At 49.9% G+C, this 138942-nt stretch overlaps 6 protein-coding genes, 2 long non-coding RNA genes and 1 pseudogene across 12 annotated transcripts; 7 read left to right on the top strand and 2 right to left on the bottom strand.

The window, feature by feature from the left end:
* Positions 1-63: 63 nt before the first annotated feature.
* On the top strand, positions 64-1229 carry S100A6 (S100 calcium binding protein A6). The gene is made up of 3 exons (XM_077900708.1): positions 64-220; positions 504-662; positions 992-1229. Exons 2-3 carry the CDS (start codon positions 525-527, stop codon positions 1124-1126), a joined length of 273 nt encoding a protein of 90 aa, XP_077756834.1. The 5' UTR covers positions 64-220; positions 504-524; the 3' UTR covers positions 1127-1229.
* Positions 1230-1370: 141 nt separating this feature from the next.
* LOC144315733 (protein S100-A15A-like) lies at positions 1371-35719 on the top strand. Of its 3 annotated transcripts, XM_077900703.1 has the most exons (4): positions 14421-14525; positions 14850-14953; positions 29600-29781; positions 31676-35719. In XM_077900703.1, exons 3-4 carry the CDS (start codon positions 29632-29634, stop codon positions 31850-31852), a joined length of 327 nt encoding a protein of 108 aa, XP_077756829.1. In that variant the 5' UTR covers positions 14421-14525; positions 14850-14953; positions 29600-29631; the 3' UTR covers positions 31853-35719. The 3 variants fall into 3 exon arrangements, with proteins under 3 accessions (XP_077756830.1, XP_077756829.1, XP_077756831.1); XM_077900704.1 differs by lacking the exons at positions 14421-14525; positions 14850-14953 and adding an exon at positions 1371-2080; XM_077900705.1 differs by lacking the exons at positions 14421-14525; positions 14850-14953 and adding an exon at positions 29079-29225.
* Positions 35720-38515: 2796 nt separating this feature from the next.
* S100A8 (S100 calcium binding protein A8) lies at positions 38516-39575 on the top strand. 2 transcript variants are annotated; one of them, XM_077900709.1, is made up of 3 exons: positions 38516-38672; positions 39080-39242; positions 39391-39575. In XM_077900709.1, the coding sequence occupies exons 2-3, from the start codon at positions 39102-39104 to the stop codon at positions 39517-39519; spliced, it is 270 nt and encodes an 89-aa protein (XP_077756835.1). In that variant the 5' UTR covers positions 38516-38672; positions 39080-39101; the 3' UTR covers positions 39520-39575. The 2 variants fall into 2 exon arrangements, with proteins under 2 accessions (XP_077756835.1, XP_077756836.1); XM_077900710.1 differs by lacking the exon at positions 38516-38672 and adding an exon at positions 38930-38993.
* Positions 39576-52033: 12458 nt separating this feature from the next.
* Positions 52034-53476, top strand: LOC144315732 (protein S100-A12-like). Its single transcript, XM_077900702.1, has 3 exons — positions 52034-52191; positions 52724-52870; positions 53247-53476. Exons 2-3 carry the CDS (start codon positions 52733-52735, stop codon positions 53385-53387), a joined length of 279 nt encoding a protein of 92 aa, XP_077756828.1. The 5' UTR covers positions 52034-52191; positions 52724-52732; the 3' UTR covers positions 53388-53476.
* A 9876-nt stretch (positions 53477-63352) lies between these two features.
* LOC144315729 (uncharacterized) lies at positions 63353-112198 on the top strand. 2 transcript variants are annotated; one of them, XM_077900700.1, is made up of 3 exons: positions 63353-63506; positions 109351-109472; positions 111465-112198. In XM_077900700.1, exons 1-3 carry the CDS (start codon positions 63466-63468, stop codon positions 111719-111721), a joined length of 420 nt encoding a protein of 139 aa, XP_077756826.1. In that variant the 5' UTR covers positions 63353-63465; the 3' UTR covers positions 111722-112198. The 2 variants fall into 2 exon arrangements, with proteins under 2 accessions (XP_077756826.1, XP_077756825.1); XM_077900699.1 differs by having other exon boundaries at positions 109351-112198.
* On the bottom strand, positions 64998-67672 carry S100A9 (S100 calcium binding protein A9). Its single transcript, XM_077900701.1, has 3 exons — positions 67518-67672; positions 66994-67158; positions 64998-65320 (listed from the first exon to the last, which is right to left on the bottom strand). The coding sequence occupies exons 2-3, from the start codon at positions 67141-67143 to the stop codon at positions 65078-65080; spliced, it is 393 nt and encodes a 130-aa protein (XP_077756827.1). The 5' UTR covers positions 67144-67158; positions 67518-67672; the 3' UTR covers positions 64998-65077.
* LOC144315315 (interleukin-9 receptor-like) lies at positions 75067-81006 on the top strand (annotated as a pseudogene).
* Positions 112199-119817: 7619 nt separating the features above from the next.
* Positions 119818-121301, bottom strand: LOC144315169 (uncharacterized). The gene is made up of 4 exons (XR_013380932.1): positions 121026-121301; positions 120764-120882; positions 120183-120267; positions 119818-120049 (listed from the first exon to the last, which is right to left on the bottom strand). It is a non-coding gene; the product is annotated as an uncharacterized LOC144315169 (long non-coding RNA).
* A 2907-nt stretch (positions 121302-124208) lies between these two features.
* Positions 124209-126678, top strand: LOC144315728 (uncharacterized). Its single transcript, XR_013381530.1, has 2 exons — positions 124209-124421; positions 126374-126678. It is a non-coding gene; the product is annotated as an uncharacterized LOC144315728 (long non-coding RNA).
* The last annotated feature ends 12264 nt before the right edge of the window (positions 126679-138942 follow it).

Below are 138942 nucleotides of genomic sequence, written 5' to 3'. Positions count from 1 at the left end.
CCGGGGTGTGTCCTGTAGACGCGGGCGCCCTGCGGGCTTGGGTGGGGGCGCGGGAGGGGCCGGGGGCGGGGCTGGGGGGGACATCGGCGAGGGGGGGCAGGGCGGGGTTGGGGGCCTGGGGGCGGGAGGAGTGGGCTCCGGCCGCCTGCCCTCGCTCCCGGCCGCTAAAAGGCGCGCAGGCCACCGCCCGTCGGTCCCTGGACGCTCTCCCGGCCGAGCGGTGAGTCCCTGCGCGCCCAGCAGGCGCCCACCCCGGCCCCAGGGGCCCCGGGCTGCCGGGGCGTGTGCGGCTCCCCTCAGGCTCCCCAGCTGCTCCCGGGCCGCTCTCGCTGCCGTCCGGCTGGTTCCTTGGCCACCTCCCTCCTGCGGGCCTCCAGGAGCGCCTCTCCCTCCCCTCAAGCCCTGGGCTGACTCCTGATGGGGACCCCGGCGACACAGCTGTTGGGGAATGTGGGTGGGCGGGGAGGGGGGCCTCTGGCACTGAGCAGCCTCTGCACCCGCAGCTCCCAGCCCAGTGCCCAGCCATGGCGTGCCCCCTGGATCAGGCCATTGGCCTCCTCGTGGCCATCTTCCATAAGTACTCGGGCAAGGAAGGCGACAAGAACACTCTGAGCAAGAAGGAGCTGAAGGAGCTGATCCAGAAGGAGCTGACCATTGGCCCGGTGAGTTAAGTCTCCCCTAGGCCCTAGAAGCAGGGTGAGGAGAGGGAGAGGTGCCAGGTGCATCTGACTCACAGTTACTACGTTCTGGGGACCCAGCCCACATCGTTTACTGAGACCGTTGGTCACTTCCCGATACTCGATACTCTCAGCCTGGTACCTGCCCCCAGTGAGGAGCAGGTGTGGAGAACCAGCCCAAGGTGGACTCGCATCTTTGGTGACAGGGAGAGTGCAGAGCTACTTGCATGAGTGAGGGCTGCCTGGAGGAGGAGAGGAAGAGAACCTCAGGCTCTCCTCACATTGAGTCTGGATTTCCCATTCTGTCCCGTTAGAAGCTGCAGGATGCTGACATTGCAAAGCTGATGGACGACCTGGACCGAAACAAGGACCAGGTGGTGAACTTCCAGGAGTACGTCACCTTCCTGGGGGCCTTGGCTCTGATCTATAATGATGCCCTCAAGGGCTGAGCATACAGCAGGAAGGTGGAGACACCACCCTCCATCGGGCCTGCCTAATTCAGATCCAGTGCTGGGTAACTGTTCAATAAATACCTTTCTTTGGTCAAGTCTTCCTCTGTGTCCTGGTAGCCTAGTGATTTATGTCCTGCTCTGCTTGGTTGCTGCACCAGCCATCAGAGTTTGCTCACAGTCACCTCTGGGGGTGACTTGCAAGGCCCCACACTTGGGGCCACCCTGATGAGGCCACTGCTAGGTCATAAGATGCCTTTACATGGATTCGAAAAGAGTCCTACTCTGGGCGAAGGCTCACGTGGTTCCCAGGAAAGAGGTTTCTGGGATGGGAGTGGAGAAGGAAATGGTGCCTGAACCTGGCTCTGATGGGTCTAGATTGGGGCAGAGAAAGTCCGGGTGCTGTACTTTTGGGATGTTGGTGAGGTTGGCGAGGTCTGGAGCCAAGAAAGAATTCTTGAGATTTCTTTGGTGCAAAAAGGTGGTTTTGTTAATGCACAGTGACGGGACAGTGCAATTGATTATTGAGGTTGGGGGAAGTAAAGAGAAGTTCCAGAAGGATCTTTATCAGCTAAAGTAGATTCACAGGATCCTGGGGGCATTGTTTTTGTCCAGCTAAGGCTGTTTTTCCCTCTAGCAGGGCATTGAGACAGCCGGGAGCTTCCTAGAGGAAGGTTCTGCTCTGCTGGCCTCAAGGCACTGCAGATAACAAGGGTTTTTTACATTTCCTTCTGCCTGTTCCCCTGCGTGGCTAGCCGGGGCCCTGAACCCCTGAAGACGATCGAGTTGCCTGTTTGGCCCTAGCTGTGCCGCAGTGAAGCGCAGGCAGAGAGGCCGCATCTGGCAGGCCCAGAGCCTGGCTGGAGAGGCCACCCGGGACACTGGATGGCTGCGTCCATGGCAGCTGCCCACCACCCAGTTGAAGGGGGGGCCTACTGTCTCCGTATTCAGTGTGTAAGTGTTCTTTGCATTGGGGGTGGAGGTCTGACTAGCTGGCAGCTGCAGGGGGTGCTTGGGATGGGGGGGCAGGCTAGCCACGGCTTCTGGCCTCTGGATCAGTATTCAGTGAGCCCATCCCTGTAGCCTCAGAATGAATCACCCCAGTCATTTCATGGGAACCAAGCCTGGCTCTCAGCCCCTATCAGGGAGGATGACTAATTGAATTATTGTGTGAATCCATTGTTTGCATTTGTGGTTTCAGGGCATGGGGTGTGGGGGTAAACTGTATCTCAGGGCAATGGGGCATTTGTCACTGTTCTCTGCCCTCCAGGCCTAGTCGGAGCCAGACAAGTTCCTCTGTAAGTTCTGGGCACCTCGGAGGGAGACCACATCCTCCTTCCCCTCTTCCTCCCCCACTTCCTGGGGGCCCAACTTGGTGGAATTGTCGTCCTTCTGTACGGGCTACAATGAGTGAACAGGGGAGAAAGGGCAATGGGCTACGATGGGGAGAAAGGGCAACAAGTCCTCTAGTAACCCCTCCTGCCCCTCAGGGAGTCAGAATCACCAGCCAGGGACTCAGCCCCCACAGGCTGAAAAGCCTCATCTCAGCCTTGGCGGGGTCCTTCCAACTCCATCTGGAAAAGTACCCTCCCTGCCTGTGGGGGTGGCCCCTGGAGCATGGGGCGTTCACCCTCACCATCCTGTGGGCAGACAGCAGGGTGCTGGGGATACCGGTATGGGTTCTCTTGAACCCCAGGGGAGGAGCCTGGGGGATGGAAGCTGCCACAGCTCTGGTGCTCAGGGAGTTCCTCTCATGAAGAGGGAGACAGTATCTGGCCACCCAGGGGATGTCAGCGGCTCCAGCATCGATTCCTACATAAACAACTCAACTTTGTCTACGAGGCACCTGTGTGAGTGAGTCAGTGAAAGGAAGGCCGTTTGCAAAGTCAGAATTTGAACCTCTTCCCCTCTTTTAGGGGTGAAAAGACCTTGGTGCAAAGTGAGAGGGGGAGCTGTCTCAGCAGGTAAAGACCCCTCCCCAGGGAGGAGCTGCTCTGGCCAGGCTCAGCCCTGTGTTTCTGGGGCGCTCTGCTGGCTGGAGGACCAAGAGGCTGAAGTGAGACTACAAACATGCACAGTCCGCCTGCTGAATAAACAGGATTATTCTTTGGCTTCTGCTTCTCCACAGTAGTGGAGGGAATGGGAAAGAGGATTTAAAAATGAAAACAAACCCTGAATAAATAGCAAATCTTTTTGTTTGCTTTGGGAGTATGACAATTTTTAAAAGATTTTATTTTTCAATTATCCATACATACAATGTGGGTCTCAAACTCACGATCCCAAGACCGAGAGTCCTATGCTCTACTGACTGGGCCAGCTAGGCAGCCCAGGGTATGATTTTAAAGGTTTTGTTTTGGAGGTGATGGTGGTGGGAGGAAGCAACATTTCCAATGCTATCTGGTGGGTGCAGTCATGTTCTTAGGGGTAGTGGATGCATGAACTATTCATTTTTATTGTATTTGACTCTGATGTAAAGTTGAAGTGAACGCTTGGAGCTCACTCTGTGAAGCGGTCTGGGCTAACAGGAGGGGAGAGGTTCCTTTTTTTTTTTAATATTTTATTTATTTATTCATGAGAGGCACAGAGAGAGAGAGAGAGAGGCAGAGACACAGGTAGAGGGAGAAACAGGCTCCATGCAGGGACCCCGATGTGGGACTCGAACCGGGTCACCAGGATCACACCCTGGGCTGAAGGTGGCGCTAAACTGCTGAGCCACCGGAGCTGCCCAAGGGGAGAGGTTCTGATGGGAGTCTAGGTCACCCATGGGTGGGACAGTGGAAGTGGCAGTGTGACCTCATTCACCTAGCTCAGGGTCCTTTCCCGTTTGCTGTGTATAATTGATGTTAATTCTTCTACCTCATGGCCCTGCATGAAGCTGCTGTGTTTGTGAGCTGGGGTGGGCCCAGGAAGGGGAGAGGACTGAGTCACAGAATGGAGCTCTCTGTTCCTTGCCCAGCAAATCTGGAATTAGTAAGAATAAGGCCACCTTACTTTGGTGTAGCACTTTTGTTTTTACCAGACACTTTAACATCCATTGTCTTTTGTAATCCTCAGAAGACCTGCATGTGCTATGGGTTATCAGCCCCATTTGAGTGAAAAGGGAGGTAAGAGCCTCTACTTGGGCATGGGATCAGAGCTGGGCCTTCCCCAGCCCCTCGTCAGTGCACAAGTGTGCCTTTAAAAAAAATTTTTTTTTCTTTATTTAAGCCATCTCTATCCCCCACAGGGGGCTCAAATGCACGACCCAGAGGACAAGAGTTGCGTACTGTTCCAACTAAGCCAGCCAGGTGCCCCTAGTGTGCATCTTATCATGACATAGTTTGGCCATTCTTTCTTCATCTTTTTTTCTACATGTCTTAATTACATATTGAGAGTATACGAAATGATTTGTAGAACACATCTAAGATGTAAGAATCATGGCACAAAACCCTTGACTGTTACCTTTACCTTTCAACCTCTTGGATGGCCTTCCCCATCCTATCTCCTTCCCTCCAAGTGGAATCACTGTCTGGTCTCTGTGTTCATTCTTTCTTTCTTTTTCTTTCTTTCTTTCTTTCTTTCTTTCTTTCTTTCTTTCTTTCTTTCTTTCTTTTCTTTCTTTCTTTTCCTTCCTTTCCCTTTTTTTTTCTTAAGGTTTTACCCATTTATTTGACGAGAGAGGGAGAGAGAGAGAGAGAAAGAGAGAGAGCACAAGCAGGGGGAGCAGCAGAGGGAGAGGGAGAAACAGGTTTCCCACTGAGCAAGGAGGCCAACATGGGGGCTCGATCTCAGGATCCTGAGATCATGACCTGAGGCAAGGCAGATGCTCAACCACTGAACCATTACTATTCTGATCCAAATAAGTATATAAAATTAGTCCCTGGGTGGCTCAGTCTGTGAAGCATCTGCCTTCAGCTCAGGTCATGATCCTGGGGTCCTGGGACCAAGCCCCAGGTTGGGCTCCCTGGTCAATGAGGAGTCTGCTTCTCCCTCTGCCCCTCCCCCTGCTTGTGCTCTCTCTCTTTCTTTCTCTCTCTCAGATAAATAAATGAAATCTTAAAAAAATAAATTGATCAAATTAATAAAAATCATACAAAAAGTAAATGCTTTACAAAAATAAAGAAAATTAACTTTGAAAGTGAAGGTGAAATGATATCTTAAAGAAAGCACCATCTTCATCACTGGAGCTGTTTTTGGGCTGTGGTGTGTCCTCTGCTGCTGGAAACACTGATTCTACACTCAGGTCAACAGGTGGGGGTGGCTGACACCATCTTCACATAATCCCATTTCTTTTCTTTTTTTTTTTTTTTTTAAGATTTTATTTATTTATTCATGAGAGACACAGAGAGAGGCAGAGACACAGGCAGCGGGAGAAGCAGGCTTCATGCGGGAAGCCTGATGTGGGACTCGATCCCAGATCCCAGGATCAAGACCTGAGTCGAAGGCAGATGCTCAACCGCTGAACTGCCGAGGTGTCCCACATAATCCCATTTCTTGTTTGATCAATGAGATGCTTTTGAATTTTTTTCGAGGCATGTAGTCTGTTGTTAATCATAAGCTATATAGTTTCTGTATTGAAAAATATCTATTTGCTTTGTCTCCCTTAATTACTTCATTTATGGATAGAGATTCCAATTCAGAGTAACTAGTATTAGTTTCAGCGCTGAAATGTCCATCCATCATCACCTGCTCAGAGATAAGAATAATTCTTGAGGTGGGGACTTTGCTTGTTGATTGGCATTTTCTTTCTCCTCTTATAGATTATGAAGGTGTAGAAGAATGCTTTCTAATAGAGTGATCTTTGATTTGAAGTTTTATTTTTTTTAATTTTTATTTTATTTATTTATTTTTTTTAAAGATCTCATTTATTTATTCATGATAGACACAGAGAGAGAGGCAGAGACACAGGCAGAGGGAGAAGCAGGCTCCATGCTGGGAGCCCGACGCGGGACTCAATCCCGGGTCTCCAGGATCGTGCCCTGGGCCAAAGGCAGGCGCCAAATGGCGGAGCCACCCAGGGATCCCCTGATTTGAAGTTTTAATATCATCTATAATTCTTAGGAACATCTCAATATATAAAGGATTAAAATTTCAGACTTTAAAAAATACTGAAGTAGCATTGCTATACCAACAAAGATGCTAATGTTTGATCCCTAAAAATTGTACAATATAGCAGAATTCTGAAATACAGAAAACAGTCATTGTAATCATTTATTCCCTAAAACAAGCAACAGTCACATTCCCAACTAAGCAAGATGCCTGCATCCACTCTCAGTCTCTTGGGGGAGGGAAGATGTTTACAGTCTGCCCTGAGCAAACTGCCTCCAGAAATGGGTCAAATTCCTTAATGCATCCCCCGCAAAGATAAACAAATATTTCTGTTTTCTTACCAAATCTTCCTAAGTGTATAATTACCTTTTCAGTGACAGCACACAGCTCCTTCCTGTTGACGTCCCTTTATTTCAGACATCTAGATCATTTCTGGGTGTCCATTTCTCCAACCAGTCACAGATTACGTGGGCGTAAATAAATATTCTCATAAACACAGTGTTTACTTGGGAGTTAGTCTCAAGAGTATGAGTCATTACCAGAAAAAGTCAGTTCTGTGGCATAAGTCCAGCTCCAGTTTATTATTGTATGTTCTGAGAAGTGTCCTTATGCACAGCTCAGAGCCACAGCTTTAGTTTAGGAACACACAAATGTGTGATCCAGAGCTCGATCAGGAAATTACTGACTTTGGTAAGTAAAACTTCTCCAAGAAACTGGGAAAAGCCTCTAAAACAAACTGTGTGTGTGCATGTGCATATGTTTGTGTGTGTGTGTTTCCCCATCCTTTGTCCCCAGTTTGGGGAAAAATTGTACGCACTCCTCCTTCTGTGCTCCCATTCAAGGGTTAGAGCACAGGGTTGGGAATGAGTGACCTGGGGGATCAGGCTGCACTGGGGCCTGGAACCCAGGCGCTTCCACGGGAGAGAGGCTCTGAGCAACCTGGTGATGGTCTCGTTGCCAGTCCTTTGGCTGCTCCGCTCAGTGCCATCTGTCCCCTGGGAGTGCCCTGAGAGGCCTGAGGTAGCATGATTGCCATGGACAGCCTGGCAGATGGCCAGATCTTTGGACACTGGCTGGCTGGAGCAGAAACCAGAGCATTCTGCTCTTCTTTAGGGATGTGCCACACAATGCTAGTGACTGCAGCCCCACAGGGTAAGGAAAAAGTTGAATTAGACATCTTGGCCTTAGTTCTCCTACATTGCTGTCAAATTTGTCTTTGTTTAAAATCATACCAGCTTCTACTATGGATTGAATGCAGTTCCCTCCTCCCCCATTCCTATACTGAAGTCCTAATCTCCAATGTGATGGTACCTAGAGAGGTGGAGCCTGTGGGATGTGATCAGGTTTGGGAGAGGTCATCAGAGTGGAGCCCTTGGAGCCCCTGTGGGACGCCTGGGTGGCTCAGTGGTTGAGTGTCTGCCTTTGGCTCAGGGCATGATCCTGGAGTTCCGGGATCGAGTCCTGCATCGGGCTCCCCGCAGGGAAACTGCTTCTTTCTCTGCCTATATCTCTGCCTCTCTTTCTGTGTCTCTCATGAATAAATAAATAAAATTATAAAAAGAGAGAGAGGGAGAGAGAATGGAGCCCTTGTGATAGACTTGCTGCTCTCTGCAAGTAGAAAGGAGGGGAGGGCTGCTCACATACCAGACACTTGTGTGGTCTGATCTTGCCAAGTTCATGCAATCCCCTGTGTTTCCTGGCAGCCCACTCAGGTTATCCTTTATGATATATCGGATCCCAGGCACAGGTAAGAGCTCCCACAGTCCTCTATGCCCGTCCTTATCACATGAGAGTGTGACAATCCTTCTGCAAGCCTGACCACTTCCAGCTCCAGCCCCTCTCCTGATACCCACTGTGAGCTATTCAGGGCCACGGACCATGTCATCCTCATGTTTGTTGAGCACAGGGCCTACTACACAATAGGTGTTTGATGAATCTTTGTTGAAGGGATGAACTCCTTTCCACCCTGGAGAGTGTGGTGGGTTGGAGGCAGGACCTAGGGGTGGGGTTTTCACGTGGGACTGCAGTCCCACAAAGCCCCACAAACCCATCAGTCATCATTTCAGGAACACAGTGAGGGTTCATTCTTGCTGCTGAGGGGTTGGTGGGCAGGCCCAGCTCTGGTGGGCACACAGGGTGCTCTGTGCCTTTACCCGACATGGTGCTTGCCTTAATGCAGGCACTTACTATTATAATCAGCTCAATGAGTGCATGGGACTTGTGAGGTGCAGTGGACCAGCCTGTCCCCTCCAAGTGTTCTCCAATAACCCCTTCTTGGCCACCGTTTTTCTCTACCCCTGAATGAAATCCTTCTGGTCTCATAGCCTTTCCGTCTTCAGATGGGAAAAGCCCCAGTCAGAGGTTCCCCCACCCCTGGTCTTGGGGAAGCTGCCATGGGATTGGGTGAGGGCAGCATCTTCACGGGTGCCTCCTTCCTGCTCCATGGGAGCTTTGGCCCTCCAGGCAGGTGAGAGGAGAAAGTGAGACCACAAAGTTCTCTCTTCCCAATGTATTTATAATCTGGCCTTGGCATCCTCATTGGGTGGTGGGAGTAATTCTTGTGGGTTTCTCAGAGCTGCCCCTGGTTTCCAACAAAAGTCTCCACAGACTCTTCACTGGGGCCACCCTGTCTGGTAGGCCATCCCCCTTCTGTGGGGGTACACATGTGGCTGCATGTCCTGAGCAGCCACCTGGCTACTGGGGTTGCAGCCACACCTGGAGACACTTCTCCCCATCTGCTGCTGCGCAGGACGCTTCTTCCCTGTAGGTCTTGGCTGTGAGTCAGGAATCACTGCTGGTGGGTGCCAGTTCTGTAGGACACAGCCCGAGCTCTCTGAGTGGCTCTCGCCTGGGTTAGGGAGAGGGGAAGCACCCTGCCCTCACCCTCCATGGGGTGTGCGGTGGGGAACGAGGACACACCCTGCCAGCATCCCAGTTTACTCGTCTCTCTGAGCACCTCAGCCTTCCCTACCCTTGAGGTGAGGGATGGATCAAGTCACCTCCTGCCTTGAAGGTGGTTGTGTAGACATATAACAGCCTTGTTCTCAGCTTTGAGGTCACAGTGAGGGAGACAGCACCCTGTTAGTTTAGGTTTGTGGAATGAACACATGCACAGCTGAACTTAGTGTCCAGAGTGACAGGCCTGTCACCAGCAGAACTGTGGCTGTGCAGGTGGAGACGTGAGCCCTAGCTCTCGCCTTGCCTGGCATGTGTTTTTGGGAACACCACTTCCTCTCTTTCACAGTTGTCTCCTCTCTAAAATCAGGATAATTGCGGAGCCCACCATACGGTGGTGAGGTAGACCAGGGCTGCCCACAGGGATGTCCCAACTCTGGCAGAGCTTTTGGTGCTGGTGTCACTTGTCCTCGGTGGGAGGGGGGTAGGTAGCAGATGAGAGTGAGGCGGGCGGCTCAGGTTTCTTGGTTTGGCTGGAATCCTCAGGAGGAGGATGTCTGGGAGGTGGGTTCATGGTGAGGGATTCAGAGGAGGGTGAGGCTGGTTTCTGGCCCCTGGGCAGGAGGCTGTTGGAGAAGACAGGTCCCTGCCGAGGTTGCTCCTACCTACCTGTCCTTGAGGATGCTCGCTCAGTCTGCTTGGGGACAACTTGCCCTGTGGGCTTTCACCAGTGTATGTGTGTGTGTGTGTGTGTGTGTGTGCAGGGAGGGGGGTCCTGCATCCCTGAGAACTAGTCCAGTTCTTTTCTCCCCATGGGGTCACCTCTCCTCTCTGGCTGGGCGGTGCAGTGACCCGGGCTTTGGCCTGGGCAGCTGACGCATGTGCTCTTGTGGTTTTCTTGCAAACATTTCTGCAACCCCCTTCCTTGTCTTGGAAGTGGACACTTTATTTCATGATAGCTGCACAGAGCTAGTGAGTCAACGGGGACCAGGTTATTGGTATGGAAGGGCTCGGGAAGTTCAGATTTCCCCGCGAAGGCTCATGGAGGCCAGTCGGTCCTTGGTGTTACTGCCGCCTTCACGTCCAGCCACACCGTCTGACCACTGCCCCTTCCCCACCGCCACCTCAACCAGGTGGTGCTCCAAGACATACTGCCTTACTCTTACCTGCCCCACCGTGGGCATGGCTGCTCCCTCAGCACTGCTCCTGGTGCCGATGGCCTTGGCCAGCCTGCTGTGCCCAGTCCTTCCTGGCATGGTCACAGAGGAGGCACTTGATGGACAGTGGCCGACTGGCCATCCTGACCCAGCTACAGTGTGGCTCCACCTGGGTGAGTGATGCAGCAAGACAGGGCTCATCGTCAGGAAGAAATTATATCTGGATGCTGGAGTTAGATCCAGGTGATGTGGTTTCCTAAAGGCAGTTTCTGAAACTGTGCTGGAGTTTCAGTACGACAAGTTTGAGAACATGAGGGAGAAGTGAGGAAACTATTTGGAGGACATCCTCAGCCTGACATTCTCTGGAATGTTCTGTGGAAGTGGAGTTCTCTGGGTCTTTTTTTTTTTTTTTTTTTTTTAATTTATTTATGATAGGCACACAGTGAGAGAGAGAGGCAGAGACACAGGCAGAGGGAGAAGCAGGCTCCATGCACCGGGAGCCTGACGTGGGATTCGATCCCGGGTCTCCAGGATAGCGCCCTGGGCCAAAGGCAGGTGCTAAACCGCTGCGCCACCCAGGGATCCCTTCTCTGGGTCTTTTGCTATAAATATAAACTTTACATCAGTGAGGTGTCAGAATGCTCTTTTTTTCTAAGCTTCAAACCCAGCTTTTTTTTTTTTTTTTTTTTTTTTTTAAGATTTTATTTATTCGGGATCCCTGGGTGGCTCAGTGGTTGAGCGTCTGCCTTTGGCTCAGGGCAAATCCCAGTTTGGGGATCGAGTCCCACATCGGGCTCCCTGCATGGAGCCTGCTTCTCCCTCTGCCTGTGTTTCTGCCTCTCTCTGTGTATCTCATGAATAAATAAATAAAATCTTAAAAAAAGAGATTTTGTTTATTCATTTGGGAGAGAGAGAGAGAGAAAGAGGAGAGAGAGAGAGAAAGAGGAGAGAGAGAGAGAGAAAGAGAGAGAGAGAGAAAGAGAGTGCACAAGCAGGGGAAGCCAGAGGAAAAGATGGAGAAGCAGATTCCCTGCTGAGCAGGGAGACAGACCTATGTGGGACTCAATCCCAGGACCCTGAGACCATGACCCAAGCCGAAGGCAGATGCTTCACTGACTGAGCCACCCAGGTACCACAAATATTTTTTAAATAAATGAAATAGTATCAAGAATATGCTTGCAGCTTGTATGTATAGTGACTTGATTTTTTTTGTTAAATTGCTTCTCATATGAAAATATATAGAAAATAACTCTGCAAGGAGATACCTCTGGATGCTGAAACTATGTTAGGCCACCATGTTTTATGATCTCATTTTCAATGAATAGGCATTACTTTTTAAACCAGTGATATAAAACTAGTTTTATTTTGAAAAGCAAAAGTTAGAGAGATAGGGCACAGAAATCATGGAAGCAGTGGGGTTGATGGAGGCAAACAGGATTTCATGTGTTTCTGGGGAAGATCAGGAGTTTCCTGGTAAGGCTGGAGTAAGGTCCCAGGATGGAAGAAGATGCCAGATAGTCCCAGGGACAATGACTGGGACAGAACCCAAATCTGAGGAAGTTTGGGGGTGGAACTGAGGCAGATATAAGAGTGGGCTTATGACCTGGCAGTCCTGTGGCCACTCTCCCAGGGCAGTGAGTGAACTAGGTGAGGCTGAGGGTGAACACCCTCCCCTCAACCGTTGTCTGATTCAAGGCTCATTTTTCTTTAGTATTGCTCATATTTATTCCTGCAAGTTTTAGTGCTGATCTTCAATTCTTCAGAGACCCATTGGTAATTAATTCATGAATGAAGGCCTCTCCAGGACAATTTAATCCATTGTCATTGCTAACACAAGTTTTCCTTATCCCCAATTCAGAGAGAAATGGAAGGTATATCAACTAAAATAATATTAAAAAGTATAAAACTGGGCCAGAAGATAGATGAGGTAAGCTTGGACATGTTGGTGAACCATAAATCAAGAATTCTGTCAAGGGCTCATGAGGTTATATAATAAGGTAAAAGAGTCAGCTGTTTATAAAGACAAATGAATATGTGAAAATCCATGTATTCCTAAGGATGAGAGAAAAGGAAGGAGGAAGGGATAGACAGATGATGGGGGGTGGGGGTGGGGACACAGCCTTAATGAATGCCAGGATGTCATTGGTGGTCGTCAGCGTCCTCAACTCACTTCTCTGGAAATTGTGATTAAAGAGAAGGAATTAAGCATTTCTTCTGCTTCTCTGCTATGAGCTGTGTTTCAGAATAACCAAATAGCCCACTTGTGGAGGGAAAGTTCTTCCATTCAAAGAATTCAAGATAGTAAATAGAACGGTTGCCCAGAGCTGTTTTCAGTACATCTGTTGCCTCCTTGGTGGGCTTCTATAGTCTACTCCCTCAGCAACAAATCAACCTGCAATTCTGTTATCACCTCATACTTGTATTGAATACAATGTGTTCATCTCCATCATTTCTGGCTGTTCCTGGACCTGAGACTATGAGTGGCTCTCCAGGGCCACATGGAGATCTGATAATGGATCTTGACGCGGAGGCCCTAGTACCTCCAACTCATGGGTCAGTTCTTTCACGTGGGTCTTTTCTCTCTGTGATTCATTACTCCTCATCTGTGCCAGGTACTGTGTCTGGTTGTGAGGGTTTAAGGAGGGAGCTGCCTGCGGTGGAACCAGTGAGAATAAGATAGAGACCCCTGCATTCAGTACAATGTGGGAATTGAGAAATACGGATGTGGGTCCTGGGGAGTCTGGACAGAAGGGGAACTCTGTTGGGTGAAGCAGGAGGGTTTGTAAAGCAGTCAGAGAATGGGGGGAAGAGAATCACAGGCAAGGCTGAGAGAGTGGATGGAGGTTGGGAGGGGTCCCCGCAGGACGTGGTATGGTCAGGGGTCCAGAGGGGCTCGTGTGGTGGGGGGTGGGGTGCATGCAGGTGAACCTGGAGGCCTGTTCCTAGTGGAGAGTAGCCCCCTTGAAGTAGCCCCATGGCCTTTGTCTCTGGTTCTTTTGCATGTCCCTGAGGTGACAGAGTCATGGACATATCTGTATTTTTTTAAATGAATTTTTAAAGTTTTTTTTTAAAATCTAAAAGTATTTATTTATTCATGAGAGACACACACACAGAGAGAGAGAGAGAGAGAGAGAGAGAGAGAGGCAGAGGCACAGGGAGAAGCAGGCTCTACGCAGGGAGCCCAATGCGGGACTCGATCCCGGGTCCCCAGGATCAGGCCCTGGGCTGAAGGCGGCGCTAAACTGCTGAGCCACCTGAGCTGCCCACATATCTGTATTGATGATGCCTCCGGAAACCCAGTCCCTGCCCCCAGGGAACTTAGACTACAATCAGTGGTTCTCAGATTTTCTCTAGGACACAGTAAGAAAAATTCCAGCCCAACTCAAAGCAAAGCAAGAGAGAGTAAACCAAACAACCTTGGGACACTCCTTTATTTTTATTTTTATTTTTATTTTTATTTTTATTTTAATTTTAGGACACTCCTTTAAATGCAGCTTCTGGGGGACCTGGGTGGCTCAGCTGGTGAAGCACCTGCCTTGGGCGCAGGTCATGATCTCAGGGTCCTGGGATTGAGCCTCCTCCTTCAACTTCTGGCTCTGTCTCTCTCCTTTATCAGAGCAGTTCTGTTGTTGGCTATAAGTATCTGCTTTCTTCACACGATTGTTTGAAGAAAGTATTTTTGAGGGATGCCTGGGTGGCTCAGGTTGAGTATCTGCCTCCAGCTCAGGACATAATCCTTGCGTCCTGGGATTGAGTCCTGTATCAGGTCCCCCAAAGGGAGCCTGCTTCTCCCTCTGTCTGTATCTGCCTCTCTCTCCGTGTCTCTCATGAATAAATACATAAGGTCTTAAAAAAAAAAAGAAAAGATTTTTGGGATAAGAAGTTTTGGGCTTTCAGAGCCTTAATTTCAATTAAGGTTTGTTTGTTTGTTTTTTTTTTTTTAAAAGATGTATTTATTTCAGAGAAAGAGCCCTCGAATGCAGGGAGGGGCAGAGGGAGAAGCAGACTTCTTGCTGAGCATGGAGCTCACCCCAGGATCTTGAGATCTTGAAATCAAGAGTGGGCTACTTAACCTACTGAGCCTCCCAGGTACCCCAATTACAGGCTTTGAACAAGAGAGTGAGCAGTGGAGACAGTTAAAATAGAGAAATACAGTATGTGGAGAAGAGGGCCTAGGACGGGCACCCCTATTTCTGACCTGTCTGGGGGCCGCAGGCAGGTCGCTGTGTGGAAGGACAGACAGAGAAGAGGAGGTGCCGTTGGAACCTGGGGTCCTGGCAAAGACTCTACTTGAAATAGTGGAATATTCCATGGCAGAGGTGAGTGTGGATGTCTGAGGTATGAACCAGAGTTTTCTAAGTGAACGGGAGGTAGAGGGCATGGTGTGGGCAAGGGCATGGAGAGTTCAGGAAACCCTGCAGGGTGCAGTGGGCCTCCTCCTTCGAGGCCTGGTCTCTCCGGTATGGAGATGGTACTCTGCTTCCAGGTTGTTCTGGATATTTGATGAGGGAATCTGAGCCCTGCTCTCAGGGACCTTGAAGTCAAGACCAGAGGTCAAACTCAAAATATTTTCAGAAACAAGTAGCAAAATTTGTGGCAGTGAAGGACAATGCAATCTAAAGTGTAATTTACTCTATTCTCAGTGGAGGGCCCCATGCCCCGGAGAAGGAAAGCCGAGTGTCCGAGGGCAGGACCGCTGTGGTGTGGAGCTAGCGGAGTGCTGACCAGGGAGCAGCAGAGTCTCGCTGTGAGTGGGATGACCTGTGGAGTCCTCAGGCCCAGGGGGCAGTCTGTAGGGGGCTGTTGAGGGTGGTGACAGAAAGGCAATGCCTGGGTCCAGGCATTCCCTAAGCACCTGTGGAAGCTGTCAGGCTCTCTTGGCAGTGGCCCGAGACTGTCCTGAAGTGACAAAGTGAGTGGGGTTCATTCTGCTTCCCTCAAGGGAGCCTACTTTATCTATCGGCATGTAGAGAAAAGGTTTGAAGCCTCTGCTGCTGGTCCCAGAAGGCTTCAGACACCTCTGAGCCAAGGAGTGACCATGAGGAAGCAGCAACTGAAGAGATGGGAGCCTATGGAGAGGCTGGGGCATCGGTGAGAAAGAGGAGCGACCAGGAACCAGGCCCTGCCTTGGGGAGGTGGGGAGGAGCATGAAGAGATCCTTTCAAGGAAGCACGTGTCAGATTTGTTGTTTCTCGGAAAAGTGGCTGCAGGAGAAACCCAGATGACTTTGGGTCATCCCAGTAAACACATGGAAGGCTAAAGATATCATTTCCTTCAGAACAAACTGTGAGGAGCAGATAATGCTCTAAGGGACACAGGTGCCTGTATGGAGGTGGCTGCCTGAGGATCCTGCATCCATATGGGAAAGCCCATCTGGGGAATGTGGCAGATGGAATTAGGAAACCCAAAGAGTGTCAGCTGGACCGTTCTTCATGAGTCCAAGGGATCCCCCTCCTAGGCCCCTGCCGTCTGAAATCCTATCTGCTCTTTGGTGGGGGAGGCTCTGTGGAGAAGCTCAGCTCTAGAGCTTTTCACCCTTTCCTGGCTTCTTTAAGTCAAGTCTCATAACCCTGGAGTCATTGGCCTTGTCCCTAGTGTCTGAATTCTGGGGTCACCATCTCATTGGGTCTAGATAGTGGTTCTCTCTCTCTGCATGGCCTAGGCTTCCCTTGGCGTTTTATGGGGAAGTGGCAGAGTCAGGGGTCCTGGGTTCTAGTTCTATGTCTGTCATTCCACTGCCTCTGTGCAATAATCTGTCTTTCCCCCAGGGTTTCTTTGAGAGTCTAGTAAGATGATGTCACTGAAAGTGCCTTGACTGGCCCAGGGAGCCTCATTGTTGGAAAAAGTCCCTTGTTCAAAGTGTCAGTGTTCTCTACACAGCTGTCCCTGTCAGAGCGGCAGGAGGGTAAAACCAGGGCTCTGGAAATCCCTCAGTGCTGCTGGGACCTGGAGCCTACATGGCTCCCTGGACGGAGGTCCCCATGCCCCCATTACAGTCCTGGTGACTTTGCTGTGCAGATGTTCGTGTTCACGGCTATCTGCATTCTAGATCATCGATGGTGTTGCACAGGCCCTGGGGTTCACGGCTATCTGCATTCCAGATCATCGATGGTGTTGCACAGGCCCTTACCTGCCCCAGAGGCTGACACAACAAGTGTCCCATAGAGCGTGGAACACAGGTGCCTGGGAGCTGGGCTGACTTGGGTTCGAGTCCTGGATTTGCATATAGTAGATGCACATCCTGCCTGTGTTACTGAGCTGCTCAAATCCTCAATTTCCTATCTGTGTAATGGGGACAGCAATACTCAGCTTAGAGGTTGGAAAGGTGTATGTAAATCGTCAGCACAGAACTTCTGGTTCCCAGTCCAGTGTGCAAACAGTGTGGACCTTGTCGTTCCCATTCTTGCAACAAGAAAAGAGCTGAAAAAACTGAAAGCCAACAACTCTCCTTGGGTTCCTCAGAGAATCGAGGTCACAGGGCAAACCATTGTCCTGAAGATGAGAGAGAAAGACAGGAAATCCCAGCTGATGGGAGCAGAGGCCACTGCTGGAGCCTGGTGGGAGCACTTGGAGGGGACTTGGCTAGAGGGTCAGTGTGAAGAAGGCGAGTGACTAAAGCTCCTGGGGCCCGGCCTTCCGGGAGCCTTCGCACCTCCCTGAGTTTTACCTCTGGGAGTTGCGTTGGCTTCTCAAGGTGAAGATCACAGAAGAACCTCCTTGGGCTTCTAGCAAGGAGGAAAATCATAACCATTTGGAATAAGCTAGAGCTCTGTGCTCTCCTTTCCCGTTTGAAGGTAAATATTTTACCAGAGCCTATCTGACTGGGGTTTTATCAGGGCCTAGACAGCCCAGGAGATGAGAGATGCCCAATTCAGCCCCGAGGCTTTCCTGTGCCTTGTATGAGGAGGAGCTGCAAAGCTTGTGAAGGTCCCAGCCCTGGGCCAGGCCCCACTAAAAGACTGAGACCTAACCATGGGATTTCTGAAGGCTTTCTCTGTCCCCACAGCTCACCAGCACAGCAGTAGGGTCTCCTGCACGGCAATGACATTTACTGCTAAGTGTTTCCCCACTTATTCATGGGGGACATGGCCCAAGACCCACGGTGGATGCCTGAAACCCAGACTCACTGTAGCACCCTGTAGGCACAACATTTCCCAACACCTACCTATGGTAAAGCTTAATTTTTAAATTAGGCACTAATTTTTACTAATGTATAAATTAATAAGATGTTAAAAGAATTACCGACAGCGATAGATAGAACAAGCATGACAATATGCTGTAATGAAAGTGCTGTGAATGGTTGACAGTAACAAACTAGGGAAAGCAGAACTGTAGACCCAGGGGTTTGTATATTATTCCAAATAGGCTCACATCGCCTATCCCCCTTTTATTTTTTTAAAGATTTTATTTATTTATTCATGAGAGACACACAGAGAGAGGCAGAGACACAGGCAGAGGGAGAAGCAGGCTCCATGCAGAGAGCCTGATGTGGGACTCCATGCCCGGATCCTTGGATCCCTGGGGATCACGCCCTGAGCTGAAGGCAGGTGCTCAACCACTGAGCCATTCAGGCGTCCCACATCACTTACCCCTTGAGCCTGTTACCTTTGATGTAAAATAGGTGAGCCTCCTTAAGGGAGGCGACGTATGTGAGCATGCTTTGGAAAGTGGAAGGAGGGGTAGAGATGTTAACAATCATTATTAGACAGTAATCCATGCTGGTTTGTGGGTCAGGGAAAGGTCTGTTGGTCAAATATGTGTCTTTTGTCTGCAATAAAAATCTCCCCCCATTAGACTCACCTCTTTGGATTCAACTGCTGCTTCTGGTAGTTTCTCCTCATGTACCCCTAAGAGTGGAAGTAACACAGTAGAGATCATAATACCAAGTGAAATGCATCCCTAAAACTCTAGAGAGTTTTTTTTTATTTTCCTGGCATTTCTTCTCAGGTGTGCTAAATTGGTAAAACCCACAATCCTTCCTCCTGAGCCAGAAATCCCAGTTCTTTTTTTACCGTGGTCTTCTTTCCTGCTCATCTTCTTTACTCTCTCATGACTACCACACTCACACAGAACACTGCACTTCTTCTTCTTTTTTTTTTTTAAAGATTTTATTTATTTATTCATGAGAGACCCAGAGAGAGGCAGAGACACAGGCAGAGGGAGAAGCAGGCTCCATGCAGGGAGCCCGATGTAGGACTCCATCCCAGGGCTCCAGGACCACGCCCTGAACTGAAGGCAGATGCTCAACCGCTGAGCCACCCAGGTGTCCCAGAATATTGCACTTCTGACACTTCTGGTCACCAGTGTGTGGGGTTTTACCCTACACCAAGCAATTCTCTGTGATACTGGTTGGGTGTCTTACAATTTAATTCAGTTCTGACACCGCACCATCCACCTGGAGACAGTGTCAGATCCCACAGGTTAAGGGCTCAGTCCCACCGGACTATGCCCATACCTCCATTTGAGATGCCAATCACAAGTAGTAGGCCCCTGGGTCACTCACAATTTCTGTTCAACTCGGCTACAAATTGGAGTTTCTTCTGAACTCCTACACCTTTGGATTTGATTAATTTGCTAGAGCAGGTCACAAAATTCAGGGAAACACTTAGCAGTTTATTAAAGGGAATGATAAAGATACAGGCGAACATCAAGGTGGAAGAGAGGTATAGGGAGAGGTATGTGGGAAAGGTCATGGAGTTTCCATGCTCTGTCTGGGTGCGCCCCTCTCCAATACCTCCAACTGTTCACCAACCTGGAAGCTCCTGCACCCCACATTTTTGGATTTTATGAAACCTTCTTCACATAGGCATGATGGATCATTAACTCCATTTCTAGCCCCTCTCCCGCCTCTGGAGGGTGGGGAGGGGGGAGTGAAAGTTTCAATTCCTAATCAGGGCTTGCTCTTACCAGTGACCAGCCCCAACCTGGGAGCCATCCAAGTGCCCACCCAGATTCACCTCATTAGAACAAAAGATGCTCCTAGTGTTCTTATCACATAGGAGATTACAAGGGTTTCAGGAGCCCTGTGTTAGGAACTGGAGTAAATGACCAATTATTAGAACCCAAGATGTTCTCAGTGTTTTCATCACCCAGGAAATCCCAAGGGTTTCAGGAGCTTGTGCCAAACATTCGGAGCAGAAACCAATGATCTATTTTCTCCTAGCTCCAAAGAACACAGACCTCTGAATCATTCACCCTGGCAGCTGGGAATGGGGTGACATGGGAGAGAGTAAAAGCTAATTGGTTCTGGGCCTTTTGTGTGTGTGTGTGTGTTTTATTCTGTTTTTTGAAAAAAAATTCTTTTTAAAGGTTTTATTGATTTATTCATGAGAGACACAGAGAGGGAGGCAGAGACACAGGCGGAGGGAGAAGCAAGCTCCACACAGGGAGCCTGACGTGTGACTCGATCCTGGGTCTCCAGGATCACGCCCTGGGCCGAAGGCAGGCACTAAACCACTGAGCCACCCGGGCTGCCCTCAACCTATGAGCCACCTAGGTGTTCCCTGTTTTTTGAAATTTTAATTTAATTTAAATTCCAGTATAGTTAACCTACAGTGTTCTATTAGTCTCAGGTGTATAACGTGGTGATTCAGCACTTCCACACATCACCCATCATAACCCATTATCATGCTGCATCATGCCATAGTCCCCGTCACCTGTTTCCCTCTCCTCCCACCCTTCTCACTGTGTTCTCTGTAGTTAAGAGTCGATTTCTTGGTTCGTCTCTCTCTCTCTTTTACCCTACAAATATGATATTTGTCTTTCTCAGACGGACTTATTTCATTTAGCATGATACTCTTTAAATCCATCCACGTCAATGTAAATGGTAGGTATTCATTCTTTCTGATGGCCGAGTAATATTTCATTGTATATATACCACACCTTCTTTACCTGTTCATCAGTTGACGGACTCTTGGGCTGCTTCCGTAACTTGGCTATTGTAGATAATGCTGCCATAAACACCAGGGTGTATGCATCCCTCTGAATTAGTGTCTTTGTATTCTTTGGGTAAATACCCAATGGTGTGACTATTAGATCCTAGGGTAGTTCTATTTTTAACTTTTTGAGGACCCTCTGTGCTGTTTTCCTCCGTGGCTGCGCTAGTTTGCATTCCCACCAACAGTGCAAGAGGGTTCCTTTTTCCTCCACATCCTTGCCAACACTAGCTGTTTCTTCTGTTTTTGAATTTAGCTGTTCTGAAAGGTGTGAGATGATATCTCATTGTGGTTTTGATTTGCATTTCCCCGATGATGAGTGATGCTGAGTGTGTTTGCATGTCTGTTGGCCATCTGGATACCATCTTTGGAGAAATGTCTGTACATGTCTTCTGCTAGTTTTTAAATTTATTATTTTTTTTTTTTGGTGTTGAGTTATAGTTCTTTATATATTTTGGATACTAACCCTTTATTGGATATGTTATTTGCAAATATCTTCTCCCATTCTGTAAGTTGCCTTTTTTATTCTGTGTTTTGATTTAAGTCCCCAAACTGAAGGCCAGCTGTCCTGTCCAAGTACTTTTGCTCAGGCTGATTATAATAACATCCTGTGCCAAAGCCCCTTTGCTTTCACCTCATTTACTGAGAGAGTCCAGAAGCAAACTCCATCTGCTGCCAGAGCCTTTGTTCTCCAACCAACGATTCTCTCTCTCTCTTCCATCTTAAAATGTTGTATCCAGGGATTGAAACAAGGGGAGGGTGCTGCTGCCTGTTTGCTTTCGTTAAAAGCAGTGCAGTCCAGTGACTTCTTCATATGGAGGTCTGGGCAGAGAAGGTCCCTGACATTACATCCATTTTGTTATGGAGCCTTGGTTGCCGCCTCAGCCTTGATATCAGCCCCTGAGTGGGGAGGTGAGGTCTCCCAGGGTTCTGGTTCTGTTCTGGCCAGAACTTGGGCCATCCACTGCAGACCAGAGACTTGAGCACTTCGTTTAGTGGGTGGCGGGATGCCAAGTTGTGTAAAGATTGGCAGGTTCTGGCTCCGGAGTGTCACTCTTGCCTCTGTGGCTTCTCCTCAGTCCCTGGGGTAGCTGTTGTAATAAACCCTAACATCTAGTACTGTGACTCATCCGATTTTTCTTCATAATCGCCTGTGCTATTCTTAGCCTTTAGCATTCCATATACTTTTTAGAATTAGCAGGTCAATTTCTGCAAAAATCCTGGATGGATTTTGATAGGGATTGTACTGAATCTTCGGGTAACTTTTGGGAGAATTGACAGCTTTGCAATAGCAGAATCTTTTGGTCCATGAACATGGTGTATCTTTTAATAGCTTTACATCCCATTTAGGGATGGAATAAACTCCAAATTTGCAAAGTCTTCCTTGGTCTGGCCTCTGCATCCCTCACAGATGTAACCTCACCTCCTTTCTCTCTCTGTCTCTCTGCTCTTCGTTTACATTATTTTACATGGCTGTTTTCCTTCTGTCTCTCCCACCTGCATGTGTGCTTGGATCAGCCATTTTCTCAAACTACAGGATTCTTCTCTCAGCAGGATCGTCTGTTATTCAGAGGCACGATAACATGGTTAATGTACAATATGGTGATGATAGTTAGCAAAACTGTATTGCATACTTGTCATCTGAAAGGATAAATCTTAAATCTTCCCAACACACATACACACAATGGTAATAGTGGAGAGTTATGAATATGTTTGTTAGCTCGATTATGGTAATCATTTCACAATGTACACATGTATCAAAACTTCGAGTTGTACATCTTAAATATATATAATTTTTATATGTCAGTGATATCTCAATAAAGCTGTTAAAAAAAGAGAAAAGAAAAATAGGTGCCATGGAGCCAGTCTAGGTTTGAATTGTGCCTTTGCATTTAGTAACTATGTTGCTTTGAGCATGTTCCTTGACTGATTCCTTGGGTTCTTTATCAGCAATCCTTGGGTTCTTTATCAGCAATCCTTTTTTTTTTTTTTTTAAATTTTATTTACTCATGAGAGATACAGAGTGAGAGAGAGAGGCAGAGACACAGGCAGAGGGAGAAGCAGGCTCCATGCAGGGAGCCTGACGTGGGACTTGATCCCAGATCTCCAGCGGCGCTAAACCTCTGCGCCACTGGGGCTGCCCTTTATCACCAATCCTTATGCAGGTGAGACGAATGGGTAGGTGTGGAGTCTGTGCTCAGGCCAGAGGAAGTGCTCATTTAGTTATTTCTATATATTTAGTAATATTCTCTGTTTCCAGAAGCCTCCTGATTCTACAGAAGCAGCCCCGTCACTCTTCATACCCTGATACCATTCTAATTTTCTACATGGCAAAGAAACGGAGTTACCCAGAAAATGCAATAATGTCACACTTTGTCTTTCATCTCAAAGATTCTCCCTAATGATTCTAAAGCATCTAATAACCCCTCTCAGGCATAGACCATCACTGGGTAGTTCCAGATACGACCAGGGAGGCCATTGAGTATGATATTAGTTGGTTCTAACTATAAAGATAAAAATAGGTCTGTAAAATAGAAAGTAGATAAACACTGATGAGAACTGGTAAAAATCCCAAATGGAGCTTCATTTAACCATTATAACCTGGTTCATTATCTTTGGTGTCAAAGTGGCCGTATTTCTTTACTTTTTAAAGTAATTGTTTGAAATCTACCCTCCCGCCTCCCGGAACCTAATATTCTGTAGAGGTGTTGGGCTTCAGGGCCAATTTTGAGCTAGCTTTCTCAAGCTAATTAGAGAGCTAGTCCTTTGCTGCAGCGGCTTGTGGCCTGTCTTTACAATCGGACGGAGGTGAGGTGAGGACTATGCCCTGGCTACCGCAGGGATGTCTGTCTGGCACAAAGCTTGTGGATGCCTTCTAAGCACACATGACCTTCAGCTGTTGTGTAGGTGTCTGCTTCCACCTCCAGACTATAATCTTCTAGAAGATAGGGTGTTGTTCTTTTTTTGAGTTGAGAAATATTTGACAGTTAATAACTGTATACATTTAAGGTGTACTATTTGATGATTTGATATACATGATACATTGTGAAATAATTACCATAATCAAGCTAATTAACATATTAGTCACCTTATATAATTACATTTTTTATGTGGTGAGAAAACTTATGATCTACTCTCTTAGCAAATGTCAAGTATACAATGAAGTATTAATATGGTCACATTGTTTTACATTATCTTCAGAACTTACTCATTTTGCATAACTGAAGTTTTATATCCCTTGACCAATATTTCGCCATTTCCCCCTCCCTCCAGCCCCTGGGAATCACTTTTCTATTGTTTCTATGAGTTCAACTTCTTTGGACTCCACATATAGTGAGATCATGCAGTATTTGTCTTTCTGTGTCTGCCTTATTTCACTTAGCATAATGTCCTCCAGGTTCACCCATGTTGAAAATGGCAGGATTTCCTTCTGTTTATGACTAATAATATTCCATTGTATGTATATGCTGCATTTTCTTTATTCATTCATCGTTCAATGGGCATTTATGTTGTTCCCGTATCTTGGCTATTACTAAATAATGTTGAAATGAACATAGGAGTGCAGATTATTTCTTTGAGATCCTGATTTCATTTATTTTCTTCTATTATTTTTTAAAAGATTTCATTTAGTCGTGCGAGACACAGAGAGAGAGGCAGAGACACAGGCAGAGGGAGAAGCAGGCTCCCTGCGGGGAGCCCGATGTGGGACTCAATCCCAGGACCTAGGATCACGACCTGAACCAAAGGCAGACACTCAACCACTGAGCCACCCAGGTGCCCCCGATTCCATTTCTTTTGGATGTATACCCAGAAGTAGGATTGCTGGATTCATAAGGTAGCTCTATTTTCAATTTTTTTTTTTTGAGGAAACTCCATACTATTTTCCACAATGTTTTACTAATTTACATTCCCACCAACTGTATACAAGTATTCTCTTTTCTCCACATCCTTGCCAACATTTGTTATTTATTGTCTTTCTGAATATAGCCATTCTAACAGGTATGAGATGATATATCCTTATGGTTTTGATTTATATTTCTCTGATGATTAGTGAAGTTGAACATGTTTTCACATACCTGTTGGCTAGTTGTATGTCTTCTTGTTTATTAAAAGATTTTATTTATTTATTTGAGAGAGAGAGCACGAGCAGGAAGGAGGAGCAGCAGAAGGCAGAGGGACAAGCAGACTCCCTATTGACCAGGGAGCCCAAGTGGGAGCTCTAACCCACGACTCTGGGATCATGGCCTGAGCCGAATAGCAGATGTTTAACTGACTGAGCCACCCAGGTGCCTCTGTGTCTTCTTTTGAGAAATGTCTGTTCAGATTCTTTGCCCATTAAGAATATTTTTTGTTAAAAAAAGACAAGCAAAAAAATTTTTTTTGTTGGGGAGGCCTGGATGGCTCAGTGGTTGAGCATCTGCCTTGGGCTCAGGGTGTGATCCTGGGGTTCTGGGATCGAGTTCCACATTGGGTTCCTGTGTTGAGCCTGCTTCTCCTCTGCCTGTATCCCTGTCTCTCTTTGTGTCTCTCATGAATAAATAAATACAATCTTAAAAAAAATTAAAAAAAATTTTTGTTGGATTGTAAAAAATAAAAAAAATTAATTTAAAAATATTTTTTGTTTTGTTATTAAGTTGTATGACTTCCTTATATATTTTGGATATCAAATATATGGTTTGCAAATATTTTCTCCCATTCTGTTGGTTGCCTTTTCACTTTGGTGATTGTTTCCTTTGCTGGGCAGAGCTTCTAATTTAATGTAATCCCATTTGTTTAATTTTGCTTTTATTGGCTATGATTTTGGTCTCTACATCCAAAAAAATTGTTGCCCAGACCAATGTCAAGAAGCTATTTCCTATGTTCTTCTCAAGTAGTTTTATGGTTTTAGGTCCTATATTTAAGCCTTTACTCCATTTTGAGTTGATTTTTGTATATGATGTGAGATCAGGATCCAACTTCATTCTTCAGCTTTCAGTTTTCCCAGCACCATTTACTGAAGAGACTACCCTTTCCCCATTTCAGTATTCTTGTCAAAGATCAGTTGACCAATGCGTGGACTTATTTCTGGGTTATCTGTTCTGTTGGTCTTCATTTCTGTTTTTATGCCAATACCATCCTGCTTTGGTGATGATAGTTTTGTAATGAATTGTGAAATCAGCAAGTGTGATTTTTGCCCAAGATTGCTTTGGTTACTCAGGATCTTTTGTGGTTCCATATGAATTTTAGGATTGTTTTCTATTTCCATAAAAAATGCCATTGGGATTTTAATATGGATTGCATTAAATCTGTAGATAACTTTGGGTAGAATGGATACTTTAACAATATTAATTCTTCCAGTCTATGAAGATAGGATGTCTTTCCATTTATTTGTGTCTTTTAAAAATCCATTCATCAATATTTTCATAATTTTCAGTGTGTAGGTCTTTCAACTCTTTTTTTTTTTTTTAAATTTTTACTTATGATAGTCACACAGAGAGAGAGAGAGAGAGAGAGAGAGAGGCAGAGACACAGGCACAGGGAGAAGCAGGCTCCATGCACCGGGAGCCCGATGTGGGATTCGATCCCGGGTCTCCAGGATCGCGCCCAGGGCCAAAGGCAGGGGCTAAACCCCTGCGCCACCCAGGGATCCCCTTTCAACTCTTTAAGTAAGCTATTTCTTATGCATTTTGTTCTTTTTGTTGCAATTGTGAATGAGATTGTTTTTTAAATTTCTCTTTTGGATAGTTTGTGTAAATAATATATTGATTTTTTATGTTAATTTCATACCCTGCAACCTTGTTGAATTTATTATTTATAACAGGTTTATTGTTGTTTAGTCTTTAGAATTTTCTATGTATGATCATATCATCTGAAAATAGAGATAATTTTATTTCTCCTTCTCATATATGGATGCCCTTTATTTCTTTTTCTTGTCTAATTTCTCTACTAGGACTTCCAGTACGATGTTTAAAAGAAGTGGTAAGAGTAGATGTCATTGCCTTCTGCTAGATCCTGGAAGAAAGCTTTTAGTTTGTTTCTCCCATTAATTATGAGGTTGCTTGTAAGTTTTTCATATATGGTGTTAAGATCCTTCTGTACCTATTTTATTAGGCTTTAATCATGAAGGGGTGTTAAACTCTGTCAATTGCTTTTTCTGCATCTATTCAGGTAATTATGTATTTTTTTTTTCATTTTGTTAACTTGTTATAATACCTTGGCTGATTTGCATGTGTCAAACCATCCTTGTATTCCTGAGATAAATCCCACTTGGTCATGGTGCATGATTCTTTTAATGTGCTGCTGAATTCACTTCGCTAGGATTTGATTAAGGATTTTTGCATGTGTGTTCAACAAGGATATTGGCCTGTGGTTTTTTCTTGCAGTGTCTTTGCTACTTTTGGTATCTGGTGATATTGGCCTCATTAAATGAGTTTGGAAGTGTTCCTTCTTCCATTTTTTGAAAGAGTTTAAGAAGCATTAGCCTTAATTCTTTGAATGTTTGGTAGAACTCACCCATGAATCCATGGGTCCTGGGTTTTACTCTTTTGTTTTCCAGACAAACAAAACAGGGAGCTCATCACTATACTTACAAGAAATCCTTAATACAATTCTTAAAATTGAAATGAAAACTCATTAAACAGCAACATGAAAGCATAGGAAAGCATAAATCTCACAGGTAAAGGTCAATATGTGGAGATATACAGATTAATGTAATCCTGTAAAGGTGTCTATTGACTTTTATATTAAAGCAGGGAAGTCTTTGGGGGGTACTCCTGTTCTTTTCCCCCACAGAAGGAAGTCATGGCCAATAGGATCTCTCATGGGTCTGCTTATGGGTGTACTTGCTGCAGCAGTGACACCTGTGTCTAGATGTGGGTGTGTGGGAAACAGCTATGGAGCTAGGGAGCTCAGGCGCTTCCATCTGGGAGTTGGGTGGCAGCTCTGGTCTGGGAGGTGGGGTTCAGTGCACACTAGGGCAGATCTGGCTGGGGAAGGGGGTATAAAGCCATTTCTGTCCCCCTGCCCCCCAGCACCTAACACACATGGTAAAATTCTTAAGAAACATCAATATTAAGGAAGAGTTAGTTGAAATGTATAAATTTAAAGTAATTTAAATGTCTACCAATAATAGATTAATTAAACAAATTTTGATACATGCAAAGAAATAATCATTAGGCATTCATTAAAATCAGGGAGCATTGATTAAGTGGGTAGGAAGATGTCCACAGTCTAGCATTAAGTGAAAAGAGTGGTTATAGTTGTGGAAGGAGGTCATCACTATGCACTGGGATGGTGTGGGGAGTCGTGTCCAGGTTGAGCAAAAGGCAGGGTAAAGAGGGGTGCAGTATGATCTCCTCCTCACAAACCAGTTATGGGTTAGCAGCGGAGCTCCTTTTGAGTGACAGACTATTACCCAGTGATGGTCCAAGGACATATTGGCATACCAAATTTGTTAATTAGGTGGTTTCAAAGTTTTTATTTTTATTTTTGTTTCTTAGCTCCAGACAATGCAAAGGTGAACATTTTACTACCTATTGCTTTTTTTTTTTCCTAAAGATTTTATTTATTTATTCATGAGAGACTCAAAGAGAGAGGCAGAGACACAGCCAGAGGGAGAAGCAGGCTCCCTTTAGGGAGCCCGATGCGGGACTCCATCCCAGGACCCCGGGATCATGCCCTGAGCTGAAGGCAGACACTCAACTGCTGAGCCACCCAGATGCCCCATCTATTGCTTTTTAATATCTGTTTAATTACTTTCTCGGGATAAATTCCCAGGACAGTGATGGCTAAATTAAAGGTATTCAATAAATATCTCTTGACAATAGGTTACCATTGCCAATTGTTTTACTAGAAATTTGAGCCCTGTTTTTACTTTGGAAACATAAATGTGTATTGGTGAGCCACTTACTTGCTGGAGAAATCACTGTTGGGTAGAAGAAAGCTCACTCTGCAAACTGAAAAAGTTTTGGCTTCGGTCTTTTCCTACTCTCTCAAAACCTTCAGGGACTCAATTACCTGTCCTTTGGCGCCGCCTTCTGGGAGAGGCACTCACCAGCCGGTGTGGCCCCTCCCAGGGAAATCGAGGGGCTGAGATGGGCTGAGAGAGGGGCACTTGTACCGAGCCCCCTTAGGGTAGGGTCACTCCCATATCACCGTTGGTAATTTTCTTACAACAAACCTGTTCCTACCACTTCTTTCTCATCTCCTCATCACCCAACCCATTAAAAATCCTGTCAGCTTCTTTCTGGGCATAGGATATAACGCAGCCCTGGCTTGGCACCAAGGCAGCCCCCCCCTCCCCCTCCCCTCTTCCCCCCCACCCCCACCCCGTGCTTGGTCTTCGCCCTGCCTCTCCAGCCTTCTCCATGCTTCTCCCTGCAGTTAAATGTTTTCTTCAAGGCCCAACTCAAATATTGTCTCTTTAAGGAATCTTCCTCAACTCTTCTCTAGGCAGCAAGTGTTCCTTCCTGGGCACCAAGGTACCTTGTTCATGCCATGAAACTGTACTCTTCAGTGGATCATACCAGTGTGTGACTCTGTGCTCTCCCCACACTGTGAGCTGGCCTCATGTTGTACGCACGTTCCCTAACCAGGTCCTGGAACACTGTGGGGACTCCAGAAATGTTTGTTGGATGAATTAATATGCTTTATGACTCTAGCGTCCGGGGGCTCAGTAATTGAGGGAGGACATCTGAGGAGGATGTATTTAATTTATGTGTCTGACCCTACCTAAGGCCTGGAGCTGGGAGGGTGAACTCTGAGGTAGAGAGACTGACATTATGACCTCCCGTGGTTCTGAGATGTTTCAGATCAGGCTCTGAGGGAAGGTGGGTCCCTGAAACTGGCTGAGTTAATTGTAGGAAGCAAGTGTCATGTGACATCATCTCACGAATGCAATTATGGCTTAGTGGTGTTGCTGAAGAACCTGTGAAAGGTCAGGACACTGGCTGCCATAACTAGAAGCACCAAAGATGGGTAGGATGTAGGACTCGGTGCTTGGGCCCCTGCTTGCACTGATGCCTCCTGCCTAAGCGCTGGGAAATCTCTAGGACAAACCACAGGCTGGCACGGTGGTTTTGGAGCAACCCCATCCTGACAGCACAGGTCAGCACTTCTTATGAGAATGGTGGAGGTGGGTGGACGGGCCTGGGTCCGTGCAGGTCTGAGAAAGCAGAAGTGGGCAGCTCACCTGTTTTGGAGACTGTGTGCAGTGGATGGATGTCCTAACAAGGAAGTCATGGTTCTCCAATTGATTTTAATCTCCAGCTGGATCAGTTGTGTGATTTTTGGGAAATTTACTTAACCTCTCTGGATATCATTTCTTCATCAGGAAAATGGTGGGAATGATGTCTACCTCATAAGGTCACTATGAAGATTACATGTGATTCTCTGTATACAAGGCTTTATCCAGTGCTTGGCTGGCTCCCTAAGAGTTAGCCAAGGTGCTGCTCTCCTCTCAGTTTCTCCACCGTTCCCAGGTGCTCCGGGTTCTGGCCAGGGCCTCGCCGCCATGACACACAAGCCAATGGAGGAATCCCTCTTCCAAATCGTCCACTGCTACCACCAGTACGCGGCCCGGGAGGGGGACGTGGAGACTCTGTCCCTGGAGGAGTTGAAGGCTCTGCTTATGGACAATGTGCCCTGCTTCATGGAGAGCTTGGTGTGTGGGGTCTGGGGTCAGGTGGGGATGAAGTAAAGGATTGGTTGTGGGGTTGGAAGTGAGTAGTGATGGTATAGGTGCAGGGAATTATCTCCCCTACTTGGGACAGGGTTGGGAGGGCAGGGTCTGACAGAGGGAGGGTGGATCCGGCCCAGCTTTGTTTCTCCTCCTCTCTTTCCTAAAACTCCCTGCTGGTCCTTACTGCAGCTAATCCCTGAGACTTTGTCCTTATCCCAGCCTGTGTATCCCTCTGCTCACCCTGTTTCTTAAGAGAAGAGGTCCTGCAGCCCCATTCAGCCAGGGGCCCTGCCCCAAACCTGCCCTTTTAGCTTCCCTCCCAGGGACTAGCACAAGCCTCCTTGTCACCACACCAGGGTGAGGACAGTTTGGGCAGAAGCCAGGTGGGGAAAGAAAATGTAGTGTCCCATTCCAGCTGCTGTCTGAAGGGCTAATAGAGGCTCTTGGGCCAGCTTGGGGGCTCAGAAACCCTCTCAGGCCTGCACGGCTTCTCCATTCTCAGGCCCTATAATTACCAGGTGTTGTGGGGACTGGCAGGAACGTCTGGGGTGCTGTCTTCTGCCCTCAGGGCCTGCCTGGGGGGGGGGGATCTCTGGACCACCATCTCTAGAGGATTTCAGATCTGTACACTGACCAGAGGCCACTGCCTTCCAGAAGGAGCGCCGCCTCATTCACTTGGCATGTCCCCTTACTTACCTTTGGGAAACATCAGAGAGAGTCTTGCCCTCAGTTTATTGGAGTATAACCGTGAGGGTCACAGAGGGGACTAGGGCGACTGTCATCCAGGGCCAAGTGCCTAGACTGTGTGGCTGGGTATGGGACTGCCAGACACTGCCACGTGGGGCTCACAGACCTGCCCAGGTACAGGGCCCTCAGGGACAGACAGTGGGCAGCCTGGGCCAGGGGGGTTGAGCTGAGGGGAGCCAGGGAGAGCCTGCTCATGCAGGAAGCCCCAGGGTCCAGAACCAACCAGTTTTGCAGAGGACATGAGATGAGGTGAATTATGCTGGTGGGCTATAGGGGGAAGCAGGAGGTGCAGACCTGCCCCCAGGGATGAGGGTCACCCTCCAGACCCCTGGCTGCTGACAGATGATGCCATTTCCTTCCTGGGAGTCTTTCCAAAGACTTCACTCTGGGTCCCCACATCTACCAGCCAAATCCTGCTGAAACCAGCTCAAGGCCTTGCCTGGGGCTCCTGCCCGCTGACCCTGGCCTTCCTTCTTGTTGTCTCTTTCCACCTCAAGTGCTTTTGCTCCTCCCCTATAGCATCCCCGATCCTCAGCCCTCCTGGCCACCTGCTCTGGGCCGTGCTGGACAGCCTCAAGGCCCACAACATTGTCTTTCTCCTCATTTTGCACTATCCAAAGGTGACGTAGGCTCAGTGTCATAAACAACTCCTGGGCAGATGCCACAGCATGCAGACATCTGATCCTGCTCTTCGGGGGCCCCGTAATAGCACTGGACATGCAGACATGAGGGGCAGGTGGGCTGTGCCTGAGGAGCTCTCTGTGTGAAGGAGGGGGCACAGCCTTCCACCCTGAAGCCCCTGGCCTGGCTGTCCCTGCAGGGCAGCATCCAGGGCCACTGGGAAGATAAGCTTAGCAGCCACCGACGGTGGACAGATGTATCAGGATACCACAGGCCACTCAGCACAGCTCAGCAGCTGGTGGGGGTGCCCAGGCCGTGCAGTCCACCACATAGCCCCAGGTCTAGTGGGCAGAGGGCCTGCCACATGTCCCCTTGGAGCCTGATTCTGCCCCACATGGTGACCTGGCCTCTGCCTGAGGGAGGGGCTGTGTCCTGTAAGGTGGTGGAGGCCCCAGTGCCTGTGGGGCGGGGGGCCTGGGCAGGTGGTTGACCCTCTGCCCCTCCTCAGGGCCGGAAGGAGCCCTACTACATCTCAGAGTTGTTCCGGGCTGCCGACAAGAACAAGGACAACCAGATCTGCTTCGACGAATTCCTGTTCATCCTGGGCCGGCTCCTGAAGGATTACCACCTGCTGTACCACCGGCAACTGTGCGCCTGCTACTGCGCCCGGCACAGCCTGCACTAGGCAGGGACGCCCCGGAGAGCCCGTACTGGACAGGGACGCCCCCGACAGCCCGCACTGGACAGGGATGCTCCCGGACACCTCGCACAAGACAGGGGCGCCCCTGAGCAGCCCGCACTGGACACGGACACCCCAGAAAGCCCACACTGGATAGGGACGCTCCTAAACAGCCCGCACAGGACAGGGACGCCCCCGGACACCCCACACAAGACAGGGATGCCCCTGAACAGCCCGCACTGGACGGGGATACCCCAGAAAGCCCGCACTGGATAGGGACACCCCGGACAGCCCACACTGGACAGGGACACTCCAGACAGCCCGCACTGGACGGGGACAGCCCTGAGCAGCCCTCACTGGGTAGGGACACCCCAGACAGCCCACACTGAACAGGGACACCCCAGACAGCCTGCACTGGATGGGGACACCCTGGAAAGCTCACACTGGATAGGGATGCCCTTGGACAACCTGCACTGGACAGGGATGCCCCTGGACACCCTGCACAAGACAGGGATGCCCCTGAGCAGCCCACACTGGACAGGGACACCCCGGACAGCCCACACTGGATAGGGACGCCCCTAAACAGCCCGCACAGGACGGGGACGCCCCTGAACAGCTCGCACTGGACAGGGACGCCTTGCACAGCCTCTGCCCACAGGTGTCTATCTAGGAGCAGGAGCAGGAGCCTGAGCTGCTGTAGAGCTCTGCCCCGCTTGTCAGCGTGTGCCTGCATGTACCTGTACCTGTGCACAGGCATGTGCAATGCATACCTGTGAGAGAAGAGAATAGAGCAACACCACAAATGTGCTGGGAATTCTTTGTTTATGGTTCTGGGCATCTGCTATGAGTCCAGAGAGGAGGCTTGCTGCTCCCTTGGGGATCATCCATTCCAGCCCCAGTCTGAGGAGGGAGCCCTGGACTGAGAGGGGAGACACGGTCTCACATCCAGAAGGCCCAGTCTGAGGGGGGAGGGAGGAACGCCCCTGCTTCCAATTGCCCCTGTCTGAGGGAGGAGTCTCTTCTCTTGGGGAGCTGGCTGTCTGACACGGAAGATAGGCCTTACTGGTGATGTTTTGACCACTCGTGCTCTATGCGTACACTATGGGACGGGAGCCAAGAAGGCACATGTACACTGGACCAGGACCCCCTTGAGGGTCTCCTTGCTTTGGAGGAGAGCCAAGGAATCAGTGTACAAAGCAGGAGTAGCTTGGGCCTGAGTAGGGGCTGGAACAAGACCAGGAGGTGCTGTGGGTAATTGTCCTGGGCTGGCTGGATCAGGCAGGGCCAGTCTGAGAGCAGATTGTGAGCTGGATTTTGCACATGCTGAGTCAGAGACAGGGATTAGGGCAAAGGGAACACTCCAGCCTATTATGGTGAAGAGGGATGAGTGGAACCTGGGCTACGGTCAATCAGGGAAGTCTTCCTGGAGGAGGGAAGGGTGGGGTCTGGGTTTTACTAATTGAGGCTGATGTGGGCATTACTGTACTTGGGGCTCATGTGACTTACCATCTAAGTCCTCCTCCTATGGTCTCTGACCCCTCCCAGGAGGGATCTGCCCCTGCCCATCTTTGTGTTTATTTTTCTCTCTCTCTCCCCGGGAGCCAGGAATCTGACGCAGAATCTGTCTGGGTCAGTCTTCTCTGCCGTAGGCCCTGCTGGGGCCCATCATGGTGGCTTAGTTCTCAGAGGATGGTCTGGGAATCCATGTCCTGAGTGTGTTGTGGTAACAATGAGGAGTTTACCAAGAACGACGGGCAATCATCATGGCCACTATGCCAATGACTGAGGAATCATTTATGGGACTTGGTTAGGTTCCCTCTCCCAGTTGTGCCACAGGAGGGGCAGAGCCCTGTGGGCTGAGCAGGGGCCCTTGTTTCTGACCAGTCGAGCTCTAAAGCATGGTGTTGCCCCCACTGTTCCCTGGACCTGGCCTGCCACGGGACGCCCCTTGTACATTTGCCAATCCACCAGTGCTTGCTGTTCAGGACTAGGCTGGGTCCCAGCGCTCTTCCTCTGGACTTTCCTGCATGCTCCATGGGGTCTGTGGAGGTGCATGTGCTGCTGTACCTTGGGTGTGTTTTGCCATGTGTGCCCTCTACCGTTGTGAGCATGGCTGCAGTAAGGAATGCAGAAATAGGGCCTGTGGTTGGGAATCTCTAGTCATGACCAGAAGCATGGATGGCCAAGTGAGCCAGGCCTAGGGCCAGATACTTCCTGCCTGTCTGACCTAAGACTGCTGGTTTCCACAGACCTTCGAGGGCTAAGGGTCCGGCTCACACTAGACCTCCTGCCCTTTCCTGTAGTAGGGGTTGGGGGAGCGTGCAGTGGTTTCTACACTGGCCACTGTGTCCTCATTTCCTCAGCCGTGGGCACAGGCTTGGTTGAGTTGGGACACATGCCCAGGACTGAACTCTTTCCTGTAAGTAGGAGCAGGTTCCGCTCCTGGGGTTTCCCCATGTCCGCTGGTTTGATTACAGACTGTGCCTTTTCCCTGATGTGCTTACCCAGTTCCTGACACATTCTTCTAGCAAGTCACTCAGCCTGCTGCCAGCCTGGCTCCTGCTCCCCCTCAGGCCCCGGGACTGTCGGTCCAGGTGGAGCATCTCTGCGGCAACTTTCAAGGCCTCACTACTCAGCAAGTTCCATGAATAAGCATGTGATGCTGGAAGGAGGTCATGGCTTATGTCTGCCTTGGTCTTCTCCCTGGACCTGGAGCCTGGTTTCCTTAATTTCTGGATGAAGAAAGCTGTCTCCACTGGGACTGTTCTCAGGGGACTGCCTCCAAAGGAAGCATCCCTTGAAGGGCCAGGGATATGGGATGACATCATCTGCATCAACCTCATCCTCACCCTCACTGAGACAGGTCACTGTGGGCTCCATCCCAAGCTTGTGAACAGATCCTAAGGAGAGTCTCAGAAAAGCCACTTTTTTGGGTTCTAATGTGTACTTTTTGGCACCTAAGCAGATACATGCCACGGGAAGAAAATTGAGTAACTCCCCGTGCTTCTGTTTCCTCATCGGTCACATAAGGATGATTGTACCTGTAATGTCCACTTCAAAGGGTTATCAGATGAGGCAGTGTTATAGAAATATTTCAGAAGTATATTGTACTATTTGGGATAAGTAAGGTGCTATTATGCCAGGTCCACGCAGGAGAGGCCTGGTGACAATAGGTGTGCACTAAGTGCTTATTCACTAGTTGAAACTTGTTATTGTATATGTCAGGAGCAGCCCCATTTTTCTATCAAAAGGTTGACTCACCTCTCATCAAGGAAATTAAATTGCATTTGGTTGATACATTTACATCCTGCCATGTTCCAAAAATGATTTACACAAGAGGGATGTGATAAAGGGAATTTCTGCATTGGATAAGGGATAGATCCAATGTTTAATTTTGTGTTCATTTATCCCCTCAATTACCATTAATCGAACACCTACTATATACCAGGCCCCAGGAATGTGAAGTGATTTCTACTCTAAAGGGGCTCCCTGTCCCAAAGAAAAGGCAGATAAGAAACAGATGAATCATAACAAAGCAGGAAAAATGCTGTGATGTATGAAGATTTGGTGGAGTGGGGAGAAGAATTAACTCAGTGTTGATAGGAGTGTGGGGAGGAGGATCAGGGATGGATGTGGAGCAGATGGTACCCGGGCTGGATGAGGAAGACAAGGAGGGCTTGACTGGCAAAGAGGCATTCCAGGCAAAGGCAGGAAGTGGATGATACCACATCATGTCACCTAAGTAATTTGATGACAAATTACTCGTCTGTAAAATGGGGATTGTGATAGTACCTACTTCATAGGTTATCATGAGGATTCAATGGATTGATGTAGATAAAGCACAACAGTTCCTGGAACATGGTGGAAACCCAATCAATGTTATTTTGCTGTTATTTGTTCTTATTATTGGTTGTTGTTGCTGTTACTGTGTCTGCTAGGCACTGTGTGGGGTCCTGTGTGGGGTTCTGGGGAGGCAGGGATGGGTGGGCCAGTCTGGGTCCTCGAGGGCTCATAGTCTAGCTTGGCAGTCAGGCACTTGCAGTGCAGTTGTCATGGTGCACGCTCACCCAGCACTCACTTGCTCACTTATTCTGCACACCCTAAGTACTTCACATGTTCTTTGTGTAAACTTTTTATTAAAGTGCAATACATATTAAGAGAAGCCTACAAATTGGGACACCTGAATGGGTCAGTGGTTGAGTATCTGCCTTTGGCTGAGGTCTTGATCCTGGGATCCTGTGATTGAGTCCTGCATCAGGGTCCCTACAGGGAGCCTGCTTTTCCCTCCACCTGTGTCTCTGCCTCCCTCTGTGTGTCTCTCATGAGTAAATAAATAAAATCTTTAAAAAAGACAGAGAAGTCTACAAATCATAAATATTTTTCATCTATTATTAATCCTTACAATAGCATATGAGGTATATTCTATTTATTTTTTAGGTGGAAGCATTTAAGAAATTTAAAATTTTAATTGTGGCAAAATACATATAACATAAAATTTCCCATCTAAGGGTTCAGTTGTATTAAGCACATTCACATTGTTGTGCATACAGTCCCCAGAACTCTTTTCATGTTGTCATTGAAACCCAGAAAATACTATCTGTTATCCCTCCCCAGGCCCTGTCCCACACTATTCTTTCTGTCTTTATGAATTTTACTATCTTAGAAACCTCATATAAGTGGGAACCAACAATATTTTTCTCTAGGACTGGTCTATTTCATAAGCGTGATGTCCTCAAGGTTCATCCGTGTTGTAGCAAGTGTTAGACTTTCCATCCTTTTTAAAAGTTGAAAATACCGCATTATGTGAATATACCACATTTTATATATTAATTCATCCTTGAATGGGCAGTTGGATAGTTTCTACATTTCAGCTACTGTGAATAATGCTGACGTGAATGAACATGGATGTACAAATATCTATTTGAGACCCTGCTTTCAATTACTTTGGATATAGATCTAGAAGTGGAATTACTAGATCATATAGGAATTCTGTTTCTAACTTTTTTGAGAAACCATCACACTGTTTTCCACAGCAAGTGCACCATTTTGCATTCCCACCAACAGTGTACAAGGGTCCCAATTTCTGCACATTCCTACTAACACTTGTTATTCTGCTTTTGTGGAAGTAGCCAATCTCATGGGTGTGAGGTGATATCTCATTGTGGTTTTGATTTGATATCCTTAATGATTAGTGATGTGGAGCATCTTTTCATGGGCTTATTTGTATATCCTCTTTGGAGAAATGTCTATTGAAGTCCTTTGCCCATTTTTCAATCTGGGTAATTTTGTTGTTATTGAGTTGTAGGAGTTCTTTATGTATTCTGGATACTAACCCCTTATCAGATGTATGATTTGCAAATATCTTCTCCCATTGTGTGGGTTGCAGATAGACTCTATTTTTAATCCCTGTTTAATAATTGAGGTCACTGAGGCACAGAGACAGTAATTGGCCCAAAGTCACACAGCTATAAAGTTAATGATATAATGAAGCCCAAAGGACTATGGAGACATTAAGGAGAGAGAAGCTAATCCCATCTACTTCCCCCAGGAGGCGATCATGGCCTGTGTCCTGGAGAGGCATGGGGTAAATATCTGTTGAATGCCAGGAAGGAAACAGAGAGGAGAGTTTTCTCAGCAGAGTCATGTTCTTGTCTGGTCAGGTTCTGGCACATGAATCTCTGGGCCCTCCCATCTTTGCATTGTTCAAAACTCTGGGTGAACTGCTTTACCTTTCTGGATGTCAGTTGTCTGCAGACTGGGTGGGTTCTGTGTACGGCTTTCCTGGTAGACATGTTCTGAGGCTCTCTGTGCTTTGTAACAAGAGAGATGCCCCACAATCTTCAGCACTGGAAGCCAGTTAATCCAAGTGGCATCTCGTTGGAGGACAGGAGTACTTGTTCCTCCTGAAATCCTGGGGGATTGGCCACCTCCTCTTCTCCCCTTGGGCATAAAGCACTTCTGGCTTCCCCAAAGAACCCCTTCTCACCCTCACCCCACCCCCATGCAGTTGGGTTCCTCTTCAGCCTAGGCTCCTGGGGTCAGAGGCACACAATCTTCCCAGAGAGGGCTGAAGGGTCCCTCCTGTGTTTATGCAGCAACTCAGTGCCTCCTGCATGCAGAGGGATCCCACTCCAGCCTCCTTGTTCAGGGGCACAGTGCACCCCTAGCTTCCAGAGCGAGAGAGCTGGGAAGAGGTGTGGGTGGCAGGAGAGAGCCTGATATAGCAGCGCATGTCCCACAGAGTCCAACCACGCACAAGCAACAGCTTTTGTAGAAATAGTCCAGCTTTCACAACGAAAATCGAACAGCTAGGACAAGACCCCTTTTAGGAGTCTTAGGACCCTTTCAAGAATCTGATGAAAGCCATGGAGAAATGTGCTTATTTGCGCAAATACTCAAAATGATACTTTGAACTCCAGCTCCATTTCAGAGATGCACAGTCTACAGTGCTCGGGATTAGCAGCAGCAAGAGAGGAGGACTTGAGAGTGGGCATCCAGGCTGGCTGAGCCAAATGATGCCAGTGGCCCAGCAAAGGAGTCCTCACCATGGCCTCTTCCTGATTTATCCTGCTGGGCACTACTGCCTAGCAAATACCTTCTTCTTTCCATTTTTCCTACTCCCCCACCTCCCATCAAAATTTTTCATTCTGTGCAGTGATTGCCCCATTCACCTGGTTGAGAAACCAGAGGCTGTGGCAACCTGGGGAGGGAGGGGCTATCTCTGCATGGCCTAGGGCCCTGGCAGCTGGCCACAGCCTGGCTGCTATAAAGGGGAGCTGCCACTGAGCCCTGCATATCCTCTGTCAACTCTGTTTCGGGAAACCTGGTAAGTAAGACTGCCTCAGTCTGCTCCATGCTTTGGGGCTGCCCCCCCACCCCGGGAGGGCCAGAGGTGGAGCAGAGAGGGGAGAGAAAGCTAAGGGAGGTCTGGAGCAAGATCCAGAGCTCTTGGAGGAAGTCAGTGAGACAGGGATGAAGACAGAGCTGGGTCCTCTGTGCTACTGGTTGGCTGAGGGCACAGGGAGAGTCAGCAGGCACTGTATGTTTGTGTGGACCTTCCCCGTCCCCCCCTTCCCATCACAGCCACAGCCACCTGCTGGGTTTAGTTATTTGAATGGTGCAGGCCTGGATGAAGCCATTACTTGGAGTAAGGAGTATTCCCCTAGTTTTCACTCTGCTGGGGGCAGAGGAACCATCCCCATCCTGGGATTCCCCATGTGTTTCGTGTTGCAGGTGGGGCAGATCCTTGGGCGCCATGCTGACGGAACTGGAGAGTGCCATAAACTCCCTCATTGAGGTTTACCACAAGTACTCCCTGGTGAAGGGGAATTACCACGCCCTCTACAGAGATGACTTGAAGAAATTGTTAGAGACAGAGTGTCCTCAGTACATGAAGGTGAGGAGGGGCTGGGTGTGGCAGGGGTCTCTGTCTGGCCAATGAAGCCCTGGGTCCCTGGTCCCCTACGCCACCCTATGCAGACAGCCATGGCTCAGCTCTTGCCAAGGTCTTTACGCACTGGCTTCTTTCTCCTCCATCTTGACAGAAAAAGGATGCAGACACCTGGTTCCAAGAGTTGGATGTCAATAGCGATGGTGCAATTAACTTCGAGGAGTTCCTCATATTGGTGATAAAGGTGGGCGTGGCCTCCCACAAAGACATCCACAAGGAGTAGCAGAGCCCTGGGCCCCGGGGCTGTCTCTGCCGAATAATAAAGTAGTTGATACCTCAGGCCTCTTTTGGTGTCTTGCCTTTCTCTTGTGGAATGAGGTTCCAAGGGGGTGGAAGGAGGGGTGGAAAACCCAAAAAAACTAAAACAAACCTCTGTTGCCCTGCTCTCCTCTCACATACCTTCAGTGCTTATCGCTCACCTGGTTTCCTCCCACTTTCTCCTCCAGCTAATCCTGTCTCTTCAGTCCCATTGTCTAGAGGTATTGGTTCTATTTAGTTAGGATTCCAAAAAGTCCATGATACTGGAGCTGGTGATTTTCCTATCTGTTCCCAAATGAGTGATATGGGAACAGAGTGATGTAGGGAAAACTTATATTTCTTTCTTTCTTTCAGATTTTATTTATTTATTTATTTATTTATTTATTTATTTATTTATTTATTTATGAGAGAGAGAGAGAGAGAATGCGGGGGGGGGGGGGGACCCTGAGATCATGACCTGAGCTGAAACCGAGTCAGACACTTAACTGACTGCACCATCCAAGTGCCCCTCATACTGGTTTCTAAGTTAAATTTTAGTGTCAAACCAAATGTTTTAGATGTGACTCTCGGGAAATTAGGGAGATAACTAAGTAGGCATGTGTGTATGTGAGAGAGAGGGAGAGAGATGGATTCTGTTAGTGTTATGGCTGTAGATGGTGTTCAGAGTCCTATATTAAGTAACCCTAACAACCCCCTCAGTCCTACATTTGTAATTTCTCCTTGGAGATTTTGGAAGATTTCCTTCTCGCTCTGTTTTCAGCCTCCCAACATGATGAAACAATAAAGGAATAGGTAAATAGGCTAATGTATTCCTAAAACTGAAGTCACAGAATACGGCACTCAAATGCTGCCCTTGCAGGGTGGGGTGTGATGCTCTGCTGCTCAGTGAATATCTACAACAACTTCCTGATCATCACCAGTAAAATGGGAAAGCCAGTGATGGATAGGTGCCTCTCACCAGAACCCAGCCCCAAGCTGTGTTTCCAGGCTGTGCATTGGGAAATTTTCTGTTGTGCCCACTTAGGTGATGGGGCAGTGGTGCTAGTGACGGAGACGGAGGTAGGGAGCTGTCACTAGCATCTGTAAACCAGAGTTCTTAACTTGGTTTACTGTACATCACTGAAATGGAGCTGGAGTACAAAGTATCATTTTGAGTATTTGCGCAAATAAGCACATTTCTCCATGGCTTTCATCAGATTCTTGAAAGGGTCCTAAGACTCCTAAAAGGGGTCTTGTCCTAGCTGTTCGATTTTCGTTGTGAAAGCTGGACTATTTCTACAAAAGCTGTTGCTTGTGCGTGGTTGGACTCTGTGGGACATGCGCTGCTATATCAGGCTCTCTCCTGCCACCCACACCTCTTCCCAGCTCTCTCGCTCTGGAAGCTAGGGGTGCACTGTGCCCCTGAACAAGGAGGCTGGAGTGGGATCCCTCTGCATGCAGGAGGCACTGAGTTGCTGCATAAACACAGGAGGGACCCTTCAGCCCTCTCTGGGAAGATTGTGTGCCTCTGACCCCAGGAGCCTAGGCTGAAGAGGAACCCAACTGCATGGGGGTGGGGTGAGGGTGAGAAGGGGTTCTTTGGGGAAGCCAGAAGTGCTTTATGCCCAAGGGGAGAAGAGGAGGTGGCCAATCCCCCAGGATTTCAGGAGGAACAAGTACTCCTGTCCTCCAACGAGATGCCACTTGGATTAACTGGCTTCCAGTGCTGAAGATTACTTACTGCAGATTATTGGGCTTTTGTTTGCAGTAGACTTTATTCACACAACAATGAGAACAAGTGAGAAAGGGTAACAGCTTAAACCCTTATCCATCTACCAAAGCTTTAATTACTAGCCAATTTTATTATCAGCTAACATATTGGTGAAAATGGTTGGCAGCCAGCAGAGAATCAAGATTGGGGCCTATGGAGCCTTTGTGTACTTGTTGGTGGGAATGCAAACTGTGGAAACAGTATGGCAGTTCCTCTAAAATTAACAATAGAAATACCATATGATCCAGTAATTTCACTACTGAGTATTTATCCAAAGACAACTAAAACATTAATTCAAAAAGATGTATGCACCCCTATGTTTATTACAGCATTATTTACAATAGACAAGATATGGGAGCAACCCAAGTGTCCATCGATAGATCAGTGGGTAAGGAAGATGTGGTATATATAGACAATGGAATATTCCTCAGCCATAAAAAGCAGTGAGATCTTAACATTTGCAACAACATGAATGGACACAGACGGTATTATGCTGAGTGAAATAAATAAGACACAGACATATACCATCTGATTTCACTTACATGTGGAATCTAAAAAACAAAACAAATGAACAAACAAACAAAAAGCAGAAACAGATCCATAAATACAGATAGAGAACAAACTGATGGTTGCCAGAGGGGAGGGGGGCTGGGGGAGGGCTGGGTAAAATGCGTAAAGTGGAGTGGGGATACAGGCTTCTAGTCATGGAATGAGTAAGTCATTGGAATAGCAGGCACAGCATAGGGAATATAGTCAATGATGTTGTAATAGCATCGTATGGTGACAGATGGTAGCTACACTTGTTAGTACAGTATAATGTATAGAAGATATCCAATCTCTATGTTGTACATGTGAAACTGATGTAGCATTGTGTGTCAACTATACTTCAGAATACATTTAATTAATTAAAAAAATAAAAGATTGGGACCTAGAATGGGATAGGGAAATCTATTATCAAATATGGAGATGGGCTTCTGCTGAGCAAGTGGGAGGCTCAGGGCCAAGCTTGCTTCCTCCTCAGTTTTCCTGAAGGACAGCTTTATCCATCCTCCAAAGCAGTGCTTCCACCTTGTTGGGAGTATGAACACACTCTCTGCATTGCAGAAATGGAGATAATGCAGTTCTGAGAGGTAATTTAAAGGTGAGCTATTGGCCCAAATGTGGCCCAAACAAAAGAAGATGGGAAAGTTTTACAGGGTTCACCAAGCCGTACCCCAGGCCTCACTCAGCATTTAAGAAATGTGATGGGAGAGTGCACAAAAGGGGAGAGCAGCTAGTTTGCCTCTCGGTAATCCACAGTGGTGGTGGTGGTGGTTGATGGTGGTGTGCATGCATGTATATGCCTGGGTCAGGTGGAGGCAATATATCCCAGTGCCTTTGATTCTCCTTGACAATGCACTCAATGCTGTTAATGGGTTCTTTAGGCAGAGATTTACCATTATTAACCATTTGCCTTCAGTTGAAAACCCAGTGAGTGCTTTCTCTGAGCCAGCTTGGAGATACCATGGAGAAGGTGACCCAGAGTACCCTTTGCAGTTTCACCATGAGTAATAGGCCCACTGGTTGTGAAGAATCACATTGGTACAAGGCTGTCAACAGTTGATACGTGAACTCATGGTTGGGCAGGGGAGGTGGCCCAGCTGGTACTGGCAGCCTGGAGAAAGAGGTGGAGATGAGGGAGGTAGTCCTTGGAAGCTTGTAACTTGTAAATAGACTGTGCCCGTTACAGGAACCATTGGGCAGAGCCAGACTGGGCTTGTAGCCCAGAGCAAGGTGATTTGGTTTCCTGTTTCCCCAGCTACAAAAGAAGAACAGGCAGTGGGAAGTTGAGAAACAAGTTGTTTAGCAGGAAATGTCACGCAATGTTTGAATCCACCAAGGAGACCTTGGCTCACCAGTTGAGGCAGATCCGGCCGCTGAGATTTCCGGGGCTGTAAGGATGACCTGTCTGAAATCTGCTTCTCCACCCAGGTTCTCCACCCAAGGCTCCTGACTTTAGCCAAGTTCCTCATGTTTTTGACAAAAGTCCTAAAGGGCATGGAGAGGATCTGGAATTGGGCAGCTCGTATCTAGCACCTGAACAAAAGAGCTTATTTCAATGGAAGAGACTTCCCCATGCATCCCTCCACTTGAGAACCATGACACTTGGGTTGGATTCAGATACTAGTCTATTCTCTGGCTGCCTGGCCTGGGGAATGCAGCCTAAATTCAGATGGGCTGAAGAGGGCAGGGAAAGCTACCAACACTCACCAGGTTCCTGCTGAGTGTTAGTATGAAAGGAAGAAAATCATCTTGAGCCCAGAAAAAGATAAAATGGTGGTTGCCTAAATCTTTGATCTCATGCTAGAGTCTGTCTGAATAGAAACAGGTCCTGACTCATTAATCTTCCAACAACATACACTTTTGGGAAATGTAAAATGCTTGTATTTCATTAGCGAGTCAGAATGGTACAGCTTGATGTGGTGATAGGATTTCATAGCCTCGTAGAGATGTTAAACCTCTAACTGTCATGATATTTTCACCCTGTTGGAAGTTGAGTCTTGCATCTCACTTAAGAGACTTACTTAGGCATTCCTTTCCTGACCGTATATATCCTTGAATACTCTTCAAATCAGCTTTTAAAGTCTTTGCCGATTCTCTCATTAATGAATTAAAACAAGAAATTTGACACGTGCGCGCTATATTTGTCGATAATTTTGTTTTTTAGCACTAGACTTTATGATAGTTTATCTCATTCATTTCTCGTTACAACCTTATGAGAGAGGTAATTACTATTTCCTTTTTACATATGAGGAGATTCAGAGAAGTTAAGAACCTTGACAAAATTTGTTAATCTGGCAAGTGGCAGAGCTAGGGTTGGATCCCTGACTGTCTCCAGGAGAGAAACTCTGGCTAAGACCCCAAAGTGTAGTCTTTTAGTGGGCTTCCATCCTGAGTGTGCACAGAGCAGCCCTTCCTCTGTGTTTTCTGGCCTCTTTGTCCTCATCTGCTGCAGGGTCTCTGCCACCCAGGGCTGTGGAGCAAGGCACAGCAGGTGCCAGAATAAGCTGCTCACTTGGGCCCCTCCCCTCTGTCCAGGACATCATCAGGCGTGCCTCAGAACCTGAATTACTGTGGGGTTTTTTTTTTTTTCCTGGTGTGAGCAATCCTCCAGACATCACCAGTAGAATAAGAAGATTAGCATTTTGATTTCCCTAAGCTTTTAGGTGTTGTCCCAGTGACAGTTTTCCCTTCTTCCTGAGTTGGGGAGCTTCCTTCCAGTTTTCAGAGTTGTGTAAGTTCCCATGTGAAAAATTCCCTGATTTGCAAAATTGTGGTCTGAACAAACTACTGAGGTCTGGGTGTAGGCCTTTAGTAACTCTTTCCAATCATCTGTAGCCATCCTTCTTTCGGCAGACGGGAGCCTTCTCCTCTTCCTCCTGAACAGCCTAGTTCACAGCTGAAGCATGGAGCTATCCTGTGGCCAAAGCCCATGCAGAGGTTCCTCATCAACCTATCCCCAGCAAAGGCTCCATCCAGTCCAGCTTCCTCAGCATCGTGTTTTGCTTTGGCACATTTTAAAACCCTGTGCTTTCTAGAGTAAAATATCTAATTAAAATAGTAGGCTCTGGTTTTCTTTTCTTCTTTGGTCCTAAAACCCTTCATAATAGTGTATCTGTTAAGACCAAATACTTAATATGAGACTTAATGGAAAAACATTAGACATTTCTCTTTAAGGAGAGGAGGAAGATAGGATGCCCCCATTACCATTTGTATGGAGTAATTGTATTGGAGGCCCTAGCCAGAGTTATAAGACAAGAAAACATAAAGGAGAAGTAATGTGAACCCTGGAGGCACTGGCCACAAGAAGTAAATGCAACCCTTACAGAGCACTCCTGTTTCTGCATTTCATTGCCTCCATCATTTCTCCTTCTGAATAACCGCTGCTCTTGTAGAATTTTTAGGCATGTGCCCCTGCCAACTTAGTTCTTTCCTGATGCTGTCCATGTCACTACTGGAAAACACACTCACTTGCTGATATGTCTTGGTTTTCTCTGCAGGCTTGATAGCCTTTCCCCAGCCTGCCCCTGGAGCTCCCAGGTTAGGAGCGGGATAGATGGTGCTGTACTCTTGGACTCTGGAGACATCATGACTCTTGAGTCTCCTCCTCTAGGAAAAGGCTCAGAAATTTAGAAATTCTCAGATTAAGACTTCAAAATTAATTAATTCTGATGCACTTCCCTTTTCTGTTATCTCTGTTATCACAGAGGACTAACTTTTGAACAAATTCAAAAACACTTTGTTTGCCTTCTTTCTCCTCGAGTATTTTACCAACCTTGCTATGCTGTCCAAGGGTTTGATTAAAAAAAGAAGAAAGAAAGAAAAAAAGAAATGGTGTGCCTTACTGAAAACCAGTTCACAATAAAGGTATGGAACCCCCAGGAGCCCTGCAGGGGAACCTGAGTGAGGAGTGGGTTTCCTGCCATCTCCTGCAGCACAGTAATTGCCTGCGCTGATACACAAACCCCGACATCTGCTCTGTCTGGGCTCTTACTCAGGCTGGTGGAGTCTCTGATGGGCCTGGCAGACCCAGGGGATGGACATCTCCTGCTTCAGACTCTGAACCGGTGCTGTGGGATTCCTGTACAGTGCAAGTCTTCACCTACACCATCTTGTCTGCAGGGTCATGGACTTCCCTAGTGTTGGGGCTCCTACAGGTGATCCCTGCTGAGGGATCCTTCGCTGTCCTTCTTGTTCTCTGCAGTAGGATATCAGCTGGGGGGAGTGGATAGTCTACAGACTTCCTTCTGGTTGGTTATGGAGAGCTGTCTAGCCGCCTGTCCCCTGACTGAGTCTTTATCATCTTCACATAGTGTTTATGCAGGTGGGGGCAGGAAGCCCTCATATTAACTACATTGAGTCCTCATGTGGGGGGAGTTCTGCACTCTCATCTCCTGTGCACATGAGCCTTGGTCTCTGGAACACTAAAGGCAGATTCACAGAATGAGGTAAGGGTACCAGAAAATGGCCACCTTCTCTGCAGGTAAAGTGAAAGGATGGTCGTTTCATTTTTCCAAGGCCCTTAGGGATTGTCTCATAAATAGTGCCTTCTCAGACGTTCTGAGCTGTAGAAGTTCTGACAAGATTGATGTTCCGAGTGGACCTCAAGCCCCAGCTTGGTGCCCTGGCCTGTGCAGGGCCTGAAGCTGTTTCCTCGAGTGAGGTATGTCCCTCTGCCTTTTCCCTCTTGCAGTAGGCCTTCTGGAATTAGCCCTTAATACTGAGCCCTTTTGAAGGGTTGGTACCCCATGACTGGGCCTGGTTGAGCCTGCCTTGTGTTCTTTTGGGCTTTTTCCACATGAAACCCTTGAAGAGCCTGCCAGGTGTCTCACAACCTCCTTCATTTCTCCTTTTCTCTGAAGTCTGCCACTCTTACAAATTTCAGCCTAGTTCCCATTCCTGTGTGGAACACCTGCTCCTGGGGCAGTAATGGGAAGACCTGTCAACCACACTGGTTCCTGGCACCTCAATGGCACCACCACTGGCCCTGGGACGTTTGCTTGGAGTCATAGGTGGCTTTGTTCCTGGTACCCCGCCCAGGCACTCTGGGTCAGCCCTTCTCCAGGAAGAGATTTAGGATCTTAAAAAATTCAGTCTAAGGTGTAGGTGGTAAAAAATTGCTCTTAAAGCACAACTGATCACTCTGCTATCCCCTCTGGGGCTTTCAGAGAATTAGCTAATGTAGCAAACAAAAATTCCTCATTTTCCTTCTCTGCTCTCTGGGATACTTTGTCAGTCACCAGGTGCTTGTCCAGAGGACTAAAAACTTCCTATAGATTCACAGGTATTTGTGTTTTATTTTGGTTTACGATGAACTCAGATGCTTCATGTAGTCTTTTGTCTGTTTCAAAATGATATGGAATGTAGTAGCAAAGAGAAGGAAAGAAAACCAAATAAAAGCAAGCATCCCATGGTCCTTGTAGGGAAGAGTTGCCACCCTTGTTCATGTGTGTTAAGTTATAGTACGGAAGATGAAGAAGCTCTGGATATCTGCTGGCCTATTAACGACGTGATATTGTACACTCGAACATTTCTTAAGAGAAATGTTAATTACATTTAATTAACATTTAATTAACATTAAATGTCAATGTTAAGTGTTCTTACCACAAAAACCAAAAATAAAACAAAGGGACACAAGAAAACTTTGAGGTGATGGATGTGTCTGTTACTATGACTGTGGTCACCGTGTCATGGGTGTGTGCATGTGTCTAAGTCATCAATCTCTACACATTAAATAGGTGCAGGTTTGGGATATTAATTATACCTCAGTCAAGGTGTAAAATAATAGAGTTAAATTCACCTGAAAAAGAAAACAGAAAGGCAGCATGGACCTTCAACAGATGCCCCCCGCCCTCAGATTTCCTACCAGGATCGCTGCCTTGTCCCAACATCGGTCATTTCATTCTGGGGAAGCAAGTAGCTGTGATGCCTATCAGGCCTTACGCTAAATGAACCGACTGAGAAGGATAAATACCATGAAATTTCACTTGTATGTGGAATCTAAAAAAACAAAATAAATGAACAAACAAACAAAAACAGAAACAGTCTCATAAACAGAGAACAAACTGGTGTTACCAGGTGGGAGGGGAGGATGAGTGAACTAGGTGATGGGAATAAGAGGTAAAAACTTCCAGTTACAGAATAAATAAGTCACAAGGATGAAAGTACAGCATATGGAATAGAGTCAACAATATTGTAGTAATGTCATGGGGTCATAAGGGGTAACTACACTTACTCTGGTGAACACTGAGGAATGTATAGAATTGTGGGTTCACCATGTCTATGCCTGAAATGAATCTATTGTATGACAATCACACTTCAATTAAAATTTAAAATTTGCAAACCACCCTCCCCTGACGTCCAGTAGACAACTATGCAAAAGGTATGATGAGACAAATCCCCAAAGTAGAAATGTAAGGAAGAATCTATCATATAATAAAAATAATATCAAATCAAAAACAGAAAAGGAGCAACAGCTCTGCTTCCCCGGTGCCCTTGCCTCTCTCTTACCGGGGAGTCTGCTCTGACTCTGGCTCCCCCCAGGGTGAGCTCAGGGAGGGCTGGCCTGGCAGCCCAGCCAGCGGCTAGCAGGGACCAAAGCAAGGGAAATGTCTGCCAGGTTCCCCTTCTGCCATTGCCTTGCTCAGAGGCTCGCCCTCATGTGTGGTCCCCATCTCCAGGGAGTCCCCACCGGTTCAAGCAATGGCACTCCTCCCCACTCCCCCCACCCCCCCATTGCTCGCATGGGAGTTCATTTCCCTCTTAGATGGCAGCTGTATAGAAAGTGCCTCATGAGGGCAGGACTTTCTATTTATTGTCTCTGCTCAGAGCCAGCCTCTGGGCTGACCTGGGCTTTAAACCCAGCTTGGTGGCCATCACCCTGCCCTTTCTGCTCACCCCACTCTGGGTGTGCCTCTCCCCACTTCTTGTGTGTGACTAAAAGAGTCATTTGGGTTGTCATGAGTACTTTCTTGGGTAATTTTATTTTTAGAAATTTTTTAGCCCTTGCAAAAATTGTAATTATAAAAAAGGTGTTTTACTTGGGGAAACTAGACTTGTTTGGGGGATGCTCCTGAACCTAATATGTATAATTCTAAATTTTTATATGATTTCAATTGATGTAATTTAATTTGATAATTCCAAACTTACAGAAAAACTGCAAGTATTTTACAAGAAAATCCTATAAACCCTTTCCTCAGATTTACCAGCTTAATCTCTCATCTCTTTATATCACACAAACATGGATTTGTCATGATGTGTATTTATGTATGTATGAATGTATGTATGTATTTATTAATTCATGAGAGACACAGAGACAGAGGCAGAGACACAGGCGGAGGGAGAAGCAGGTTCCCTGTAGGAAGCCAGACGTGGAACTCAATCCCGGATCTCGGGATCACGCTTTGAGCCTAAGGCAGATGCTCAACTGCTGAGCCACTCAGGTGCCCCTGAATTCATGTTTTTATTAGTAGTTAAAATTTTCTCGCATTGTGCAAGGCTTTCCAATAGTGTGAAAGCACTTTGACTAACTTTACAGAGGGAGTTGAGAAAGTGAATCTGTATCAATTTGGCTCAATATTACTTTGAGAAGTTTATTTTTTGTTGTGTAGTATGTTATTACTCTTTGTACATAAGTGACTCTAGATGCTCTAGATGTATTAGTTTTTTTTTTTTAAATTAATAGACTCTACATTTTAGGGGAAGCTTTATGTTTATAGAAAAATGAGCAGGAAGTACAGAGAGTCCCCATATACTCCAGTTCCCAGTGATTGACATCTTGCATTAGTGTGGCACTTTTGTTACAATCAAGGAACCAATGGTGACACACTAACTAAAGTACATAGTTGATTAGGGCTCACTTTGTGTACACTCTATCGGTTTGGACGATGTATGATGACGTCCCTGCCATTGCAGTGTCCACATCAAACTATGGACAGAATACTTTTCATGTTTTTCACCTTCCTTGGCTGCCCTGAGTGTCAGCCTTCCTGCCCAGTCCTGACCTGGACGGGTTCCTGTCCAGTGGGGGAGGCACCAGCAGCCCAAGTGATGGCCAGGAGGCCACAAGTCTCAGGCACAGCCTTGGGGGCCCCTGGGACAGCAGGACACCCCAGAGCCAGAGGCCAGAGGAAGTATCACAGGCTTGGCCCTTCCCCTTGGGGCTAATTTTGCCTTTTCCCCAGGGGCCCAGGTGGGAGGAGGGAGGAAGTTGCCGACAGGTGACTTTATGCTGCACGCTGGGTACCTGCTTATGCTGGTGGCACACAGGGCGGGTGAGGGGGCTTCCCTGGCGGGGGCCGTCTCTGCCACAGCTGCTGGCTCAGCTGCTGGCAGGCTCTGCTCCTCCCGAAGCCCTGAAGCCCCAGTGGCCTGTGGCCAGACTCCCCCAGAAGGCTGGCTGCCCTGAATGATCTACATCAGAGGGTAGAAAGGAAACAGCTTTAAAGACCACCTTTTACTGTTTTCAAGCACATTCTCACATTCTCCCAGTTGAGCCTCATAACAACTCTGGGAACTGAAGGACAGCCAGGAGAGCCCAGGAACAATGAAACAGTCTTGCAGAGGTCAGTGGCTTGTTGGAGGGTACAGAGCCCCTAGCACCCTTCCTCAGCCTACTTTGTTCCAAATTCCAGGAGGGCAACCACGGAAGTTGTGGGCTTGCACCTGGTCCAGCATGGTGCCATCCACACAGTGATCTGTGGCTGGGGTGGGGTGGGGGGGTGCATGGAGGAGAGTTTATTGAGGATTAACTATATTAGGCAAAAAACTGAAAGGGAAAGATTGGGGTCTTATATAAGATTGTCTAAATTTACCCCAACTTATATTTTTTACAAAAAGTTTGAGAATCTATTATGCTTTTTAAAAAGATTTTATTTATTTGAGAGAGAGAGTACGTGTGAGAGAGAGAGGGGAAGAGAAAGTGGGGGAGAGAGAGAGGGAGAGAGAGGGAGAGAGAGGGAGAGAGAGAGAAAGGGAGGGAGAGAGGAAGATGAGAGAGGGAGAGGGAAGGTGGGAGGGGGGGGAGAGAGGGAGAGAGGGAGAGAGAGGAAGGGAGGGAGGGAGAGAGGGAAAGGGGGAGAGGGAGAGAGAGAGCAAGTACAAGCAAGGGGAGGGGCAGAAGGAGGGGGAGAAGCAGAGTCCCACAGATCAGGGATCCTGACGTGGGGCTCCATCCCAGGACCCTGAGATCATGACTTGATCTGCAGGCAGATGCTCTATGACTGAGCCACCAGGCACCCCAAGCATGTATTATGTCTTTATAACCAAAACCAAACCAAAACAAACCAAACCAAAACAAAACCCCACCTATTCTGATTTAGGGAAAAAAGTACATCAATGACAAAGGTTTTGAAAGCAGACAAATTTGGATTTGATACCTCAGTTCTTCAAACTCATTTTCTTCATCTGCATGATGGACACTCATCCCATGGGGCTGTTTGGAGAATTAAGTGAGGATTCTTCAGTTTTTTTTTTAATTTATTTTTATTTATTTATGATAGACATAGAGAGAGAGAGGCAGAGACACAGGCAGAGGGAGAAGGCAGAAGGGAGCCCGATGCAGGACTTGATCCCAGGACTCCAGGATTGTGCCCTGGGCCAAAGGCAGGCGCAAAACTGCTGAGCCACCCAGGGATCCCCAAGATTCTTCAGTTTTTTAGCACAGTTTTTGATTTATGGAAAGGCCAAGAAGACACAAGACAGTGCAGACAGCTCCCAAAAACCTGCACCCAGTTTCTTCCTGATAAGTTATCCTATAGAAATATGATACATTTGTTACAATTGATGAACATTTATTGATACATTATTATTAACTAAATTCCATGCTTTACTAAGATTCCTAGTGCCCTTTCTCTGTTCTGGGAGTACATGTCTACTCTGATGGTTTTTAGTCTCATTATTGTTTTTGTTGTAGTTGACACTCAGCAAATACTTCTTCCAAGTCCTTCCCTTTCCAGGTAGGTGCCACCCAGGCAGCAAAACCTGTTCCCGTGACTTTTTACTAGAAAACCCTGATAAAACTCAGGAAGTCAGCCTAAAGCCTGGATCCTGCCCCAGAGCTGAGGGCCCCTTTGGTGGGGTGGTGGCGTAGGGGATTCTGTGTCAGGCCGAGCAGCGGTGCTGTGTGCCATGGAAGCAACCAGGCTCATGTTGCAGTCAAAGCCAGAGGTTTGAAGTCTCTGTTGAGCAACACAGCATCGTCTAGCAATTGCCTCAAGATGAATCAGAGAGATTTCTTCACTTGAGGTTGAAGGTGAAGCCTGGGGTGCCTTATAAAAACCTCCCTGCTCAGTAGTCCTCACCAGTGCAGGCTCCTTGCTACATTTCCACTCTCCTGAACATTGAAGGGTAAGTGTCCTGTCCTTGCTGTGCCCTCGGGGGGCACACAGGGTAGGGACTGATGGCTGTTGGAAGCCACAAGCTTCTGCTTGCCAAAGCATATCTGGACTGAGTGCAGGTTGGACTCAGGAGACCAGCCCTTGCTGTGCTAGGTAGACTCAGTCACAGGACCCAGGGACGTGAAGGTGGAAGAGACCTGTGGACAAAGTGCCATCACCTGGGGAAAGGAAAGAGCCTAGCTAGCCACCAAATCCTTCCTGGGTGTGCTTGAGTGAACATCACCCTCTGAATTATACTCTCTAGGAGACAAGGGGACATGGAACATTGTGGCAATGGGGTTGATTCTTTTAGACTTTAGATGGCATGATATGCCCCCCAGGCCCCCAAGCCTACCCACAATTGAAAAATTTGCTAGTGATCAAACAGAGAATGCAAAGCAGATGTGGGGGAAGTCATCCATTGTCTGAACCAGAAAGAAGAGAGCGGAGATGTGGGGATGGGTAGGGGAGGAGCTGCCATAGACCTTCCTTGTCTCCTGAAGGGTGAGAAGATGACTAAGCTGGAGGACCACCTGGAGGGGATCGTTGATGTCTTCCACCGGTACTCAGCCCGGGTGGGGCATCCCGACACCCTTTCAAAGGGTGAGATGAAGCAGCTGATCATAAGGGAACTTCCAAACACCCTCAAGGTAGGTGATGGCCTCTCAACCAAACTTACCCTCTGAAGGGCTGGGCAGAGGTCGGCCTGGGGGGGTCTGCCTCCCTCTCTCTCCATAACTTACTCTGTCACCTCCAGCAATATTTGCCTCTCTCTCTGGGATTGTTCCCTCACCTGTGGGGATTAGTGAGCTACAGAGACCTTCCAGGTTGAGACTTGAGTGGCTCTAGGGTGACTCACGACAGTTGCTTCCCTCTGCCTTCTGTTTTGTCACAGTGGATTCCCCAACACAGTTTTGGCGAATGACTTAATGTCCCTGGGCCTCCCTGAGCTGAGCTCTGAGAGATGAGAGGCTTGGAGAAGGGGAGAAAGAGTCTGAGCTCATTGTCTTTCATGTCCCTTTCTAGAACACCAAAGATCAAGCTACGGTTGACAAATTATTTCAAGATCTGGATGCTGATAAAGACGGACAGGTCAACTTCAATGAATTCATATCCCTGGTTTCTGTTGTGCTAGACACTTCTCATAGGAATACCCACAAAGAGTAGAAAGCTCTGAGCAAAGTCCCCAAGAAGACCAATCCTTGTAATCACTGAAGAAAGTGACAATAATAAATGTATTCTCAAAAAGTTCATAACAGTGTGCACTTCTTTCTTTCCGTGTCCACAGTCCCCAGACTGGAGCACGTCTCACCCCTGCAATTCTGACAGACCTCATGTAGAGCCTGTAGATCCCCTTCTTTGTTTGTTCATTTGTTCACCAACTATTAAATGTCCACTGTTTGTTCCTTATTCATTCATTCAACAAATATTCACTGAACATCTGTGGTAGCCAGAAACCAGAGACATAGAGCCCTGTGCACATGGGGCTATGTTCTTTCACAGAGGGAGGGGTAGTGAACCAACAGACCAAAGTGCATCATATGATACCCGGGAAGGCAGGAGAGGGAAGTACCATTAGGGTGGAAGGGAAGGGGAGGCATGCTGGCTACGTGTGATGCTCACGGAACGCATTTGGGCAGAAATCCAAGAGAGGAATGAGCATGGCTCACAGATATCTGGGCCAAGAGTTCTGGGCAGAGAGAGGCCAGGGCCCTAAGGTGGGCACACACCTGACCTGCTCAAAAATACAGCACAGAGGACAAGGTGCAGGAACTGAGTAGGGAGTGGTGGGTGGTGTGCATCTGCAGGGAGCGAGGAGCAGGGACTCCCAGACCTTGGGGCAAGCTTTGGGTTGTAAGTGTGTTAAGGAGCCACTGGGTAGATTTGAGCAAGAGAGCAAGATGATTTCATTTATGTGTCAAAAGGATCACTCTGCCTGCCTTTGTGGAGAGGAAATTGTTGGGGGCAGACCCCAGAGGGCAAGCAAAGAGAACAGTGAGGAGGGTTTCCCCAGAGCAGTGCTGGCCATGAGAAACAGTATGGGCCATGCTTAGGATTTTAAGTTTAGTTGTAGCCACAACTAAAAAGGTGAAAATAAAGAGGAAATTAATTTTAATAATAAATTTTTATAAACCCAATAGATCAAAAATAGTATCACTTCAACAAGTTGAAACAACAAGTTACTTTTTATTTATTTTTATTTTTTTAGAGGCATTCAGAGAGACAGAGTGCCAGAGTCCCAGTGGGTGGGGAGGGCAGAGAAGAAGAGAGACTCTCAGGCTGACTCCATGCTGAGCAGGAAGCCTGATGCGGGGCTGGATCTCATGTCTGTGAGATCACAACCTGAGTGGAAATTAAGAGTTGGGCGCATAACCAACTAAGCCACTCAGGGGCCCCAACAACATACAGGTTATTATTGAGATATTTTGCCTTCTTTTCTTTTTTTCTAAACCTTTGAAATCCAGCATGCTTCATGCTGACAATCACTGTTCACGAGGCCAGTGGTCACATGTAGCTCACAATGACCACGTTGGAAGTGCAGCTCTAGCCTATTCAAGGGAGGAGGCAGTTGGACGAGGGTGGCAGACATGCTGCTGGTAAGGGGTAGTCAGGCTCTGCATACCTTGGAAGGTGGCAATGAGACATCAAGGATTACTCCAAAGACTTTTCCCTGAGATGGGCTTGATGTCCTTGCCAGGGGAAAACCTGAGCAGCAAAAATCACCATACTGTATCGTGTTTGTTTGGGCAGAAGTAAGCACAGGGTGCGGTGGGGAACAGGTGAGTGGCCCAGCCTTGGCTGTTGGTTGAGGTCAGTTAGGTATCCTGGAGGAGGAGAACCTTGGATGTGAAATTTGGGGTAGAACTTTGAAAGATGAGAAGATGCAGAATTTCCATGAACCTTCTTTGGTTCTGTCAAGGGTGTGGGTAGGGGGGCAGGAAGGTGTCGGGAGCAGCCGGGGACACAGAAGCAGGAAAAGAGGGTTAGCTCTACCCAACATAGGGCACAGTGAGGGAACACTTCGCAGGCCAGCCTCCCTCCTTACTGTGGTCTATGCAGGTTCTTTGTTAAATGGAATCCTCCTAGGACTGTGCTGCTCTCCTGCTGTGCTCTCTCCTGCTGCGATTCTGTATCCACTGATGTGGTTTTTTGTTTCACGTCCATCTTTTCATGGACTGGAGTGAGCAGGTGCTGTATCACTGTGCCTGACGCACGATAGGGTTTCATGCACACATCCTACATGAATGAATGAATAGAAATCAGCATGGCTATTGGTTTGATTCTGTATAAATGGTCCCAGAGGAAGAGGAAGGAGCATAGCCTCTGAGGGCTGGGTCGGTGAGCCCTGGTGAGAAGTGCATTCAGTCTGATTCAGCAAAAGCCACTGGGGGTGTCCCTGCCCCAAACCTCAGTCTGGTGAAGATGAGGTATCCCTTTGGCGTCACACTCCACGTAGTCAGTTGTCAGCATACATAAAGATTACAGGCTGAATGTCCGCCAATGTGATGGTATTTGGAGATGGAGCCTTCAAGAGGTTTATTAGGTTTATTTTTATTTTTTAAAAAAGATTTGATTAAAAAAAGATTTTATTTATTTATTCATGAGAGATAAAGAGAGAGGGAGGCAGAGGGAGAAGCAAACTTCTCATTGAGCAGGGAGCCCGATGCAGGACTCTATCCCAGGACTCTGGGATCACGACCTGAGCTGAAGGCAGACGCTCAACCACTAAACCACCTGGGTACCCCGGTAATTAGGTTCAGATCAGGTTGTGAAGGTGGGATCCTCACAGTGGGATCAGTGCCCTTACAAGAAGAGACAGTTCTGCTTCTCTCCGTGAGCACACATTGGGAGAAGGGCATGTGAGCACACAGCAGAAGATGCTGTCTGGAAGCTAGGAGGAGAGACCTCACCACCACCTGACCATGCTGACACCCTGACCTCAGGTTCTAGCCTCGAGAACAGTCTGTGGTTAAAGCCACTCTAGCAGCTGAGTAGACAAAGATGCCATAGAAGTGGCAGGTAGGGCACAGCTCTGGCATATCCTACAGTGGCTGCTCCTGCTGGGTCCTCTTCAGCAGGAGGGACAGGCCAGAGGGTAGAGTTTGTGACAAAATTTGAGAAAGATTAGGTAATTTTCTGGAGCTCAGGTATGACAGATAAGAGGAGTTTTATATTGTGGAAGGAGTAGGTCTGTCTTTCAGTTTATTTGATGCCAAGCCCCATCAAGGCAACATCTAGGATGCTGAGATTGAGAATGGAGTCCAGGAAGTGACAAGTCCTGACCACTGAGGCCTGGGGGTGGAGGTTTGCTGGGCCACTGGCCACATCTCAGGGATGTGGACCTGAGGTAAAGCTGAGGCAGAAGAAAGTATGAAAGGCTGAGGGTGGGGTGAAGTGGGATTGGCAGAGAAGGGGGTCTTGCAATGGCCCAAGCCTAGATGACTGAATGGGGAAACATTCAGGAAAGCCCTCACTTGCTGGGTGAGTGTCTTCCCTACAGACCTTGCCACTGTTGGAGCAGGACCAGCCTGTTCTGCAAACCGGAGCACTCACCTGTCTGTGACCAGTTCTGAGATACAGAGGCCTATCAGAATGTGGTAGAAAACAGCAACCAGTCTCTAAGAACAAAACCCAGCATATTTGCTCTTATGCAAAATTCACCATCCATGATTTACTTTCAAAATAGCCAACTGAACCACTGATTAAACTTAAATCCTTTTTAGAGAAATTTGAAGGGCCCCCAAACTTGGTAAAAATTCATTAGCCAGAGGCACCCAAGGGCAATGAACAGCGCTCCCAGCCTGGAATCCAAGGTGCCTGGTTAGCTTCCCAGCTCCACTGCTTCTTGGCTCTGCGAGTTTGAGTGAGTGGCTTCCCTTGTCTGAACCTCTGTGTTTCCACCTGAAAAGTGCAATTTGGACTTTTTAGATGGAACTGCAGAGGCTAGTCTCTGGATGATGTCCGCGCCTGGAAACAAGCAGACGGACATGAGGACCATTAGAACCACAGGACCACAGAGGCGGGACCTGTTCTCTCCAGCACCATGCCATCAACCCCCTGCCTGCTACGCTGGGTTCCAGAACATTTTCCAGTTTCCCTGAGAACTTTTGGACTCTTTGAATTCTGCAAGTGCTGTGCTATTGTCCATTTTGTCTGGAGTGCTCTCTTCTTCCATTACAGCGTCTACTCTGTTTTAGGCACCAGATCACTGAGGTCTAGATATTTTGCTTATCCACCAAGACCCAACCCAATTGTTGCATCCACTGGGGAGCTCACCCCTTCACATTCCTCACACATGTCCACTCCTCTCATCCACAGTAGATTCCATGGAACTCTGGGGGCTTGCCTACCCATCAAGGTTAGTCTGACAGAGTGCTCTGGGCAAAGGTGTTTATATTCAGGAATAAGATCACCTCTGTGATCTTGAGCAGAACCCTTAACGTCTGGGAGTCTTGTTTGCTCATCTATAAAATGAGGACACTGATGCCACTTTTTGGGTGTGACACCTTGCTTTTCAGAAAGACATCTCAGGTGGGCTACGGGTATACTGCATGCCAAGCTATGCCAAGGTGCATATCGGGATTTTGGAAATCAGGAAAAGATCTGGACTCAATGGGATGGCTACCAGGAGCCTAGGGCAAAAGTGAGTAGGACTCAACATTTTAATTTGGCCGGTATAAAAAGTCATCCAAGTCAAAAGAAAGCAAACCATGCTTCTCTGATTTCTCTGATTATCTAACACAGTACGGGGCATGCAGTAGCTCAACCATTTCCATTTCAAAACTCACTTTGGCATTTATCTGTGAGCGCTTACCCCGGCCTTCTTTCTCTCCCCTCCAGCCACACAAGAAGACAGACAAGAGGCAGCTCCTCTATGCTTCCAGGTTAGAAGTGACCACCCACCTTGCTTTTCTTTTCCACACATCCTGATATTGAAAATACCTATTTGGGTGTTCCTCACCCCCATCATATTGAAGGCTCCTCAAGGGCAGGGCCCTAATGCTGTGTTTGATATGAAGGCTAGGCAGGGTGCCACAGCCTCCCGGCGGCTCCTCATGCTTCCACTCTGGACCCTGACCCTCTTACATGGGGCGGCCAGATGGCCTCCCAACACAAACATACTGCATCACTTACCTGATTAAAACCCACCAGAAGTTTTCCAGTGCTTGCCACCTGCCCCATGTCCATCGCCGCTCCCCACGGAGGCTCTGCCTCGTTCTCCGCCCCACCCACTGTTCCCTCACATCTCCCTCCTTTATTTTCTTCCTGGAGCTCATCATCTCTGAAATGATTTATTCTTTATTCCTTGTCTGACTCTCTTCTAGATGGAAACTCCCGTGAGCAGGGACTTGCCTCCTTTGTAGGCCCGGGATGCTTTTCACACTCAGCTGCTCAATCAAGGAAGAATCAAAGCACGTTGGTTTAGTGGAATCCAGTTAGTGTTTTCTAATGAGGGAATGAGCAGCTGGTCCAAATCAGCAAGTGAGATGCTGCTGCTGCTGCTGCTGCTGCTGCTGCTGCTGCTGCTGGTGGAGGGGAGGATGGGCCACTCACAGCAGGCTGGGAGGTCTTGCTGGGGGTGGACTGCTCTTCTCCGACCTCAGCAATGTCGGAAGGCTCGCTTCCTGGGCCCACCTTGCTTCTCTTGTGCAGACCGTCAGCCCTTATTATTTCCCCTCATGATTCTCACCTTTCACTATTAACAGGTGCTTCTGAGGCTGCACGTGTTCTGCTTTGGAGGCATCATCCCTAGCTACAGATGACCCTGAGTTTCACTCAAAGGCATTGCCCTTCCTGAAAACATCCCAGTTCCTTGGCACCGCATGTTACCACGAAGACTGGGAGGGCAGGTGGAGCAGGAGAGGAAAAGACTCAGGGAGAGAATATAGATGGATGGAGGCAGCAGGAGGAGAGGAGAGGTGGATGGATCTGAGCCCTGAGCTGCACCCTCAGGCCTTGGCAACAGACCTGTGTCTCGCTGATCCGCACAGGATAGTTCTGGGTACCTGGGCCAAAATGGGAGAGCTCTTAGCAAAAAAGGGAGAACATGAGGGCGCTCATGGGAGGAGGCCAGCTGGCCTCCCAGGTGCTTGTGTTCCTTGTCTCTTGTGTATGTGAGGGTCTCTGGAGAGAGGCTTTGGGGCCCAATCAGGCCATGGAGCCAACTGGAGTCTCAGGGTTGAGGGATGGTCCCAGGCCCGAGCCTCAACAGGAAACAGGACTTGAGCAACCATCTGTTTCAGCTCTGCTGTCATTTTGGTAATGGGGATGTCAACACCTGTGACACAGAGCTTTCTATGGCAACTTCAGGGAGGGGGTGCAAGGGCGTGGAGGTGGGATTCTGGAGATTTCCTCAGACCAGGATTTGTGTCAGGGTTGTGTAAAATTGCCTCACCAGTCTGGTGAAAGCTGAGGCCTTTCTTCCTGGCAAGGTCTTGGGAAATAGCACAGAATCACCTTCTTTGTCCTGTAGGGTTTGGGGGGACCTGGGTAGCTTGAGATCCTGGCTGGACTTGTCTTTTCTGAGAATGCCATCTTGGGTTCTCTTAGGTCTCACCAGACCTTCCGGCAGCCTTCTCACTGGCTTGGGCCTGCTAGCTCATTCCCACCCCAAATTCATCCCATACACCGCAGATAGACACTTTAAAATATAAGTATGGTTAAATCGTATCCTTCCCTAAAACCCCCACTGCTCCTGCCCTCCCTTCTCCTGCTGAGAGTGCAAACTCCAGGCCGAGATTCTGACCTGCTCACCTCTGCCTCTCCCACCCTTGGCTCCTCAGTCCTGATCAGACCCCACACCCGCCTACTTCCAGGCCTCATTCGGAGCACCTGCATGTTAACCCAGGGGTGCCCACAGTCTTGATAGGGGTCTAATGTTTGCCCTTCTAGCACCTGCTGAAAGATCATGCGGATACCTCAAAGTCCCACCAAACCACCCTCTACAGCCTTTCATTTTCCACTTTGAGAGCACTTGAGGAGCTGTGTGGTTTGCTCGCAGGCCTGGGCTCCTTCATGACAAGGCGGGGCTTTCTTCATCATTCCCGTCAGTGTGTGCTGAGTGAATGAATGAATGCATGCACAAGTGGATAATGAGAGACTTCACCTCTTCTCCCAGTTGTAGGGCACCCTGCATCTGCCAGCCTCAGAGCACATCAGAGCACCATGAAGCGTCTGCACAGCCACTGTCCCTTCCTCATTGCTCCCAGACAGCCATCCTGAAACTCAGGTTCTCCTGCTTGGGAACCAGGGGCAGGCATCTCATGATGGGGCCACTATAAGGAGGGGAAGCCCCCAAAAGTTCATCTTTCCCAGAAGGACCCCTTAATCACAGAGAGATGATTCTCAGGTGGAGTGGGAATCTGATCGCTCACACTGAGGAAGAAAGCCAGTTCCTCTCTACTCAACAGGACTAGCTTTTTCATTTTTCATTTTTAGTTGAAGTATAGTTGACGTGTAATATGATATTGGTTTTAGGTGTACAACATAGTGCTATTACATGATGCTCGTCAGGGTAAGTGTAGCTACCATTGGTCACCACGTAACACTATTACCATATTACTGGCCATATTCTCCATTCTGTCTTTTTATCCCTGTGACTTATTTATTTTATAACTGGAAATTTATTACATTCAAATTTACCTATTCCTCTTCACTTATTTTGTCCACCCCTCCTCCCTCTGCCCCGGTGACCACAAGTTTGTTCTCTGTATCTGTATTTTACAGTTTTTTATTTTTGTTTGTTTTGTTTTTTAGATTCTACATATATGTGAAATCCTATGGTATTTGTTGTTCTCTGTCTGACTTATTTCACCTAGCATAATACACTCTGGGTCCATCCATGTTGTTACAATCAGAAGATTTCATTCTTTTTTATGACTAAGAGATAGTCCATCGTGTGTACATGCCACATAGTCCTCATCTATTCATCTATGGATGGACACTTAAGTTGTTTCCATACCTTGTCTATTGTAAATTATATTACAGAAAACATAGGGGTGCATGTATCTTTTTGAATTAATATTTTTGTATTCTTCAGGTAAACACCTAGAAGTGGAATCACTGGGTCATACGTTGATTCTACTTCTAGTTGTTGAGAAACCTCCGCACTGTTTTCCAGAGTGGCTGCACCAGTTTACATTCCTGCCAACAGTACACAGGGATTCTTTTTTCTCCACACCCTCACCAACACTTGCTGATTCTTCTCTTTTTCATTTTAGTCATTCTGATGGGTGTGAGGTGATCTCCCACTGTGGTTTTGATTTGCATTTCCCTGATGATGAATGATGTTGAGCATCTTTTCATGTGTCTGTTGGCCATCTGTATGTCTTCTTAGGAAAAATGTCTATTCAGATTCTTGGCCATTTTGAAAATTTGTTTTATTGGTGTTGAGTTGTATGAGTTATTAAATATAGTTTGGATATTAATCCCTCATTAGATGTGTCACTTGCAATATCTTCGTTCATTCAGTAGACGGCCTTTGTTTTGTTGATTGTTTCCTTTACTGTGCAAAATCTTCTTAGTTTGATGTTGTTCCAGCAGTTTATCTTTGTTTTTATTTTCCTTGCCTAGGGAGACATATCCAGAAAAATATTGCTTAGGGTGACATCAAAAATTTACTGCCTATGTTTTACGAATTTTGTGGTTTTGGGTCTCACATCTAGGTCTTTAATCCATCTTGTATTTATTTTCGTGTATGGTATTAGAAAGTGGTCCAGTTTCATTCATTTGCATGCAGCTGTCCAGTTTTCCCAGAGCCATTTATTGAAGAGACTATCTTTTCCCCACTGTGTAGTCTTGCCTTCTTTGTCAAAGACTAATTGACCATATAACCATGGGTTTGTTTTGGAGATCTCTAGTCTGTTCCATTGATGTATGTCTCTATTTGTGTGTCAGTACCATCCTGTTTGGATTACTACAACTTTGTAGTATAGTCTGCCATCTGGGATTGTGATACCTGCAGCTTTGTTCTTCTTTCTCAAGATTACTTTGGCTATTCAGGGTCTTTTGTGGTTCTATACAACTTTTATAATTATCTATAGAACCAGCTTTTTTGGAAGAGGCTAAATCCCCTTCACCAGTTCTCCTAAACGATGCTTAAGGAAAATCCCACAGGGCTCTGTACAGTGGCTTACTGTCAGACCTTCCCCTGGAGTCTAGAACTACGTCCTACTCTCAGACTGAGCTAGGAGAGAGAGAACACAAAAGGGAGAACTCTTGGCATCTATGAAGCCCTGTCCCCTATTGTCTTGCTCCTTAGCAAATCCTCCAGCTCCACAGGATCCTAGGACCAACCTACTTTCACTTGCTCATCTATAATGCTTCATTCTGGACCCTGTGGATTTGAGGCAAATCAGCCATAATTTCTGCCTTCAGGGCCATTATCACCTCTTGATATGAGGTTCCAAGTCTGTATCAGAAGTGCAATGGTAGACGTCTCAGAGAGTTCCCTGGGCTGGGAGGGGTAAGCCCCTAGGTGTTTGCAGAAGATGGTGGTCAGGGATGTCTTCATGGCAGCAGCAACAGGTGCTCTGGGCTCTCAGGACAGGGCTGAGAGACTTGCTAGGACCCCAGGGTGGTGAGACCACTCCTGGTGCAAAAGTGTCGAGGCTGGAGAAAGCCTGGATGTCATTTAGGGAAAATGCTTTGAAGGAGTGGCTGCGTGGCTGTGTTGATGGAAGGGGTTAGATTTACTCTGTGTCCCCAAGGATGTGGGAGGGAAACCAGGATTAATGCCCGGCAGCACAAGGACACAGATTTGAGCTTGGCATGATTTGAGCTTGGCATGAAGGGAACTCTCTAAGTGTCTGTGCCACGTTAGGAAGCTCTCTTTCATGGGGGAATTCAGGCTGGCCACCACTTGTCAGGGATGTTGGGGAGAATCAATCAAGCACTGGGGTGGGGCAGGTTAGGTCTAATCAAAAAATTTCAAGCTATTTTCAAGACAAATCCCTTTTTTCAAAGGGAAGTTTCTAGTATGCAATGGATAAAGGCTGGTATGACTAAATAAAGCAAGGGTGGGGGGGTGGGGGTGGGGCTTCAGATTCCCGTCACCTTGCTGCCCCCTACCTTCCAGTTTGAGATTCATGATATCCAGAAGGCTTCCGTCTACCAGTATTAACTCCCCCCCCCCCCCCCCGCTACCCCCCTACCTCCTCTCTCTTTTCTCCACACCACCCGTGAGAAAGGAGCGCGTGGGAAATGCTAGAGCATCTGTACAGTCAGTATTTGTTAAGAAGCTGCCATGTATTTGCCACTACTCTGCATGCTGGGGAGAAAGCAGAGGTAAGCAGATGCCGCAGACTTGGCCCTCACTGCGTTCACAGTCTAGTAAGGGGCAGAGTCATAAATATGTTTATGGCACGTTGTGAAAAGGGGGGGCAGTGGCTGGGATACCCACCCTTTCTGGGGCATCCCCAGGCCTCCCACCTCCCAGGCTGGTTCTCTTTCTCCTAACAAGCTGCATCTAGGAGGTGACTCCTCTGTGGGCATGAGGGTCAGGAAGAAGGGCTATCAGAAGGTGAGTCTCCCCAGCTCTCGGCTCTCTAAGTTAGGCAGGGAAGGGGCTGGGGGCTTCTAAATTCTGCTTCTCAACCTCACAGCCTGGAAGAGTTCCTGGAAACACCCTATGTGCTTGAGTGGGAGCCATCAAATCCTTGTACCCACAGCAGAGCCCCACGGGCCTTTAGACCAGAGGCCTTTGCAGTTGGCTTGCAGACAGCCTGGGACCCAGCTACAGGCAGCCAGTGTGGGGCAGCGGAAACCTGACTGGCTCTTTCTTCCTGCTCAGTAGTGGGAAAGGAGCTGGGACATCCAGCCCATAGAAAAGATAGATTCAAAGCCCTTCCCTCTCTGCACTTTTTTGTTTTATTTTAGATTTTACTTATTTATCTGAGAGAGAGAGAGCATGAACAAGAGGGAGGGATAGAGGGAGAAGCAGGTTCCCCACTGAGTAGGGAGCCCAATGTAGGGCTTGATCCCAGGACCCCAAGATCATAACCTGAGCCCCCGGCACCCCTCTGCACTACTTTGAACAATTCTTCCACTTTATGGCCTTGGGCTGGTTCCTTCTCCACTCTGTTTCACTTTCTTCATTTCCAGGGAGGCCTGAACCCAAAGTCCAACCTCCTCATGGTAGTGGTCGAGCCTTATAGCAGCAGGGACATGATTGGAGCTCTTCTCTCTCTCCATCCTGCTGGCACTGGGTGGGCATGGGGTCAGACTCCCCCACTTTCATCCCTGCCCGCACCTGCCCCAGTGTCCATCCATGATGACATTGCTCGGTCTGTGAAGAGACATCAATTTGCTCAACGTGGATTCAGAACTCAGTTTATGGGTAAACATCTCCAGTATAGTGTCCTCAGACACAGTCCATCTAGGATCACCTCTGGACAACTTCCAGAGGAATAAGGTCTCTTAGGAGACACCCAGCTGTGGAAGGTGGTAGACAGCACTGGGGGAAGGGGCCAGGGCTTGGGTGGGGGTGGCCTGAATGTTGAGGGAGGTATCTGCCTTTTGCTTTCTATGGTATCGACTGGCAGTATGGCAGTACGAGGGAGTCCTGAGCTGGAGTGAGGTGACTGGGGCCTGAGTGAGAGGTGAGGAAATAGTCAGGGAAGCGAGCCCAAGGGGCTTAGAACAGACCCACATTTTGTGGCTTCTCACTCTGTTCTTACCATGTGAAGGGGTTGGGCAGTTAGGGGGCAGGGCTGCATGGCACCCTGGCCCCTGGAGGGACAGGCTAGAGGCGGGCGGTGGAAGAAGCAGGCAAAGTGCTGGCTTGGAGGAAGACTTTATTTTGCCCCCCAGCTAAGGCCGTTCAGCCTCTCTGTGGCCCTAGGTGGGCAGCCTCCTGATTAGTGGCTGTGGCCGTGGCCATGGCCACCGTGGCTGTGGCAGTGGCCCTGGCTGCCCTCCCCAAAGCCTGGCCCATGGCTGTGGCCCTCTCCCTCCGGGGCATTCTTGTGCATCTCCTCATGCGAGGCCACCGTCAGCCTGGCCACCAGGATGGAGAACTCTTCAAAGTTCAGTTCCTTGTCTCCGTTCGTGTCCAGGTCTTCCATGATCTTGTTTATGGCGTTGTCATTCTTCTTCTGCTTCTGTGGGTGCAGGTGACAAGGGCAGTTAGGGCCGGCATGGCCAGCTCTACAGAAGGGGAGCTCTGCACTGACCCCAGGCAAAGGCACAGGGAACCTGACTCCCAGGCCTCAGTTAAAAAATTAGAAATGACCATTGAACTGATGCGCACAGACTAGCAGATGTTGAACATGTGTTAGACACTTGCTGATTTTTCTGCATCCAACCTGGGCACTACGATTCTCTCCATTTTACAGGAGAGGAACTGAGATCACGGGACTTCCTTGAGGTCACGCAATTAGTATGTGCAGAAAAGTCACCTCATTTGGCCTTTATAACAAGCTTCACAGGGCATCTTCCTGGAGGAAGCTGTCTTAGAAAAGGGGAAGTAGTTTGTGCAGATCCATGAGGCTTGGGAGGGGGAGAGTGGGTGTGAGCCCCACCTGTCCCAGTCCCTCTACCAGTGTGGGCTCCCTCCCGTTGCCTACCTGTTCCTTCCCTCTCTAGGTTACTTATTACTGACACTCATTTCAACCTACTTGGGGTGGGGAACATCTGATGAAAACAAGATGGTTTGTATGTTGTGTGGGGCTGGAGAGCGGTGCATGCTCTGCATTGACCCCAGGCTGTGAGAGTTTGGGGGTGGGGAGGACCCAGGCTGCAGTGGGTGGGCCCATAGGCTAGGCAGGCTCAGCTGAGGCCCCTCCCAGTGCCCCCCTTGCGGGTGCCCTGCTCAACCCCCAGGCCAGTCCACATCGCCTGGTCTTCTGTGCTTTCTCTGCCAGCCTGGGCTGAGCCCTCACTGTGCCACAGCTGCTGGGCAGGGCCTCAGTTTTCCCTCCTGGACACGGGAGGTGGGTGGTGGGGTCGGTGGAGGAGTTCCACGGAGGAGAACCTGGTCCCACCAGCTCCTGGATGTCCTGACCCGGCTTCCCCTTGCACCTGTGCGGAGCTGTGAGCATCCCATCTGCTTCCTGAGGGGTGCAGGCCTGGCCTTGGGGAGGGTGGGAGGGCGCCAGCCGCCCCGGGGGTGTGGAAGGGAGCCTGGCGGCAGGCATCTCACCCTTCTTACTCCTGCCTGTTTCCCCATAGTTGTAAAGTACACTGGAAGATGGGGGGGCGGGGGTCGGGGCAGGGGGAGGAACGAAGGAACAAATCCTCCGTTTTTTCTAGAACTGCCTAGAAATGTTCCCATTAGGAAAATATACTAATCATGTTACTAAGTGTTTTTTGTTCCTGGGTGCATCTCCCCACGCTCTGTGCTCCCTGCTCCGGACCCTCCCACTTAGGGAGATCCCACAGCTCTCACACTCAGACCTCTCTGGGTTCAGGTTCTCGTCTGCTCCCGGGCTGTCAAGGCTCATCCTCAGGTGGTTCCCTCCCCAGGTCAGGTGTCAGCTCCGCTCCCCCTACCCCATCACCTGCAGCGCTCTCTCTCATGTCCTTTGGAGCACTAACGGCATTGGATTCATCCGTATTCTTTGTGAGATAACATCTTTCCTGTGTGTCCCAACCATGGGGCCCTATGTGCCACTACATACCCGCACACAGCACACACGGTCTGCTTCTACCTGGGAGCAGCTCCAGGGACAGAGCACCTGCTGCCCCTGGAGGGTGGGTGAAGGAGCTGGGATTTCCTCCTTGGCCACTGCAGAGTGCACCCCACGCCCCAGGCTTGCCTGGAACCCCTGCCTACCTTGAGGAAGTTTGGCAGCTCCTTTTTCACCAGCTGTTTCATTTCTTTCTGGTTGAGTTTGTCCGGATGCTCCAGTCGCACAGAGTACTGGTGGAAGATGTTGATGATGGTCTCGATGCTACATTCTAGCTGCGACATCTGGTCTGCCATTTTCCTGCACTCTGTCTGAGGAGTGGACAAGTGAGGGTTCAGGAGCTTAGAAGAAAAGGTTGCTGAGCTCCCCTGACATCTCTCAGGCTGCTCGTAGAAACAATGGGGGTGATACAGAAGGAAAAGAAACTGCAAGTGCTCTGGGAGGAGATCCTGCCCCATGTGGCAGGGGTGGCTTTAGAATATCTGGAGAATGCTAAAGAGAAGAGCATTTGAAGACAAGAGGCTCTCGCAGAATACGATCCAAGAAAATGTGAGGAAATTTTCAAGTGGGTGGATCAGTCACGGAGGGCTTTCAGGAGGAGGCCTTGGAGGAGGCCTGTCATGGCGGGAGGTTAGGAAGAAGTCAGAGTGGAAGGTTAGAACTCACTTACCCAAGCCAGGGAGTCACACAGAGGGGTTTGATAGCTCGGTGTGTGTCTCACATTTATAGGCAGCTCCCGGCTGGACGCTCGGCCCTCTTGGGAAGATTGCTTCACAGGTGAGCAGTGTGGTAATGCTGAGCTGGGCTGTCAGTGCCAGGAAGGGTGCTGGGGTGGGACAGGAAATGTTCACAAAGCTCCTTCAGCCTTTTTGTGAAATGCCCAGCCCCAGGCCTGGAGCCGGTTTGGGAGGAAGCTGGCTGGGCAGCTCACTTCCCCTCAACCTCCACCCTCTGCCCTACCTGAGCAAGCCAGCAGCCTCTCCCTGTCTCCCCCTGCTCCCACCGAGGTTGGGTCAGTCAATGGCTGCTGGCTCTGCATCTCCTGTGCGTGCCAGTCGCCCAGCAAGCCCTCCTTTTCTCCCACCTGGCTCTGAGATAAACACTCCTTGATGGCTGAGGTTCTTGCACTCAGGATGAGCTGGAGATTGGAGGGTCATTGGAGGCACTGCACCCCCTTGTATTGCAGATGAGGAAGCTGATGCCAGAGAGCGGCCTGCTTGGTGACATAGCAGGAACTGGGCCCAGACATTCTGGTTTTTGGTTAAGGGCGATTCTGATCACACCTCCCTCTTGCAGTCTGAGTGACAGATCCTCAGGGTGAATGTGTTTCTAGAGCCATGCCTTCAGGAACTCACATAGCAGAAGGCAAATATTTTTATGTAGCTTCTCGTTGGGCAAGGTCTGTCCCTCCCAGGCTACAAACCTCCCCTGCCCAGGGCAGCAAACTGAGCTGCTTAGCACAGCACATAGAGCTCCCCAGAAACACCTGTCCTTCAATAAGCCTACAAATTATCAGCTTCCACTTGCAGCCATTTCTAGATAAAAAAGAAACCTGAACTCTCTAAAGGGGCCACCAATGTCCCCCCAAGTCTACAGCTGAAAGGACTTTTCATGGAATTGGGTTTCTTCTGTACCTCTGAAAGGGTAACACTTTAAAGCTCAATCATCTTTAACCTGAGAGGCTTATTGATGGTGTGTACAAACTCATTGAAAGAGATTTTTTTTAGACAGATTTTCATGACCTGTTTCCACCCACTCCATCACCTCTTTTACACCAAAAGTAGTCTGCAGGGCGTGATAGCTGTTTCTTTTGTGCCATTTTGGGGTGGAGAAGGTGGATGTGATTAAGCCAATAATTCAGGACTTAATTCCCTCTCATGTTGTGGTTTTCTACCCTTGCACCAGAGTATGAAATAGCTTCTAAGAGTCCCAGCTCTAAGCTGGGAAGAGTCTCTGTGACTGTAATCACGTTGTGACAACACTCGGAATAAAAATTGGACTTGTTATATTCTCACTACTCAGTTTATTTTTTAGCAGTTTAATGGGTACATTTTAGAGTCTTCCATTTTGTGTGGAATTAGATCATCCCCTTCAAATGCTGTAATTAACATCACTTAAAGTAAAACTTGAATAAAATATTGAAACCTCAAAAAAAAAAAAAAAAAAAAAAAGAAACACCTGTCCTGCCCTGCTCTGCCCATCAGCTTCCCCTCCTGCCCCCATCCAGCTCCTCCCTTGGGCCCATAGGCTCCCCTGCCACATGCACCCCAGGCCTTCATCTTTGATGCTCTCACCCCTTCACTCATGACATGGTGCAGTCCTACTGACCCCTCGTGGCTCGGTTCAAATGCCACCTCATCCAGAAGCCTGCTGGTCTTCCCAATTGGAAACCATTGTTCCTCTTCAACACCACTCCCACACCACTGCCAGCTCTCAATACTTGCTCTCCTTGATTTGTGTGTATATTTTGCCTGACAATTGCCTGTAGATCCTCAAGGGAACTACTTCATGTTCCCACCCTCCTGAGCACACGACCCAGGGCTTGGCAGATGGGAGATCTCACATTTGCTAAAGGATCATGTCTTGACTGGCAGCCTCTCCTCGAGACCCAGGAAGCATGTCTGGAGGACTTTGCTCTGGCCAAGCTCTCCTGTATCTGGGAAGATGTCCTCTTCCACCCCTACCAGTGACTCTGTCCAGTCTTTGTGAATCCTCCCCTCACTTCTCAGCCCCTGTTCACTGCTTGGCTTTCTGAGACCTCAGGCACCCCTGTGTGCTGTGCCTTGGCCCTGAGCACATCCTGCCTTGTACTGCTGAGATGGCACACGGAATTGTGGTTAAGAGTTCAGACTGGCTGTGTGACCTTAGGCAGTTTACTTAACCTCTCTGGGCCTCACTTCTTTGTCATTAAAACAGGAAAATAACAACCTGTCTTGAGAATCGAGACCATATGTATAAAGGTGGAAGAGCTCAGTAAATAAGAGGCAATCTTATTAGTTATCGTTTCATTTGTTAATACAAGTATTGGTTGATCACCTACTATGTGCCAGGCAGTAGGGCTAGATGTTGGAGGAACTTGATGAAGGAGTCCTAATACACGGAGGGGATGTAATATAATGTCTCGCATTCCTAATCACATCTTAAACCCTTGGGAGCTAAGGACAGGGCCTAGCACAGTGCCAAGTACACAGCAAATTTTTAATAAACAGTTGCTTGAATCAATGAGTAAATCACCCTGATGGAATGAACAGTGCAGGACCAGGTCTGCCCTCCGTGTTTGCCCTGGTGGAGGAAGCGCAGGCTGTGCGCAGGCTGTTAAGGAATCTCTCTTCTAGGCACTGCAGCAGGTGCCTGGGGCTCCTCTCCCCTGCACCCCACAGCGCCCTCTGCTGGCTGTGATTTCGCTCTGCACCACTGGGCCCAGACCCCGGCTTGCAGGGAGAAGGCAGCGGAGGTCCCTGGGGGACTCCGGTGGGGCTGGCAATCCCCGTGGGGCCTCCGCCAGGAGACAGTACGGACTGGTGGAGACTGTGGTGAATGGACTGTTCTTACCTCCAAGGAGCAGCAGTACTTACCCTTGGGCTGAGGGGGGCCAAGTAGACCAGGTGTTGTCACATCTCCTGAAGGCCTAGAAAATAGGAATTTTTATGTGAAAACTCCTGCTTATACAATTGTTCAGCTAATTTTACAGAAAAGTGAAAACATTAGCAATGAGGCATGACGTGTGCCAAAGAAAGCACGCCTACAGGCAGATGCTGCGCCCCTGCTTCTGACCGGCAGGCCTGCCTCATCTGCTCTGCTGCGGCTCCTCAACGCAGAGCCTAGGTAGGAACAAGGGCCTGGCTCTGTAGGCGCTGGATGAACATGTGGCGAAAGAATAAATGCAGGAGTGCACGAATAAGCAAAGAAATGAGAAAGCATGAAGATGAACACTGGTCTGTTGCCCTTTGACTTTCCGCAGAGCCCTTGCCTGTGCCGGTAGAGTGTCACAGGATTTCAGTAAAATGGGGGATGTGGAGAATAGGACCAGCAACTGGGGGGAGTGAGCAGCGGGGCAGGCCTCCAAATAGATGGGGGTCTGCACCTGTGGGTCCCCTGTTGGTAGTGGTTCTCTTGCATCAGAAGGCCATAATGCTCCAGGCTCCAGGCTGGCCTCTGGTCAGGGGAGGTCGGCACTGAGCTGTGGAGGTCCTGACCCAAGCAGCTTATTTCTGGTTCCATCCAGTCGCTGCCCCAATGCCACCTATCCTCACTGCCAACCAAGGCCACAGGTTGGGATGTGGGGTGGTAGGGAGTGGGATCTTCTCCTTGGGGAAGCTCAGAGCCTCCTGCTATGGCATGATTTGGGGCCATTCTCCTAGTTCCAGACAGGGATTCTGGAGGCTGCCATTGAAAGAAAAGGTTTCCTCAGCTGTGGTCAAAACAATGAAACAACCATGAAAGCATGTGTTCCTTCCCAGTGTCCAGAACCGAGAGTGGGCCTGTGTCCCCTTCTCTGCAGCCATCCTGCTGTTGTCCCTTCTAAGTTGTTGGTATCAAACCAGGTATTATAATGGGGCTGTGTGTCCTTCAGCCTGCAGGATCCTGGTGAGAGTTCAGGCTCAGTGAGGCGCTGAGCGCTGGATGCTAGTCCTTGCTTCTCCAGACTTGCTGGATGGGCTCTGGAAAAAAATATCCATGTCTAGGACTCCCTTTTCTTATTCATTAAGTGAGGAGGTTGGATCAGCTGGCCTTCAGGTCATTTCTAGCATTGACTCCAGGTTTTGAAGCAATCTTGGTGGGCTCCACGGACACCACAAGCTTCATGGCCCCAGGGCCATCTGACCCCTGGTTTTCTGCTGCTTCTCTGCAGATAAAGTCAGATTCCTCTTCTCAACAAAGCAGCTTGAGCCTAGGCCCAGCCTTTCCAGGCTACCACCTGCTAGCCTCTCCCCTTCATGCCCCCTCTCCTCTCTGCCATCCCCTGCACATCCTTCCCCCTACATGCTTTCCCTCCCTTCATACCCTGCCTTCCTCCTTGCCCCTATCCCAGCCCAAGACTTCCAGACACTCTCCCATGGGGATCTCTCCTGGACATCCCGTGGCCCCCACTGCTCATCCTGTGTGGACACAGGTAAGTTCAACCACTTCCTGCATCTTTGGGCTCACTGTACATCTTTGGGCTCCCATTGCTCCTTGTGCCCGTGCGGCCTTCTCACAGGCCTGTCCTGAGGTCCCGAGGCCCCGAGGCAGTGGCAAGGCCCATTCCTGCCCACCGACTCCACCTCAGCTGTCCTCCCTCCTAACTGTCCTCTCCTATCTCTTGTAGATCATGGTTGTTGTCCTCATTATGTCCTTAGGTTCTAGATCTTTCCTCAAACTCCTGGCCAGTATTTCAGGATCTCCCTGCTGGCTTCCTCTGCCTGTCAGGAATGCCTTGGAAGTATGCAGCCCTTTATAGAAAGGAGAGGACTTTCACATCCATTCCGGGGTTGGCCTAGGACCAGCCTGTGGGGCCACCACAGTCATGCTTGGCTCCTGGAGAGAAGGTGTTCACATGTTGGCTCATTCCTGGATGATAAGTTTGTGTGGGAGAGATGTCTGATAACCACTTGCAGAATAATATGATTTCGGGGGAACCTATTCTTACAGGTTCTTTCTTGTAATTAAGAAACTGCAGCAGGGAGAATGCAGAGAAGAAAACAAAGGTGGTGGGAGCCAGTGATGGAGGCTGAGACCGGGAGATAATGGGAAAGGCCCTTGGGGAATGGCAGTGGTGTGCTGCCCCCTTGTGGTGGGCTGTGTCAGGACAGCCTGAGGCTAGGGTTCTGATTAGGGTTCTGGTGAGAAAGAGGGTTCCGCTTCAGGTTTGGTTAAGGCCCAGGAGCTTGGAGGGTCCCATCTGCTGGCATGGGGGAGACGTGCCCCGAGAGATGAGTTGAGGGTGATGGTCAGTGTGAGGCACAAGCTTAGGGCTGGTATTCAGTGGGGCGCTGATGGTGGGGTTTGTCTCTGGTTGACTTTCAGATTTTTCATGCTTAAGCTATTTATGGGAAAATCAAATGGTAGGATTTCCTTCTGGGTTGCTAGGTGAGTCTTCTGGTGTCACTCAGGTGTCTGAATCCCTCTGGGTTCGGAACCAGGCTTTGGGGCTGCTCATTTCAAAACCCAACGTAGGGTTAGGGTTAGAGCCCAGGTGCTTGGAGGCTCCTATCTGGGGGTCCTTTTGAGATCCGGCGAAGGTAAGGATGAGGCTCAGGCTCATTGTTCGTGTGGAGGGGTATGCAGAATGTGGGGCTAGGCTCAGGGGGTACTTGGGTTTCTCCTACATTATCTATCTGCCATACTTTTGAATGACATGACTTTCTCTTTTTGTTGCTGGAGGCTTCTGGTATTGCTGATGAGCCCCAAATTCCTTGGTTTTCAGAGCCAGGCTTTGGGGCTGAGTGGGTTCATAACTGAACCTAGAGTTAGGGTTAGGGTGAGGGCACAGGAGCTTGGGGGGTTCTATTCAATGGCAGTGTGAAGACTTGTCCAGACGGATGAGTTGAGGACATGGTAAGCGTGAGGCTCAGGTGCTTGGCTGGTGTGCAGGGGGGTGCTGAACATTTGCCTGGGCTCAGAGGGCCCTTTGTCTATCTCAGACTCCTGCTATCTGCCCCTCATAAATGGTACTTTATCCTCCTGGTGGGGGGTTGGCTGAGCTTTCCGGTGTCACTCACTAGTCCCCCATCCTTCGAAGTTCAGAGCCAGGCTCTGGGGGGGGGATTATTAGAACCCAAATTAAGGTTAGGGTTAGGGCTCAGGAACCAGAACATCCCTATCTGCCATCATGGGGGGAGACCTGCCTGGAGGGCTGAGTTGAGGGCAAGGCTCAGCGTGAGGCTCAGGTGCACAACTAGTGTGCAGCAGGGCACTGAACATGGCACTGGGCTCAGTGAGCCCTTCAGATTTCAGGCTCTAGCTATGTGCTGTTCTCCCAAATGGCACCGTGTCAGTCTGGGTGGGTGGCTGAGCTTTCTAGTGTCACTCATTTGTCCTCAATCCCTTGCGGTTCAGAGCCAGGCTCCAGGGCTGGGTTTGGGTCAGAACCCAAACTAAGGTTAAGGTTAAGACCCAGGAGCTTGGACAGTCCTATCTGCCTACATGGCTGAGTTTAGGGTGAGGCACAGAGTGAGGCTCAGGTGCTCGGCTGGTGTGCAGGGGGGCACTGAACATTTGCCTGGGTTCAGGGGGCCCTTTGTCTATCTTGGGCTCCTGCTATCTGCCCCTCATACAAATGGCACTTTTTCCTCCTGGGGGCGTTGTCCTAGCTCTCTGGCGTCGCTCACTAGTCCCCCTCCTTAGAAGACAGGATCCTGGCTCTGGGACAACAAATCTAGGGTTAGGGTTAGGACCCAGGAGTTTGGAGGGTTCTATCTGCCCATATGGTGGAGACCTCTGGGAGGCCTGAGAGCGATGCCCAGGGAGAGGCTCAGCCTCGGGGATGTTATGCAGGGGGACATTGAACGTGTGGTTGGGCTCTGGTGGCCCTTTGGTTTTTTGGGCTGTAAGCATCTGCTGGAATTCCAAATGGCAGCATTTCATCCTGGGTACATGGCCGAACTTTCTGGTGTCTCTCACATGTCCTCAACCCTCAACCCTTGGAGACATGCTCTGGGCATGGGTTGGGTCAGAATTCAATCTAGGGTTAGGGCTAAGGATCAGGAGCTTGGACAGTCCATCTGCCCACATGGTGGAGACCTCCCCAGAGGCCTGAGGTGAGGGCGAGGCAAGGTGTGAGGCTCAGGTTCTCGCCTGCCATGCAGGGGTCGTTGAACATTTGCCTGAGCTCAAGGTGTCCTTTGGATATCTCAGGCTCCTCTTATCTACCCCTCCTATGAATGGCACTTTTTCCTTCTGGGGCATTGGCCAAGCTCTTTGGTGTCACTCACTAGTCCCCCATCAATCATAGTTGGGAGCCAGGCTCTGGGGCAGGGTTGGGTCAGAACCCTATCTAGGGTTAGGGTTAGGGCAGGAGCTTGGAGGTCCCATCTGCTGGCACTTGGGTCGGTCTTGGAGTTTCTGTCCAAGGGGAAGGAGGAGGTGATGTCTGGGCACTAGTGTCTGTTTGAGGTGGGTTGGTGGAGAGCTTGCAGGACAGGGCTGCCATCTGTCTCACTCCACAGGGAAGGGTTTGGCTGGCAGTGCTGGGGCCTGTCCTCCAGGGACCCACCTGACTTTATTCCCATCCATGTACCATGGGTCAGAGCCCATCACCTCCTAGCCCTGCCTGTGATCCCTTCTCCTGGAATCATTCTCAGGGAACTTCCCTGTCAGAGTGTCAGCTGCTAGATCCTAATCTTGCCCCGAGACAGCCACTGTGGGCTCCAAGCCATCACTTGGGGCTGGATTTTTCACCTGCCTCAAAGACATCTTAAGGATAAACTGCCATTGGTCTGCCCCAGAGCTGGGTCAGGGTCCCAGTCCCTGGCTCCTCTTTACCAGGTGAGTCTGGAGGGCCAAGTTCCATGAGGGCCATGAAGGTGGGATCCCCATGATGGCAGCAGCAAGGGCTGAGCCGGTGCAGTGGGCCCTTGGTGTCAGCATACTCCCTTTCCAGCAACCACGCGCTGGGCAGCAAGCATAGATGTGTCTTCCGGGCCAGTGAGTGCACCGTGGTGCTGCCGCCCAAGGAGGTGCTGGTGCCTTCTGACAACCTCACCCTCACTCTCCACCATTATGTGTGTGGGAAGGAGCAGGTCAGCCTGGTGGACCCACAGTACCTGCCCCGGAGACATGGTGAGGCCTGGGTTGGGGTGCCTTGACAGGGAACAACCTGGCTTCGTGGGAATCGGGAGGCAGGATTCCATTGCCCTTAACCTCCCTGGCCCAGTGAATGTTCTCCATCCCCGCTAAGAGAGACCCAGGACTAGGAGCAGGTTGGGCCCCTGGGAAGGTAGAGCCCACTGCTTACTGGAGAGGCAGGGCTTTGGAGAAGATGAAGATTTAGTGCTTCAGGTTGGGGCAAGGGTACAACTTGAGTTACTTGAAATGCACTTCAGTCATAGCAGGAACGACTCCAGTAAGACACCGGCAGGCACTTCCAGCAGCAGCTTGTGAAGGAAGATGCAAGCAAGATTTGAAAATTGCCTTGTCTGGCTGCAGGGGCTGGAGGAACTCACTGTCCTCTTGTTGCACCTGGGCCCTCCCTAGGAGACCTGCCTCCCAGTGAGGCCCTTGGTCTGGGAGGGGAGGGCTTTGACCATGCCCTCCCCATCCCCCCGCATCTTTCAGACCCCAGTCCTGGGCATCCCAACAGACATGCCCTCATGTAGCCACTCTGTTTCAGTGAAGTTGGACCCTCCCTCGGACTTACAGAGCAATGTCAGCTCTGGCTACTGTGTCCTGACTTGGGGTGTCAGTCCTGCCTTGGAGCCTCTGACCGCCAACCTCAGCTACAAGCTGGCCTTCAAGAAACAGGAGGAGGCCTGGGAGGTAATTCTGGGCTGACTACTCCAGGGGCCTCTCTCTCCTGGGAGCAGCAGCTCAGGGCCACATCTCATCCCACGTAGGGAGATGTTGGAATAATGAGGAGGGGAGGTGACCAGAGCCAGGAGTGTGATTGTGCACATGTGTATTTGTATGTGAGTGTACTGATGTGTGCATAAATATGTGTGTTTACCTATGTGAGTGTGCACAGGGTATGTCTACGTGTGTGTGAGTGTTGTGAGCATGTCGGTGTGTACACCTGCGTTAAGTGCATGCTTATGGGCCCGTGTGGTGTGCATGTATACCTGTGCCCATGTGCGTGCGAATGGTCATGTATATGTGTGCATGCAGGTTCTTGAGGCTCAGTGGACCCTGTCTCACCCTCAGCACCTGCCTCACAGCAGGTGTCCTCTGCCTCACAGCAGGCCCAGCACAGGGATCACATCGTCGGGGTGACCCAGCTCACCCTTAAAGCTATTGAATTGGACCCTGGTTCCAGCTATGAGGCCAGGCTGTGTGTCCAGATGGCTACACTGGAGGATGAAATAGTGCAGGAGCAGCACCATGAGGGCCAGTGAAGCACGAATGGAACCAGTCTGTGTGCTTCCCGTCTCCCTAGAGCCCTGTCTGAGGAAGGGGTCTCCCTCCCAGAGGGCTTCCCCTCCTTGTGCATCATACCATCCCACTCTTTCATCCTCTTGGAAGGCAGTCATACCCCAGCTGAACACCCTCCCCTGGAGCTAGGAGAGTTTTAGGGAGGAAACAACCACTTGCCAAGCATTGGGCCTCTTAGAAACCTGTAGTCGTTGTCTGTCACTGGATGTGAGTGTGGCCCCAGGTGGCATGGTGGGCCTGTGCTTCTGTCTCTGGAGCCTGGACATTGTCTCATCTCCCAAGGGAGGGCAGGGCTGACCCTTGTGAACTGGTGGGAAGGGGTGAGCCATCACTGATGACCTTGCAGACGGTGGAGGTGAGGGTCTGCGGCAGGCGGTTCGTTAGCAGGCATGACACAACCCCTGTGGCCTATGAGAAAATTTCCACTGTGGCCCATGGCACTCCTAGGGCTACTTTGCAATGTGGATTTGGAGGAGCATCCTGGTGCCAGAGAGGCTCACAGCCCTGGGTCCTTCTTTTCCATAGGTTCTCACCTGTTCTCACCTCAGGGACAGCTGACAGCAGTACCCTTGTAGCTGTGCCCGTCTTTTCTGCTGCTGACCAGCCTGACCTACCTTGTGTTCAAGCTTTCACCCAGTTCGGTAGCCAAGGTGCGTGTGTCTGTGTACACATGTGTGATTGTGTTAGTGTGTCTCTGCATGAGATTCTGTATGAGTGTCAATGTGTATGTATGCGAGTCAGTGTGTGCATGTGTAGGTGTGCGGTAGGTGGGGTATCTTGGGCCACACTGGTCATCCCTCCTCACCATCTGGTCCTCGATGGGGCCGGGGTTTTGAAGCCTCTGCCCTGGACCCGTGGAGAGTTCCCCAGTTACCAGGTGTGTTGGGGGCCGTCTGGCTTCAAAGAGGCTCAGAGGGATCCAAATTCATTGGACCCAAGCCACTCAGGATCCTCATCTCCTGCCTCTGGAGGTGCTCTGTGGTTTGCTAATTTTTAAATGCATTCCATGAAAATAGAATCTTGGGAATCTGCTGTGCTCAGAGCCCTGTTGAATGCCACAGAGAACAAAACAGACACAACCCCATGGACAATCATCACCCCTTTCAGGTTATAGGAGGAGATAGACCAGGTGCAGACTGGCAGCAGAAAGGATGTGAGGAAGTCAGAACAAGAGAGTGGGGTGTTGGGGGGTATTGGGGAGGGAGTTGGGGTTGGGGGGTGAGGGAGGAGATGCTGGACAGGGCCGTGAATGCCAGACTTGACCTTGGGGCACAAGAAAGCTCTTGAAGCATGTGAAACAGTGTGCGACAAGACCTGGTTTGTATTTTGCAAATAGATTTTGAGGGTATGAGGGGAGGGGGAGGATCAACCGGGAGGCCATTGGTGGTATCCAGAGGGTGGCGATTTGACTGGAGCCAGTGGGAGAAGCAGAGAGGGAACAACGTGGAGGGAATTGGCAGGCCTTAGGAAGAGAAGCCAAGGGGGCAGATGAGCTGTGAACCGTGGATCCCTGAGGTGGGGAACTGAGGCTGGGGAGGCTGATTTGGACTTGTTGTGTTGGAGTCCTGTGCCACATCTTTGTGGGAGGGCCAGTGGGTCTGTTGCTCAGGGAGGAGTCAGGTGGGGCAGGGAGCTGCCTCCTACCTGCTGGTGGCACACGTGTGGTTCCTGGAGGCGCCACTCCCGCTGTGGGATGAGGACACAAGTGGTCTCCCTGTGGCCTTAAACCCACCATCGCAACTCACCCTGTAAAGGACATGTGTCTTGGTATAAGTGAGTCCTACGGGGTCATTAGCTCGGGAGGCCACACGGGCAAGTGTCAGGTTTGCTCCCAACAAGAGGCAAGAGAGCAGCAGCCAAGGCAGGGTTGCCTCTGGCTGGAAGGGAGTGAAGCTCCCACAGGGACCTCATGCCTCCTGGAGCTGGGGCCTCACTGGTCATCCCTCCTCCCAACCCCTTGGGTGTGCGTAGGCCTCCAGCTGGCCTCAGGGTATAGAGAAGCTTCTACCAGAACATACCCTCTCCAGCGGCATTCTTCCAATCCCTCTACAGTGTGCACAGTGGGGACTTCCAGGTGCGTGCACAGCCCATGGCAGGGGTGGGGGCGGGGCTGGGGCCACCCACAGGTCTGGCCTGCCCAGGATGTGGGCTTCGGTGAGAGTTGGGGGCTAGTGTGGGGGCCTTTGTCAGTGCTTTGAGCTTTGTTGCATATGTAATGGGTTTAAATTTACACACTGTGTCTCAAATGCATCAAAACAATTAGCTGTAAAAAAACAAAACAAAACAAAACAAAACAAAACAAAACAATTAGCTGTATTTTCTATTGTGGGTTTCTTTTTGTTTTGGGGGAGCAGCCCCCGTGAGGTATATGGTCATTTTATGGTGCAAACTATGGTAGTGTCTGCAGCTGCCATGTGTCTTGTCCTGCATCTTTTCTGAAGCTGTCTGTGGGGAGGGTCTGGTGCTGGCTGTCCTTCTGGCCCTTGGGGGTCTGTGGGCTACTGCTCCGGTGGCCGCTGTGGAGCGCCTGGTCCTTCCTTGTTCCCCTGGGTAGTATGCTGGACACTTACACTCCACATTTCCCCCTTTGTGGTGCCCCGGTGAGGAAGACCACCAGGGGGTCTTCACATCAGACCCCTCCAGTTCCCTCTGGCTTGGGGGTTCTTGCCATCTGGGCTCCAGCAGGTGGTTTCAAGTTCCCCACTACGGGCAGAGGATGGGATGTGATGCTTCCTGGAGTGCTTGGACCTGTTCTTCCCTGATCCCCCTGCCATTGCTGGGCTTCTCTCTGCCTCGTCATTGTGTCTCAAAAGGGAGCCTAGAAAAAAAAATTTAGAAAAGGAGTCCAGTTTTCAAGATTGTTGTCCAAAAGTATAACTTGAAGCTTAAAGTGGAGCATTTTGTCTTTGGTGGAGGCCACCTCCTTCTCTCAGGCAGTGGCCGTCACTGTCCAGACTCCTGAAGTGATGGTTCTAGAATGGGTCATCTGGGCTGTACATATCCAGCCCTCCTCTGGAGACCCATGTCACCCACCAAGTTCTTTAGATTTCTCAGGGGTGGGGGTGGGGGTGGTCTGGAGCCATGGGTTGGCTCTCTAGGGAGCAGGGCAGTACCAGAGGGTGAGGTATGTGTGGTCCATTTGGTTGTGGTTCCTGGTCCCACCTAGGAAATACTTTCTTTTGGGAGGTGGGAGCCTCTTGTGGCTCCACAGAAGGGTCCAGGTCTGCTGCCCTCAGCCCAAAGGTGCGGTTCCCAACAGTATCTCGGTGTGTGTGTGTGTGTGTGTGTGTGTGTGTGTGTGAGTGGGGGGGGGGGGTCCAGGGGAAGGGGCCCAGTCTCTGTAGCTGATGGAAGCACCTGGAGCAGCAGCCAGGGATTTTCTCTGTCGTTAGCACCTGTCACTACCTGTATCCTGTTTCGGGTTGTTGTGAGCACCGCGCAGTGAGGTGGGGGATTCCTGAGGGTCCTGGGCTATGGATAGGCTGGCACATGGGAGTAAGATAGACTGTTCCGAGCACAGTCGTTGCTTGGACTCTGGGCGAGGATTTCAGGAGAGTTTCTTGGAGGAGGGGAAGCTGCTTCCAGGGAGAGTCCTGAACATGCGGTGTGAGCCCTTCCCACCACCCCTACGCCATTCTCTCTTTTCTAGACCTGGATTGGGGCCCACGGAATTGGTCTGCTGCTGAACCAGGACCCTGTCGGTTCCCCACAAGGAGCCTTGGAGTCTAGTGTCCAGGAGTCCATTGTGTGGCTGACCTATGACCCAGTGGATCCCTGGCAGTCAGTGGTCCCAGAGGACGAGGGGGAAGGCCCTGGCGCTGGCCTCCCAGAGGCTGGGCTGCTAGCAGGGCATGTGGTACAGGAAGGGCAGCCACCTGCCTACCTGCCACAGGGGGACTCACCCGATGAGCCCCCCAGGCCAACCCCCCCCCCCCCCCCCCCGCAGTCAGAGGGCAGCAGTGGTGATACTGTGCCCTGGGCTGCTCCGGGGGTGCCACCCTACTACCTTCCCAGGAAACATGCAGACCTTTGGTCCCAGCCTGGCTTTGGCCCGTGGCCTTTCCAGTGACCAGCAGAGCCTGGATGCCTGGTGAGGAAGAACCTGTGTGGAAGTTGGTCACAGTGAGAGGCAAGAGCTTGGTGAAAGGGTCACATGAGGACCTCAGGGCATTGTCTTTGCTCCTACCCTTTGCAGTCACTGGGTTTGATCTAGACCCCTGACTCAGCCAGCTGCATAATGTCCATTTTGTGGAAAATGGACCAAAGTCTCTCTGAGAATGGAGCCCCTGCACAGAGATCCTGTCCGGATGGAGGCCAGTGGGCGACTCCTCCTCCCTCCCTTCCCCTCAGCATCCTGCCACCCAGCCCCCACTCCCCTCCCTGCTTTCTGGCTCCACTCAGGCCCCTCAGAAAAGAGGGGTGCTGGCTCCATAGCCTGTTCTGCCCTCACCCTCTTAAAGGGCCCACCTGCTCCCAGCAGACCCAAAGGTGGTGTCATGACCTCTTTCTGTGCCTTCCTGAAGTCCCTCTTCTCCAGAGATTAGAAAGGATTCAGTGGTTCCTTCAAACTGCTGCTGGCTGGGAGAGGGGCCAGAGGAGTACAAGGAGTCTGTCTATTCTCGGGCTTTCTGGGGTTGGAGGTGCTGATGTTTAACAGATAGGATCGAATGCAGGCTGAGGTGCCTGTCCCTGGGGCTCTGGTGATCCCTGTGGTCTGCAGAGAAGAAAGCACTTGTAGCCCCAGGCTCCCAAAAGCAAAGGCCCCCTCTGCTTCAGACAGGCATCCCCCTCCCCTCTGCATGCCAGTGGCACCCCTTAGGTTTTGTGGGGAGCCTCAGAGGAGCCAGATTATGGTCAGCAGGGGTGAGGCAGGACCCAGAATGTATTTTTAGCATGTAGAGAGTGGGAAGGGTGTGGATGGAAGTGAGATGCAGGCATCTTTAGTTCTAACCAAGGTTTAAAAAAAAACAGCTTGAATCTACTTCTTGGAGCCAACCCCTGGGGAGCCCTGGGCTGGGGTGTTATAGCAGCATCTGTGTCACATTTTCTCTCAACGGCACCCAGAGACCTGGCTTTGGGCTGGAGCTTGAGAGTGCATCCCCTTGGAGGCCGTGTGAAGGTTGGTAAGCCATGCCTGCCCCTTCAGCCACATTACTCTGAGTTCCCCTGAGCAAGTTGCCTGCACACCTCCATGCCTAGAAAATGCTGGCTTCTCCCTTTGGAGATGAGACAACCCTTGGACATTGTGTGCCCTGAGATCCAGTTCACAGCAGAGCAAGGTTGGGAGATCTTGGGAAGAGGAAGTTGCTGAGCACCGGGTCTGAAGGAGTCAGAGAGCTGGTGACTGGGAACTCCAGTCCTGATGTGGCTGGTGTTTCCAGGGAGTTGGGTGCATGGCACCACTGGAGCTTGAGGGCCCCACACATGGCCAGCTGGACCTTGGAAGGTCTGGAAGGCCAGACTGAGGGCAGCGAGGGAAGGAGAGTTTCCCTGGTGAGGGAGGCTGTGCAATGGTTTCTCTTGGCTTGTTTGTTTTTAATATTTTTTATTTTTAAGTAATCTCTACACCCAACATGAGGCTTGAACACACATTCCCATGATCAAGACTTGTGTGCTCCACCAACTGAGCCAGCCAGGCCCCTCCTCTTTCTTTGTTTTTCAATGTGGTGAAATCCACATAATTTAACCCTAACTCTTTCAAAGTATACAATTCAGTGACATTCAGCACATGTGTGTAGTATTATCCGACCATCATCACTCCCACAGGAAATCCCCTTCCAGGTAGGCAGTCGTTCCCCACTGGGCCCTCCCGGTGCCCTGTGCAGTCCCTTGCCTGCTTCCCATCTCCATGGATTCACCTCTTCTGAGCATTTGTTAGAAATGAAGTCATACGATATGTGACTTTCCCCACAGCCTTTTTCCTCAGCGTAGCGTTTTCGAGGTTCATCCACTTTGCAGTGTTGGTGCATCAACCCTTACTGTGACTGAACATTATTCCATTGTATGGAGGGACCGCATCTAGCCATTCTGCTTGACACTTGGGCTGTTCCCAATTTTTCCCTGTTGTGAGCAGCACTGCTGTGAACATTCATGTAAAAGTTGTTTCAGTACCTGTTTTCTATGTTTTTGTGTATATTCCTAGGAGTGGAATTGCTAGATCATATGGTAACTCTATTTTTAGAATTTTTGAGGAACTGACAAACTGTTCTCCACAGTGACTTCAGCATTTTACATCAGTGATGTACTGAGGTTACAATTTCTCCACATCCTCACCAACTGTTGTTAGCATCCTTAAAACATTTAAGTTTCTTTATTTAAATAATCTCTACATCTAATGTGGGGCTTGAACTCATGACTCTGAGATCAAGAGTTTCATGCTTGGGGTGCCTGGGTGGTGCATTCAGTTAAGTGTCTGACTCTTGGTTTCTGCTCAAGTCATGATCTTGGGGTCATGCAATTGAGCCCCCATAGGAGTCAGACCTTGGTGTGGCATCTGCTTGGGATTCTCTATCCCTCTCCCTCTGTGCCTCCCGCTTATTCTATCCCTCCCTAAAATAAATAAATAAATCCTAAAAAAACAAACAAACCCAGAGTCACATGCTATTCTAACTAAACCAGCCAGGGATCTCTTAAATCACCAATCTCAGTGTGATTTTGATTTGCATTTCCCTGATAATTGGTGATGTTGAACATCTTTTCATGTGCTCCTTGTGTATCTTCTTTGGAGAAAATCCTGTTCAAGTCCTTTGCCTATTTTTTAATTGGGTTGCTTGTCCTTGTGTTATTGAGTTGTAGGAGCTCTTTATATATTCTGATACTAAACTCATATCAGATATTCCATTTCCAAACATTTTCTGAAATTCTGCATGCTACTTGGTGTCATATACAATAAATCATTGCCTAATCCAAACCCAACAAACACATGAAAAGATGCTTAACATTCTTAGACATCAGGGAAATGAAAATGAAAACCACAGTGAGATGCCATTTCACACCCAGGGAATGGCTGTTATTTAAAAAATGGAAGCTAGTTTTAGCAAAAATGTGAAGAAATTGGAATTCTCATGCCCTGTGAATGGAGATGAGAAACAACAGTGGTGGTGGTTACACAGGAATGTGAATATGCACTTAAAATTGTTGAAAATGGGACGTTTGGGTGGTTCAGTGGTTGACCATCTGCCTTCAGCTCAGGGCGTGATCCCGGGGTCCTGGGATCAAGTCCTACATTCTCTGCAGGAAGTCAGCTTCTCCCTCTGCCTATGTCTCTGCCTTTCTCTGTGTGTCTCTTTTGAATAAATAAATAAAATCTTAAAAAAATAAAAATGTTGAAAATGGCAAATTTTATGTTGTGTATATTTTACCATAATTAAAAATAAAAGTTAATGAGAGGAAAATTTTATGTTATGTATGTTATCACACCCTCAAAAAAATCTTCCTAAGCACTGGTCCCGACACATGTGACACATATGATGGAGGAAGACCCTTGTGCCCTAGAGTGAGAAGGACTTTTCTCAGTAGACACTGCTACTTCAGACTGGACTTATGCACACACACCTAGCAGATCTCCCCCAGCAGAGGTGAACACTCCCCTCCTGGCCCATTGGCATCTCTTTTTAGCATCCTCTTCCAGTCAACTGACCCCACAAACCATCCTCAATCATTGCTGTTTATCATCTCTATAATTTTTCCTTTCCCAAATGTCATACAAATGAGATTGTGCAGCATGTAGTTTATTCAGATTGTCTTCTGTCACACAGTGACATGCATGTAAGAGTCATCCATGTCTCGGTGTGGCTCGATAGATCATTCCTTTCTGTTGATGAATAGCGTTCCATTGCATGCATGCATCTCACTTGGTTATTCACTTACCTATTAAAGGATATCCTGATTTGTTAAAGTATTCCATTTTGGAGAGAGATGCTGTACATAACTGCAGGCTGGTTTTTGCTTGGACATAAGTTTTCAGAGCAGTTGTCCAAATACCCAGGAATGTGATCATTGGCTTATATGGTGAGACCATGTTTAGTTTCAGAAGGAATTGCCAAAGTGTCTTCCAGAATGGCCACAGCATTACACATCCCACTGGCAATAAATGCAAGTTCTTGCTGCTATGGCTGTTTTTCTGAAGACATTAGCCACTTTTATAGAAATGCAGTGCTCATTGTTTTAATTTGCTTTTCCCTCATGACACGTGACGTCGAGCATTATTCTGTATGTTTGTCATCTGTCTATCTTGTTTGGTGGGGTGTGTGTTCAGATCTTTACTCATATTTATTTGGGTTGTTGGTTCTCTTTTTCACTTTTGAACTTTGTATATTTTGCATAGAAATCCTTTTTCAGATGTGTTTTCGAAACATTTTTCTCCCTTTCTGTGGCTTTTGTGTTCTCTTTTCTCATTGTTCTATCACCATTTGTGGAACAGACTTTCTTTCCATTATTGAGGTGCCTTGTCCCTTTGACAAATGAAGTTACTCTATTGGCATGGTTCTATTTTTGTGCTGTCTGTGCTGTTCCTTTCATCTGTCACTTCAGCGTGACCACATTCTTTTCTTTACTGCAGCTTTATGCTAAGTCTTTGGATCTATATAAGAGTTCTTGAGTCTTATGTCAGCTAGATTTGGTTTAGAAATAGTTTGTCAATATCTTTGATGGGAATTTGATTGGGATTCCACTGAATCTGTAGATCGAGTTAAAAAGAATTGCCATCTTAACAATATTGAGTACAGGGCACCTGGGTAGCTCAGTCAGTTAAGCATCTGCCTTTGGCTCAGGTCACTATCCTGGTATCCCAGGATCAAGTTCCAGGATCCAGCCCCGCATTAAACTCTGCATTGGGCTCCCAGTTCAGTGGAGAGTCTGTTTCTCCCTCTGACCCTTCCCCCTCTCATGCTCTCTCTCTCTCTTCAATAAATACAATCTTTGAGAAAAAAAAAAAAGCAATATTGAGTGTATTGCTCCTGAACAAGGAATATCTGCAGTTATCTGTGTTTTTTTCATAATTGAAGTATTTTTATTTTAGTACAGTTAGTTGGCATTAAGTGGGTATCTTGAATATCTGCATTGAGGCAGATGGGATGGGGATCTTGAATGGGATGACCCATTCAAGGAGATTCACTTAATCCGATTTACTGAAGCTGGTATCCTTTGCGGACCCATGGAAACACTGGCAGCGCCTATTGAGGCATCATTTCCGGATCAGACTTGGTGGGTTTGAGCAGGGGTGGAAGAAGGGAACCGTGGCCAAAATTCCTCGGATGGCTCCAGTACAGACACTGGTGACTCATCCTGCTCTCTCTCGGATGCACCGAGGCAAAAAGCGCATTTATTTATATGTTATTTGATTTCTCTCATCTGTGTTTTAATGTTTTGTGAATATTTTTTATGTACATTGTTAGATTTATACCTAAGAACCTTAATTTTTGTACTGTAATTTTTTTTTCATTTCACATCCCAGTTTGTCCTGTACATCATTGCTGATCACCTCAGTCAATTTAGGCTGCTACCAAAATATCACAGACCAAGTGGCTTACAAACAATGGAAATTTATTTATCACAGTTCTGGAGGGTGCATGTCTGAGATTAGGGTATTTTTTGGTAGCAGACTTCTTGTTGTATCTTCACTTGGAGGAAAGGAGCTGGGGTCTCTTTTACAGGGAGACCACATCCTTATAACTAATCACCTGTTCTAACACCATCACACTTTTCGTTTGGATTCTAACACATGAATTTGGAGGAGCACAAACATTCACACCATAGTCCTGATGTCAACTGACTTGTACATCAACCTTCTAGTTTGCTTTTGTCATCTTTACATTTTCTTATCAAGGGACAGGAATGGTGGGCTCTATTTCAGTTGGAATTTCTAAATTATGACACTAAATACTCAGAACTCTAAATTTCAGAGATTCCCCGGGCTTTTCCTAAGTGGGTGAACTGGCCACATCTAAACTGTGAGCTGGTGGTGGGGATGTCCAGACAGTTTGGGGTTGGGAGGACAAAATAGAGAGATGGTCATCAGGGTGGCTTCCCCAGAAATGTGTCATCAGTAGGTAAGCACAGAAACCCCTGTTTCTGACTTTCTCATGGGTTTATTTTTACTTTCTTCTGTAGCATTTTAGCAGGACATATCTTACAGAAGTGTCCCTTCATCAGGGCTTTGGCCCTTCATAGCCATGGCACACCATAGTACTTTTCACAGATTCTGCTTCTCACAGAGGAGGACCTCTGAGAACATCTGGCTGCGAGTATGTGTGGGGCCTGAGTAGGTGTGCATGGGGCTGGCCGCCTGGCTACCCTGGGCCCCATGTGAGGCCCTCTCTGTTCCGATATTGACAGTTGGATGCACATTGAAAAGTAGGTGTGTTACAAACCGCAGTGTTATTTAAGGTTAAATGTATTATTTATTCCAAACCTGAATTTCTTAAAAATTAACTTTTCTGGTTTTAATGGAAGTAAACTTTTTTTTTCCTTTTTTTTTGAGAAAGTCACAGTTGAATTGGCAGCACCTTTGTGGTGGTACATAAAGTAATGTTTACTTTGGAATCTCTGGACTCGTACATTAGATAAACTATATAAATATATCAAGCTTTTATACTACAACCAGAAGATTTGGGTGTTTACTATGAACTCTTTTGTTTCTGGGGATTTTTCCAATGGGAGATTTCTAAGCCTTACTGTGACCTTTTCCTGTTCATTGGTCTGCTTCTATTTTCATCATATCAGGATCCATTTTGTTAATGTGCGTTTTTACTTGGAAATTGCCCATTTCTTCTATACTCCCAGTGTTCTCTTACTAGATTTTAAAAAATGTTTTAAAATTTTATTTTAAGTAGGCTTCATGCCCAGCGTGGAGCAAAATGCAGGGCTTAAATTCACAACCCTCAGATTAAGACCCGAGCTGAGATTAAGAGTCAGATGCTTAAGCAGCTGAGCCACCCAGTTGCCCCTCTCTTATTTGACTTAATTCATACTCTGTTTCGATCTTTTCCCCAGAATTGTCACAGTTAATGAACCAATATTGATATCTTATTATTAGCTGAAGTTCATATTGTGTCCAGTTTCCCTCTGTTCTACCTTTGCTGCTCCAGGGTCCCATGTGGGGCACCACATGACATGTGGTCATCTCGTCTCTTCAGGCTCTTCTTAGCTCTGACAATTTCTGAGATTTTCCTTGTTTCAGTGACCTTGACAGTGTTGAAGAGAAAATGGTCAGATGTTTTGTAGATTTAGCTCCACATCTGTGATGGATGGCTGAGTGTCCGCATCAGGCATTTGGAATTCTTGTGCATTGCTTTCTACTCATTACAAAAAAAAAAAAAAAAGTCTATGTATTACGTTATTTTTACTGGTGTAAACACCTGAGTAGTTATTTTAGGCTTTGGTTTCATTCCACCAGTAGAGTGGTTGATCAATTTATTCCTGCTGTGGTGCTTTCTGTTGTCTCCTGTTTCCTTTGACATAATTTCAACTTGGTGGGATTTTCATTACTGGTATTCACTCACTTTCTGATACTTCAGAATTATTTTGGCTCCTGTATTCACTATCTCAGCGCCTAGTGCCAGCCATCTCTTCCAAAAGCCCTTTTTATAGAGAATGGTATAAAAAACTTACATACGATGGGAACTAAATCTGCTCAGATGACAACGTAAGGAAACATACGCGTGTATTCCAGCCTATGTCTACACTCCTAATTTTAAAGATTTTGTAAAAGTTAAATAAAGGAAACCTTGCTAGAAGTGGAGCCAGGAACCCCAAAGGGGGAGGTCTCACACATGTACCACCCGTTGGGCCACAACCAGCAGAAAGAACTTGGTCTAAGTGGTGCCATATTTTTCACAGTTCTCAACAATACTCCCTAATTTCCTATTTAAACCCAACATAAACTGACCTTTCCTTTGTCTTTTTGGAGTTGCCTGTGGTTTGCTGTAGTTTTGTTGTCCCGAATTACAGTTCTTCAGCTATTCCCAAAGCAACTCATTTTGCTGGTAAAATAACTGGCAATTCTATCTTTAAGGTTGACAGTTTCTCTGTCGATTGTCTGTATCTGTATTAAGCTAAGGATGAGTTTATACTGAGGTCTTCAACCGCATCCACCATCTCATGGATGTTGTTACCTTTTCCTCTTGCTTATTTGTAACTCCAAGAGTGATAAACTGTTGTTATGAAACAAAATCCACCTGAGTAATTTGACAGATCCAGCTGGCTTTACTCAATGATTCATGAATCTGGCAGCATCCTATCTAGCAAATAGATGGCATGTCCACGGAGTTGTAGAAAAGGAAAGGCTCTTTAAGGCAGAGAGAGAATGGAAAAAAAGACAGTATTAGCAACGAATGTGTCATTTTAGGCAGCCTATAACTTCTTTGTGCAGATGTGTGTTCAGCTATTTACCCACTGTCAATTAGGTTGTTTTCTTATTGTTGAGTTCTGAAAGTTTTTTGTATGCTTTGAATGCAAATCCTCTATCAGACTGCAAATATTTCCCTGCACTCTGTAGGTTGTCTTTTAGTTCTCTGAGCAAGGTCTTTCACAAAGAAGTGTTAATTTTATAAAGTTCACATTAACAATTTTTTTACTTTTGTGAATTGGCTTTTGGTGTTTTATGTCAAAACTCATCACCAACCCCAAGGTCACGTAGATTTCTTTTTTGATAATTTGATAGTTGTGTATTTATTTTTAAAAAATATTTTATTTATTTGAGAGAGAGAGACAGAGACAGAACATGAGTGGGGGGGGGAGAGGGCAGAGGCAGAGGGAGAAACAGACTCCCCACTGAGTGGGGAGCCCCATGACAGGCTGGGCCCCAGGACCTTGGGATCATGACCCAGAGGTAGGCAGACGGTTAACCGACTAAGCCACCCAGGTGCCCCGTGCTTGTATATTTTAAATTTATGTACAATCTTGTGTGAATTTTGGTGTCAGTTATAAAGTTTTTGTTCATATTTCATTCTATATCCTTTCCTTTTTTAAAAAGATTTTATTTATTTATTTGACGGAGAGCGAGCACAAGCAGGGGGAGCAGCAGGCAGAGGGACAGGCTCCCCGCTGAGCAAGGTGCCCCATGTGGGGCTGGACCCCAGGATCCTGAGATAAAGGTCAGAGCAGAAGGAAGACGCTTAACCGACTGAGCCACCCAGCCGCCCCCATTCTAGATGCTTTCCAGTTAATTGTTCCTTAAGTATTTCTGGAGAGGCGGGGATATTGTACTCCATTTCAGTCAGAAAGTTCTAAAATTTATTCCGCTGGGCCTTGGGAGGGGTCGGTGCTTCCCCTGAGCTGAGTGCATCTGAGTCCTGCACGGTCCCCACCGCCCGCGGGGGCGCCCCAGCCCAGCTCCCCTACCTGCCAGGGCGTGCGCGCTCCGCCTCTTCAGGACCCGCTGTGGAGGACGTGGGGCCGGGTCCACACTGACAGAAGCCTCCTCAGGACCCGCTGTGGAGGACGTGGGGCCGGGTCCACACTGACAGAAGCCTCCTCAGGACCCGCTGTGGAGGATGTGGGCCCGCGTCCACACCGACAGGAGCCTCCTCAGGACCCGCTGTGGAGGACGTGGGGCCGGGTCCACACTGACAGAAGCCTCCTCAGGACCCGCTGTGGAGGACGTGGGGCCGGGTCCACACTGACAGAAGCCTCCTCAGGACCCGCTGTGGAGGACGTGGGGCCGGGTCCACACCGACAGGAGCCTCCTCAGGACCCGCTGTGGAGGACGTGGGGCCGGGTCCACACTGACAGAAGCTTCCTCAGGACCCGCTGTGGAGGATGTGGGCCCGCGTCCACACCGACAGGAGCCTCCTCAGGACCCGCTGTGGAGGATGTGGGCCCGCGTCCACACCGACAGGAGCCTCCTCAGGACCCTCTGTGGAGGACGTGGTTCCACGTCCACACTGACAGCAGCCTCCTCAGGACCCGCTGTGGAGGACTTGGGCCGCGTCCACACCGACAGGAGCCTCCTCAGGACCCGCCGGGGGAGGAGCAGCTGAGGAGACGCCGGCGAGCGGGGCTGCGGAGGGCTCTGTGCTCACAGGACCCCGCGGGTTAGGGCGCGCTGCGGAGACGCTGGCGCTTCCGTGGCTGAGTGTGCGTGACCTGGGGCACCGCTCGGGGCTGTGCCCGGGGCTGCGGGGGGCTCTCCCCTTTCTAGGCTCGGGATCCCCTGGCCGGACCCGCCCGTCTGTGTTTATGCACCACGAGGATTGGGTTCCTGCGGCTCCTCAGGCATCTGCAGTCAGGCAGCTCCCGTCGCCTCTGCCCTGCAGGGTCCCCCCGCGCCCACGTCCACGCGCCTTGGGGGTTGTTGGTTCTGTGTGTGTGAAAACGCCGCGGGGAATTTGGAAGGACTGCGCTGTGTAGACGACTTCGGGGAGAGCAGGTATTTTCACAGCATCGGTTCTTCCAGTCGCTGAGCCGGGAAGGTCTTCCGTGTCCGCGTGTCTCCCTGGATTTCTGTCCTCGGTGTCTACAGGTTGCAGGCACAGGCCTGTCACCTGATCATTACTTCGTGGAGAAGGAGGAAGTTGGGCAGGTTGTTTTGAAGGAACATCCCCGGGAGAGAAACAGGGGTTCAGGTGATGGAGGTTTCTCACGGCCGGGCTGAGGGGGGCAGCGGCTTGTAGGAGATCCCCTGAACATCCGCCTGTTGGGGCCTGTCACTGAGGCGTCTCTCCTGTGGGGGTCCTGAGGTTGGGGTCTGTACTTGACACGGAGCGCTGGGCTCCCCCTTCCAGCCTCCCCTCCTAGAATCCCCAGTGCACTTTACTGAGAATTCCCTTCACTCACTGTCACACTTTAACCATTTTTTGGTGGAGTTTCGGGGAAAATTGGAATTCCAAGTCCCACTGTGCCCCAGACACAGGGGCCTCTGGTATAATCCTCCCACCAGCCTCTTGCTGCCGTGTGGCCTCCTGCGGGGTGAGTGAGCTCTCCCGCTGTGGGTGAGCTGGGTCTGGGTAGGGCTCGGCCTCCACCGCAGAGTTTGATGTCACCTCTGCTTCTCTGGTGAGGTGCTGACACGGGTGGAAGAGTAACTTACACGGCGGTGATTTCAGACCTGCAGTTAAGTTGTCCCAGCAGCACAAATAGTCTTTATCTCCAGCCTCAGACTCTCCAGCTGTCATCGCTTTACCATATTTGCCACTTCACATAGAAAATACTTCAGTGTGTTTTACCCAAACAGGGATGCTCTCACACGGGACCACCCCATACCCCAAGTGAGGAAATCAGTGTGGTTTCCACGTTGTTACCCAGACCACAGACTCCCTTCCAGTGTTGCCACCTGTCCCACTGTCTGAAATGTCTGTTTCCATTCTGACCCAGCTTTCTTTTTCTGGAACTGCTCCTGAGACTTTTCCTTCTTTGTGTAACGGTGATGGATGTAAAGAGCACAGATCCATGATGAATCTTCTGGATGGCTTGTCACTGGGGTTGTTTTCACTGTCTATCCATGTTGTGATATATATCAGACCTTTATTACTCTTTCACCGTGACTCAGTTCCATTCACTGGTGACTCATCCGTTTCCCCAAGGGAGGTGCTGTGAGCATTCTCCTTTTCCCTCGGCCCCTGCAGCCACATTCTACTTTGTGCCTCTAGATATGTCATGCAAGTAGAATCAATCATACAGTATGTGTCCTTCTGTGACGGTCTGATTTCACTCAGCATCATGACTTCCAGGTTCAATCCATGTTGTAGTGTGTGTCAGAACTCCCTTAGTTTTTAAGGCTGAATCCTGTTCCATTGTTACAGGATCACAGGGTTCTTATGGAGTCAAAGAATGAATTTCCTGGACACAAAAAGATGAAGTGAAGTGAAAGCTTATTAAGTGAAGGTGAGGGCAGAAAGGAAAGAAGAAGCTCTCTAGAGTAAGGGAAGTCCCAAATGGGTTGCCACTGATGGCTCTTCATGGTCGTCTTTTATGGAGAACTGCTTGGGAAACTCGTGGCCTTGAGACTCTTGTGCCATCTGGGTTTGAGCAAGGACTATATCCATAGCCCTTAAGGGCTTACTTGTTTGAGATTTGGTCATTTTCTGTGGTCCCACTGTAGCTGCCAAAGAAAAATACTCCCCAACATCTGGGGCCCAGTGGTCTGGTCCAATCGCTTACCTCATGTTCACTCTGGTTTAGTGCTTTTGCCGGCCAGGAATAGTTTCAGAGCCTAGCCAGGGGCCCACTATTTCTCCCTGCCTAGACCTTAACTCTTTCCTTACTCACCATTGTGTATATACCACATTTTGTTGATCCATTCATCTGTCAATAGACACTTGGGTTGCTTCCACCTTTGGCTGTTGTGAAAAACACTGCTCTGAATAAGGGTATGTGAATATCTGCTCAGGTCTGCTTTCAATTCCTTTGAGTACGTACACTGAAGCAGAATTCTGTGTTAAATTTTTTGAAGATCCATTATATTGTTTTCCACAGATGCATCATTTTACTTCATTCCTTTATGTGGCAGAGCAATATTGCCATTTATGGATCTACCTCATTTTGTGTATCCATTCATTTGTTGATGAACACCTGGGTTGCATCCACCTTTTGGTTATTGTGAAAAACGCCACACTGAATATTTGTGTCCATGCTGTTGGTTTTCTTTAAACAAGTGTTTTCAGTTCTTTGGGGGTATATATCCAGGAGTAGAATGGTTGAACCATATGACAATTCTATTTTTATCTTTTTGAGGAAATGCAAACTATTTTACACATAAGCTGTAGCACCATTGCACCTTTCCACAAGCAAGGTTAAAGGTCAACATCCTTGCCAACATTTGTTATTTTCAGTTTTCTTGATTGTGATGATTCTAGTGTGTGTGAAAGGGTATGTCAGTGCATTTTATTTATTTATTTAATGTATTTATTTATTCATGGGGTGGGGCAGAGACAAGGCAGAAGGAGAAGCAGGCTCCATGCAGGGAGCCTGATGTGGGACTCAATCCCGGAACTCCAGGATCATGCCCTGGGCCAAAGGCAGGTGCCAAACCACTGAGTCACCCAGGGATCCCCTGTCAGTACATTTAAAATCTGCATTTCATAATGATTAATGATGTTGAACATCTTTTCATATGTTATTGATCATTTTTATGTCTTCTCTGGAGAAGGGTCTATCCAAATCTTTCACCCATTTTTTAAATTAGGTTGTTTTTTATTGATGAGTTATAAAATCTCTTTATATATTCTGGATAACAGACTGTTATCAGACAAACAAGGTGCAACTATTTTTCTTCCATTCTGTGGGCTGTCTTTTCACTGTCAGGACAGCATCTTTTGATGCACACAGGTTTCTAATATTGAGGAAATTAAATTCCTCCATTTTTTTTCTCTCCTTGCTTGTGTTTTGATATCAGATGTAAGAGCGTTGCTAAATCCAAGATTATGAGTCTTTATCCTCATTTATTTCTTTCAGCGCTTATAATTTTTACCTCTTATATTTAATTTATTTTGAGTTATCAATTGTGCGTCGTGTGAGATCAGGGTCTAATTTCATTCCATTGCATTTGGATAGCCATTGTCTGGTACCATTGTTGAAAAGACCATACTTTCCCCAATAATGTTGTCAACCCTTGTCAAAATTTTGTGGATCATAGAAAAAGGGGGTTATTTCTGAGCTCTTAGTTAATCGCACTGATCTGTATGGATAAATTTATGGTAGTATTACAATGTTTTATGGACTGTTGCTTGGTATTAAGATTTGAAATTGGGAAGTATGAGCATCCAATTTTGATTTTCTCAAGATAGTTTTGACATTTTTGGTCCCTATATTTTCAGTGTGATAGCTTGGATTAACTTGTGTATTTTCTACAAGAGGAGAGTTAGGGTTATGATTTGGGTTCAGGTTTGGGGAGGCTTAGGGTTCAAGTTTGGGTTTGGATTTGGGTTGGGGATTGGAATTCAAGGTTCGGGTTTGGGGTTTGGGATTGAAGTTGGCGTTAGGGCTGGGACTAAGGTTCGGGTTGGGGTTAGGGATATGGGATTGGGTTCAGGATTGGGTAGAGGGTTAGGGGTTAGGGTTGGGATTCAGGTTCTGAGTTAGGATTTGGGATGTGGGTTTGGATTAAGGGTTAGGGTTTGGGTTCAGGCTTGTGTTTGTGTTTGTGTTTGGGGTTAGGGCTAGGGCTAGGGTTAGGGTTAGGATTAAGGTTAGGTCTAGGGCTTAGGCTAGAGCTAGGGCTAAGGCTAGGGTTAAGTGTTAGAGTCAAGGTTAGCGTTAGGGTTAGAGTTAGGGGTAGTTGTAGGTTTTTTAAGGGTAGGGTTGATTCATGTAGATGTAGGTGAATGTGTAGGGATAGGAGTCAGGGTAGGGTTGGGAGTAGGGGTGGGGTTCGGGTGAGGGTTAAATGTAGTTTTAGTGTTGGGCTAGGGCTTGGGTTAGTGATAGGGTTAGTGTTAAGTTTAGGTTGAGGTTTAGGGGTGATGGTTAGGGTTAGGGTTTAGTGTTAGGGTTAGTTTTAGTGGTTAGGAGTTAAGGGTTAGGGTTAGGGGTTAGTTTGGGGTAGGGTTAAGGTTAGGGTTTAGGTTTAGGGTTATGTGTAGTTATGATTAGGGATATGGTTAGGGTTAGGGATTTGGGTAGGACTAGATTCAGTAGTAGGTGTAGGGTTAGCAGTAAGGGTAGTGGTAGAAGTAGGGTATATGGAGGTATAGGTATAGGGGTAGACTTAGGGATAGGGATCCATGTAGGGTTAAGGGAAGGTTAGGTGTAGGGTTAGGTGTAGAGGTAGGGGTTGGGGAAGATTTGGGGTAGGGATAGGAGTAGGGTTAGTGGTAGGGTTGGGGTAGGTGTAGGGTTAGAGGAAAGTGTAGGGGTAGAGGTAGGGATACGTGTAGGGGTAGATTATGGATAGGAGTAAGTTAGTGTTAAGGTAGGGTTAGGGGTCATTTTAGGCATAGAGTTACAGGTAAGGATATGAGTGGGGGGAGGTGTGGGGGTGTGGATTTATGGTTATATAAGGTGTAGGTGTAGGGATAGGAGTAATTTTAGTGGTGGGGTGGGGTTAGGTTTAGAGGTAGGGTAGTTTTAGTGATATGGATATGATTATGAGTAGGGATAGGGTACAGTAGGGTTTTGGGTAGGAATAGGTATATAGGGAGGTATACAGGTAGTAATAGGGTTAGGGATAGATTTAGGGGTAGGGAAGGTGTAAGGTTAGGGGTAGGTGTAGTTTTAGGGGTTGGTTTGGGGTAGGTTTAGAGTAGTGGTTGTGTTAGGGGCAGGGTAGGGTTAGGTTTAGGGTTAAAGGTAGGGTTATGAATAAGAGTAGGCTTAGGGTTAGGGGTAGGAGTTGGACTAGGTGAAGGGGTTGGGGAAGGGTAGGGATTGGGGTAGGGTAGAGTTAGTGTTAGAGGTGGGGTTAGGATTAGAGGTATGGGTATAGTTAGTGATCAGGTAGAGGTACTCCCCACTCATATCCCTACCTGTAACACTATGCCTAAAATGACCCCTAACCCTACCTTAACACTAACTTACTCCTATCTATAATCTACCCCTACACATATCCCTACCTCTACCCCTACTCTAAGGGTAGAGTAGAGTTGGTGTTAGTGTTAGGTGTAGGGATAAGGATCATGGTAGTATTAGAGTTAGAGTTAGGGGTAAAGGTAGGGGTAAGGGTAGGGGTTGAGATTGTGGTATGGGTAGGAGTATGGTAGAGGTTCCAGTAGGGGTAGGTGTAGGTTTAGGGGTAGAGGTAAGGGTAGTTGTAGGAGTAGGGTTAGGGGTACTGGTAGTAGTAGGCTTTGAGGTAGGAATGGTTAGTGGTAGGAGTAGGAGTAGTTGTGAGTGTAATGGTAGGGGTATGGATAGGTGGTGTAGGGGTTGGTAGGAATAGGGGAGTTGTATGGGAAGGAGTAGGAGTAAGTGTAGGGGTTGGATGGGGGTAGGGGTAGAGTTAGTGACAGGAGTAGTGTAGGAGTACAGTTAAATGTAGCTATTTTGGTGGGTGTAGGGATAGGTATAGGGAGAGGGGTAGGTGTAGAGGGTGGTTTAGCGGTAGTTGTAGTGGCAGTTGTAGGGGTAGGATTTAGGAGTAGATTTAGGGGTGAGGTAGGGGTAGGGTTACAGTTAGGTTTAGGGGTAGGGGTAGGCATCGTGGTAGGTGTAGGAGTAAGGTTAGTGATAGGTGTAGGGGTAGGGGAGGGAGTAGGGTAGTGGAGGAGTAGGGGGAGATGTAGGGTTAGGGTTAGGAGTAGGGTAGTGGTAGGGTGGGGTAGGGGTAGGAGAAGTGGTAGTGATAGAGTTATACTAGGTGTAGGCGTAGGTTTAGGGATAGCATTATGGTTAAGGGTTGGGGTAGGGGTAGGGATAGGGGTAGGTGTAGTGGTAGGTTTAAGGTTGGTGTTAGGGGTAGGCTTATGGTTAGGGGTATGGGTAGGAAATGGTTGGGGTTAGGTATAGGCTTAGAGGTAGGTGTATGGTTAGGGGTAAGGGTAGGGATGAGGGTAGTGGTAGGTGTATGCGCATGGCTGGGTGTAGGGTTAGGGGTAGGGGTAGGATAAGGTAGATGGTTAGGAGTATAGGGGTACAAGGTACAAGGGTCTCTGGCCCTTTGAAAGATGAGAATGTGGGAAGGCAGAAAGGCTTTCACTCTGGGGAGGCCTCCTGAGCACTTTCCCCAGTCGGATTGCTCAGGGAAGGCAAGGGCCCTTGGTGATGGAGGAGGTTAGGAGGAGGCAAGGAGTATTTCCTGCCAGTGCCTGGTGCCTCTAGGCCCCATTCAGGGCACATACTCTGTGCAGGGTACTTCTCACCCCTCCCTTCCCACTGGATTTCTTTTTTTTTTTTTTTTTTTTTAATTTTTATTTATTCATGATAGGCACACGGTGAGAGAGAGAGAGGCAGAGACACAGGCAGAGGGAGAAGCAGGCTCCATGCACCGGGAGCCTGACGTGGGATTTGATCCCGGATCTCCAGGATCGCGCCCTGGGCCAAAGGCAGGCGCCAAACCGCTGCGCCACCCAGGGATCCCTTCCCACTGGATTTCTATGCCTTCCCAGCATAGAAACCTCCAGAAGATAAATGTATATGAATCCCCAAAGCTCTTCCCATTGGGGCTTGAGGCTTTCAGGTTTCGTTTTTTTTTTTTTTTTTTTTTCAGGTTTCGTTTTTTAACTTTTATTTTCTCTCCACTATAATTGCACCAGGGTAAGGGCCAGGCCTTTCCTAGGATTTATGCATGGGCCACAATCAAGTTTTGCCCTAAGTAGAAGGGGCTTCTGTGCCATGGCATAAAAATCAAGGTGGCTTTTTGCCCAGGTTGAAAGGCTGACTTGAGCTTTGAGTCTTACTCTCTGAAGAGAGGTGATACCTGGTGTCCTCCTTTTTCCGTCCTAGTCTTTATTACTGGCCACATTTCATTTTTAATATATAACGCTAAAGCATCTCTCAGAAGAGGCTTTTCCCTTCAGGGGATGCGGTTTCCTGAGGGTAATAGAACCTGGACATGATGCGTTAGCTAACAACGTAGCAGACGGTAACACAGACTTTAAATGTCTATCTATACAGCTCACAGATCTACACCTAGAGGAGGTCAGTCCATAAGAGAAAAAAAAAAAAAAAAAAAAGGCCAAGATCTGTAAAAGAAGAGAAACTTCATCAATTAAGATGAAGCCAGAAGCAAGGTCAGAAGGCAAAACATATGCCCTATGGAATCCTCGCTGAAAACGGGTGGCCAGATTGTCTCAGGATTCCTCGTAGCTGCTGTAGCAGAGCACCTCAGCCCGGGCAGCTCAAGCATCCCTTTCCTCAGAGTTCTGCAGGCTGGAAGTCCGAGGTTGAGGTGTCCGCGGGTTTGGTTTCTTCTGAGGCTTCCCTCCTAGACTCGGTCTTCCGGCTGGATCTCCTCTGCCGGTATCCGTAGCCGACTTGCCTCTTACAAGGATTCCAGTCATTCTGGACTAGGGCTCGCTTGTATGGCCTCACTGTAGTATTGATCACCCCTGAAAGGCCTTACCTCCAAACACAGACCCAATCTGAGATACTGAGGGTTCAGACTTCAGCATGTGAACGGCGCGGGTGGTTGGGGAGGGGGTGGTGCGGTGACCGGGGCTCTGCAGCTCGGTTGGTATCAGGGGCCAACAGGAAGAAAAAGTCCATACATTACATGAGCCAGAGGCTTTGTGAAAAGAAAAACCCAGAGCAGAGCATTTGCCCCACAGGAGCGCCAAGTGGTGAGAGGACATACCCCCCGTGGCCCTTGACCCATGGGTGTCATGTGAGGGGGGCGCCCCCATCCCTGTAGCATGTGGGCAGTGAAGGGCCACATGGCCATCCGTTCTAGCTTTCCCAGCTGCAAGTTGGCGGAGTGGAATTCAGGGAAACCATGCCCTCGAGAAGCTTCCAGAGCCTTGGCTGCGTGGCGGGGGGTCAGCTGCTCAGTGAGAGGCTTCACCCCAACGGCCTTTGGGGTCCTGGGCTTGGGACGGTGAAGGACCTGGCCGGGCTGGGATGTGCAGGCGGGGGTGAGGAGGGCCGGCCTTCTAGCAGAGGGGGAAGCCCCAGCTGAGTTAGGGGTGCTGAAGCCAGCAAGAAGCTGCCATGACACATGAGGACCCACACTCAGGAGAAGCCATACATGTGCAACATCTGTGAGGTCCACTTCACCAGGTATATATCTCAGGGGGGCCAGGGGAGGGTCAGGGGCCTGGGTGAGGACAGCACAGCAGAGCACAGAGCGCTGGGACAGAGACACCCAGTTCAGGGGAGGCCCTACTGGGTCCTAGATGATGCATGTCAAGTTTAATCGCTAGAAGGCATACTAGGCACTACTTGGTGCAGTGATTTCCGTACGTCGGTTAATGAGCCAAAATATCTTCTAAAATATAACATTTGGTGGAAGGCCAAGATAGATAGATAGATGAGAGTGGAGCTGTTTGGGGGGGTCAGAAGTGAGGGTCCTTGGCTCCTTGCTTGCTTGACCTCCCTTCCCCATCCCCACTGTGGATCCAAGGAGGCCAGTTTGAAGCTCCACAGTGGAGCGCCACCTCTCCATTTTATTCGGAGCATGCTCAGCATGCCAGGGGCTGTCCCAAGTGGACTGCGCACACTGTCACCACAGCCCTGCCCCAGGAGGATGGGGAGGTGCTGTGGCCTTTGTTTACAGATGAGCAATCTACCTCTCAGTGGCCAGTTGGGCACCTGCTTGTAAGCACGTGGAGAGCATTAATGTCAGAGCTGGGACTTGATGACAGCAAAATTGGTGACCAGGAGACTACAGAGACTCCTGCAGTGCTCTTGATCCCCTCTTGGATCGGATCCTTTAGATCCAATCCTCTTTTTATGTTCTTCTCCTTGAATGTCTGTGTTAGGAAGAGGGTGGACTCGGTGTGGTGTGGTGATAACATTTGAGATTTGAACTCGGTATATCGCAAACCTTTCATCTTTCACAGACTCCTTGCCCATCAGCAAGCGTGTGTTATGGGCCTTCCCTGCACTGCAGCTCTTGGGTTCCAGACTGATTAGTGGGACAATGTGGGCTCCGCTTTGTTTCCCTGCTCGGTTTTGTTGGGCCTTATTTTGGGAAAATACGGTCTGTTGGTACTGTTTATGGTCGCTGGTGTGAGGCCGAGCCTCCCAGCCACTCCGACAGAGGAGAAAGCTCTGGTGAGTGGTGTTGCATCAGGGCTCGGTCATTTCTGTGTAGACGGAGCCTGGTGGACACCTGCCCTGAGACCATGACTTGCCAGGCCAGGTTCCTTCCCCCACATTGCCACCGGCCCTGGCAAAGAACTTGGTTCGAGACCCACACTTGTGCCAGTGACGCTGCCAGGACTTCACATCCTCTTGGAAAGTTCTCTTTGGGAATTGCTGCGAACTCATTCTTTTGATTTTCCTTGGTGGGCCCAAGCTTTGGCCTTTGAGGATGGAGTGACACTTTTTTTGAGTCAAGCTGAATAGCAAATCAGGGACAGTACTTTTTTTGGGGGGGAAAAACATAAGATGAGTCTATACTATGAAGTAATGAGACCCACAATCTTGGGTGGCTTCAAAGCTCTATTTGAAGTTTCCAGAGAAGGGTATCAGAGATCTGTTCCAGTGACAGTGGCATTGCTAGAGTAGCTCTGCAGGCTCCCCTGAAACTGATGGTTTCAAAGGTGGCCTTGGGGCCACAGCTCTTTCTGAGAGGGGAAACCCCAAACAGAGTATCCCCCAGATGCTTTGGGCTGACAGCAGAGGGAGTCTCCAGGTACAGGGGGGCAGGGCCCCCCACAACCCAGGTTTGTCCCCTTCTTTCCCACAGTGCTGACCTCAGGGCACTCTGCTCCTGTTATTGCCTCATAGCAGCCAGACCCTAGGTTCTGGGATTCACCTCCACTGGGACATGAGGTGGCCCTGCCACGCCAATGACCCCCCACCACTACCACAGCACCGCCTTCTCCTGAATTCACCTGAGCCCCGCAGGCCAGGCCAGAAAACTGAACAGGGTGTGACAGAAGCACAGTGATGATATTAGGGAGATAAATGAGGGCATGAGCCACGTTTGAGTACCGTTCACCCATCTCCAGCCTGTGACTCCCAGCCCTGTCCCCCGGGAATGACTGCAAAGACAAGGAACACTCTGCACAGGCCAGATCCAGCAAAGCCAGGCCCCAGGTCAGCCAGAGCACCCCCTCCTCCTACCAGCCGGGGTCCACGCCCCTAATTTCCCATACCTGTTCCCTCCCCAGATGGCCGACTCCGGGACACCTCTGCCTTCAGAGGGTCCCAGGCCTGCCTGGGGCTTCAGGGGGATGCCCAGCACCCTGGATCCCTTCCCTTCAGGGCTTTCCCACCAACAGCCTTCTGTGCAGGCTACCCTAGTCCGTGGGCCCTGCCTTCCCTAGGGAGAATGCTCAAGACAGACTTCTCCTGACACAAGAACGTCCTGTGAGCAGACCTCCTGGATTGGGCAGACCTCCCAGCACATTCCCTTTTTTTTTTTTTTTTTTTTTTTAAGGATTTTGTTTATTTATTCATGAGAGACACACAGAGAGAGGCAGAGCCACAAGCAGAGGGAGAAGCAGGCTCCCTATGGGGAGTCCAATGTGGGACTCATCCAGGGACTCCAGGATCACGCCCTGAGCCAAAGGCAGGTGCTAAACCGCTGAGCCCCAGCACATTCCTGATGATAACGTAGGGGGGGCCTCTGTGCCTGCAGCCTCCCAGCCCTCCCTCCAGATCAGCCTGTGGGGTAGTTCAGGCGGCATCTGCCCTCCCTCTCCTGGTTGCTCCTGCTCATGTCAGTGACAGCCATCTGCCCCTCACCCCTGTCTGAAGCAGCTGTATTCCTGCCCCCTTCAGTGCCTCCCCTCACCCAGTTCCCACTGGACCCTGACCCAGCTGAGAGAAATCAGAGTTGCTCTTGCCCCCCCCACCTGTTTCCCAGAAGCATAGGCACCCCAAAGTGGGGGGAAGCTGGACCTTCTTCTGGCCTCCTCACACAAGGGACTCTGGGAACTTGATCCCAGTACCGGCACTGGCACCGGCACCATGGGCTGCTGCGACTGTCTGCCTCCAGCCCTCCCTGTCACATTCTGCAGGGCAGCCAGCCCCATGCTTCCCTCTCGCCCCCTCCGAGAGCCGCCCTGCAAGGATTCTTTCTGTCCCCTGGCCTGTCCTTGTTGGGTTTCTCATACCTCACCCCCAGGGGTTGAGTCCCCTTGCACCTTTCCATGGGGACCTTCTGGGTGGCTGACTTCCTGCACCACCACCCAGAACACCTCCCCGCCCTCCCTGCTGCCTCCTTGACTCTGAACTCCCAGCCTCCCTTGAGAGGCCCACACCGCTCCTGGGGACCTGCCCCCCCAGAGGCTCAGGGAGATGGGACCCGCTGCCCTCAATGCCTCTTCTTGGACACTAGTTTCCCTTTCTTTCCTTAAACACAGCTGAGCTTCCGCTCTCGGGTCAGGCCTGTCTTCCCCTCTCCTTGATGCTGACCCCACCTGCCATCACCCCGGGGGAAGTCAGAGCAGCCCACCCTTCTCCTGTGAAGTGGCCTTTTGGCTCAGGCTCTGAGTTAGGGCCTCAGATGCCAATTCCCTGCATGTCCATGCCCGGTGGGGCCATCCTGGCTGACCACTTTGGCAGCAGTGGTGGAGGGGTTGGGGGTCCTCCCTACAGAGCCCATTCTGCCCCAAAAGCCCTGCCTGTAGCTCTCATTCCATGGTTCTCTAAGAAGAGAGAGGAGGGCCTTCTCCACCATGGTGCTGCTCCCTCTTTGGCATCAGACCCTCACCTCTGAGATGGCACTGGACATCACTCAGCCCTGGGGACCATTGTCCTACCGCTGACTGTTCCAGGTAGAGAACACCCCTGGACTGAGGCAGGCCCTCAAAGACCTCAGCCAGACTGCATTTCTGTGGCTGTCCCCTCCTAGCTCTGGTCACCCCACAATGGCTTGGAGTCCTCTGGCATCCTGGGCCTCCCTCTCTGGGACTTTACCATTCTCCAGTGGGCCTCCACCCCATTAAGTCTTAAGGCTTCGCCTCCAACACCTGCTACCAGTGTGAGCCCCGTGCTGGTTGCTCCAGGAGCCCGCAGTGGTCTGCTGTCTAGACCAGCCCAAGAGCCCAGCTGCTGCCTGTTGCCTGTGTTTTCCTGTTGGCCCTCCCACTCCTGGCAGCCCCAGGGACTTTATTAAGATAATGCAATGTCATTAGCAGTGGCACCTGGGAGAGGGTTTGTCTCAGACCATCAGGTTATCCCAAGGAGTGTGGGCAGATGGTGCTGGGAAGGTGTTCGCAGGATTGGGAGCCCTAGTGGAAGCTGGGGACCCCAGGCAGGACCCCGCAGCCCTCTCCTTTACTCGGAGTGGGGGGGCGGGGATGAGCTCACACGGACTGGCACATCTTTCCCACAATGAGCTCCCTGGGCCAGAAGGGGGAATGCAGATCCAGGCTTGGGCATGTGCAGCCTGGGCTCATCCCTAGTGCAGAGTTGAGGCGAATGGCAGACAAGGGAACCAGGGTGAATCAGAGCGCACTGGGGAGTTCTGAGAACTGATCCTGCACTGTGGGTCATTGGTCAGTTGACCAAGGTGCTGTGTGCCCCCACTGCACGCTCTGTGTGGCGCACTAATCATGGGGAATGCAGAAGCATCCAACAGGCTCTCATCCAAGCAGGTCTGGTACTTTTGGAGCCGCAGACTGAGTGAGGGCTGAGTAAGCCAGTGGCCGGCACATGCTAAGTGCTGCTACACGGGGGAGAGGGGGCTCGGTGGACATTGGCACCTTGGAAGGAGCACCAGAGGGTTAATCAGGACACCCAGGTTTGGGGCCTGGTGTGACGTTGGCCTCCTTACCTCTCTGAACCTCAGGTCCCCACCTGTAATGTGCAGGGCTTGGAGGAGGTGCTTCTTCTTTTTTTTTTTTTTTTTTAATTTTTTATTTTTATTTATGATAGTCACACAGAGAGAGAGAGAGAGAGAGAGAGAGAGAGAGGCAGAGACATAGGCAGAGGGAGAAGCAGGCTCCATGCACCGGGAGCCCAACGTGGGATTCGATCCCGGGTCTCCAGGATCGCGCCCTGGGCCAAAGGCAGGCGCCAAACCGCTGTGCCACCCAGGGATCCCGAGGAGGTGCTTCTTATGGCTGTTCCCAGGCCCATGACTCCATCCATATATTGCCCATGGTCAAGAGAAGCTTTGGACACATTATGCAGCCTCTCTGTCCCCATTTCCTCATGACAATGATGGGCCAACTCCATGGGCTCAGGTGAGATAAGGTGTGACTGCCTGGGGGACAGCCAGCGCCTCACCCCACTCATGATTAGTACTGAGAGCCGTGGCTCCTTATCTCGGCAGTTGGGGCCGGTCTCCTCCTACATTGCCCTGCTGCCCAGGCTTCCAAGGAGACAGGGCTGCAGGAACCAGGGGCAGGGCAGTGGCTCTGCAGGGACTCGGGGCAGCTAAGGGGAACAGCATGTGTGATGGCCCCTGCCCTGGAAATAGCATGCATGGGAAATAAGAGTGGCAGAGGCAGCCTCTGTGCAATATCCCCAGCCACCAAGAGTGCCCATGGGCTGGAGCAGGGGCCACAGACGATGCCGCTGCAGAAGCTTGGCTCCCAGAGCTCATGCCCAATGGGGGGGGTGGGACAATGCCGACACACCCCGCGGTCCTTTGGGGACAGGAGAAGGGGATGCTGTGACACATTGTCTTCTGTTGCTCCCTCCTTGCCCCCCAGTAACCTAGCTTAGGGGGCAGTATTCAGGACCTGGGTGCTCTGGAAGGTGAGAGCAAAAGATAAGATGCGGGCAGACAGGGAAAGGTCTATAGAGGAGTGCTCTTGAATTTGACCTTGAAGGGTGAGGGGTGGAGGATGAGGAGTGGGAGACATTTCAGGCAGTGCAGTTGGCAAAAGTAAACTGAGAAAGAGGTGCAGGGAGGAGGCGGGGGTGGAACAGGGGTTCACAGCTGGGGAGGAAGGAGCACACATGCTGGCACCTGGGCTTGGGCCCTGGTGGGACCCCAGAGATGGAGCACTGGAGTCCAAACACAAGATCTGCACAGAACGGGACGGAGGCATCTGCTTCATAACATGGCAGGCTCTGCCCTGGAGGAAGGAAGTTCTGGAAGCCCAGCTCAGGTCAGCAAGTGTTCAGAGACAGAGCTGTGACTGGAGCATGGCCCACGAGGGGAACAGCGGACCCATGCTGGGCGCAGGGGCAGTACTGTGGGGGTGTGGGCTAGCAAGGGGGGGGTGACCTTTTTTTTCCAGCTTCATTGAGCTATAATTCACAAAGCACATAGAAGTTTAAGGTGTAGAAGTCATGATGCCACGCTAACGAGGTGGTGCACCATTCACACATCCATCACCTCAGATACTTAACTCCAAGAACTGGTGTGCAGGGCAAGAACACGCGGATCTACTTTCCTGGCCGCTTTCAAGTAACGCAGTAGTGTTGACTGCAGTCCCCGGAGGTCCCCTCAACTTACTCATTTAGTCACTGGAAGGGTTAGCTTGTAAGGGCCTTCCAACCACGCCAATGACGAAGTTAGCACATCACACAGGGGGCAGCCTTGGAGACTTTTTGTGGGACCAGTGGATGTCCAGTCCCGAATGGAAGTGACGAAAGATTCAGCTCCTGAGATTCAAGCTAGGACATTTTCCATCTAAACTCATGCCTCCTCCACACACCAGGCAGATTCGTGAGGAAGTGGGGGGTAGAATGGCCATAATACAGAAGGAGACTCAGTGGAAGCCCATTACCCCGACACAAACACTCACAGAACACTGCTGGTCAAAGCGGCGCAGCCCAGCCCCCCAATTTACAGGTCAGGAAACTGAGGCCCAGGGCACCCAGGGACCTGGCCCAGTTCTTGGAGTATGCCTGGCCTCCAGGCCAGACTCTCCCAATGCACCTGTGCATTATATCCACATGCCCAGGTCATGACAGGAGTGAGAAGGAGGTGAGACCTGAGACAGGCCCTCCCTCTCTGTCCTTCCTTTTCTCATCTGGAGAGTTTTAAGGAGTTGAATGAAATCAGGATTTTCAAGGTCCTGGTAAGGGTATTGCTAACAATGCAGGTGACTAGGCCCTTGGCCCAGACTGTGAATCGGAGCATATTAATGTGATCCCGGTAGACTCGATGATCTCTACGGTTTTTTCGCAGGACTGACTTACCATGGGCTTTGTAGCTCTACTAACCCTCCAGGCTGCTCCCACCAAAGACCCTAATGTCTCTGTTAGGGACAGCAGGCTCCTGCCCAGGGCTGAGCTCCTCCCACAGTATGCCCCAGTCTTCTGGCCCCAGACGCTGAAAGCTCCTCCTGCAAATGCGCTGTTTTGATGGTTCTGGTCTGCACTTTCTGAGGCAGCCCTCATAGGCCACAGGCAGGGGATCCCTGGTTTGAATATCTACCTTTCTCAGCCTCAGAATAGTTTGCGAATAAACCACACTCCAGATTGCTCCCCAGGCCCCATTGCCCCTTGTGGGTATCCCTTGGATACCTCTGGGAAAGCTGCTTGATTGCTCTGAGCCTCAACTCTTCCTCTAAGTGAGGAAATGATTCTAAGGATGTGGAATCTAACTCATCTGAATCTAGATTCTCTCGTCAAGTCCTGGAAATAGGAACTGATGTCTGGCCCTAGGTTCAGTTCTGCACAGAGAAATTAAGTACCTTGCCTAAGGTTACCCAGGAAGTTAGAGGTGGGTCTGCAGCTACAGTAAGGGCTCCCAGACTCCCAGTGGTGGCCCCACCCCTACACCATAACTTGCCTCTGAGTAACAACCTTTCCAGGGTCATTGAAGCAGTGTATTTATCTGCCCATAGCAGATGCTCAATAAAAGGAAGTGATAGCCACCTTCTCAGCACTTCTTACACACTTCAGTTAAGTGCTGCTAAAATGTGACTTATTTTGCATGTTCTCATGAAAAGCTTGGGAGGAGTGCCAGATATTTATAGTAGGCCTGTAAGATCTGAAGCTTTACCATTTGCATTGTCCATTAGTTGAGGGTGGCCCTCAACAGCAATATTACTAATTGTGTGCAATAGTGATTTTGAAAAAATACCCATCTTATTAGGTCATGGGAGGATTGAATGAGGTGATATACTTAATGTCCACTGATGCCTCCACACTGAACCCTCCACCAGGCCCTAGGGAGGATGCAAGTCCCACAGCCAGCAAGTGCCCCCAGCTGACCACTTAGCATCAGCATTTCCCCAAGAGCCTTGAAGATCCCTCACGACTAAGCAGCACTGCTCTTGAGCTACAAATGGCACTACACATCCCTCTTCTACAGTGTTACAGAATGAGGCCCGAGTTCTAGTCTCAGCTCTGCCTTGACTCCCCTTGGGTGACCTTGGCCAGTTCCCCTCCCGGGACCCTGGTTTGCCTGCCAGCAAAGGTGATTCTTAGAGTGGTGCATGATCGACGTGTTAGGAATGCAGGTTCTCTTCCCTCTCCCACCTGCACCTCCCACCACCTGAGTCAGGGTCTCTGGGAGTGGGGCCCAGCGTGCTGCTTCATCAGGCCCTTCTCATGCCCGCTCAAGTTTGGGACCCACCCGCCCGGATGCTCTCTAAGGCTGCCTCCCGTTCAAACCCCCCATCACTGGGATGGAATGGGGGTTATAGATACCACAAGGACTGTATGCTGGCTGGGGAAGGGAGCATGAGGTGTCACAGCAGGGCACTGCGCAGCCTAGGCGCAGCTGGGGGGTTGTGGGAGGAGCGGGGACAGAGGAGGGGGGTCTGGTGTGTGGGGACACCCACTGGCTTCAGACAGCAGCATTCACTTCCTCCTCCTTGCCCGTCCTACTTCCCACCCTATCTCCATCTTCCAGTGCCCTTGTGCCTTCCTGGGAGCCCAGGAGGAAGGAGTGCCTCCCCCCACCGCCCCACCAGTGTACCGGAGAACCTCCTTTTCCCTCCAGCCGGCCCTAGGGAACCATCCAGGAATGAGAGCCAGTGAGACCTCTAGCGGCTGGGAGATGCCAGAAGAGCAGGAACTGCTCCTCAGCCCCAGGCCCCAGGATTATATGGGAGCACGGATTAAATCTGGCCATTTTAGGGCAGATGCCTGGGCTCCTCATCCTCTCCGACCTCAAATCCCAGCAGAAAATGACAGGCAGATGCTCTACCTGCGGGGAGGAGGTAGGAGACGGGACACAGAGCTTGCTGGCCTGCGAGGCCTGGTTTGGGAGGGCTGCAGAGGGAGCCCTGAGAGGAGGGTTTTGCGGCAGGTGTGACTCCACCTCAGCCAGCCTGGAAGGCTCCTTTACCCGGCATGTATAGTGCTCAGTCTTTAGGAAGGCAACCCTGTGATGTCAGTTTTCCTTTCAGGATCACCAGGAAGCGTGTTGAATCTAGTTTGACACGAACCCACCAGCTTCTCTGCATCAGCCCCGGACAATAGGAACAGATGTCTAATGCTAAATTCAGCTCTGTGCAGAGAGGTTAAGTCACTTGCCTGTGGTCATTCAGCACGTGCGAGGTAGCTCTGCCGCTGGAGCAGAGGCCCTGAAAGCTCCATGGGAGCCTCACCTTTACACCATACCTTCCCTCTGAATAATAGCACTTAAATCCTGAAAAGCTTTGCCCTAGATTAGGCTGCATTCTTGTCGCACCTGGCTCTTTTGTAAACCCTGAAATTCTCTGCAGACAAAGGGAAGAGCCCACAGCTCGGGTTGAGAAACCACAGAGCAGGAGACTTGAGCGAGGTGTGCCTGGCTTCCATAGGCTCCCAGATTAGTGCTGAGGACAGACAGATCTCAACAGCCGGGGGGCCAGGATGGGATGGGGCCAGGTGGAGTGGGGTGGCCGGGAGCAAGGGGCCAATGGGCAGGAAGACTGTTGCCGGGAGGCAGGCGGTACAAGTCAGTCCTGGCCTGGCTCCCATTCCTGGAGCTGGACGCTGCGGCCGAGGTGAGCTGCAACAGGTTCCAGGGTAAGGGCAGGGTAGGTGGTAGGCGGGGAGGAGGCAGAGGGGCGGCCCCTAGCCTTCCGCAGGCACTGACTGTAGGCTGTGTGTTGCAGGCAGGACAAGCTGAAAATCCACATCCAGAAGCACACGGGGGAGCGGCCCTACCTGTGCATCCATTGCAACACCAAGTTCGTGCACAAGTACGACCTCAAGAACCACATGCGCATCCACACAGGTATGCGGCCCTACCAGTGCGAGTTCTGCTACAAGAGCTTCACGTGCTCTGACCACCTGCGCCGCCACATCAAGCGCCTGCTGTGGTCGCAAGCCCACTGCCTAGAGGGCCGCCAGCCTGCTCTTCCGGCCCCTGGGCCTGGTGCCCAAGAGGGCAACCTTCATGGCGCTAGACGAGGTGGGTGGCCACCTGGGCAGGGCAGCCCTGCGCCTCCTGGACCCCAGCCCTGCCAAGCACTTCCTGGCGGCGCCCAAGGGTGTGCTGAGCCTGCAGGAGCTCGAGTGGCAGTTCGAGGAGACAGCAGGTGAAGCTGTTGGGTGCGTGCAGCTGGAGGCCAAGAGGAACGCAGGCGGCCTGCTGGCCTTCGCCCTCCCCAGGCTCACCAGCCTCAGCCACGTGGTCTGCATGAAGCCGACAACTAGCAGGTCCCGGTGCACCTCACCAGCGGCCCTGGCCCCTGTCTGCCAGGCCTCCCCTGCGCCCCTACCCAGGGCTCTGAACTTTTTCCTTCAAATCACAGAGGAAACGTGGGAAGTATAGTATCAGCCACAGTGGTATTGGCAGGCGTCCTGCTGCCTCCTGCTCCCCCTCGGGCAGTGTCTGACAGGGACACCTCCTCCAGAGGGCCTCCACTTGGCTGGCTCTCTGCTGTCACACAGAAACTCACAGGGGCCGGTGCTGCCAGGAGGCCACAGCCCAGGTGCCCAGGAGCACTGTGGAGCTGCAGGGGGAGGGGGCTAAACGGAGGGAGAGAGCTTGGCTGCAGGCACATGGCCTGGAGCAGGGGTGAGGTGCGCTCCCTCCCTGAGCCGAAGCCCTGTGGCACAATCCCTACCGATCCCACTCTGCTGGGTCACTTTTCTAGTCTCCAGCCATCCCGGGATCCTCATGGGAAATGCCCTGTTGGCAGGGATGCCTCCTCCTGGAGTCCCACCCACCAGTCCCTCCCTCACGTCCCATGACCTCAGACAGGCCAGGGCCCCCTCCCCCCACCAACCCTCCCACCCTGCTAGGAAGGAGGGCTGCTAATTCCATTCCCCTCCCATCGAACCCACCCACACCTGACATACCAGTCACTCCACAAGGAGTCCCTGAGAAGGTAGGAGCTTTGTGCTCCTGAGGCCTGGTGAAAACGTCTGTCTCACTGCATTTGGTTTTATCACATCCACCTCTCTGTTAGCACAGGTGGGCAACCTGGCCAGACTAGAGGGGGGAGTGGTGACACAGAGGAGCCCAGGTGTGGCTCATCCAGAGCAGCTTTGGGGAAGTCCGGATTCTCCCCACCTCTGTGTGTGTCGGTGCCCTGGGAATGACACCCGCCCTCCTTGAGGGCTGTACAGCTGGGACTCCTGGGGCTCCTGGGGCCAGCATAGAAGGGAATGGGCGCCACCTACGGATGGCCCCCTCCACCCTGATTCCTGGAAACAGACAAAACACCTGGTTCGCCAGGGTTTATGTTTGTTGTGGGTTTCTCGAGGCTTTGGGATGGCTGGGGATTGCCTCCTTTGCTCTGTTTGAGCACCCTCAACCCCTCCCTCCTCCATCGGGGAGGAAGCTGGGGTGCTTGGCTTCCCGCAGTGGTGGCAGCAGTGGCAGTGGCAAGAGGCAGAGCCCTGGCTCCAGGGTGGGTTTGCAGGGTGCTGTGAATTAGTGCTGCCCGTGCACTCTCCCTGGTACCTGAGCTGGTGGCAGGTTCTGAGGAGGAGGAAGGCTATCCTGGCCCTGTGCCTTCCTGTTCTCTCCCCTTTCCTGCCCCTCCCTCCCTTCTCTTGCTGAGTTGGCCTTCGTGTCTCAGCAGCCCGGTGTCCCCAATCCAGGCCCAGGGTCCCCAGTCCAGGAGCTGTGGGCACAAGAGACTTCTGCTCTTTGTATCTCCTTGGCTTCTTCCCAAGCAAACACGCATACACACACACACACACACACACACACACACACACACACACACACAAACAAAAAGGCCAGAGAAGACCACAGACTCTGTCCCCCTCCCAGCTCCCCAGAGGAGAACGCTGACTCGGCAGCCCACCAGATACCATTTCATCCAGAGGGAATTGCTTCTGACACCCTCTTGTCTTCAGATGCCATCGTTCTGGGCAGCTGCCTCTTTGATGCCCGTCTCCGTCTCTGACACTTGCTTCTGGGACCCATCCGCCAACATGCCCACGTTCCCCTCCATCGGCCAAGGGATTGGGGCTGACCCGCACTTTAAAAAGAAAACATGGAAAAATGAACACATTGGAATCCAGTAGTGTTGGGGCTTTTGTTTTTACTTTGTAAAGGTAATGACTTCTTATAAACTCAGTTTTTCAGGCAACTGGTTCTTTTTGTTTTCTCACTTGGCTGCAGTGTGGAGTTGTACATTGTAAAATATCCCAAGATCTTGAGAACTGTATGATGGAGAAGAACTCGATGCAAATGGGTTGTGGGGGGTGGGGAGGTTGTGTTTTGTTTTGGTTCTTTTTGTTTCTCTTTCTTTCCTTTTTCCTCCCCCCACCCCCTTTTTCCTTTGGTGCTTCAATTTCCCTGTTGTCTATCTGTGGGAAAACTTTGGAAGTTTTCCTATTTATAATTTTTTTTAAAAATGTGATTGCTTTCTGTAAAATGACACAACAGAGTTTGCCTTAATGATTCAAAGGACGATCTTCCATAACTCTGGTCGCACACTGCACCCCACCGAGAAAAATTCTCAGCTAAGTTTTCTGGCCTATTTATTAAACAGTATTAATTGACTTGATGAAATTATTGAGAGTTGCACTTCTGTGAGAGGTGACCAATAACAAGTCAATGGCTAGGCGTTCACAGAAAAACAAAACAAAACAAAAAAAACGATTTGATGATTGGATGTCATGCACTTACAATGATGCCAAAGACATCTTTAGGAAAAACAAAAACAAAAACAAAAAAAGAGCCACACCACAAACCTTTGACCCTTAATTAGTCATTGGAAGGGCAGTGATGTGAGGAAGAGAAAGCCTTGCTTATTGCATTTGCTGGTTCAGGTTGACGTCCTCATCCTAAAGCTTATGTCAGGTGTCGGTGGTGGTTCCGAGTGGGGAGGCCCGAACTTAATTCCTCAGTGTCTCCCACCTTCCAGATGTGCAAGGCACTGTTTGATCAGAAGTTTTTGGGCATCTGTGAGCCTGAGTGCAAAATGTATGTGTGTGCATGTGTGCGCATGCAGGTCTGTGGTGTGTGAGCAAGAAGTCATGGGGTGGGTGACCATTGCAACACCGCCAGACCTACGAGTTCCCCACCATGGTGTTCATAGCGGCCTCCCGCTGGTCCTGTTGCACCTGCCTTCCTTGCCGCCTTTCTCTGGTTTCCTGGCAGGGGAGCTGGACTTCTCCCTTTTCACCTGAGCCCCTTCTGTGCTTAAGCCAGAGCACAGACTCTTGGAATAAAATAGTTTTTTGCACTGCGTTTTTTGGATAACCCAGGGTTCCCCTCATGTGTACATCCCCTTTTTTGTGTGCAATCCCCTTTCTTGCCATGGCAAGCTTTCTGATAAACCACATGCAGCATTTCTTCATACAGAGGAACGAACTGATGGGGGTCTCCAGACTCCTCCATGCTGTGCCACCTCGGGCTCATCACTCCCCTACCCTGGTCCCCACTTTCTCACCTCTGGTAACAATGGGAAGTGAGTACACCACAGCAGCTCCAAGTTTCCCACCCAAACACCCTTCTGCAATGGCAGCGGGTGGGGTGGGGAGGGTCAGTCAGTTGGGGAATGGAGACTGAACTTTAAAAAAAAAAATTGCCTGAAACAACCTTCCCGTAGTGTAAAATTCTGTAGTTGCAGGTTTTGGCTTTGAGATTCATGCATCTACATTCCACACAATATCTATATGCCTCTGTCTTAATATGAAAATAATCATCTGGAACTACTTGCTAGTTCCGTAACTTGTCTTTTCCCAAGAATCTTTTAGTAAAAGCAAAATGTTCCCTGGATACCCTGAGCTTTGAGAGGCCCAAGCTCATGGCTGAGGGCTTGGGGGTTCTCATGGCCCAGTGCAGGAAACACAAGGCCAGGTCAAGATGTCACTCAGCTCCAGAGTCCTTGGCTCCCTGGGTCCTCATTCTGGGGGTTGGTGTCCACTAAAGGCTGGAGGCAAACATGAGGAGAGGGTAGGTATGGCCCTGAGCCCAGGGGGCTCCTAAACTCAGGTGAGTGAAATGTCCACTAGTCTGGCTGGGTGGTATGTTCCGTGGAGCCCTGCCAGGCACGGCCTGCTCCCTCGGACCCTAAGGTTGGAGAATGAGGCCACTGAGGACTGAGAACCACGTGAGTCCTAACCTGGGGAGGAAGGCTTGAGAGAAACATTAGAACAGACCTTGGGACTCCTAAAGCTCCCTCAGGGAGAGGGAGGATTTTACTGAAAGTCTTGCCGATTCGGAGCAGGAGAGAGATTCCAGGGGTAGCTGGATGTCCGAGCCGGGACAGTAACTTCTAGCATCTACCGTCATCTGCAAGAGGACCGAGGTCCCTTGTGAGGCCGTGAGCTCCCAGTTATTGGAGGGGTTCAACACGGCCTTTCTAGAATGCCGAGAGGAGAGTCCTATACAGAGAAGTTCTGACCCGTGGGTCCTTTCCACCTGGTGAAAGGGCAAACGTATATCCTCGCTAGGCTGCGGAAGGACTATGCCCAGGAGGGGGTGGTGACAAGGGAGAAAGATGAGCTGGGACAAGTTCACAAAACCCGGTTCGGTGGCCCCGGGCTGCATGCCCTCCCCCCACGACCCCTCTTCCCGTGACCAACAGTGACACGGGGCCAGAGAAGCCAGGACTCTACGTGGAAGAGGCCCTGACTTCTTTTGAGACCCTGATCATATGACAGAACAGAAGTCAACAGATGGGACTTAAAAGTCTCCGGAGGCCTTCATGTGCCCTCAGGGCCCACTCTTCCAGAGGAGAACCTGGGGCTCCACTGCTCGCAGGGCCCCAGCGCCTTGGCTTTGGCCGGCCGGCAGCCCTCTCCCCAGACCCCATTCCTCCGTCCTGGGACCTTGGCAGCTCCTCCTCCCAGAGGGTCTTCTGGGCCTGCTGCCGAGTGGACACGCAGGCGCTTCCGGGAGCAGGCACAGCTCTGTGCTCCCCTTGTGTGTACTTGCCCTTCCCAAAGCCAGTGAGGGCTTCACGAGGGAAACAGGGCCTCGGGGCCACAGGACTCCTCAAGGGAGGGGGGGTCAGGAGGCCCGACAGGAGGGGAAATGCCACCTGCATGCACAGGGTCTGAGGCTCCTCCGGGGACCTGGGACAAATTCTGGAACCAAAGATGTTTACACCCAGTGGCCTACTTCCCAACACCTGCCCCTACTGCCCTGCACCCGTGTCACCCTCTCCCCTTCTCCTGGTGCCCCTTCCGACCCTGGCTGTCCTGCAGGATGCAGCCCCAGTCATGTCTTCCTTCCCCTCGGTTCACACCCAGGGGAGCCACAGAGGCGAATGTGACTCACCGGCTCCCTCTTCCGGCCTCCGCAGCCCCCTGCTCCTCACTCGGCGTGGAAAGAAAAGCCCAGAGCAAAGCTCCATGGGGCCTCCACCAAGATGGACAGCCTGGAAATCATGCCAGGGGGCACTTACCGGTCTGTCTGGACTCCCCTCTCTCCTCCCCTTCAGGGATGTGCAGGAGTGGGGGTGTGCAGGAGTGGGGGTGCAGGCAAGGGGGTTCAGGAGTGGGAGTGCAGGCTTGAGGGGGCAGGAAGCAAGCCAATAGCCTCTTTCCCTCCTTTCAGCTGGGAAGCGCTGCTGAGAACTGAGTCAAACATGCATTTCCAGCAATTGATGGGGGAGGCCTCCCCGGGGAGCCTTGGCTCATTCCCCCCCTTACCACATCCTGGACAGGGGCTGTGGTGACCCCAAGGAGCGGAGCCCATGTGGCCTAAACCAGACACTATGAACCCAGAAATGACAAATAAAACATCTCCGAGCTGGACCATCCTGGAAAGCCTGGAAACTGATCCCTTGATCTGCAGCCAGAACCAGGCACTCACACATGCATGTACACATGCACACATGCACGCATACTCGCACGCTCGCATGGAGTCATCAGACAGACAATACACAGGCTGATGTCATCCCTCTGTAACAATGGGAGACCCGGCAGCGCATGGACGAGACCCAGTCAGGCCACTGTCCCCACAGGCCTCCCTACTGGAGTATTTATAATGCCCTCTGTTGTCGTTATCCTTGTGAGCCCTCCTTGTAACCGTGACCCTTGACCTTGACAACAAATGCGAAAGCATAAACAAGGAGGTTTCGGGAATAAGGATGGAAGATAGAGTGCATCAGACCCTCTCCCGCGTTCCTCTACAAATTAAGACATTCAGCACAAACCCTCTGAGTCCCATGAAGGTTTTTATATTTTCTCAGAGGACTCTCACATCTGTGGGTCCACTAGGTTTGAACCCTACGAGGCACATCTCCTTATCCCTATTTGTATCTGTTGAGATTCTTAGTCAAACACCAGAACCCGCCCGGGTAGCTGAAGTAGAGAAGGCATTTATCAAAGGAAGTAAGTTATCTCCACAAGAGCCGCAGAGTCTGGCTTGCAGAGTCCCCAGAATCGGTTGTGCGGGTTGCGTACTGCACAACGCCGCCACTTCTGAAGAGGCGCTATCCACACCCTAGACAGATCTGCACCTCTGTTGTGATAGACGCTGGATTTCTGTGCCATAGCCATTTCCCAGCAGGTGGCAGTCAAGGGTACATGAGGGCTGCCCTTGTCAAATCCTCCATGGCCTGGAAGCCAGGAAGGCAGCAACAATCCCAAGCTGCGCTGTGCCACGCTGCTCCAGCTGCTGCGCAGGGACCCCACTGCTGGGCCTACGCATGCCAGGCCTCAGCCACTGGAGCTCCACCCCGAGGCCCGCTCCCCTCCACCCATCCCCCAGAAAGAGCCAGATCCCACAGTTGTGGACTCCGCCCCCCTCCCCTGGATGAGGCACCCTATGCTGCTGCGTGTGACCCCTAGAGCCCTAGGCCCAGGCCTCAGCCTGACTGCAGGCCTCCTGGAAAAGGAGGCTCATGGAGTGAATCCTCCAGTCCCCAGCGGTGGCCTCAGAGCCACCAGGCACCCAGGCAGTGCTCTGCAGGACCCTGAGGTCAAGGCGGCAGGGCGAGGGGGCCAATGTGTCGACCCCCAGAGGGAGGACAGGACCGTCTGTCCTCATAGGGCTCCGCTGACACAAAGCTCAGCCTGCCTCTGTCCTGCCACACAGTGCTCCGATTCCGTGCGTGGCCTTCCCCTGCCCAGCGGGCCTTCTGGGCCTTTCTCCAGATCTGGGAATGACAGCACACAGCCGGAGTGCCTGCTTTGATGGAAATGGCTTTTTACTTTGCCATTTCAGCGTCATTCCTGTGGGAAGGGCATTGTGCCTCGCATAGTGCATTTCCCTTTCCTCATGGCCGGGGTAACCCAGCCCTAGGACGGGGGCGGGACAGCAAGCTGCAGGGGGCAGGTAGGGGCAGCGAGGCAAGAAAGAAGGGGGCACAACATGCAGGGTCGGGGTCACCGAGCTCCACTGTCTCCCTCCCTCCTCCGTACAGAGCTTTGAGGGTTCCAAGCCTCCCAGCCTGTGCCCTGGGCCCCCACCTTGCTCACCACCTCACAGCCTGGCTCAGGGCAGCAGGGAGGAGGTGTGACCATACTCAGGGAGCTTGGGGCAGGGCTGGAGGGGGCTCGCACAATACCTGCCCACTACACACTAGGTGCTCAGTCAACATTGGTTTCTTGCTGTCTTACCTCTCTGTTCCCTCAATAACATTTAAAATAATCATGGTTACCTACATTATTTACCTTTTTCCTTCTGTTTTGCTTCTCTTCCTCCAATGGAAAAGGAAGGAGGGAAGGGCAGAGGGGAAAAGGAGGAGAGGGAAGGAGGGGTCAGTACCCATTACTTATCCCAGTGATTATCTGAGTTGCTTTGGATAATCTGATGATGAGGGCTCACCAGTTGCCAGTTCCCGCAGGAAAGCTGAAAGAAGTAAAGCACAAGGACAGCCTCTTCTTAAATCAGAATGTGGAGCTGGTCATTTCTCAGGGGCTGCCGGGCATGGAAAGCTGCTCGAGGAGAGCCAGGGAGAGTCATCCAGCTGCACAACTTTGATAACATGTGGTTGGGCCCCCTGTCCAGATGCTGCCCACTGACAGCCCCACCTCGCTCAGTCCCCTGCGCCTACCTGGGCACAACAGAGACCACCCTGGGGCTGGAGGCGACGGAGGAGGCCTGGCTCATCCCACATGCCAGGAAGGGAATCATGATTTCAGAACCTGAGCCTAGAAATGGGGCTTGAGGAGATGAGAAGGGTTGTCAGGACAGTCCTTTGGCCTGGTGAGCAGACTCTTGCCTCTGCCCCAGGTGTTCAGGGGCCCCCATGGGCCTGGAATCTAAGGACCCTGCGCCCGTTCTAGACAGAGCATGCTCAGAGCACCTGGGACCCTCAGCTCATGGGCTGAATGGCTGCAAGCCTGCTTCCAGGACCAAGTGTACCTCTCCCCAGGACTTTCCTTCTTTCTTTTTTTGAAGATTTTATTTATTTTTTTGAGAGAGAGAGAGTGAGAGCATGAGCAGGGGGGAGAGGGAGAAGCAGGTTCCCCATGAGCACGATGGAGGGACTCGATCTCAGGACCTGGAATCATGACCTGACCGAAGGCAGATGCTTGACCACTGAGCCACCTGGGCGCTCCTCCCCAGGACTCTGAAGGCCGGGTGCTGGAGGAGTCTCCCCAGGGGTGGCTGTTTGTTGGGGAGGATGGAAAGAACTTACACCTCCAGATTGGGGCATTCACAAACGAGACCTCTCAGTCTTTGGGGTGGAGCAGCTGGTGGCAGTGGGGGTGGAAGAGAGGGCGCAGCTGTGGGCCGGTGGACCTGCTCCCCCCACCAGAACCTCCAGGATCCGGAGCATCTAGTGAATCCAGCTTTCTAGATCTTTCCGAAGGGATGCTCACCGAGATAGAAGACTAGAACATGGGATCCTGGGTGGCTCAGTGGTTTAGTGCCTGTCTTCAGCTCAGGGCATGATCCTGGAGTCCCGGGATCAAATCCTGTGTCAGGCTCCCAGTAGGGAGCCTGCTTCTCCCTCTGCCTATTTATCTGCCTCTCTCTCTGTGTCTGTCATGAATAAATAAAAAAATTAAATCTTTAAAAAAATTGTAAAAAAAAAAAAAAAGAAGACTAGAACATAGTTTATGTAACAATCTGTTAGCTTGATTTCTATGTTTAGACCTGTGACACAGGGACCTCTACTCGCGTCCTCCGCAGGCTCTGGGAGTACGAGAGAAAGAGCCAGGGAAAGCCGTGGTGCCCCTAGGTCTACAGAAGGCCGTGGCTGTGGCACTCCGCGGGGCTGCTGTCTTGCACGGTGACTTCCCCTGAAGTCACCTGCTTCTCATTCAGAGGGCAGGACGTGCTAGTGAGCCAGCTAGCAGGGGCTCCACACCCCCTGCCCTTCACCCCCCTCTGTGGAGGCTCCCTTCCCTGACCCCCCAGCTTAAGGGGCTGCTGTGCATTTACTGGGCACATTCAGATAGAGGAAACATCTCACTTTCAGTTACGTAAACAGGCCAGCCCAAACCAACAGCGACGTGTCTGTCTGTCCATCTCCTGTTGCTACACTCCTGTGATGCTACCCTCTGCTCCTCCGGCACCTCAGGCTCCCACAGGGGGACAGGAACAGCGACTCTTGGGAGCAGAGTGTCACAGCCTGGGTGGCTTATCAACCTCGTGGGCCTGGAGCTTGGAGGTGGAGGATCAGGGCGCCCACACGGTAGGGTTCTGCGGAAAGCCCTCTTCTGTGCCGTCCACCACCATTCCATGCCGTGTCCTTGCAGGACAGAGAGCACAGAGGAAGCAAGCTTCCTTGCATCTCTGCTAACAGCACTACCCCCAGCCCGGGGCCCCATCCCCATGACCCCATCTCGTCCCACTCGCCTCCCAAAGTCCGCACCTCCTCACGGCATCCTGTGGGGGTGAGGTTTCAACATATGACTTTGAGGAAGACACAGGCACCCAGTGCCTACTGGCCACGTGCCCTTCTGTGCACCACATCCTCACACACCCACTAGCGACTGGTTCGGGCTCCTCGGGAGCTGGCAGAGAGGGGTGATGGCTTAAGCTTCTCCCTGGTTTCACACGCAGCTGCACTAACCATCCCTCTGCCTGCAGGTGGGTCTCTTCAACTTGTGTGGGTCATCCTGAGGCCCAGCATTGGCCACTCCACCAATGGGGGCAAATGACAGCAGGGCGGGGCACTTGGGCGGGGCCTTGCATGTAAGTTTCTTTCTTTCTTTCTTTTCTTTCTTTTTTTTTAAGATTTTTATTTATTCATGAGAGACATACAGAGAGAGGCAGAGACACAGGCAAAGGGAGAAGCAGGCTCCCTGTGGGGAGCCTGATGTAGGACCCGATCCCAGGACCCCAGGATCAAGCCCTGAGCCAGAGATGGACGCTCAACCACTGAGCCACCTGGGTGCCCCTCCACATAAGCTTCTGCAGGCTCCCCTGGGTGACCAGCTGGACACGGAGACGTGCTGACCTTTACAGTTTCTCTCCTTGGGGTAAGGCTATAGGCCCTGGGGAAACATAAGGATGGCCTCCAACTTTATTTTGTTCGGACATCAAAGACAAGTGGCTCTCTGATCTTTATGGGGAGACACGTATGAACAGAACAGTGGGCTGAGGAAAAGCATTAAAGCCAGGACTTACGTAGGCTACTCATTCCTTTAGAAGGCAGGAAGCTAGGTGCTCGTTTGCAAGGCGGGGAAGGCCAACAGTGAAGGAGAAAACGGATCTGTTGAAAGGCTATCATAGCTCAGAGGACTGGTGGGAATTGGAGAGCCAGCCCCAGAAACCAGGGAGAAACCCAAAGAGGTAGGACCTCAGCCTCCCTGGCAGCCTCCCCAGCAGCCTCCCCAGCATCCCCAGCAGCTCCCCTGGCAGCCCCCCAGGCAGTCCCCTGGCAACCCCCCCAGCAGCCTCCTCAGCATCCCCAGCAGCCCCCCACCCTGGGAGCCCCCCAGCAGCCTCCCCAGCAGCCTCCCAGCAGCCTCCCCAGCAGCATCCCCAACAGCATCCCCAGCAGCATCCCCAGCAGCTCCCCAGCAGCATCCCCAGCAGCCCCCCAGGAGGTTGCCACTCGGTTAAGTGAATGTCGCTGTGTCCAGGTGCGAAGTCACAGCAGGAGCGTCAGAAGTGCCAGGGCCACGGCGCTGGTCTCCTGCTCTAGCTGCCGAGATGCGGGAAGGGGGTTCCTGGCCCTCTGAGTGTCTGCTCACCCGCATACTCACCTATTGGAGCTGTATCCCAAGTGGAGAGTGCCTGAATACTGCAGCACCAAAAGGCGACAGAGGTCAGGTGCAGTCAGTGGGCGTGGCTGAGGACAAGGTCCCCTTGTCATTCCTCTTACCTGTTCATACGAAAAGCAGCATCCTTATGGCTTCTGATTCTAACAACAGGGTCCAACCAACAGTTTGGACAAAGGCCCTTGTCTACGATTTCGGGATTTTTGAGAAATTCCTGGATTGTTTCCCATTTTCAATCCCTCTTTACCACTGCGAAGGACGGCCCGATGGGCTTGCCAGAACTTAGGAGGCTGCTTTCCGAGCTTTCTGGGCCACTGGTTCTCTGTGTGACCTTGAAAAGAGTTACCTCAACTCCCTAAATCTCTATTTGATCATCTGGAAAGCGAGGGGGTGGGTGACAGGAGCCCCGGGATGTCTTCGTGCTGTCACAAGGTGGGAGCTCATGCTTCCGCAGCACGGAGCACTTGCAAGGGGCCTCATTTCCCAACCAAGGCCGTCCTCGTCTCTTTCCAGGACTAACGTTGCCCAATACGCAGGACGTGCATAAACCAAGGCTGTGTGGTGTAAATATTGTTGAGACTGACACCAATCCAGATCCAAAATAACCCACCGACCACGCCATTCTATAGCAAGCACACAAGGCGACACACGGGAATGCTTCCCCTTTTGTCTTTCCAATGGGGATGCACTCGCTGAATATTCTATTTTCATGCACACATATGTGCAAGCACGCACGCAGGCCTGTACACGCATACCCACGGGCCTGTGTTGCCATCAACGTGCTTAGGGCTGCATATGGAATTATCTCTGAAAAGCTTTATTTTTCATGGGTTTTGCCTTCATTGCAGACACAGGACGAGTTCTTGGGCTTGCTTTCCATTCCCAGTTTATTTTTCGCTTTATTCTCTATGCTGGATAGGCCACCTGCCCGTGGACATGCCAGCGAACATCTGCCTACAGAATAAGATTTGGCTACGCATTCCAGACACCAGACAATTGGTTCTCTCTGGGGTGACCATCTTCTCTCTGCCCCCCATCCCACTGCCCTTCTGTGGAGGAGTGTGGAAGAGGGGGAATCGGGGGTAGGAGTAGAAGGCGATGAAGTGGACATTTGTGGGACCATGAGTAGGTATGTGTATCTTCTTCTCAAGTTTCGTCTGAAGATAAATTCAATCTCCATGACCCGAGTCCATGTTGCACACTTCAGGTACCCTGTCTACATGCATGTGACCCGGTCACATGTTTTCCCCCTGGAACAGAGCTCCTTGAGAATCTCTGCAGTTCTTCCCTAATTGACACAGAGCCTGGCCCCCAAGAAGGTCTTAATAGACACAGCATTGATAAAGAATGCTGCCTTGTACTTGCACTTTCCCATCAGCAAATTGCTGTTCTGTGGGATTTCATTTGATTGATAAGCTCACAGTTGTCTCCACTCATCAGGTGAGGAGGCTGAGGCGTAGAGAAGTCGAAGATGTGGTTCTGGCCAGAGGCAGGGAAGCATGTGAGGAGTATTCCCCGCTGGCTCGAGCTTGTCCAGGACACTGCCTGGAGGACGGCGGCTCCTCTCTCCCCTAGGTAGACTGGAGCTCAGCTTCTCAAACAGCCTGGTCAGTCAGTCCCAAAAGATTTTCAGAAATCATTCTAGAACCTTTGCCTTGGTCTCTCTACCGTATCCAATATTTCCTCTCTATGCCAATTATTCTCCTGATGACAGCTCTTCTTGTTGCCCTAGGAGGCCACGCTGCTGATGGACCCAGACCCTGATCATCAAATGCCAACACCAAGGCAGCAGGGAGATCCTGTTCAGTATGGGGTCCGCCCTGCTTCCCTCAAGTCCTGTCCGTCCCCCCTCACCACCTGGCTCAGGATGCTAACAAGGGTGGAAGGGAGGTGTAGTTAGGGAAGCTGGCCGTACACCTGCAGTGCTATTTCACTCAGGCAGGCCCAGGGATTCATCCGTGTTCCCTCCTGTCCTCCCTAACTCTCCTTGGATTTCCCTCCACATGCCCCTGACCCTCTCCAACCCTCTAGGAGGGATAGTGATGGTGGTCATAGCTCCAAGCACACTCCTCTGATCCCCACCCCACTCCCATCATCATCTGCTCCTTTCTCCGGCCCCCCCCTCCAACATACGTGCCTTCCAGAGGCTTCCTTGGTAAAATGTATTGTCAAACCACACTGGCCTTCCAGGAGCTAGCCCTTGGCAAGGACCTTGTCCCCAGGACCCGATAGCCAGTCTAGCCTTAGTTTTGTTGACTGGGTCTCCTGCCCCATGCCTCATTTTCAGAGGGCCACACTAGGGCCTGTTTCCTGATGCGTCTCTCCTCCAAAGATCAGAAGTCCACTGGAGAGGGTCAGTGAATAAAATATAGGATACCCAATTACATTTGAATTCCAGATAAACAATAATCATCTTTTAGTTTAAGTATGCCCTGGAGATATACCCATAGTAGAAAAATTATTTGTTATCTGAAATTCAAATTCAACTAAATATCTTGTATTTTCATTTGCTAAATCTGGTAAGCATACCAGATGGTTAAGGGGATGTGCTCACTTGAAGCATCTCCTGGGTACATGGGACCCCACATAAAGAGCCCAGAACCCACTTCTAGGGCCTCTGCAGTTTCCTTTCCTATGGGTGTCTGGTTCCCCTTAGTATGTGTACGTCTAGGCCTGAGGGGTAGCCTGGAGGCACCAGTTCTAGGCTGGGGATGGAACCTGGACTACAGGCTGGATGTCTACACATGCTCTGGAAGTCTCGCATGGGGAGGCAGGAGCCCAAGGTGGGGCAAAGGAGGGGCAGACCACAGGCCAGGGGCCACCAGCCCGCTAATGTTCAGGGTAGGCCTGCCAGCAGCCTCCTCCCTGGAGCAAAGTCATGCAGTGTGCACCTGTTACACTTCCCAGCTGCAATAACATGCACACAGGACAGTGGGGTCCCCTGAGTGGGGTCCCCTGGGAAAGGGCGCCTGTTTGCCAGCCAGGTTGAGTCAGGGCCACGGTGATGGGCTCCCTCAGGCTCTGCTATCAAGCCACTGCTGGCTTTCTTGTTCAGGAGGATATCCAGACCACAGACGCAGAGAGCCTGGGTGGCACATGGCATTTAACGACCCTCCTGCCAGGAAGCTGCGTAGGCTCTGGCCACAGCCCTGAGCTTCAGTTTCTTCAAAGATAAAACCAGAAGGGTCCTATCTCTTGGATGGTTGTGAAAATTAAGGTGATTTGGCAAAACCAGGGAGCCAGTAAAAAGATTAGTGGTTCCCAAGGACTGGGGGAGGGCAGGTGACTGGGGAGCCCTGGGAGCTGTAGGGCAGTGAAACTGGCATGATAGGATGTCGTCATACACTTGTCAAATCCCATCGGCCGTACAAGGGCAGGAGTGACGTCCAAGGTAAACTATGGACTTGGCGCAATAATGAGTCAGCCTAGGTCCAGCCATTGTAGCAAATAAGCCACTCCGCTTCCCGGTGACAATAGGGAGGCTGTGCAGGGGGAGGGGGCACTGGCCTCTGCGTTTCTCAATTTTGCTGTGAACCCAAAATCGTCCTAAAAAAGTAGTAGGGTGCTGAATGCCCCAGGGCCTCCCCTAGTTCTCCTAGCCATTCAACAGACATGACTGAGCTTAGGAGCTCATCTCAGAAAGGTAAGTGTTCCTCTCGAGCTAGAGTGAGACTCGGAGATTTCTCCCCAGGAGAAGAAAGCACCGCCACGCGTCACACAGACAGAAGGGTGGCCCGCCAGGGGGTCGGGGGCCGACAAGACCGGTGGGCGATGCGGTGGGGGGATGCAGGGGCTCCCCGAGTCTGTCCTGGCCCCAGGAGCAGAGACAAGAGTCGGGGAGCGGGACGGAGCGGGCTGGGCTCCCAGGCGGGAGGCTTGGATTGGCAGACGATCGCAAACGGGCCCCCGGCCGAGGGCGTCCTCCGGTGCTGGGGCAGCCCCGGGGCGCTCAGCTGGCGGCCCAGGTGGGCGGAGGCGGGGCGCCGCGGCCAGGGGAGAGGATGGGGATCGCAGGCCGGCCCGCCGCGCCCCCGTGTGGCCGCCGCGCGCAGCTGCACCGCGCGGGGAACAAAGCGCTGGGCGGGGCGGGGCCGGCGGGGCAGCGATTGCTGGGGGCGGAGCCGGGAGGGGCGGAGCCGGGAGGGGCGGAGCCGGGAGGGGCGGAGCCGGGAGGGGCGGAGCCGGGAGGGGCGGAGCCGGGAGGGGCGGAGCCGGGAGGGGCGGAGCCGGGAGGGGCGGAGCCGGGAGGGGCGGAGCCGGGAGGGGCGGAGCCGGGGGGCGGAGCCTTGCGGGGCGGGGCCTTGCGGGGGCTGGGGAGCGGGAAGCGCTGGGCTCCTGCGCTGTGGCCTCCGCAGGGGTCTCGTCCCCCGGAGCACCCCGTCCCGCTCGAAGGGAGCTGTGCCTGCGGTCTCGGCTGCTGGAGAGTCCTCGGAGGGGGGCACGCGGCGGGGAGGGGGCTGTGACACCCCAGCCGCCAGGCAAGGTCGCCTCGCGCCCCCGAAGCTCCAGCGTGAGCCCGGAGCAACTGGGAGAGACCCGATTGTGGACAGTGTGATGCCAAGAGACAGAAGGGCCCACTGCCTTGGAACCGAAGCGTCCGTTCATTTAGGGAGCTCCAGGAGAGCTGTGCTAGAGGAGTGGAGAGGAGAGAGAGAGAGAGAGAGAGAGAGAGAGGTGGCCCCAGGCTCCCCTCCTCCCTCCGAGGCCTCTAATTTGTCCTGAAGTTAGCAGAGATGCAGAGAAGCACATGGGAGAGGGTCCCCCACCCAAAGTTCGTGGGCACACAACCTGGAGACCCCTCTGAACGGTTGCCATCTCCAGAGCAAGGGGGACCTCTCCTGTCCAGGACTCTAAAGTAACCTGTCACAGTTTGTGCCCTTGGTCCTTGCCCTGCCCCCAGAGGCTACGCCTTGTCCAGCACCGTCTCAGGAGGAGGAAAGGCCACCTCCCCCAATAAAACCAAACCCAGAGCTGCCAAAGTTGGCAAAGGGAGAAGATTCTGGTGAGGATGGACCATGGGTGCTGCCACTCCTGGTTCAGGGCTTCCACCCAAAATCAAGCATAAGACCTCTCCCCTAATCTCCCTGCTTGGCTGAGCGCAGGCTGGAACATTCACTAAGGCCCGACTGGGTGCTGTGGTGGGGGCAGAGGGAATTCAAGGACAATGGAAGAGAAACAAATACAGATCTTTCGGAATCTACACCCTCTGCCTTCAGACACAGAGCTTCTTGGTCAGCTTTCTGGGCCAGTTCATCTTTCCTGCATGACCCACACCCCAGGGGGGCCACAGCAGGTCCCCTTCCACCTCCAAGGTCAGTCCCAAGGAGGGAAAAGATCCAGAAAACCTCCTAGGAGCACCCACCTGTCCCCCCAGAAACTGATACCCCAACAAGGTGACCTCTCAGACCCCAGCAAGACAATCACTTCAGCCTAGGACACACACACACACACACACACACACATACACACACACACTGAGCCAGGCTCCAGCATTCAATTGGGAGGGCTATGCACTTGTTCTTTTGCTCAGAGCCTATGACCACGGAACTCCCATCTACCTCAGCCCTGCCCCTCTGCCTGAGTTCTTGTTCACAGGGCCCTGTGAACCCTGAAGCCAGCATTTCCATTGAGGATACCGATGGAGCACCCACCATGTGCAAGCCCCTGTGTGAACACTTTGGACCATCCTGTCTGGCCCGGTGGCTTCTTTCCCAAGCTGGAGCCTGAGAATCTGCTCTCACTCAAACCTGCCCCTCCCCCTGCTCCCCAGCTTCTAGCCTCAAATACCACCCTCTTCCTCTGGTGGTTGGTTCCTCAAAATTACCACCCTGTCTCACTACTGGCCTGCCTCAGCAAGGTGCAGGGTGTCATTAGCAGTTGATTAAATACCAGAGCTTGCGGTGGTTTGCATCATTTTTGTGGACTCTTAGACATCCGGCCTTTGCTTAAGAAGTAACTTCTCTAATGACCTGCTTTCTTGGAGAAACTCATCTTGATTTAAATATCCTAGAACAGAGCACACTTGCTCTGTAAAGGGCCAGGTGGTAAATCTTTGAGGCTTTGCAGGCCATACAGTCCCTGCTACAAATAAACTCTGCCCTGGTAGTAAAAGCAGCCACGGATGATAGGTAAATAAATAGAGACAGCTGTGTTCTAATAAAACTTTATTTACAAGAACGAGCAGTGAGCTGGATTTGGCTCCCTGGCTGTAGATTGCTTCTCCCTATTCTCCACCTATAATATGTATTTTGGCCTCACGGCTTAAGCAGGCAGATGAAAAGACCTCAACATGGCCTCAGAACACTGGGTGAAAAAGCTAGGCCCAAACCTCATGGCTCGGTGATCCCCAAACCTCAGTTTTTTCACTTAAAAATGGGGCTGATCATGGATGTATGTGAGGAAGGATATCACTCCACATACACTCTCAGAGGCCTCTGCTTTGGGCTGGAATTAGCCATGGCAGGGAGATGTTGGTGAGCACCTTTGTAAACTCTGAGGTGCCCTGCATAGCCGCATCAACCGAGGTTGATCTGAGCACCATCTGAGGACAGAGTGGGGTGGGGGCAGGGAGGGCAGGGGGCCCAGTGGGAGCCACCCCCCAGCCTTGGCTTGACCTGGTAGCTTCATATAGAAGCTGAAAATTTTGGGATATGATCACCGGCTTCTTGGTGTTCTCAAAATATCAGTCAGCAAGCTGCTGGCTTTGCACAGCTCTCTAGCTGCTTTGTGACCTCAACTTCCACTCCTTCAGCCCCGGCTAGGGCGACTGCAGCTGCAGAGCAGATGTTCTTTCCAGAGTTGTGGCAACCGTGAGTGTAGCCAAAGCACCTTCTGGTGTGGGTGACCTCGGACACTGGACCCAACTGGGTCCTACAGGCCTCAAAACATTTCGGCCCTCTTTCTTGCCGCATCACAAGGAGGTGGAAGGGGAGGACGGGAGAGGAGGAGCCTCTTTGTCCCCTTCCTCCCCTTTCCTGGGGCCCAAGGTGGGCACCCTCTTCACACTAGGCCTTCTGAGAAGCAGGCTGGAGCACTTGCTCTCCCAGGGGCTGGGCCCCCGGGGCGTCAGGGTTTAGGATACACAGGCATCCGGGCACTGCTCCAGGGGCCTCTGTGTCATTTCCTGGCGACCTTCAAGCACACAGAAGTTGTTAGGTGGGGCAGGCCTGGAAAGGCCCGACCTTGCTGGGAATCCAGTGCAGCATCTGAGGAGGGGTACCCACCCACTCGGTGCCCCTCTGTTCTAGGCCAACATGCTTCTTACAGATGAGGAAACCGAGAGCCCGAGATGAGGGCCGCCAGCCCCTCTGGTGAACAACACCAGTTCCAGATCCTGGTGTCTCCCAATCCACTATGGCAGACGGCTTCTTACATCAACATTAATTACTGTATTTGTTGCTTTTTCCCACCCTACTCTCCCACACCCCACTGCATCAGTGGGACCGGGACAGCTGCTTGGAACCTCTGGAGGCGGGGCCCTGCAAGCAGGGGCTCAGGGCTGTTTGCAGATCCTTGGGGAACTAGAGCTACCCAGCAAGAAGCTGGGGTTCTGTCTTCCCCTCCCAGGAGGCCAGGGCGGGTCCAACAGTGAAGCAAAGGGAAGGGTTAGGTCAAGAAGATCCGCTTCCCAGCCTGGACCTGCTTGCTCTGCCTCTCCAAAGGAGGTGGTGGGATGTGTCAACCACCGAGGGAGCTGGCGGGGTCCAGCCCCCAGGGCCTGGGTGCAATGACCTCATCAGGCATTTCCAGCTTTTATGATCTGCCAGCAAGGCCCTCAAGTGACGCAGGCTGACCTCCCCTTGCAGCCTGCTCTCTGGGGCTCCATGATCTCAGCCCCATTGGAATGCCATGGCCATTCGCATGCCCCTGCCCAGACCACAGGCCAGGGCACTGAGCGGGGGGCCAGAGGGAGTGGAATGGCCTAGAAGAGCAAAGGAAAGCAGCAGGTGAGTGGAGGATGTCACCCCCGAGGCTGGAAACGGGAGCCGAGAGGCAGAGAATGCTCAGCCCTCAGGAGAGGAGAGAGGGGGGACTTGAACTACAACAGAAGCCATGGAACCTGCTCAATGGTCCCCCAGCCCGGGAATCCCCAACCTGGCCCAGGTTGGGCACCTTCTGGCTGCTGCTGCCTCCCTGCTCCCTGTTGTCAGCCCAGCGGTCTCACAGGGCCACTGCCTGCCTCTCTCCACATGGCTCACACAGACGGGGCTTAACCATCTGGTTGACAAACCGCCAGCGGTGAGTCCAAGTCCTGGATTGACGCTTGATAATGGGATGACCATGGGCGAGGAGCTCGCCCTCTCTGAGCCATCCTTTCTGTGAGAAATGGGAATGACACTGAAGGGTCTTCTTAGGATCATGGTGAGGCCGCCCGTGAGGTAATGTGAAGTGCCTGGCACAAAGGAAGCGTTCAGTGGAGGCTAGTTCTGATTTTTTTGGGGCAGTGAGGGCAGGCTAGAGGACACCCGGAGGCCGCGTCCCCACCTTTGCACCCCATATCAGGAGGCAGACAGTCCTGGCAAGGACAGTAACCTCAAAATCAGGTGAAAGCTGGAGCCCCACGTGAGAGGACTCCAGGGGTAAGAGGGCAGCACCTGAGATCTGGGTTATCACCGGTCTATCCCGTTGGACTTTGGACACATCAAGAGATTATTATCCCTCTTTTAACAAATGTCACAATTAAGGCTCAGTGAGTGTAAACAGGCCGTGCATAGTGGCACCGCTGGTAGGCGACAGAATCAGAGTTTAAACCCAGCACTTCACCACCCAGAGCCCCACGGTTCACTAGCCTCTGCTTGTGTAGGTGTGGGGACCCAGCCATGCAGATTTGTATTCCTTGAGCACATAGTAACTGAACACTTGCCCCTCACATGATCCCTATCGAGGTATTGTCCACACACAAGAGAGGAAGATGGCCCAGAAGAGCAACAGGCACAGAGCTATTCACATAAATGGATAAAACAGACAACAACATAACAAGTCGCTTTCTCTCCAGCTGTAGTAGTTAGGGTGTAGACGAAGCTGCCGTCACAAAGATGCCCGCCACTACGGGGCTTACATATAATACGTTCATCTCCCACCCACGACCGTCTGGAAGTGAGTGGCCTGGACCCGTTGGCCCTTCCTTCTCTTCCACATGGACATTCAGGGATCCGAGTTCCCATCGGGCTTTTTCTCTGCTGTCCCCTAGTGCAGGGTGTTCAGCCTGGACTCCATAAGGAGAACTGAAGGTTATCTGTAGACTGAAATGAAAAAAAAAAATCACATCTGTATTTTCACGAACTTCTAAATGACATTTTAGCATTTCCTTCTATTATGAATGTGGCAATAAATCACTGTAGACATGGCAGGATGGGGGACTCTGCTGCCAATAGAAATCACATCGATTTCCGTATCGTATCACAGCATTGCAGATATCCCAGGTTATCATTTAACATTTGGTCGTGTTTCAGAATTACAGTGTTCTGTCCATCCTGCCGCTGGATTTTATTATTTGATGTTAACAAAGGAGCACGACGCTCCTCTGTCACAAATATGTGGGTGTGTGTCTGTTTAGGTATTTTGCCATCCATATTTCAATACAATTGCTTTCTTCTGTAATCTCCTGTATTTTCTTTTATGTATTAAAAATAAAAGTCTAAAAAAAACCCAAAAAAACAAAAATAAAAATAAAAATAAAAATAAAGGTCTCCTCATCAAGTCTGCTGGTTTCACCAGGCTGCCAAGGAAGCTCACAGCACAGAAAGGTTAGGGACCCCCCCTCCCCAGAGTTATCCTCGCAATGGGGGTCAAAGTGGAGTCATTGCCCATCTATGACCGGCCCCTGGGCATGAAAAGACTGGAGGAAGGGAGGCGTAAGCAGCTCCCCTCTAGGTGAGCGATGCAGATGCCCACATCCCTCCAAGCACCTGGGAGGGAGAGAGCTTCATAAGGGGGCCACACAGAGCAAGCTGCAAGGACTGCATATGAATAAGGTCCCCAGTTGGGGGGGGAACCTCTCACCAGAACTCTACTGTGTGGAAAGAAAAAAGGAGAGATGGGAGAAAGGAAGGGAGGGAGCGAGGACAAAGTCTGAGTTATATAATGTAGAGTTTTCTTCTCTGTAAAACCAGGAGGCAGAGGGGCGTTTGGGTGGCTCAGTCGGTGAGGTGCTTGCCTTCCGCTCAGGTCATGTTCCTGGAGTCCTGGGATCGAGTCCTGCATCGTGTTCCCTGCTTGGTGGGGAGTCTGCTTCTCCCTCTCCTTCTGCTGCTCCCCCTACTTCTCTCTCTCTCTCTAATAAATAAATAAAATCTTAAAAACAAAATGAAACAAAAACTAGGAGGTAGAAAAAAATAGTAGGAAAAAAGCAACTACTCTTTTTTTTTTCTTTTTCTTTTTCTTTTTTTTACCTTTTGAGATCCTTTTTTCAAGTGAAATCACATAACACAGACAAAAGCAGGGTATCTTGGTTAAGTAGGGCCAGGGACCCAGCGCCCTGTCGGCCCTGCCTCCTGCTTCCTGCCCCTTTCCCTTAGGGGATCCCTGAGGCCCCAGAGGAGTTTGGCACTCTGGGCCTGCGTGGTGTGTGAGGCCCCCCGCCAACCCTGCCTTCCCCCTGGTGTGGCCGTGGGCCTGAGGACAGGTCATCTTTGACATCCAGCGATAGCCGCAGGCTCTTCCCAAACAGAGGCCCATCTCTGTGGGTGAGATAAGAGAGACAGGGAGGGTTTGGGGAGAGAGGAACTGAGAGTAGCCAAGGATGAGACAGAGGAGGGCAATCTGGTAGCAAGAGGAGAACAGCAGGTGCAAGCCTCTGGGGCAGGAACACAGAAGCCTCTTCAGGAGGGGCCGGATGGGGGGGGCAGTGTGTGCCCAGGCAGACAAGGTATAGCAGCAGGTGTCGTGAGGGTGAGGGGATCAGGTGGGCCGCAGTCTGGGGAGACCAGACCAGCACAGCCCACACCCATGGCCCTGCTCCCAGCAGCTGTGGCTTGTGGGCTCAGGGGGCTCTGACTGGGGCAGCAGAACAGCCCCAGGGATGTGAGAGGAGTAGCTAAATCAAGGATTGCAGTCATTTTGTCTTCCACTGTTACTAAGCTTCTATTTTGTTGCAGGCCCTAGGAGGGATTTTCATTCTCGCAAGGAAAGGCAATCAAGATACAAATAAACATATAGTGAATATATACATGTATAAATAAGCAATTATAGTGACTTTGCTATCGATATGAAAATACTACAATACTAATAATTAGCATGGAATAGAGGCTTAAAAAAGTTCCAGTGGTTGGTCTGAGGAGTACCAGTGAAAACAAGAAGAATGTAAGATGTGTTGGGATTAATCAACGCTCTTTTTTTAAAATCAGAGTATAATTAACGTACAATATTTAAAAAAATTTTTTTATTAATTTATTCATGAGAGACACAGAGTGAGAGAGAGGCAGAGACACAGGCAGAGGGAGAAGCAGGCTCCATGCAGGGAGTCCAACATGGGACTCGATCCTGGGTATCCAGGATCAGGCCCTGGGCCAAAGGCAGGCACTAAAACACTGAGCCACCCAGGGATTCCCTAATGTACAATATTATATTAGTTTTGGGTGTATGACATACTGATTTGATATTTATACACATTAGGAAATGCTCGCTACTATTTAACTGTCATTGTACTAAGTTTTTATAACTTTATTGACTATTTTATTATTATTTTTATTTTTTGTTGTTAAAGATTTATTTATTTATTTATTTATTTATTTATTTATTTATTTATTTATTTATTTATTTATTTATGATAGACATAGAGAGAGAGAGGCAGAGACACAGGAGGAGGGAGAAGCAGGCTCCATTCCGGGAGCCCGATGTGGGACTTGATCCTGGGACTCCAGGATCGCGCCCTAGGCCAAAGGCAGGCGCTAAACCGCTGAGCCACCCAGGGATCCCCTTGACTGGATTTTAGAGTCAGTCACTTGTCTCCAACCTTAACTCTGCACCACCAGCTACGTCATCTTGTATTAAGTCACTTTGATTGTCACTTTTCTCATCTATGAAATGTACCGACCTGATAAAATTTCTGTGAATATCCAGTGTGATAACACCTATATGCATTTAACACAGAATCTAATATGCTAAGCACTTAGTGTTAGTGTTTTTGTTTTTGTTTCATCATCATCATCATCATCATCATCATCATCATCATCATCATTAACTAAAGCTTTAGTGAAAAACTTTGCAGAGAAAAAGTTTACAGAGATTCCTGAAAACCAGTCTAAGAAGTGCAGAGATTTCATCTTTAAACCAGAGAATGACAAGAGCACGGGCTTAACTTTTAGTTGCAGGGTCCAATGTCCCTTCTGCGACTGCCTCCTTTCTGTGTTCCCTTTACAAAAAATACACAAACTCCTCAATTCCATTTGTATGAAACATCCAGGATAGATAATTCCATCAAGATGGAAGTGGATTGGTGGTCACCAGGGGTCTAATAAGAGCGGAGAGTGGGAGAAACTGCCTAATGGGTATGGGGTGTTATCTTGGAATGATGGAAATGTTTTGGAACTAGCTACAGATGGAGTTTGCACAATATTGTGAATGTACTAAGTGCCACTGAATTGTTCACTCTAAAATGGTTCATTTTATGCTAAGTGAATTTCATCTCAATAAATTACCAAAAAATCTTTTTAATTATGCATCATATATTTAATTCAGAGCTACTAAGGGCTTCAGTTGGTATTGCTCTGTGGGAGTTTATAAATATGTGTCTCATGGATATAAATTTATGACCCATGTGACCCACTTTGGATACAGGTATGGACCTTTTTATTTTGTGTGTAAAAATCATTACGTGTGCAACCACTGCCTGTAGGAACAGAAAACCCAGCACATCCCTCCAGATACCTCTCTTTCTACCTAGAACTGTCCAGGACTTGCTGATTGCAAAAGACTCCATCCAGGTTGCAAAGACCAGGCACAGACAAGAAGAGTCAAGTGTCCACTGCGTATTCTTGCTGTGTCCCTGGCTGCTGAGAACGGAGCTGCTGGTGGCCGTCCCGGCTCCGCCCAGTGGATGCTTGGCCAACGTCCTAACAGTGTCCGTGCCGGTGGTATTATAACAGGAAGCTGCACTGTCAGGGACCACAGACCCCAAATCTTGGGCTCTGGTCCAAGGGTGTTGTTCTCACCGCGTGCATGCCTCTGCACTTAGCCATTGCTTTTTGCAGGGTAGTCTCTGCCAAAGAAGCTGGATCAGGAGGGATTTCCAGCCATGGCCTTCCCTACAGTTCCTAGACCCAGGCAACAGGTGGATAAGCTGTTTCCCTCTTTCCTCTCCTTCCATTCCCTTGACTCTGGTGCAAAATTGCTACCTCCTCCCCACCCAACTAGCACACTGGGAAACATTCGGATGGGCAGCAGTGATCTAGCCACAACAGCTCTTATTAAACGTTTTATCACAAGGCAGTTGGTGTCTTTGCAATGTTAGGCATTTGCATACAAGGAATATACCCTGCCAGACAGCATTCCGCTTCCACTTCGACCAAGAGGCAACTGGCGCTCTCTCAGATGTCAGCACACAGCTGACATCCATGACGTGCCCCCTGCCACGCTCCCCGCTGCCTCACCACAACCTGTCAGGAGGGTGCGATTATGACCTTATACTATGGAGGAGGAAATGGGGCTTCCTTGTCTGCTCAGCTCGCTCACATTCAGGTACACCTATGTGTCTGAGCCTCCTACATATGTGCCTTCCCCTGTGATTTCTCTCCTGGGGAAGTCCATGAGTGAAATTATGTGCCATACTTTTTGAGTCTTGTGTCCGTGTTAATTCTTTCTGTGCTTTTCTATTAAGTAAGCTGAAAAAAAATTAAGAGTAAACAAACAGCAATGGTGCCGGAGTAACAGCTGGAGACCGAGACCGGAGTCCTAATCCCGGCTCTGCCAATGTTGGTGATGTGTAAATTCAGGAGAAATGCGATCACCTCCCTGAGCTTCAGTTTTGTTGTCTGCAAAATGGACAGGTTGTGTAGACCCCTTCTAACCCTAAAATTCTGTGCTTATGTGCACCGGCCATACTTTGAATCTTGAATCAGTGAGGCATGACAAGGTGTCTGTGCACCCATGCATAAAACGCTTCAGGAGCAACCATTTGGCTAAGCCATCCATTTATTCATTCCTTCCAGACGGCTTGAAGGGAACCTCTCAGAAAAGATTAGCAGCTTGAAGCAAAATGACTGTGAAATCCCCGGGTGAGCCAGATGCACTTAATCCTGGGCTGGTTATTGGATCGCTTCTGATTCACCTCTCTTGTCTGCTCTTCATTTGCCTGTTAATACGTTGTCCTCTTTCTCCTCGGCTTCCTGCTCTTGTCCATTCTTGTTCCTTTCTGGAACCATGATGACCACATGTCACTCTTCTACTGGGAGAAATGGTTCTGCTTGGGAAGACCCAGGCCTTTCACACTCCCTGGCTCCAAGTCAGACACAGGCATTGTGGAAGGCATCACTGACTCCACGAGCTGCCACCTTCAGCATCTCCTTAGGAGACAAATACTGAAATATTTCGTGGTACTTGAAAGTGTAGTGGGTGGTACCTTCACTGGTTGCCTGTCCTACCTCTGGATGCTGGTCATTCTCTCACAATGTGACTCTTGCACCATACTAGGGAAAAAAAAAAAGCAGACAAACACACAAAACCACATATTTCAGAATTTCTAAAACTTGTAAAACATAGTATCAGTGAAAGGATGATGAAACAGTCACTTTTAAATGCTGCCAATGGGAATCTCGGTAGGTGTGATGTCTCTGGAAGGCAACTGGATACTATGAATCCAGTTTTTTGTTTTTTTGAGCCAGTGTTTCCTATTAGAAAACCAAGTCCCAAGGGGCATCTGGATGGCTCAGTCGGTTGAGCGTCCGACTCTTGGTTTCAGTTCAGGTTGTGATCTCAGGGTCATCAGATCAAGCCCCGCATCAGGCTCTGTGCTCAGCGGGGAATATCTGCTTTAGAGTCTCTCTCCCTCTGCCCCACCCCCTGCTTGCACATGCTCTCTCTCTCAAATAAATAAATAAATAAATAAATAAATAAATAAAATGATTTAAAAAAAAAAAGAAAAAACTGAGTCCCAAGAAAAAATTGTAGAATGGCAACATATGGATACAAGGCTCATCAAAGCATGTTTGAAATCGAAAAAGGTCAAACACAAAGCAAATTTCCAAGAACAAGGAGTTCAAAATATAAATTATGGTACATCCAAATAAGGGAACAGTCTTCAGCCAGGACAAGTCATGTCATAGGAGAACACTGAACGAGGTGAGAAGATGCTTGTGAGACTATATGATGTGAAACAATAGAGTTCCAAAATAATATATATAGGACAGCTCTGTAAAATCTGTACACGCGTTTGTATGAGTGGGGCAGAGTGGGTTGTCTAAAACACACAAACCTAGAATATACACCAAAATGTTAACAGTGTTTATTTCTGCATGTCAGGATAATACATGGTGTTTATTTTCTTTTCGGCACCTTTTTAAAATTTAATTTTATGAAACAGGAAAAGGATATTTATATATACATGTATAACTTAAAAAAAAAAAAAAACAAAGCATATGGATAAATCTTTGTGACCCCAGGCAGCAGGAGAGAGAAGGATAGGCCAGGTGTATCTGGGCCTCCGGCCTTCATGCTTTCTACTGCTCAGTCTCTGGATAGGAGGCCTCGGGAGCCCTGAATGGTGGTGGGTGGCCCTGTGGATCATTTCAACCGACTCCCCAGGCTACGGGCCTGTCCCCTGCCAGCAAGCTTTCCCTCCTTAGGTTGCTGAACAAGCTGACTATGCACATCATTCCCCAAATTCTGTGGCATCCTGTGGCCACTTGAAACTGGCCATTGATAGGAATATTAACACCCTAGAGACTGGCCATAGCTACAATCAGGGCTTTTTTTCCTGGCCATGCTGGGGTGGGGCCCTGGGATCCGTGATTTAACCAGCCCTGTGAGTGATTTGGCCACACATCAGAGTGTGCACGGGGTAGGACCTCCCTAGGCCCCAGGAAGGAGCATTTACATCCACAGGCAGGTGGGTTGTGTACTGGGCCTTTTCTCTCCAGATCTGGCTTTGCCGAACAAAGAACTCCCAAACTTATCTCTGCCTCCCAGAGAGCAGAATTCTTACCCGAGTCACTAATGCCCCACCCCCTCCCATTCTGTGCCTTAGCATGGGGGAGGAGGTGTCTACATCATTCAAGTCCTAGATCCTGAAAAGACGGACACCCAAGCCCTCTCCATTCGTACATCTAAATGAGAATGATGTAAAAAGAAGTCTACCAGTGTTCTGATTTTTTCACATTTGAAGGAAGTGTCAAATGCCAAAAGTTTAAGAATTCCCTCCTCCTTTTTTCCCCTATCCCCTGCTTTGCTATTCCCTAAATAAAGGCTTTGTGGGCCTCTTGGGTAATCAACCCAGCACAGAACTGCCACCAAGAAGTGGCATACATTTTCGTTCAAGGCCTCCCAAGCAAACCTTGGCAGCTCAAGTTCCCCAGATGCATCCCTTCCTCATATTCTGAGGAGAGAAGGACAAAGGATCCATTTTGACACCAGTCACTCTCCTTGAGTAGCTGCCGAGGAACTGCAGCCACAAGACAGATAACTCTGGCCTTGATATGACAGGTCACAAGATGGATGGGACTTTGGGACATGCATCTGCCCATGTTCCACGTGGGTGGGCAACCATGCAGCAAACCCAGCCTCTTGCTTTTGCTCAGGATGAGGTATCTTCTTCCTCTTTCTCCCCTCCAGAGTTTAAGTACAGCTGAGGATCTGTTTGTCTCCCAGGGGTCACCTCCTGGCTTTTGGACCCTCACCCATTATCACCTCTCATCCCAGAGGCAGTCATCTTTCTCTCCACACTCATAGAAGAGAGCAGTCACATAAATAACTTGCATACAAATAGAATCACTTACAATTTGGCTCTGCTTGGTGCAGCATGTTTCAGGAACAACAGATTTGCTCTTCTCATTTGCTTTGGCTGCAATTAATATTAAAACGAGGTGGCAGGGAGCAGGGACAGAGCCTGGCTTTAATGATCTGTCATAAGCAGAAAATGGAGAGCAGTCAGCAACTGGAATAGTGCCCTGTCACTGAGAAAGGCTGGCTCAGCAGAGGCAGGTCATTAACCCCCTCAGCAGCCTCCTCCACCACTGCCACCCCACAGCCAACCCAGCCCTCTGTGGTCCTCAGAGAAATACCCACTTTCCATTGGCCCAATGTAGGGAGAGGCCAGAGCTCACAAAAGATCTGCACATGCCCCCAGCTGTGGCGGTTCTCAGGGTGGCATTCACCACCCTGCATACAGCCACGAGGGTACTCACCATTCAGGTGCCTCAGCCCTGTTCTTGATGGCTCAAGAAAAATCTCAGCACAGAAGTAAGGGAGACAGGCATTATTTTGAGATAATGTGCTGTAATTTATTTTTAAAGATTTTCAAAAATTTATTTATTCATGAGAGACACAGAGAGAGGCAGAGACACGGGCAGAGGGAGAAGCAGGCTCCATGCAGGGAGCCTGACACAGGACTCGATCCCGGGACTCCAGGATCATGCCCTGGGCTGAAGGCAGATGCCAAACCGCTAAGCCACCCAGGGATCCCACATTTCTTGTTTTTTTTTTTTTAATTTTATTTATTTATTCATGAGAGAGAGAGAGAGAGGCAGAAACATACGCAGAGGCGTATGTTTCTCAACTGCCAAGCCACCCAGATGCCCCTGTAATTTATTTATTTATTTTATTTTATTTTTTAAAATTTTTTTATTTATTTATTTATGATAGTCACACAGAGAGAGGGAGAGGCAGAGACACAGGCAGAGGGAGAAGCAGGCTCCATGCACCGGGAGCCCAACGTGGGATTCGATCCCGGGTCTCCAGGATCACGCCCTGGGCCAAAGGCAGGCGCCAAACCACTGCGTCACCCAGGGATCCCTGTAATTTATTTTTTAAAGAAAAATTATTTCCATGTTCCAGCACTTTATCATTAATAACCAAAATACCAGAACAAACTTCCAGTTGTGAAGTGAGTTCTGGGAATGTAATATGCAGTGAGGTGACCATAGTTAATAATATCATACTGGATATTTGAAAGTTGCTGAGAGTAGATCTCAAAAACTCTCATCACAGGGGTGCCTGGCGGGCTCAGTGAGTAG

This window comes from Canis aureus, chromosome 6, assembly GCF_053574225.1.
Source record: "Canis aureus isolate CA01 chromosome 6, VMU_Caureus_v.1.0, whole genome shotgun sequence".
Classification (NCBI taxonomy): domain Eukaryota; kingdom Metazoa; phylum Chordata; class Mammalia; order Carnivora; family Canidae; genus Canis; species Canis aureus.
The sequence above is the reverse complement of the archived record's forward strand: the minus strand, read 5'-3'. Positions and strand labels throughout refer to the sequence as shown.

Excerpts from the sequence above, each read along its gene's own strand:
- S100A8 (XM_077900709.1), top strand. The coding sequence starts at position 39,102 with ATGCTGACGGAACTGGAGAGTGCCATAAACTCCCTCATTGAGGTTTAC. Across the intron at positions 39,243-39,390 it reads AGTGTCCTCAGTACATGAAG|AAAAAGGATGCAGACACCTG; the intron begins GTGAGGAGGGGC and ends CCATCTTGACAG.
- S100A6 (XM_077900708.1), top strand. The coding sequence starts at position 525 with ATGGCGTGCCCCCTGGATCAGGCCATTGGCCTCCTCGTGGCCATCTTC. Across the intron at positions 663-991 it reads AGGAGCTGACCATTGGCCCG|AAGCTGCAGGATGCTGACAT; the intron begins GTGAGTTAAGTC and ends CTGTCCCGTTAG.
- LOC144315733 (XM_077900704.1), top strand. The coding sequence starts at position 29,632 with ATGACACACAAGCCAATGGAGGAATCCCTCTTCCAAATCGTCCACTGC. Across the intron at positions 29,782-31,675 it reads CCTGCTTCATGGAGAGCTTG|GGCCGGAAGGAGCCCTACTA; the intron begins GTGTGTGGGGTC and ends GCCCCTCCTCAG.
- S100A9 (XM_077900701.1), bottom strand. The coding sequence starts at position 67,143 with ATGGCAGACCAGATGTCGCAGCTAGAATGTAGCATCGAGACCATCATC. Across the intron at positions 65,321-66,993 it reads AGCTGCCAAACTTCCTCAAG|AAGCAGAAGAAGAATGACAA; the intron begins GTAGGCAGGGGT and ends CTGCACCCACAG.
- LOC144315732 (XM_077900702.1), top strand. The coding sequence starts at position 52,733 with ATGACTAAGCTGGAGGACCACCTGGAGGGGATCGTTGATGTCTTCCAC. Across the intron at positions 52,871-53,246 it reads AACTTCCAAACACCCTCAAG|AACACCAAAGATCAAGCTAC; the intron begins GTAGGTGATGGC and ends GTCCCTTTCTAG.
- LOC144315729 (XM_077900699.1), top strand. The coding sequence starts at position 63,466 with ATGTATTTGCCACTACTCTGCATGCTGGGGAGAAAGCAGAG. Across the intron at positions 63,507-109,350 it reads ATGCTGGGGAGAAAGCAGAG|GCAGGACAAGCTGAAAATCC; the intron begins GTAAGCAGATGC and ends TGTGTGTTGCAG.